This window comes from Spermophilus citellus, assembly GCF_964194105.1.
Source record: "Spermophilus citellus genome assembly, chromosome: 10".
Classification (NCBI taxonomy): Eukaryota; Metazoa; Chordata; class Mammalia; order Rodentia; family Sciuridae; genus Spermophilus; species Spermophilus citellus.
This window is the reverse complement of record NC_138197.1, coordinates 11,354,246-11,498,424: the sequence shown is the minus strand read 5'-3', so window position 1 is coordinate 11,498,424 and position 144,179 is coordinate 11,354,246.

Sequence of the window (144,179 nt, the reverse complement as noted above, 5' to 3'; positions counted from 1 at the left end):
GAAGCGTTCATTTCCAATAACAGTTTGAATTTTTAGGTTTCACTCTGTTTTCTCCTATATTGATACATGTATTTGGAACTCTAAATCCAACACGGTTTGTGCTAGCTTCTTGAAGCTTGACACAGTAAAGTAGTTTCACGTTCTATCTCTATGTTTTGTTTCCTCTTGATGTCGCCCTAAGCAGTGACTGGCGAGAAACACTTTCATGGAAAGGTGTTGCCAAGCTTCCAAAAATTACGAATCTCCAGAAATCTCAGCAAATATTTTTTCACCCAAACTGGATGATACTTTCAGGTAATGATCAGTACACTAAGGCGACTTGGTTCCCCAAATGTCGTTCTTCTATGTTGAAGCGTTCATTTCCTGTAACAGTTTGAATTTTTAGGTTTCACTCTGTTTTCTCCTATATTGATACATGTATTTGGAACTCTAAATCCAACACGGTTTGTGCTAGCTTCTTGAAACTTGACACAGTAAAGTAGTTTCACGTTCTATCTCTATGTTTTGTTTCCTCTTGATGTAGCCGTAAGCAGTGACTGGCGAGAAACACTTTCATGGAAAGGGGTTGCCAAGCTTCCAAAAATTACGAATCTCCAGAAATCTCAGCAAATATTTTTTCACCCAAACTGGATGATACTTTCAGGTAATGATCAGTACACTAAGGCGACTTGGTTCCCCAAATGTCGTTCTTCTATGTTGAAGCGTTCATTTCCAGTAACAGTTTGAATTTTTAGGTTTCACTCTGTTTTCTCCTATATTGATAGATGTATTTGGAACTCTAAATCCAACACGGTTTGTGCTAGCTTCTTGAAACTTGACACAGTAAAGTAGTTTCAAGTTCTATCTCTATATTCTGTTTCCTCTTGATGTAGCCCTAAGCAGTGACTGGCGAGAAACACTTTCATGGAAAGGTGTTGCCAAGCTTCCAAAAATTACGAATCTCCAGAAATCTCAGCAAATATTTTTTCACCCAAACTGGATATTACTTTCAGGTAATGATCAGTACACTAAGGCGACTTGGTTCCCCAAATGTCGTTCTTCTATGTTGAAGCGTTCATTTCCTGTAACAGTTTGAATTTTTAGGTTTCACTCTGTTTTCTCCTATATTGATAGATGTATTTGGAACTCTAAATCCAACACGGTTTGTGCTAGCTTCTTGAAACTTGACACAGTAAAGTAGTTTCACGTTCTATCTCTATGTTTTGTTTCCTCTTGCTGTAGCCCTAAGCAGTGACTGGCGAGAACCACTTTCATGGAGAGGGGTTGCCAAGCTTCCAAAAATTACGAATCTCCAGAAATCTCAGCAAATATTTTTTCACCCAAACTGGATGATACTTTCAGGCAATGATCAGTACACTAAGGCGACTTAGTTCCCCAAATTTCGTTCTTCTATGTTGAAGCGTTCATTTCCAATAACAGTTTGAATTTTTAGGTTTCACTCTGTTTTCTCCTATATTGATACATGTATTTGGAACTCTAAATCCAACAAGGTTTGTGCTAGCTTCTTGAAGCTTGACACAGTAAAGTAGTTTCACGTTCTATCTCTATGTTTTGTTTCCTCTTGATGTCGCCCTAAGCAGTGACTGGCGAGAAACACTTTCATGGAAAGGGGTTGCCAAGCTTCCAAAAATTACGAATCTCCAGAAATCTCAGCAAATATTTTTTCACCCAAACTGGATGATACTTTCAGGTAATGATCAGTACACTAAGGCGACTTGGTTCCCCAAATGTCGTTCTTCTATGTTGAAGCGTTCATTTCCTGTAACAGTTTGAATTTTTAGGTTTCAATCTGTTATCTCCTATATTGATACATGTATTTGGAACTCTAAATCCAACACGGTTTGTGCTAGCTTCTTGAAACTTGACACAGTAAAGTAGTTTCACGTTCTATCTCTATATTCTGTTTCCTCTTGATGTAGCCCTAAGCAGTGACTGGCGAGAACCACTTTCATGGAGAGGGGTTGCCAAGCTTCCAAAAATTACGAATCTCCAGAAATCTCAGCAAATATTTTTTCACCCAAACTGGATGATACTTTCAGGTAATGATCAGTACACGAAGGCGACTTGGTTCCCCAAATGTCGTTCTTCTATGTTGAAGCGTTCATTTCCAGTAACACTTTGAATTTTTAGGTTTCACTCTGTTTTCTCCTATATTGATAGATATATTTGGAACTCTAAATCCAACACGGTTTGTGCTAGCTTCTTGAAACTTGACACAGTAAAGTAGTTTCACGTTCTATCTCTATATTCTGTTTCCTCTTGATGTAGCCCTAAGCAGTGACTGGCGAGAACCACTTTCATGGAGAGGGGTTGCCAAGCTTCCAAAAATTACGAATCTCCAGAAATCTCAGCAAATATTTTTTCACCCAAACTGGATGATACTTTCAGGTAATGATCAGTACACGAAGGCGACTTGGTTCCCCAAATGTCGTTCTTCTATGTTGAAGCGTTCATTTCCAGTAACACTTTGAATTTTTAGGTTTCACTCTGTTTTCTCCTATATTGATAGATGTATTTGGAACTCTAAATCCAACACGGTTTGTGCTAGCTTCATGAAACTTGACAAAGTAAAGTAGTTTCACGTTCTATCTCTATATTCTGTTTCCTCTTGATGTAGCCCTAAGCAGTGACTGGTGAGAAACACTTTCATGGAAAAAGGTTGCCAAGCTTCCAAAAGTTACGAATCTCCAGAAATCTCAGCAAATATTTTTTCACCCAAACTGGATGATACTTTCAGGTAATGATCAGTACACTAAGGCGACTTGGTTCCCCAAATGTCGTTCTTCTATGTTGAAGCGTTCATTTCCAGTAACAGTTTGAATTTTTAGGTTTCACTCTGTTTTCTCCTATATTGATACATGTATTTGGAACTCTAAATCCAACATGGTTTGTGCTAGCTTCTTGAAACTTGACACAGTAAAGTAGTTTCATGTTCTATCTCTATGTTTTGTTTCCTCTTGATGTAGCCGTAAGCAGTGACTGGCGAGAAACACTTTCATGGAAAGGGGTTGCCAAGCTTCCAAAAATTACGAATCTCCAGAAATCTCAGCAAATATTTTTTCACCCAAACTGGATGATACTTTCAGGTAATGATCAGTACACGAAGGCGACTTGGTTCCCCAAATGTCGTTCTTCTATGTTGAAGCGTTCATTTCCAGTAACAGTTTGAATTTTTAGGTTTCACTCTGTTTTCTCCTATATTGATAGATGTATTTGGAACTCTAAATCCAACACGGTTTGTGCTAGCTTCTTGAAACTTGACACAGTAAAGTAGTTTCACGTTCTATCTCTATATTCTGTTTCCTCTTGATGTAGCCCTAAGCAGTGACTGGTGAGAAACACTTTCATGGAAAAAGGTTGCCAAGCTTCCAAAAGTTACGAATCTCCAGAAATCTCAGCAAATATTTTTTCACCCAAACTGGATGATACTTTCAGGTAATGATGAGTACACGAAGGCGACTTGGTTCCCCAAATTTCGTTCTTCTATGTTGAAGCGTTCATTTCCAGTAACAGTTTGAATGTTTAGGTTTCACTCTGTTTTCTCCTATATTGATAGATGTATTTGGAACTCTAAATCCAACACGGTTTGTGCTAGCTTCTTGAAACTTGACACAGTAGTTTCACGTTCTATCTCTAGGTTTTGTTTCCTCTTGATGTAGCCCTAAGCAGTGACTGGCGAGGAACACTTTCATGGAAAGGGGTTGCCAAGCTTCCAAAAATTACGAATCTCCAGAAATCTCAGCAAATATTTTTTCACCCAAACTGGATGATACTTTCAGGCAATGATCAGTACACTAAGGCGACTTGGTTCCCCAAATGTCGTTCTTCTATGTTGAAGCGTTCATTTCCTGTAACAGTTTGAATTTTTAGGTTTCACTCTGTTTTCTCCTATATTGATACATGTATTTGGAACTCTAAATCCAACACGGTTTGTGCTAGCTTCTTGAAACTTGACACAGTAAAGTAATTTCACGTTCTATCTCTATGTTTTGTTTCCTCTTGATGTAGCCCTAAGCAGTGACTGGCGAGAAACACTTTCATGGAAAGGGGTTGCCAAGCTTCCAAAAATTACGAATCTCCAGAAATCTCAGCAAATATTTTTTCACCCAAACTGGATGATACTTTCAGGTAATGATCAGTACACTAAGGCGACTTGGTTCCCCAAAGTTCGTTCTTCTATGTTGAAGCGTTCATTTCCAGTAACAGTTTGAATTTTTAGGTTTCACTCTGTTTTCTCCTATATTGATAGATGTATTTGGAACTCTAAATCCAACACGGTTTGTGCTAGCTTCTTGAAACTTGACACAATAAAGTAGTTTCACGTTCTACCTCTATGTTTTGTTTCCTCTTCATGTAGCCCTAAGCAGTGACTGGCGAGAAACACTTTCATGGAAAGGGGTTGCCAAGCTTCCAAAAATTACGAATCTCCAGAAATCTCAGCAAATATTTTTTCACCCAAACTGGATGATACTTTCAGGTAATGATCAGTACACTAAGGCGACTTGGTTCCCCAAATGTCGTTCTTCTATGTTGAAGCGTTCATTTCCAGTAACAGTTTGAATTTTTAGGTTTCACTCTGTTTTCTCCTATATTGATACATGTATTTGGAACTCTAAATCCAACACGGTTTGTGCTAGCTTCTTGAAACTTGACACAGTAAAGTAGTTTCAAGTTCTATCTCTATGTTTTGTTTCCTCTTGATGTAGCCCTAAGCAGTGACTGGCGAGAAACACTTTCATGGAAAGGGGTTGCCAAGCTTCCAAAAATTACGAATCTCCAGAAATCTCAGCAAATATTTTTTCACCCAAACTGGATGATACTTTCAGGTAATGATCAGTACACTAAGGCGACTGGTTCCCCAAATGTCGTTCTTCTATGTTGAAGCGTTCATTTCCAGTAACAGTTTGAATTTTTAGGTTTCACTCTGTTTTCTCCTATATTGATAGATGTATTTGGAACTCTAAATCCAACACGGTTTGTGCTAGCTTCTTGAAACTTGACACAGTAAAGTAGTTTCACGTTCTATCTCTATGTTTTGTTTCCTCTTGATGTAGCCCTAAGCAGTGACTGGCGAGAACCACTTTCATGGATAGGGGTTGCCAAGCTTCCAAAAATTACGAATCTCCAGAAATCTCAGCAAATATTTTTTCACCCAAACTGGATGATACTTTCAGGTAATGATCAGTACACTAAGGCGACTTGGTTCCCTAAATGTCGTTCTTCTATGTTGAAGCGTTCATTTCCTGTAACAGTTTGAATTTTTAGGTTTCACTCTGTTTTCTCCTATATTGATACATGTATTTGGAACTCTAAATCCAACACGGTTTGTGCTAGCTTCTTGAAACTTGACACAGTAGTTTCACGTTCTGTCTCTATGTTTTGTTTCCTCTTGATGTAGCCCTAAGCAGTGACTGGGGAGAAACACTTTCATGGAAAGGGGTTGCCAAGCTTCCAAAAATTATGAATCTCCAGAAATCTCAGCAAATATTTTTTCACCCAAACTGGATAATACTTTCAGGTAATGATCAGTACACTAAGGCGACTTGGTTCCCCAAAGTTCGTTCTTCTATGTTGAAGCGATCATTTCCAGTAACAGTTTGAATTTTTAGGTTTCACTCTGTTTTCTCCTATATTGATAGATGTATTTGGAACTCTAAATCCAACACGGTTTGTGCTAGCTTCTTGAAACTTGACACAGTAAAGTACTTTCACGTTCTATCTCTATGTTTTGTTTCCTCTTGCTGTAGCCCTAAGCAGTGACTGGCGAGAACCACTTTCATGGAGAGGGGTTGCCAAGCTTCCAAAAATTACGAATCTCCAGAAATCTCAGCAAATATTTTTTCACCCAAACTGGATGATACTTTCAGGTAATGATCAGTACACGAAGGCGACTTGGTTCCCCAAATGACGTTCTTCTATGTTGAAGCATTCATTTCCAGTAACACTTTGAATTTTTAGGTTTCACTCTGTTTTCTCCTATATTGATAGATGTATTTGGAACTCTAAATCCAACACGGTTTGTGCTAGCTTAATGAAACTTGACAAAGTAAAGTAGTTTCACGTTCTATCTCTATATTCTGTTTCCTCTTGATGTAGCCCTAAGCAGTGACTGGCGAGAACCACTTTCATGGAGAGGGGTTGCCAAGCTTCCAAAAATTACGAATCTCCAGAAATCTCAGCAAATATTTTTCACCCAAACTGGATGATACTTTCAGGTAATGATCAGTACACTAAGGCGACATGGTTCCCCAAATGTCGTTCTTCTATGTTGAAGCGTTCATTTCCAGTAACAGTTTGAATTTTTAGGTTTCACTCTGTTTTCTCCTATATGGATACATGTATTTGGAACTCTAAATCCAACACGGTTTCTGCTAGCTTCTTGAAACTTGACACAGAAAAGTAGTTTCACGTTCTATCTCTATATTTTGTTTCCTCTTGCTGTAGCCCTAAGCAGTGACTGGCGAGAACCACTTTCATGGAGAGGGGTTGCCCAGCTTCCAAAAATTACGAATCTCCAGAAATCTCAGCAAATATTTTTTCACCCACACTGGATGATTCTTTCAGGTAATGATCAGTACACTAAGGCGACTTGGTTCACCAAATTTCGTTCTTCTATGTTGAAGCGTTCATTTCCAGTAACAGTTTGAATTTTTAGGTTTCACTCTGTTTTCTCCTATATTGATAGATGTATTTGGAACTCTAAATCCAACACGGTTTGTGCTAGCTTCTTGAAACTTGACACAGTAAAGTAGTTTCAAGTTCTATCTCTATGTTTTGTTTCCTCTTGATGTAGCCCAAGCAGTGACTGGCGAGAAACACTTTCATGGAAAGGGGTTGCCAAGCTTCCAAAAATTACGAATCTCCAGAAATCTCAGCAAATATTTTTTCACCCAAACTGGATGATACTTTCAGGTAATGATCAGTACACGTAGGCGACTTGGTTCCCCAAATGTCGTTCTTCTATGTTGAAGCGTTCATTTCCAGTAACAGTTTGAATTTTTAGGTTTCACTCTGTTTTCTCCTATATTGATACATGTATTTGGAACTCTAAATCCAACACGGTTTGTGCTAGCTTCTTGAAACTTGACACAGTAAAGTAGTTTCAAGTTCTATCTCTATGTTTTGTTTCCTCTTGATGTAGCCCTAAGCAGTGACTGGCGAGAAACACTTTCATGGAAAGGGGTTGCCAAGCTTCCAAAAATTACGAATCTCCAGAAATCTCAGCAAATATTTTTTCACCCAAACTGGATGATACTTTCAGGTAATGATCAGTACACTAAGGCGACTGGTTCCCCAAATGTCGTTCTTCTATGTTGAAGCGTTCATTTCCAGTAACAGTTTGAATTTTTAGGTTTCACTCTGTTTTCTCCTATATTGATACATGTATTTGGAACTCTAAATCCAACACGGTTTGTGCTAGCTTCTTGAAACTTGACACAGTAAAGTAGTTTCACGTTCTATCTCTATTTTTTGTTTCCTCTTGATGTAGCCCTAAGCAGTGACTGGCGAGAACCACTTTCATGGATAGGGGTTGCCAAGCTTCCAAAAATTACGAATCTCCAGAAATCTCAGCAAATATTTTTTCACCCAAACTGGATGATACTTTCAGGTAATGATCAGTACACTAAGGCGACTTGGTTCCCCAAATGTCGTTCTTCTATGTTGAAGCGTTCATTTCCAGTAACAGTTTGAATTTTTAGGTTTCACTCTGTTTTCTCCTATATTGATAGATGTATTTGGAACTCTAAATCCAACACGGATTGTGCTAGCTTCTTGAAACTTGACACAGTAAAGTAGTTTCAAGTTCTATCTCTATGTTTTGTTTCCTCTTGATGTAGCCCTAAGCAGTGACTGGCGAGAAACACTTTCATGGAAAGGGGTTGCCAAGCTTCCAAAAATTACGAATCTCCAGAAATCTCAGCAAATATTTTTTCACCCAAACTGGATGATACTTTCAGGTAATGATCAGTACACGTAGGCGACTTGGTTCCCCAAATGTCGTTCTTCTATGTTGAAGCGTTCATTTCCTGTAACAGTTTGAATTTTTAGGTTTCACTCTGTTTTCTCCTATATTGATACATGTATTTGGAACTCTATATCCAACACGGTTTGTGCTAGCTTCTTGAAACCTGACACAATAAAGTAGTTTCACGTTCTATCTCTATGTTTTGTTTCCTCTTGATGTAGCCCTAAGCAGTGACTGGCGAGAAACACTTTCATGGAAAGGGGTTGCCAAGCTTCCAAAAATTACGAATCTCCAGAAATCTCAGCAAATATTTTTTTCACCCAAACTGGATGATACTTTCAGGTAATGATCAGTACACTAAGACGACTTGGTTCCCTAAATGTCGTTCTTCTATGTTGAAGCGTTCATTTCCTGTAACAGTTTGAATTTTTAGATTTCACTCTGTTTTCTCCTATATTGATACATGTATTTGGAACTCTAAATCCAACACGGTTTGTGCTAGCTTCTTGAAACTTGACACAGTAGTTTCACGTTCTGTCTCTATGTTTTGTTTCCTCTTGATGTAGCCCATAGCAGTGACTGGCGAGAAACACTTTCATGGAAAGTGGTTGCCAAGCTTCCAAAAATTATGAATCTCCAGAAATCTCAGCAAATATTTTTTCACCCAAACTGGATAATACTATCAGGTAATGATCAGTACACTAAGGCGACTTGGTTCCCCAAAGTTCGTTCTTCTATGTTGAAGCGTTCATTTCCAGTAACAGTTTGAATTTTTAGGTTTCACTCTGTTTTCTCCTATATTGATACATGTATTTGGAACTCTAAATCCAACATGGTTTGTGATAGCTTCTTGAAACTTGACACAGAAAAGTAGTTTCACGTTCTATCTCTATGTTTTGTTTCCTCTTGATGTAGCCCTAAGCAGTGACTGGCGAGAAACACTTTCATGGAAAGGGGTTGCCAAGCTTCCAAAAATTACGAATCTCCAGAAATCTCAGCAAATATTTTTTCACCCAAACTGGATGATACTTTCAGGTAATGATCAGTACACTAAGGCGACTTGGTTCCCCAAATGTCGTTCTTCTATGTTGAAGCGTTCATTTCCAGTAACAGTTTGAATTTTTAGGTTTCACTCTGTTTTCTCCTATATTGATACATGTATTTGGAACTCTAAATCCAACACGGTTTGTGCTAGCTTCTTGAAACTTGACACAGTAAAGTAGTTTCAAGTTCTGTCTCTATGTTTTGTTTCCTCTTGATGTAGCCCTAAGCAGTGACTGGCGAGAAACACTTTCATGGAAAGGGGTTGCCAAGCTTCCAAAAATTACGAATCTCCAGAAATCTCAGCAAATATTTTTTCACCCAAACTGGATGATACTTTCAGGTAATGATCAGTACACTAAGGCGACTGGTTCCCCAAATGTCGTTCTTCTATGTTGAAGCGTTCATTTCCAGTAACAGTTTGAATTTTTAGGTTTCACTCTGTTTTCTCCTATATTGATAGATGTATTTGGAACTCTAAATCCAACACGGTTTGTGCTAGCTTCTTGAAACTTGACACAGTAAAGTAGTTTCACGTTCTATCTCTAGGTTTTGTTTCCTCTTGATGTAGCCCTAAGCAGTGACTGGCGAGAACCACTTTCATGGATAGGGGTTGCCAAGCTTCCAAAAATTACGAATCTCCAGAAATCTCAGCAAATATTTTTTCACCCAAACTGGATGATACTTTCAGGTAATGATCAGTACACTAAGGCGACTTGGTTCCCCAAATGTCGTTCTTCTATGTTGAAGCGTTCATTTCCAGTAACAGTTTGAATTTTTAGGTTTCACTCTGTTTTCTCCTATATTGATAGATGTATTTGGAACTCTAAATCCAACACGGTTTGTGCTAGCTTCTTGAAACTTGACACAGTAAAGTAGTTTCAAGTTCTATCTCTATGTTTTGTTTCCTCTTGATGTAGCCCTAAGCAGTGACTGGCGAGAAACACTTTCATGGAAAGGGGTTGCCAAGCTTCCAAAAATTACGAATCTCCAGAAATCTCAGCAAATATTTTTTCACCCAAACTGGATGATACTTTCAGGTAATGATCAGTACACGTAGGCGACTTGGTTCCCCAAATGTCGTTCTTCTATGTTGAAGCGTTCATTTCCTGTAACAGTTTGAATTTTTAGGTTTCACTCTGTTTTCTCCTATATTGATACATGTATTTGGAACTCTAAATCCAACACGGTTTGTGCTAGCTTCTTGAAACCTGACACAATAAAGTAGTTTCACGTTCTATCTCTATGTTTTGTTTCCTCTTGATGTAGCCCTAAGCAGTGACTGGCGAGAAACACTTTCATGGAAAGGGGTTGCCAAGCTTCCAAAAATTACGAATCTCCAGAAATCTCAGCAAATATTTTTTCACCCAAACTGGATGATACTTTCAGGTAATGATCAGTACACTAAGGCGACTTGGTTCCCTAAATGTCGTTCTTCTATGTTGAAGCGTTCATTTCCTGTAACAGTTTGAATTTTTAGGTTTCACTCTGTTTTCTCCTATATTGATACATGTATTTGGAACTCTAAATCCAACACGGTTTGTGCTAGCTTCTTGAAACTTGACACAGTAGTTTCACGTTCTGTCTCTATGTTTTGTTTCCTCTTGATGTAGCCCTAAGCAGTGACTGGCGAGAAACACTTTCATGGAAAAGGGTTGCCAAGCTTCCAAAAATTATGAATCTCCAGAAATCTCAGCAAATATTTTTTCACCCAAACTGGATAATACTTTCAGGTAATGATCAGTACACTAAGGCGACTTGGTTCCCCAAAGTTCGTTCTTCTATGTTGAAGCGTTCATTTCCAGTAACAGTTTGAATTTTTAGGTTTCACTCTGTTTTCTCCTATATTGATAGATGTATTTGGAACTCTAAATCCAACACGGTTTGTGCTAGCTTCTTGAAACGTGACACAGTAAAGTACTTTCACGTTCTATCTCTATGTTTTGTTTCCTCTTGCTGTAGCCCTAAGCAGTGACTGGCGAGAACCACTTTCATGGAGAGGGGTTGCCAAGCTTCCAAAAATTACGAATCTCCAGAAATCTAAGCAAATATTTTTTCACCCAAACTGGATGATACTTTCAGGTAATGATCAGTACACTAAGGCGACTTGGTTCCCCAAATTTCGTTCTTCTATGTTGAAGCGTTCATTTCCAGTAACAGTTTGAATTTTTAGGTTTCACTCTGTTTTCTCCTATATTGATACATGTATTTGTAACTCTAATACAACACGGTTTGTGATAGCTTCTTGAAGCTTGACACAGTAAAGTAGTTTCACGTTCTATCTCTATGTTTTGTTTCCTCTTGATGTCGCCCTAAGCAGTGACTGGCGAGAAACACTTTCATGGAAAGGGCTTGCCAAGCTTCCAAAAATTATGAATCTCCAGAAATCTCAGCAAATATTTTTTCACCCAAACTGGATGATACTTTCAGGTAATGATCCGTACACTAAGGCGACTTGGTTCCCCAAAGTTCTTTCTTCTATGTTGAAGCGTTCATTTCCAGTTACAGTTTGAATTTTTAGGTTTCACTCTGTTTTCTCCTATATTGATAGATGTATTTGGAACTCTAAATCCAACACGGTTTGTGCTAGCTTCTTGAAACTTGACACAGTAAAGTAGTTTCAAGTTCTATCTCTATGCTTTGTTTCCACTTGATGTAGCCCTAAGCAGTGACTGGCGAGAAACACTTTCATGGAAAGGGGTTGCCAAGCTTCCAAAAATTACGAATCTCCAGAAATCTCAGCAAATATTTTTTCACCCAAACTGGATGATACTTTCAGGTAATGATCAGTACACTAAGGCGACTTGGTTCCCCAAATGTCGTTCTTCTATGTTGAAGCGTTCATTTCCTGTAACAGTTTGAATTTTTAGGTTTCACTCTGTTTTCTCCTATATTGATAGATGTATTTGGAACTCTAAATCCAACACGGTTTGTGCTAGCTTCTTGAAACTTGACACAGTAAAGTAGTTTCACGTTCTATCTCTATGTTTTGTTTCCTCTTGCTGTAGCCCTAAGCAGTGACTGGCGAGAACCACTTTCATGGAGAGGGGTTGCCAAGCTTCCAAAAATTACGAATCTCCAGAAATCTCAGCAAATATTTTTTCACCCAAACTGGATGATACTTTCAAGCAATGATCAGTACACTAAGGCGACTTGGTTCCCCAAATGTCGTTCTTCTATGTTGAAGCGTTCATTTCCTGTAACAGTTTGAATTTTTAGGTTTCACTCTGTTTTCTCCTATATTGATACATGTATTTGGAACTCTAAAACCAACACGGTTTGTGCTAGCTTCTTGAAACTTGACACAGTAAAGTACTTTCACGTTCTATCTCTATGTTTTGTTTCCTCTTGATGTAGCCCTAAGCAGTGACTGGCGAGAAACACTTTCATGGAAAGGGGTTGCCAAGCTTCCAAAAATTACGAATCTCCAGAAATCTCAAAAATATTTTTTCACCCAAACTGGATGATACTTTCAGGTAATGATCCGTACACTAAGGCGACTTGGTTCCCCAAAGTTCGTTCTTCTATGTTGAAGCGTTCATTTCCAGTAACAGTTTGAATTTTTAGGTTTCACTCTGTTTTCTCCTATATTGATAGATGTATTTGGAACTCTAAATCCAACACGGTTTGTGCTAGCTTCTTGAAACTTGACACAGTAAAGTAGTTTCAAGTTCTATCTCTATGTTTTGTTTCCACTTGATGTAGCCCTAAGCAGTGACTGGCGAGAAACACTTTCATGGAAAGGTGTTGCCAAGCTTCCAAAAATTACGAATCTCCAGAAATCTCAGCAAATATTTTTTCACCCAAACTGGATATTACTTTCAGGTAATGATCAGTACACTAAGGCGACTTGGTTCCCCAAATGTTGTTCTTCTATGTTGAAGCGTTCATTTCCTGTAACAGTTTGAATTTTTAGGTTTCACTCTGTTTTCTCCTATATTGATAGATGTATTTGGAACTCTAAATCCAATACGGTTTGTGCTAGCTTCTTGAAACTTGACACAGTAAAGTAGTTTCACGTTCTATCTCTATGTTTTGTTTCCTCTTGCTGTAGCCCTAAGCAGTGACTGGCGAGAACCACTTTCATGGAGAGGGGTTGCCAAGCTTCCAAAAATTACGAATCTCCAGAAATCTCAGCAAATATTTTTTCACCCAAACTGGATGATACTTTCAGGCAATGATCAGTACACTAAGGCAACTTAGTTCCCCAAATTTCGTTCTTCTATGTTGAAGCGTTCATTTCCAATAACAGTTTGAATTTTTAGGTTTCACTCTGTTTTCTCCTATATTGATACATGTATTTGGAACTCTAAATCCAACACGGTTTGTGCTAGCTTCTTGAAACTTGACACAGTAAAGTAGTTTCACATTCTATCTCTATGTTTTGTTTCCTCTTGATGTAGCCCTAAGCAGTGACTGGCGAGAACCACTTTCATGGAGAGGGGTTGCCAAGCTTCCGAAAATTACGAATCTCCAGAAATCTCAGCAAATATTTTTTCACCCAAACTGGATGATACTTTCAGGTAATGATCAGTACACGAAGGCGACTTGGTTCCCCAAATGTCGTTCTTCTATGTTGAAGCGTTCATTTCCAGTAACATTTGAATTTTTAGGTTTCACTCTGTTTTCTCCTATATTGATAGATGTATTTGGAACTCTAAATCCAACACGGTTTGTGCTAGCTTCTTGAAACTTGACACAGTAAAGTAGTTTCACGTTCTATCTCTATATTCTGTTTCCTCTTGATGTAGTCCTAAGCAGTGACTGGTGAGAAACACTTTCATGGAAAAAGGTTGCCAAGCTTCCAAAAGTTACGAATCTCCAGAAATCTCAGCAAATATTTTTTCACCCAAACTGGATGATACTTTCAGGTAATGATCAGTACACGAAGGCGACTTGGTTCCCCAACGTTCGTTCTTCTATGTTGAAGCGTTCATTTCCAGTAACAGTTTGAATTTTTAGGTTTCACTCTGTTTTCTCCTATATTGATAGACGTATTTGGAACTCTAAATCCAACACGGTTTGTGCTAGCTTCTTGAACCTTGACACAGTAAAGTAGTTTCACGTTCTATCTCTAGGTTTTGTTTCCTCTTCATGTAGCCCTAAGCAGTGACTGGGGAGAAACACTTTCATGGAAAGGGGTTGCCAAGCTTCCAAAAATTACGAATCTCCAGAAATCTCAGCAAATATTTTTTCACCCAAACTGGATGATACTTTCAGGTAATGATCAGTACACTAAGGCGACTTGGTTCCCCAAATTTCGTTCTTCTATGTTGAAGCGTTCATTTCCTGTAACAGTTTGAATTTTTAGGTTTCACTCTGTTTTCTCCTATATTGATACATGTATTTGGAACTCTAAATCCAACACGGTTTGTGCTAGCTTCTTGAAACTTGACACAGTAAAGTAGTTTCACGTTCTATCACTATGTTTTGTTTCCTCTTGCTGTAGCCCTAAGCAGTGACTGGCGAAAACCACTTTCATGGAGAGGGGTTGCCAAGCTTCCAAAAATTACGAATCTCCAGAAATCTCAGCAAATATTTTTTCACCCAAACTGGATGATACTTTCAGGTAATGATCAGTACACGAAGGCGACTTGGTTCCCCAAATGTCGTTCTTCTATGTTGAAGCGTTCATTTCCAGTAACAGTTTGAATATTTAGGTTTCACTCTGTTTTCTCCTATATTGATAGATGTATTTGGAACTCTAAATCCAACACGGTTTGTGCTAGCTTCTTGAAACTTGACACAGTAAAGTAGTTTCACGTTCTATCTCTATGTTTTGTTTCCTCTTGATGTAGCCCTAAGCAGTGACTGGCGAGAAACACTTTCATGGAAAGGGGTTGCCAAGCTTCCAAAAATTACGAATCTCCAGAAATCTCAGCAAATATTTTTTCACCCAAACTGGATGATACTTTCAGGTAATGATCAGTACACTAAGGCGACTTGGTTCCCCAAATGTCGTTCTTCTATTTTGAAGCGTTCATTTCCTGTAACAGTTTGAATTTTTAGGTTTCACTCTGTTTTCTCCTATATTGATACATGTATTTGGAACTCTAAATCCAACACGGTTTGTGCTAGCTTCTTGAAACTTGACACAGTAAAGTAGTTTTAAGTTCTATCTCTATGTTTTGTTTCCTCTTGATGTAGCCCTAAGCAGTGACTGGCGAGAAACACTTTCATGGAAAGTGGTTGCCAAGCTTCCAAAAATTACGAATCTCCAGAAATCTCAGCAAATATTTTTTCACCCAAACTGGATGATACTTTCAGGTAATGATCAGTACACTAAGGCGACTTGGTTCCCCAAATTTCGTTCTTCTATGTTGAAGCGTTCATTTCCTGTAACAGTTTGAATTTTTAGGTTTCACTCTGTTTTCTCCTATATTGATAGATGTATTTGGAACTCTAAATCCAACACGGTTTGTGCTAGCTTCTTGAAACTTGACACAATAAAGTAGTTTCACGTTCTATCTCTATGTTTTGTTTCCTCTTGCTGTAGCCCTAAGCAGTGACTGGCGAGAATCACTTTCATGGAAAGGGGTTGCCAAGCTTCCAAAAATTACGAATCTCCAGAAATCTCAGCAAATATTTTTTCACCCAAACTGGATGATACTTTCAGGTAATGATCAGTACACGAAGGCGACTTGGTTCCCCAAATGTCGTTCTTCTATGTTGAAGCGTTCATTTCCAGTAACACTTTGAATTTTTAGGTTTCACTCTGTTTTCTCCTATATTGATAGATGTATTTGGAACTCTAAATCCAACACGGTTTGTGCTAGCTTCTTGAAACTTGACACAGTAAAGTAGTTTCAAGTTCTATCTCTATGTTTTGTTTCCTCTTGATGTAGCCCTAAGCAGTGACTGGCGAGAAAACTTTCATGGAAAGGGGTTACCAAGCTTCCAAAAATTACGAATCTCCAGAAATCTCAGCAAATATTTTTTCACCCAAACTGGATGATACTTTCAGGTAATGATCAGTACACTAAGGCGACTTGGTTCCCCAAATGTCGTTCTTCTATGTTGAAGCGTTCATTTCCTGTAACAGTTTGAATTTTTAGGTTTCACTCTGTTTTCTCCTATATTGATACATGTATTTGGAACTCTAAATCCAACACGGTTTGTGCTAGCTTCTTGAAACTTGACACAATAAAGTAGTTTCACGTTCTATCTCTATGTTTTGTTTCCTCTTGATGTAGCCCTAAGCAGTGACTGGCGAGAAACACTTTCATGGAAAGGGGTTGCCAAGCTTCCAAAAATTACGAATCTCCAGAAATCTCAGCAAATATTTTTTCACCCAAACTGGATGATACTTTCAGGTAATGATCAGTACACTAAGGCGACTTGGTTCCCCAAATTTCGTTCTTCTATGTTGAAGCGTTCATTTCCAGTAACATTTTGAATTTTTAGGTTTCACTCTGTTTTCTCCTATATTGATACATGTATTTGGAACTCTAAATCCAACACGGTTTGTGCTAGCTTCTTGAAACTTGACACAGTAAAGTAGTTTCACGTTCTATCTCTATGTTTTGTTTCCTCTTGATGTAGCCCTAAGCAGTGACTGGCGAGAAACCCTTTCATGGAAAGGGGTTGCCAAGCTTCCAAAAATTAGAAATCTCCAGAAATCTCAGCAAATATTTTTTCACCCAAACTGGATGATACTTTCAGGTAATGATCAGTACACTAAGTCGACTTGGTTCCCCAAATGTTGTTCTTCTATGTTGAAGCGTTCATTTCCTGTAACAGTTTGAATTTTTAGGTTTCACTCTGTTTTCTCCTATATTGATACATGTATTTGGAACTCTAAATCCAACACGGTTTGTGCTAGCTTCTTGAAACTTGATATAGTAAAGTAGTTTCACGTTCTATCTCTAGGTTTTGTTTCCTCTTGATGTAGCCCTAAGCAGTGACTGGCGAGAAACACTTTCATGGAGAGGGGTTGCCAAGCTTCCAAAAATTACGAATCTCCAGAAATCTCAGCAAATATTTTTTCACCCAAACTGGATGATACTTTCAGGTAATGATCAGTACACTAAGGCGACTTGGTTCCCCAAATGTCGTTCTTCTATGTTGAAGCGTTCATTTCCTGTAACAGTTTGAATTTTTAGGTTTCACTCTGTTTTCCCCTATATTGATACATGTATTTGGAACTCTAAATCCAACACGGTTTGTGCTAGCTTCTTGAAACTTGATACAGTAAAGTAGTTTCACGTTCTATCTCTATGTTTTGTTTCCTCTTGATGTAGCCCTAAGCAGTGACTGGCGAGAAACACTTTCATGGAAAAAGGTTGCCAAGCTTCCAAAAATTACGAATCTCCAGAAATCTCAGCAAATATTTTTTCACCCAAACTGGATGATACTTTCAGGTAATGATCAGTACACTAAGGCGACTTGGTTCCCCAAAGTTCTTTCTTCTATGTTGAAGCGTTCATTTCCAGTTACAGTTTGAATTTTTAGGTTTCACTCTGTTTTCTCCTATATTGATAGATGTATTTGGAACTCTAAATCCAACACGGTTTGTGCTAGCTTCTTGAAACTTGACACAGTAAAGTAGTTTCAAGTTCTATCTCTATGCTTTGTTTCCACTTGATGTAGCCCTAAGCAGTGACTGGCGAGAAACACTTTCATGGAAAGGGGTTGCCAAGCTTCCAAAAATTACGAATCTCCAGAAATCTCAGCAAATATTTTTTCACCCAAACTGGATGATACTTTCAGGTAATGATCAGTACACTAAGGCGACTTGGTTCCCCAAATGTCGTTCTTCTATGTTGAAGCGTTCATTTCCTGTAACAGTTTGAATTTTTAGGTTTCACTCTGTTTTCTCCTATATTGATAGATGTATTTGGAACTCTAAATCCAACACGGTTTGTGCTAGCTTCTTGAAACTTGACACAGTAAAGTAGTTTCACGTTCTATCTCTATGTTTTGTTTCCTCTTGCTGTAGCCCTAAGCAGTGACTGGCGAGAACCACTTTCATGGAGAGGGGTTGCCAAGCTTCCAAAAATTACGAATCTCCAGAAATCTCAGCAAATATTTTTTCACCCAAACTGGATGATACTTTCAAGCAATGATCAGTACACTAAGGCGACTTGGTTCCCCAAATGTCGTTCTTCTATGTTGAAGCGTTCATTTCCTGTAACAGTTTGAATTTTTAGGTTTCACTCTGTTTTCTCCTATATTGATACATGTATTTGGAACTCTAAAACCAACACGGTTTGTGCTAGCTTCTTGAAACTTGACACAGTAAAGTACTTTCACGTTCTATCTCTATGTTTTGTTTCCTCTTGATGTAGCCCTAAGCAGTGACTGGCGAGAAACACTTTCATGGAAAGGGGTTGCCAAGCTTCCAAAAATTACGAATCTCCAGAAATCTCAAAAATATTTTTTCACCCAAACTGGATGATACTTTCAGGTAATGATCCGTACACTAAGGCGACTTGGTTCCCCAAAGTTCGTTCTTCTATGTTGAAGCGTTCATTTCCAGTAACAGTTTGAATTTTTAGGTTTCACTCTGTTTTCTCCTATATTGATAGATGTATTTGGAACTCTAAATCCAACACGGTTTGTGCTAGCTTCTTGAAACTTGACACAGTAAAGTAGTTTCAAGTTCTATCTCTATGTTTTGTTTCCACTTGATGTAGCCCTAAGCAGTGACTGGCGAGAAACACTTTCATGGAAAGGTGTTGCCAAGCTTCCAAAAATTACGAATCTCCAGAAATCTCAGCAAATATTTTTTCACCCAAACTGGATATTACTTTCAGGTAATGATCAGTACACTAAGGCGACTTGGTTCCCCAAATGTTGTTCTTCTATGTTGAAGCGTTCATTTCCTGTAACAGTTTGAATTTTTAGGTTTCACTCTGTTTTCTCCTATATTGATAGATGTATTTGGAACTCTAAATCCAATACGGTTTGTGCTAGCTTCTTGAAACTTGACACAGTAAAGTAGTTTCACGTTCTATCTCTATGTTTTGTTTCCTCTTGCTGTAGCCCTAAGCAGTGACTGGCGAGAACCACTTTCATGGAGAGGGGTTGCCAAGCTTCCAAAAATTACGAATCTCCAGAAATCTCAGCAAATATTTTTTCACCCAAACTGGATGATACTTTCAGGCAATGATCAGTACACTAAGGCAACTTAGTTCCCCAAATTTCGTTCTTCTATGTTGAAGCGTTCATTTCCAATAACAGTTTGAATTTTTAGGTTTCACTCTGTTTTCTCCTATATTGATACATGTATTTGGAACTCTAAATCCAACACGGTTTGTGCTAGCTTCTTGAAACTTGACACAGTAAAGTAGTTTCACATTCTATCTCTATGTTTTGTTTCCTCTTGATGTAGCCCTAAGCAGTGACTGGCGAGAACCACTTTCATGGAGAGGGGTTGCCAAGCTTCCAAAAATTACGAATCTCCAGAAATCTCAGCAAATATTTTTTCACCCAAACTGGATGATACTTTCAGGTAATGATCAGTACACGAAGGCGACTTGGTTCCCCAAATGTCGTTCTTCTATGTTGAAGCGTTCATTTCCAGTAACATTTGAATTTTTAGGTTTCACTCTGTTTTCTCCTATATTGATAGATGTATTTGGAACTCTAAATCCAACACGGTTTGTGCTAGCTTCTTGAAACTTGACACAGTAAAGTAGTTTCACGTTCTATCTCTATATTCTGTTTCCTCTTGATGTAGTCCTAAGCAGTGACTGGTGAGAAACACTTTCATGGAAAAAGGTTGCCAAGCTTCCAAAAGTTACGAATCTCCAGAAATCTCAGCAAATATTTTTTCACCCAAACTGGATGATACTTTCAGGTAATGATCAGTACACGAAGGCGACTTGGTTCCCCAACGTTCGTTCTTCTATGTTGAAGCGTTCATTTCCAGTAACAGTTTGAATTTTTAGGTTTCACTCTGTTTTCTCCTATATTGATAGACGTATTTGGAACTCTAAATCCAACACGGTTTGTGCTAGCTTCTTGAACCTTGACACAGTAAAGTAGTTTCACGTTCTATCTCTAGGTTTTGTTTCCTCTTCATGTAGCCCTAAGCAGTGACTGGGGAGAAACACTTTCATGGAAAGGGGTTGCCAAGCTTCCAAAAATTACGAATCTCCAGAAATCTCAGCAAATATTTTTTCACCCAAACTGGATGATACTTTCAGGTAATGATCAGTACACTAAGGCGACTTGGTTCCCCAAATTTCGTTCTTCTATGTTGAAGCGTTCATTTCCTGTAACAGTTTGAATTTTTAGGTTTCACTCTGTTTTCTCCTATATTGATACATGTATTTGGAACTCTAAATCCAACACGGTTTGTGCTAGCTTCTTGAAACTTGACACAGTAAAGTAGTTTCACGTTCTATCACTATGTTTTGTTTCCTCTTGCTGTAGCCCTAAGCAGTGACTGGCGAAAACCACTTTCATGGAGAGGGGTTGCCAAGCTTCCAAAAATTACGAATCTCCAGAAATCTCAGCAAATATTTTTTCACCCAAACTGGATGATACTTTCAGGTAATGATCAGTACACGAAGGCGACTTGGTTCCCCAAATGTCGTTCTTCTATGTTGAAGCGTTCATTTCCAGTAACAGTTTGAATATTTAGGTTTCACTCTGTTTTCTCCTATATTGATAGATGTATTTGGAACTCTAAATCCAACACGGTTTGTGCTAGCTTCTTGAAACTTGACACAGTAAAGTAGTTTCACGTTCTATCTCTATGTTTTGTTTCCTCTTGATGTAGCCCTAAGCAGTGACTGGCGAGAAACACTTTCATGGAAAGGGGTTGCCAAGCTTCCAAAAATTACGAATCTCCAGAAATCTCAGCAAATATTTTTTCACCCAAACTGGATGATACTTTCAGGTAATGATCAGTACACTAAGGCGACTTGGTTCCCCAAATGTCGTTCTTCTATTTTGAAGCGTTCATTTCCTGTAACAGTTTGAATTTTTAGGTTTCACTCTGTTTTCTCCTATATTGATACATGTATTTGGAACTCTAAATCCAACACGGTTTGTGCTAGCTTCTTGAAACTTGACACAGTAAAGTAGTTTTAAGTTCTATCTCTATGTTTTGTTTCCTCTTGATGTAGCCCTAAGCAGTGACTGGCGAGAAACACTTTCATGGAAAGTGGTTGCCAAGCTTCCAAAAATTACGAATCTCCAGAAATCTCAGCAAATATTTTTTCACCCAAACTGGATGATACTTTCAGGTAATGATCAGTACACTAAGGCGACTTGGTTCCCCAAATTTCGTTCTTCTATGTTGAAGCGTTCATTTCCTGTAACAGTTTGAATTTTTAGGTTTCACTCTGTTTTCTCCTATATTGATAGATGTATTTGGAACTCTAAATCCAACACGGTTTGTGCTAGCTTCTTGAAACTTGACACAATAAAGTAGTTTCACGTTCTATCTCTATGTTTTGTTTCCTCTTGCTGTAGCCCTAAGCAGTGACTGGCGAGAATCACTTTCATGGAAAGGGGTTGCCAAGCTTCCAAAAATTACGAATCTCCAGAAATCTCAGCAAATATTTTTTCACCCAAACTGGATGATACTTTCAGGTAATGATCAGTACACGAAGGCGACTTGGTTCCCCAAATGTCGTTCTTCTATGTTGAAGCGTTCATTTCCAGTAACACTTTGAATTTTTAGGTTTCACTCTGTTTTCTCCTATATTGATAGATGTATTTGGAACTCTAAATCCAACACGGTTTGTGCTAGCTTCATGAACCTTGACAAAGTAAAGTAGTTTCACGTTCTATCTCTATATTCTGTTTCCTCTTGATGTAGCCCTAAGCAGTGACTGGTGAGAAACACTTTCATGGAAAAAGGTTGCCAAGATTCCAAAAGTTACGAATCTCCAGAAATCTCAGCAAATATTTTTTCACCCAAACTGGATGATACTTTCAGGTAATGATCAGTACACTAAGGCGACTTGGTTCCCCAAATGTCGTTCTTCTATGTTGAAGCGTTCATTTCCAGTAACAGTTTGAATTTTTAGGTTTCACTCTGTTTTCTCCTATATTGATAGATGTATTTGGAACTCTAAATCCAACACGGTTTGTGCTAGCTTCTTGAAACTTGACACAGTAAAGTAGTTTCAAGTTCTATCTCTATGTTTTGTTTCCTCTTGATGTAGCCCTAAGCAGTGACTGGCGAGAAAACTTTCATGGAAAGGGGTTACCAAGCTTCCAAAAATTACGAATCTCCAGAAATCTCAGCAAATATTTTTTCACCCAAACTGGATGATACTTTCAGGTAATGATCAGTACACTAAGGCGACTTGGTTCCCCAAATGTCGTTCTTCTATGTTGAAGCGTTCATTTCCTGTAACAGTTTGAATTTTTAGGTTTCACTCTGTTTTCTCCTATATTGATACATGTATTTGGAACTCTAAATCCAACACGGTTTGTGCTAGCTTCTTGAAACTTGACACAATAAAGTAGTTTCACGTTCTATCTCTATGTTTTGTTTCCTCTTGATGTAGCCCTAAGCAGTGACTGGCGAGAAACACTTTCATGGAAAGGGGTTGCCAAGCTTCCAAAAATTACGAATCTCCAGAAATCTCAGCAAATATTTTTTCACCCAAACTGGATGATACTTTCAGGTAATGATCAGTACACTAAGGCGACTTGGTTCCCCAAATTTCGTTCTTCTATGTTGAAGCGTTCATTTCCAGTAACATTTTGAATTTTTAGGTTTCACTCTGTTTTCTCCTATATTGATACATGTATTTGGAACTCTAAATCCAACACGGTTTGTGCTAGCTTCTTGAAACTTGACACAGTAAAGTAGTTTCACGTTCTATCTCTATGTTTTGTTTCCTCTTGATGTAGCCCTAAGCAGTGACTGGCGAGAAACCCTTTCATGGAAAGGGGTTGCCAAGCTTCCAAAAATTAGAAATCTCCAGAAATCTCAGCAAATATTTTTTCACCCAAACTGGATGATACTTTCAGGTAATGATCAGTACACTAAGTCGACTTGGTTCCCCAAATGTTGTTCTTCTATGTTGAAGCGTTCATTTCCTGTAACAGTTTGAATTTTTAGGTTTCACTCTGTTTTCTCCTATATTGATACATGTATTTGGAACTCTAAATCCAACACGGTTTGTGCTAGCTTCTTGAAACTTGATATAGTAAAGTAGTTTCACGTTCTATCTCTAGGTTTTGTTTCCTCTTGATGTAGCCCTAAGCAGTGACTGGCGAGAAACACTTTCATGGAGAGGGGTTGCCAAGCTTCCAAAAATTACGAATCTCCAGAAATCTCAGCAAATATTTTTTCACCCAAACTGGATGATACTTTCAGGTAATGATCAGTACACTAAGGCGACTTGGTTCCCCAAATGTCGTTCTTCTATGTTGAAGCGTTCATTTCCTGTAACAGTTTGAATTTTTAGGTTTCACTCTGTTTTCCCCTATATTGATACATGTATTTGGAACTCTAAATCCAACACGGTTTGTGCTAGCTTCTTGAAACTTGATACAGTAAAGTAGTTTCACGTTCTATCTCTATGTTTTGTTTCCTCTTGATGTAGCCCTAAGCAGTGACTGGCGAGAAACACTTTCATGGAAAGGGGTTGCCAAGCTTCCAAAAAATACGAATCTGCAGAAATCTCAGCAAATATTTTTTCACCCAAACTGGATGATACTTTCAGGTAATGATCAGTACACTAAGGCGACTTGGTTCCCCAAATGTCGTTCTTCTATGTTGAAGCGTTCATTTCCTGTAAGTGTTTGAATTTTTAGGTTTCACTCTGTTTTCTCCTATATTGATACATGTATTTGGAACTCTAAATCCAACACGGTTTGTGCTAGCTTCTTGAAACTTGACACAATAAAGTAGTTTCACGTTCTATCTCTATGTTTTGTTTCCTCTTGATGTAGCCCTAAGCAGTGACTGGCGAGAAACACTTTCATGGAAAGGGGTTGCCAAGCTTCCAAAAATTACGAATCTCCAGAAATCTCAGCAAATATTTTTTCACCCAAACTGGATGATACTTTCAGGTAATGATCAGTACACTAAGGCGACTTGGTTCCCCAAATATTGTTCTTCTATGTTGAAGCGTTCATTTCCTGTAACAGTTTGAATTTTTAGGTTTCACTCTGTTTTCTCCTATATTGATACATGTATTTGGAACTCTAAATCCAACACGGTTTGTGCTAGCTTCTTGAACCTTGACACAGTAAAGTAGTTTCACGTTCTATCTCTAGGTTTTGTTTCCTCTTGATGTAGCCCTAAGCAGTGACTGGTAAGAAACACTTTCATGGAAAGGGGTTGCCAAGCTTCCAAAAATTACGAATCTCCAGAAATCTCAGCAAATATTTTTTCACCCAAACTGGATGATACTTTCAGGTAATGATCAGTACACTAAGGCGACTTGGTTCCCCAAAGTTCGTTCTTCTATGTTGAAGCGTTCATTTCCAGTAACAGTTTGAATTTTTAGGTTTCACTCTGTTTTCTCCTATATTGATACATGTATTTGGAACTCTAAATCCAACACGGTTTGTGCTAGCTTCTTGAAACTTGATACAGTAAAGTAGTATCACGTTCTATCTCTATGTTTTGTTTCCTCTTGATGTAGCCCTAAGCAGTGACTGGCGAGAACCACTTTCATGGAAAGGGGTTGCCAAGCTTCCAAAAATTACGAATCTCCAGAAATCTCAGCAAATATTTTTTCACCCAAACTGGATGATACTTTCAGGTAATGATCAGTACACGAAGGCGACTTGGTTCCCCAAATGTCGTTCTTCTATGTTGAAGCGTTCATTTCCAGTAACAGTTTGAATATTTAGGTTTCACTCTGTTTTCTCCTATATTGATAGATGTATTTGGAACTCTAAATCCAACACGGTTTGTGCTAGCTTCTTGAAACTTGACACAGTAAAGTAGTTTCACGTTCTATCTCTATGTTTTGTTTCCTCTTGATGTAGCCCTAAGCAGTGACTGGCGAGAAACACTTTCATGGAAAGGGGTTGCCAAGCTTCCAAAAATTACGAATCTCCAGAAATCTCAGCAAATATTTTTTCACCCAAACTGGATGATACTTTCAGGTAATGATCAGTACACTAAGGCGACTTGGTTCCCCAAATGTCGTTCTTCTATTTTGAAGCGTTCATTTCCTGTAACAGTTTGAATTTTTAGGTTTCACTCTGTTTTCTCCTATATTGATACATGTATTTGGAACTCTAAATCCAACACGGTTTGTGCTAGCTTCTTGAAACTTGACACAGTAAAGTAGTTTTAAGTTCTATCTCTATGTTTTGTTTCCTCTTGATGTAGCCCTAAGCAGTGACTGGCGAGAAACACTTTCATGGAAAGTGGTTGCCAAGCTTCCAAAAATTACGAATCTCCAGAAATCTCAGCAAATATTTTTTCACCCAAACTGGATGATACTTTCAGGTAATGATCAGTACACTAAGGCGACTTGGTTCCCCAAATTTCGTTCTTCTATGTTGAAGCGTTCATTTCCTGTAACAGTTTGAATTTTTAGGTTTCACTCTGTTTTCTCCTATATTGATAGATGTATTTGGAACTCTAAATCCAACACGGTTTGTGCTAGCTTCTTGAAACTTGACACAATAAAGTAGTTTCACGTTCTATCTCTATGTTTTGTTTCCTCTTGCTGTAGCCCTAAGCAGTGACTGGCGAGAATCACTTTCATGGAAAGGGGTTGCCAAGCTTCCAAAAATTACGAATCTCCAGAAATCTCAGCAAATATTTTTTCACCCAAACTGGATGATACTTTCAGGTAATGATCAGTACACGAAGGCGACTTGGTTCCCCAAATGTCGTTCTTCTATGTTGAAGCGTTCATTTCCAGTAACACTTTGAATTTTTAGGTTTCACTCTGTTTTCTCCTATATTGATAGATGTATTTGGAACTCTAAATCCAACACGGTTTGTGCTAGCTTCATGAACCTTGACAAAGTAAAGTAGTTTCACGTTCTATCTCTATATTCTGTTTCCTCTTGATGTAGCCCTAAGCAGTGACTGGTGAGAAACACTTTCATGGAAAAAGGTTGCCAAGCTTCCAAAAGTTACGAATCTCCAGAAATCTCAGCAAATATTTTTTCACCCAAACTGGATGATACTTTCAGGTAATGATCAGTACACTAAGGCGACTTGGTTCCCCAAATGTCGTTCTTCTATGTTGAAGCGTTCATTTCCAGTAACAGTTTGAATTTTTAGGTTTCACTCTGTTTTCTCCTATATTGATAGATGTATTTGGAACTCTAAATCCAACACGGTTTGTGCTAGCTTCTTGAAACTTGACACAGTAAAGTAGTTTCAAGTTCTATCTCTATGTTTTGTTTCCTCTTGATGTAGCCCTAAGCAGTGACTGGCGAGAAAACTTTCATGGAAAGGGGTTACCAAGCTTCCAAAAATTACGAATCTCCAGAAATCTCAGCAAATATTTTTTCACCCAAACTGGATGATACTTTCAGGTAATGATCAGTACACTAAGGCGACTTGGTTCCCCAAATGTCGTTCTTCTATGTTGAAGCGTTCATTTCCTGTAACAGTTTGAATTTTTAGGTTTCACTCTGTTTTCTCCTATATTGATACATGTATTTGGAACTCTAAATCCAACACGGTTTGTGCTAGCTTCTTGAAACTTGACACAATAAAGTAGTTTCACGTTCTATCTCTATGTTTTGTTTCCTCTTGATGTAGCCCTAAGCAGTGACTGGCGAGAAACACTTTCATGGAAAGGGGTTGCCAAGCTTCCAAAAATTACGAATCTCCAGAAATCTCAGCAAATATTTTTTCACCCAAACTGGATGATACTTTCAGGTAATGATCAGTACACTAAGGCGACTTGGTTCCCCAAATTTCGTTCTTCTATGTTGAAGCGTTCATTTCCAGTAACATTTTGAATTTTTAGGTTTCACTCTGTTTTCTCCTATATTGATACATGTATTTGGAACTCTAAATCCAACACGGTTTGTGCTAGCTTCTTGAAACTTGACACAGTAAAGTAGTTTCACGTTCTATCTCTATGTTTTGTTTCCTCTTGATGTAGCCCTAAGCAGTGACTGGCGAGAAACCCTTTCATGGAAAGGGGTTGCCAAGCTTCCAAAAATTAGAAATCTCCAGAAATCTCAGCAAATATTTTTTCACCCAAACTGGATGATACTTTCAGGTAATGATCAGTACACTAAGTCGACTTGGTTCCCCAAATGTTGTTCTTCTATGTTGAAGCGTTCATTTCCTGTAACAGTTTGAATTTTTAGGTTTCACTCTGTTTTCTCCTATATTGATACATGTATTTGGAACTCTAAATCCAACACGGTTTGTGCTAGCTTCTTGAAACTTGATATAGTAAAGTAGTTTCACGTTCTATCTCTAGGTTTTGTTTCCTCTTGATGTAGCCCTAAGCAGTGACTGGCGAGAAACACTTTCATGGAGAGGGGTTGCCAAGCTTCCAAAAATTACGAATCTCCAGAAATCTCAGCAAATATTTTTTCACCCAAACTGGATGATACTTTCAGGTAATGATCAGTACACTAAGGCGACTTGGTTCCCCAAATGTCGTTCTTCTATGTTGAAGCGTTCATTTCCTGTAACAGTTTGAATTTTTAGGTTTCACTCTGTTTTCCCCTATATTGATACATGTATTTGGAACTCTAAATCCAACACGGTTTGTGCTAGCTTCTTGAAACTTGATACAGTAAAGTAGTTTCACGTTCTATCTCTATGTTTTGTTTCCTCTTGATGTAGCCCTAAGCAGTGACTGGCGAGAAACACTTTCATGGAAAGGGGTTGCCAAGCTTCCAAAAAATACGAATCTGCAGAAATCTCAGCAAATATTTTTTCACCCAAACTGGATGATACTTTCAGGTAATGATCAGTACACTAAGGCGACTTGGTTCCCCAAATGTCGTTCTTCTATGTTGAAGCGTTCATTTCCTGTAAGTGTTTGAATTTTTAGGTTTCACTCTGTTTTCTCCTATATTGATACATGTATTTGGAACTCTAAATCCAACACGGTTTGTGCTAGCTTCTTGAAACTTGACACAATAAAGTAGTTTCACGTTCTATCTCTATGTTTTGTTTCCTCTTGATGTAGCCCTAAGCAGTGACTGGCGAGAAACACTTTCATGGAAAGGGGTTGCCAAGCTTCCAAAAATTACGAATCTCCAGAAATCTCAGCAAATATTTTTTCACCCAAACTGGATGATACTTTCAGGTAATGATCAGTACACTAAGGCGACTTGGTTCCCCAAATATTGTTCTTCTATGTTGAAGCGTTCATTTCCTGTAACAGTTTGAATTTTTAGGTTTCACTCTGTTTTCTCCTATATTGATACATGTATTTGGAACTCTAAATCCAACACGGTTTGTGCTAGCTTCTTGAACCTTGACACAGTAAAGTAGTTTCACGTTCTATCTCTAGGTTTTGTTTCCTCTTGATGTAGCCCTAAGCAGTGACTGGTAAGAAACACTTTCATGGAAAGGGGTTGCCAAGCTTCCAAAAATTACGAATCTCCAGAAATCTCAGCAAATATTTTTTCACCCAAACTGGATGATACTTTCAGGTAATGATCAGTACACTAAGGCGACTTGGTTCCCCAAAGTTCGTTCTTCTATGTTGAAGCGTTCATTTCCAGTAACAGTTTGAATTTTTAGGTTTCACTCTGTTTTCTCCTATATTGATACATGTATTTGGAACTCTAAATCCAACACGGTTTGTGCTAGCTTCTTGAAACTTGATACAGTAAAGTAGTATCACGTTCTATCTCTATGTTTTGTTTCCTCTTGATGTAGCCCTAAGCAGTGACTGGCGAGAACCACTTTCATGGAAAGGGGTTGCCAAGCTTCCAAAAATTACGAATCTCCAGAAATCTCAGCAAATATTTTTTCACCCAAACTGGATGATACTTTCAGGTAATGATCAGTACACTAAGGCGACTTGGTTCCCCAAATGTCATTCTTCTACGTCGAAGCGTTCATTTCCAGTAACAGTTTGAATTTTTAGGTTTCACTCTGTTTTCTCCTATATTGATAGATGTATTTGGAACTCTAAATCCAACACGGTTTGTGCTAGCTTCTTGAAACTTGACACAGTAAAGTAGTTTCACGTTCTATCACTATGTTTTGTTTCCTTTGCTGTAGCCCTAAGCAGTGACTGGCGAAAACCACTTTCATGGAGAGGGGTTGCCAAGTTTCCAAAAATTACGAATCTCCAGAAATCTCAGCAAATATTTTTTCACCCAAACTGGATGATACTTTCAGGTAATGATCAGTACACTAAGGCGACTTGGTTCCCCAAATGTCGTTCTTCTATGTTGAAGCGTTCATTTCCAGTAACAGTTTGAATTTTTAGGTTTCACTCTGTTTTCTCCTAAATTGATACATGTATTTGGAACTCTAAATCCAACACGGTTTGTGCTAGCTTCTTGAAACTTGACACAGTAAAGTAGTTTCACGTTCTATCTCTATGTTTTGTTTCCCCTTGATGTAGCCCTAAGCAGTGACTGGCGAGAACCACTTTCATGGAGAGGGGTTGCCAAGCTTCCAAAAATTACGAATCTCCAGAAATCTCAGCAAATATTTTTTCACCCAAACTGGATGATACTTTCAGGTAATGATCAGTACACGAAGGCGACTTGGTTCCCCAAATGTCGTTCTTCTATGTTGAAGCGTTCATTTCCAGTAACATTTGAATTTTTAGGTTTCACTCTGTTTTCTCCTATATTGATAGATGTATTTGGAACTCTAAATCCAACACGGTTTGTGCTAGCTTCTTGAAACTTGACACAGTAAAGTAGTTTCACGTTCTATCTCTATATTCTGTTTCCTCTTGATGTAGTCCTAAGCAGTGACTGGTGAGAAACACTTTCATGGAAAAAGGTTGCCAAGCTTCCAAAAGTTACGAATCTCCAGAAATCTCAGCAAATATTTTTTCACCCAAACTGGATGATACTTTCAGGTAATGATCAGTACACGAAGGCGACTTGGTTCCCCAACGTTCGTTCTTCTATGTTGAAGCGTTCATTTCCAGTAACAGTTTGAATTTTTAGGTTTCACTCTGTTTTCTCCTATATTGATAGACGTATTTGGAACTCTAAATCCAACACGGTTTGTGCTAGCTTCTTGAACCTTGACACAGTAAAGTAGTTTCACGTTCTATCTCTAGGTTTTGTTTCCTCTTCATGTAGCCCTAAGCAGTGACTGGGGAGAAACACTTTCATGGAAAGGGGTTGCCAAGCTTCCAAAAATTACGAATCTCCAGAAATCTCAGCAAATATTTTTTCACCCAAACTGGATGATACTTTCAGGTAATGATCAGTACACTAAGGCGACTTGGTTCCCCAAATTTCGTTCTTCTATGTTGAAGCGTTCATTTCCTGTAACAGTTTGAATTTTTAGGTTTCACTCTGTTTTCTCCTATATTGATACATGTATTTGGAACTCTAAATCCAACACGGTTTGTGCTAGCTTCTTGAAACTTGACACAGTAAAGTAGTTTCACGTTCTATCACTATGTTTTGTTTCCTCTTGCTGTAGCCCTAAGCAGTGACTGGCGAAAACCACTTTCATGGAGAGGGGTTGCCAAGCTTCCAAAAATTACGAATCTCCAGAAATCTCAGCAAATATTTTTTCACCCAAACTGGATGATACTTTCAGGTAATGATCAGTACACGAAGGCGACTTGGTTCCCCAAATGTCGTTCTTCTATGTTGAAGCGTTCATTTCCAGTAACAGTTTGAATTTTTAGGTTTCACTCTGTTTTCTCCTATATTGATAGATGTATTTGGAACTCTAAATCCAACACGGTTTGTGCTAGCTTCTTGAAACTTGACACAGTAAAGTAGTTTCACGTTCTATCTCTATGTTTTGTTTCCTCTTGATGTAGCCCTAAGCAGTGACTGGCGAGAAACACTTTCATGGAAAGGGGTTGCCAAGCTTCCAAAAATTACGAATCTCCAGAAATCTCAGCAAATATTTTTTCACCCAAACTGGATGATACTTTCAGGTAATGATCAGTACACTAAGGCGACTTGGTTCCCCAAATGTCGTTCTTCTATTTTGAAGCGTTCATTTCCTGTAACAGTTTGAATTTTTAGGTTTCACTCTGTTTTCTCCTATATTGATACATGTATTTGGAACTCTAAATCCAACACGGTTTGTGCTAGCTTCTTGAAACTTGACACAGTAAAGTAGTTTTAAGTTCTATCTCTATGTTTTGTTTCCTCTTGATGTAGCCCTAAGCAGTGACTGGCGAGAAACACTTTCATGGAAAGTGGTTGCCAAGCTTCCAAAAATTACGAATCTCCAGAAATCTCAGCAAATATTTTTTCACCCAAACTGGATGATACTTTCAGGTAATGATCAGTACACTAAGGCGACTTGGTTCCCCAAATTTCGTTCTTCTATGTTGAAGCGTTCATTTCCTGTAACAGTTTGAATTTTTAGGTTTCACTCTGTTTTCTCCTATATTGATAGATGTATTTGGAACTCTAAATCCAACACGGTTTGTGCTAGCTTCTTGAAACTTGACACAATAAAGCAGTTTCACGTTCTATCTCTATGTTTTGTTTCCTCTTGCTGTAGCCCTAAGCAGTCACTGGCGAGAATCACTTTCATGGAAAGGGGTTGCCAAGCTTCCAAAAATTACGAATCTCCAGAAATCTCAGCAAATATTTTTTCACCCAAACTGGATGATACTTTCAGGTAATGATCAGTACACTAAGGCGACTTGGTTCCCCAAATTTCGTTCTTCTATGTTGAAGCGTTCATTTCCTGTAACAGTTTGAATTTTTAGGTTTCACTCTGTTTTCTCCTATATTGATACATGTATTTGGAACTCTAAATCCAACACGGTTTGTGCTAGCTTCTTGAAACTTGACACAGTAAAGTAGTTTCACGTTCTATCACTATGTTTTGTTTCCTCTTGCTGTAGCCCTAAGCAGTGACTGGCGAGAACCACTTTCATGGAGAGGGGTTGCCAAGCTTCCAAAAATTACGAATCTCCAGAAATCTCAGCAAATATTTTTTCACCCAAACTGGATGATACTTTCAGGTAATGATCAGTACACGAAGGCGACTTGGTTCCCCAAATGTCGTTCTTCTATGTTGAAGCGTTCATTTCCAGTAACACTTTGAATTTTTAGGTTTCACTCTGTTTTCTCCTATATTGATAGATGTATTTGGAACTCTAAATCCAACACGGTTTGTGCTAGCTTCATGAACCTTGACAAAGTAAAGTAGTTTCACGTTCTATCTCTATATTCTGTTTCTTCTTGATGTAGCCCTAAGCAGTGACTGGTGAGAAACACTTTCATGGAAAAAGGTTGCCAAGCTTCCAAAAGTTACGAATCTCCAGAAATCTCAGCAAATATTTTTTCACCCAAACTGGATGATACTTTCAGGTAATGATCAGTACACTAAGGCGACTTGGTTCCCCAAATGTCATTCTTCTATGTTGAAGCGTTCATTTCCAGTAACAGTTTGAATTTTTAGGTTTCACTCTGTTTTCTCCTATATTGATAGATGTATTTGGAACTCTAAATCCAACACGGTTTGTGCTAGCTTCTTGAAACTTGACACAGTAAAGTAGTTTCAAGTTCTATCTCTATGTTTTGTTTCCTCTTGATGTAGCCCTAAGCAGTGACTGGCGAGAAAACTTTCATGGAAAGGGGTTACCAAGCTTCCAAAAATTACGAATCTCCAGAAATCTCAGCAAATATTTTTTCACCCAAACTGGATGATACTTTCAGGTAATGATCAGTACACTAAGGCGACTTGGTTCCCCAAATGTCGTTCTTCTATGTTGAAGCGTTCATTTCCTGTAACAGTTTGAATTTTTAGGTTTCACTCTGTTTTCTCCTATATTGATACATGTATTTGGAACTCTAAATCCAACACGGTTTGTGCTAGCTTCTTGAAACTTGACACAATAAAGTAGTTTCACGTTCTATCTCTATGTTTTGTTTCCTCTTGATGTAGCCCTAAGCAGTGACTGGCGAGAAACACTTTCATGGAAAGGGGTTGCCAAGCTTCCAAAAATTACGAATCTCCAGAAATCTCAGCAAATATTTTTTCACCCAAACTGGATGATACTTTCAGGTAATGATCAGTACACTAAGGCGACTTGGTTCCCCAAATTTCGTTCTTCTATGTTGAAGCGTTCATTTCCAGTAACATTTTGAATTTTTAGGTTTCACTCTGTTTTCTCCTATATTGATACATGTATTTGGAACTCTAAATCCAACACGGTTTGTGCTAGCTTCTTGAAACTTGACACAGTAAAGTAGTTTCACGTTCTATCACTATGTTTTGTTTCCTTTGCTGTATCCCTAAGCAGTGACTGGCGATAACCACTTTCATGGAGAGGGGTTGCCAAGTTTCCAAAAATTACGAATCTCCAGAAATCTCAGCAAATATTTTTTCACCCAAACTGGATGATACTTTCAGGTAATGATCAGTACACTAAGGCGACTTGGTTCCCCAAATGTCGTTCTTCTATGTTGAAGCGTTCATTTCCAGTAACAGTTTGAATTTTTAGGTTTCACTCTGTTTTCTCCTAAATTGATACATGTATTTGGAACTCTAAATCCAACACGGTTTGTGCTAGCTTCTTGAAACTTGACACAGTAAAGTAGTTTCACGTTCTATCTCTATGTTTTGTTTCCCCTTGATGTAGCCCTAAGCAGTGACTGGCGAGAAACACTTTCATGGAAAGGGGTTGCCAAGCTTCCAAAAATTACGAATCTCCAGAAATCTCAGCAAATATTTTTTCACCCAAACTGGATGATACTTTCAGGTAATGATCAGTACACTAAGGCGACTTGGTTCCCCAAATGTCGTTCTTCTATGTTGAAGCGTTCATTTCCTGTAACAGTTTGAATTTTTAGGTTTCACTCTGTTTTCTCCTATATTGATACATGTATTTGGAACTCTAAATCCAACACGGTTTGTGCTAGCTTCTTGAAACTTGACACAGTAAAGTAGTTTCACGTTCTATCTCTATGTTTTGTTTCCTCTTGCTGTAGCCCTAAGCAGTGACTGGCGAGAACCACTTTCATGGAGAGGGGTTGCCAAGCTTCCAAAAATTACGAATCTCCAGAAAACTCAGCAAATATTTTTTCACCCAAACTGGATGATACTTTCAGGTAATGATCAGTACACTAAGGCGACTTGGTTCCCCAAATGTCGTTCTTCTATGTTGAAGCGTTCATTTCCTGTAACAGTTTGAATTTTTAGGTTTCACTCTGTTTTCTCCTATATTGATACATGTATTTGGAACTCTAAATCCAACACGGTTTGTGCTAGCTTCTTGAAACTTGACACAGTAAAGTAGTTTCACGTTCTATCTCTATGTTTTGTTTCCTCTTGATGTAGCCCTAAGCAGTGACTGGCGAGAACCACTTTCATGGAGAGGGGTTGCCAAGCTTCCAAAAATTACGAATCTCCAGAAATCTCAGCAAATATTTTTTCACCCAAACTGGATGATACTTTCAGGTAATGATCAGTACACTAAGGCGACTTGGTTCCCCAAATGTCGTTCTTCTATGTTGAAGCGTTCATTTCCAGTAACAGTTTGAATTTTTAGGTTTCACTTTCTTTTCTCCTATATTGATACATGTATTTGGAACTCTAAATCCAACACGGTTTGTGCTAGCTTCTTGAAATTGATACAGTAAAGTAGTTTCACGTTCTATCTCTATGTTTTGTTTCCTCTTGCTGTAGCCCTAAGCAGTGACTGGCGAGAACCACTTTCATGGAGAGGGGTTGCCAAGCTTCCAAAAATTACGAATCTCCAGAAATCTCAGCAAATATTTTTTCACCCAAACTGGATGATACTTTCAGGTAATGATCAGTACACGAAGGTGACTTGGTTCCCCAAATTTCGTTCTTCTATGTTGAAGCGTTCATTTCCAGTAACAGTTTGAATTTTTAGGTTTCACTCTGTTTTCTCCTATATTGATAGATGTATTTGGAAACTCTAAATCCAACACGGTTTGTGCTAGCTTCTTGAAACTTGACACAGTAAAGTAGTTTCACGTTCTATCTCTATGTTTTGTTTCCTCTTGATGTAGCCCTAAGCAGTGACTGGCAAGAAACACTTTCATGGAATGGGGTTGCCAAGCTTCCAAAAATTACGAATCTCCAGAAATCTCAGCAAATATTTTTTCACCCAAACTGGATGATACTTTCAGGTAATGATCAGTACACTAAGGCGACTTGGTTCCCCAAATGTCGTTCTTCTATGTTGAAGCGTTCATTTCCTGTAACAGTTTGAATTTTTAGGTTTCACTCTGTTTTCTCCTATATTGATACATGTATTTGGAACTCTAAATCCAACACGGTTTGTGCTAGCTTCTTGAAAATTGACACAATAAAGTAGTTTCACGTTCTATCTCTATGTTTTGTTTCCTCTTGATGTAGCCCTAAGCAGTGTCTGGCGAGAAACACTTTCATGGAAAGGGGTTGCCAAGCTTCCAAAAATTATGAATCTCCAGAAATCTCAGCAAATATTTTTTCACCCAAACTGGACGATACTTTCAGGTAATGATCAGTACACTAAGGCGACTTGGTTCCCCAAATGTCGTTCTTCTATGTTGAAGCGTTCATTTCCTGTAACAGTTTGAATTTTTAGGTTTCACTCTGTTTTCTCCTATATTGATACATGTATTTGGAACTCTAAATCCAACAGGGTTTGTGCTAGCTTCTTGAAACTTGACACAGTAAAGTAGTTTCACGTTCTGTCTCTATGTTTTGTTTCCTCTTGATGTAGCCCTAAGCAGTGACTGGCGAAAACCACTTTCATGGAGAGGGGTTGCAAAGCTTCCAAAAATTACGAATCTCCAGAAATCTCAGCAAATATTTTTTCACCCAAACTGGATGATACTTTCAGGTAATGATCAGTACACTAAGGCGACTTGGTTCCCCAAATGTCGTTCTTCTATGTTGAAGCGTTCATTTCCAGTAACACTTTGAATTTTTAGGTTTCACTCTGTTTTCTCCTATATTGATAGATGTATTTGGAACTCTAAATCCAACACGGTTTGTGCTAGCTTCATGAAACTTGACAAAGTAAAGTAGTTTCACGTTCTATCTCTATATTCTGTTTCCTCTTGATGTAGCCCTAAGCAGTGACTGGTGAGAAACACTTTCATGGAAAAAGGTTGCCAAGCTTCCAAAAGTTACGAATCTCCAGAAATCTCAGCAAATATTTTTTCACCCAAACTGGATGATACTTTCAGGTAATGATCAGTACACTAAGGCGACTTGGTTCCCCAAATGTCGTTCTTCTATGTTGAAGCATTCATTTCCTGTAACAGTTTGAATTTTTAGGTTTCACTCTGTTTTCTCCTATATTGATACATGTATTTGGAACTCTAAATCCAACACGGTTTGTGCTAGCTTCTTGAAACTTGACACAGTAAAGTAGTTTCAAGTTCTATCTCTATGTTTTGTTTCCTCTTGATGTAGCTCTAAGCAGTGACTGGCGAGAAACACTTTCATGGAAAGGGGTTGCCAAGCTTCCAAAAATTACGAATCTCCAGAAATCTCAGCAAATATTTTTTCACCCAAACTGGATGATACTTTCAGGTAATGATCAGTACACTAAGGCGACTTGGTTCCCCAAATGTCGTTCTTCTATGTTGAAGCGTTCATTTCCAGTAACAGTTTGAATTTTTAGGTTTCACTCTGTTTTCTCCTAAATTGATACATGTATTTGGAACTCTAAATCCAACACGGTTTGTGCTAGCTTCTTGAAACTTGACACAGTAAAGTAGTTTCACGTTCTATCTCTATGTTTTGTTTCCTCTTGATGTAGCCCTAAGCAGTGACTGGCGAGAACCACTTTCATGGAAAGGGGTTGCCAAGCTTCCAAAAATTACGAATCTCCAGAAATCTCAGCAAATATTTTTTCACCCAAACTGGATGATACTTTCAGGTAATGATCAGTACACTAAGGCGACTTGGTTCCCCAAATGTCATTCTTCTATGTTGAAGCGTTCATTTCAAGTAACAGTTTGAATTTTTAGGTTTCACTCTGTTTTCTCCTATATTGATAGATGTATTTGGAACTCTAAATCCAACACGGTTTGTGCTAGCTTCTTGAAACTTGACACAGTAAAGTAGTTTCACGTTCTATCACTATGTTTTGTTTCCTTTGCTGTAGCCCTAAGCAGTGACTGGCGAAAACCACTTTCATGGAGAGGGGTTGCCAAGTTTCCAAAAATTACGACTCTCCAGAAATCTCAGCAAATATTTTTTCACCCAAACTGGATGATACTTTCAGGTAATGATCAGTACACTAAGGCGACTTGGATCCCCAAATGTCGTTCTTCTATGTTGAAGCGTTCATTTCCAGTAACAGTTTGAATTTTTAGGTTTCACTCTGTTTTCTCCTAAATTGATACATGTATTTGGAACTCTAAATCCAACACGGTTTGTGCTAGCTTCTTGAAACTTGACACAGTAAAGTAGTTTCACGTTCTATCTCTATGTTTTGTTTCCCCTTGATGTAGCCCTAAGCAGTGACTGGCGAGAAACACTTTCATGGAAAGGGGTTGCCAAGCTTCCAAAAATTACGAATCTCCAGAAATCTCAGCAAATATTTTTTCACCCAAACTGGATGATACTTTCAGGTAATGATCAGTACACTAAGGCGACTTGGTTCCCCAAATGTCGTTCTTCTATGTTGAAGCGTTCATTTCCTGTAACAGTTTGAATTTTTAGGTTTCACTCTGTTTTCTCCTATATTGATACATGTATTTGGAACTCTAAATCCAACACGGTTTGTGCTAGCTTCTTGAAACTTGACACAGTAAAGTAGTTTCACGTTCTATCTCTATGTTTTGTTTCCTCTTGATGTAGCCCTAAGCAGTGACTGGCGAGAAACACTTTCATGGAAAGGGGTTGCCAAGCTTCCAAAAATTACGAATCTCCAGAAATCTCAGCAAATATTTTTTCACCCAAACTGGATGATACTTTCAGGTAATGATCAGTACACTAAGGCGACTTGGTTCCCCAAAGTTCGTTCTTCTATGTTGAAGCGTTCATTTCCAGTAACAGTTTGAATTTTTAGGTTTCACTTTCTTTTCTCCTATATTGATACATGTATTTGGAACTCTAAATCCAACACGGTTTGTGCTAGCTTCTTGAAACTTGATACAGTAAAGTAGTTTCACGTTCTATCTCTATGTTTTGTTTCCTCTTGCTGTAGCCCTAAGCAGTGACTGGCGAGAACCACTTTCATGCAGAGGGGTTGCCAAGCTTCCAAAAATTACGAATCTCCAGAAATCTCAGCAAATATATTTTCACCCAAACTGGATGATACTTTCAGGTAATGATCAGTACATGAAGGCGACTTGGTACCCCAAATGTCGTTCTTCTATGTTGAAGCGTTCATTTCCAGTAACACTTTGAATTTTTAGGTTTCACTCTGTTTTCTCCTATATTGATAGATGTATTTGGAACTCTAAATCCAACACGGTTTGTGCTAGCTTCATGAAACTTGACAAAGTAAAGTAGTTTCAGGTTCTATCTCTATATTCTGTTTCCTCTTGATGTAGCCCTAAGCAGTGACTGGTGAGAAACACTTTCATGGAAAAAGGTTGCCAAGCTTCCAAAAGTTACGAATCTCCAGAAATCTCAGCAAATATTTTTTCATCCAAACTGGATGATACTTTCAGGTAATGATCAGTACACGAAGGCGACTTGGTTCCCCAACGTTCGTTCTTCTATGTTGAAGCGTTCATTTCCAGTAACAGTTTGAATTTTTAGGTTTCACTCTGTTTTCTCCTATATTGATACATGTATTTGGAACTCTAAATCCAACACGGTTGTGCTAGCTTCTTGAAACTTGACACAGTAAAGTAGTTTCAAGTTCTATCTGTATGTTTTGTTTCCTCTTGATGTAGCCCTAAGCAGTGACTGGCGAGAACCACTTTCATGGAGAGGGGTTGCCAAGCTTCCAAAAATTACGAATCTCCAAAAATCTCAGCAAATATTTTTTCACCCAAACTGGATGATACTTTCAGGTAATGATCAGTACACGAAGGCGACTTGGTTCCCCAAATTTCGTTCTTCTATGTTGAAGCGTTCATTTCCAGTAACAGTTTGAATTTTTAGGTTTCACTCTGTTTTCTCCTATATTGATAGATGTATTTGGAACTCTAAATCCAACACGGTTTGTGCTAGCTTCTTGAAACTTGACACAGTAAAGTAGTTTCACGTTCTATCTCTAAGTTTTGTTTCCTCTTGATGTAGCCCTAAGCAGTGCATGGCGAGAAACACTTTCATGGTAAGGGGTTGCCAAGCTTCCAAAAATTACGAATCTCCAGAAATCTCAGCAAATATTTTTTAACCCAAACTGGATGATACTTTCAGGTAATGATCAGTACACTAAGTCGACTTGGTTCCCCAAATGTCGTTCTTCTATGTTGAAGCGTTCATTTCCTGTAACAGTTTGAATTTTTAGGTTTCACTCTGTTTTCTCCTATATTGATACATGTATTTGGAACTCTAAATCCAACACGGTTTGTGCTAGCTTCTTGAAACTTGACACACTAAAGTAGTTTCATGTTCTATCTCTATGTTTTGTTTCCTCTTGATGTAGCCCTAAGCAGTGACTGGCGAGAAACACTTTCATGGAAAGGGGTTGCCAAGCTTCCAAAAATTACGAATCTCCAGAAATCTCAGCAAATATTTTTTCACCCAAACTGGATGATACTTTCAGGTAATGATCAGTACACTAAGGCGACTTGGTTCCCCAAAGTTCGTTCTTCTATGTTGAAGCGTTCATTTCCAGTAACAGTTTGAATTTTTAGGTTTCACTCTGTTTTCTCCTATATTGATACATGTATTTGGAACTCGAAATCCAACACGGTTTGTGCTAGCTTCTTGAAACTTGACACAGTAAAGTAGTTTCACGTTCTATCTCTATGTTTTGTTTCCTCTTGCTGTAGCCCTAAGCATTGACTGGCGAGAACCACTTTCATGGAGAGGGGTTGCCAAGCTTCCAAAAATTACGAATCTCCAGAAATTTCAGCAAATATTTTTTCACCCAAACTGGATGATACTTTCAGGTAATGATCAGTACACTAAGGCGACTTGGTTCCCCAAATGTCGTTCTTCTATGTTGAAGCGTTAATTTCCTGTAAGAGTTTGAATTTTTAGGTTTCACTCTGTTTTCTCCTATATTGATACATGTATTTGGAACTCTAAATCCAACACGGTTTGTGCTAGCTTCTTGAAAATTGACACAATAAAGTAGTTTCACGTTCTATCTCTATGTTTTGTTTCCTCTTGATGTAGCCCTAAGCAGTGTCTGGCGAGAAACACTTTCATGGAAAGGGGTTGCCAAGCTTCCAAAAATTATGAATCTCCAGAAATCTCAGCAAATATTTTTTCACCCAAACTGGATGATACTTTCAGGTAATGATCAGTACACTAAGGCGACTTGGTTCCCCAAATGTCGTTCTTCGATGTTGAAGCGTTCATTTCCTGTAACAGTTTGAATTTTTAGGTTTCACTCTGTTTTCTCCTATATTGATACATGTATTTGGAACTCTAAATCCAACAGGGTTTGTGCTAGCTTCTTGAAACTTGACACAGTAAAGTAGTTTCACGTTCTGTCTCTATGTTTTGTTTCCTCTTGATGTAGCCCTAAGCAGTGACTGGCGAGAAAAACTTTCATGGAAAGGGGTTGCCAAGCTTCCAAAAATTACGAATCTCCAGAAATCTCAGCAAATATTTTTTCACCCAAACTGGATGATACCTTCAGGTAATGATCAGTACACTAAGGCGACTTGGTTCCCCAAATGTCGTTCTTCTATGTTGAAGCGTTCATTTCCAGTAACACTTTGAATTTTTAGGTTTCACTCTGTTTTCTCCTATATTGATAGATGTATTTGGAACTCTAAATCCAACACGGTTTGTGCTAGCTTCATGAAACTTGACAAAGTAAAGTAGTTTCACGTTCTATCTCTATATTCTGTTTCCTCTTGATGTAGCCCTAAGCAGTGACTGGTGAGAAACACTTTCATGGAAAAAGGTTGCCAAGCTTCCAAAAGTTACGAATCTCCAGAAATCTCAGCAAATATTTTTTCACCCAAACTGGATGATACTTTCAGGTAATGATCAGTACACTAAGGCGACTTGGTTCCCCAAATGTCGTTCTTCTATGTTGAAGCATTCATTTGCTGTAACAGTTTGAATTTTTAGGTTTCACTCTGTTTTCTCCTATATTGATACATGTATTTGGAACTCTAAATCCAACACGGTTTGTGCTAGCTTCTTGAAACTTGACACAGTAAAGTAGTTTCAAGTTCTATCTCTATGTTTTGTTTCCTCTTGATGTAGCCCTAAGCAGTGACTGGCGAGAAACACTTTCATGGAAAGGGGTTGCCAAGCTTCCAAAAATTACGAATCTCCAGAAATCTCAGCAAATATTTTTTCACCCAAACTGGATGATACTTTCAGGTAATGATCAGTACACTAAGGCGACTTGGTTCCCCAAATGTCGTTCTTCTATGTTGAAGCGTTCATTTCCTGTAACAGTTTGAATTTTTAGGTTTCACTCTGTTTTCTCCTATATTGATACATGTATTTGGAACTCTAAATCCAACACGGTTTGTGCTAGCTTCTTGAAACTTGACACAGTAAAGTAGTTTCACGTTCTATCTCTATGTTTTGTTTCCTCTTGATGGAGCCCTAAGCAGTGACTGGCGAGAAACACTTTCATGGAAAGGGGTTGCCAAGCTTCCAAAAATTACAAATCTCCAGAAATCTCAGCAAATATTTTTTCACCCAAACTGGATGATACTTTCAGGTAATGATCAGTACACTAAGGCGACTTGGTTCCCCAAATATTGTTCTTCTATGTTGAAGCGTTCATTTCCTGTAACAGTTTAAATTTTTAGGTTTCACTCTGTTTTCTCCTATATTGATACATGTATTTGGAACTCTAAATCCAACACGGTTTGTGCTAGCTTCTTGAACCTTGACACAGTAAAGTAGTTTCACGTTCTATCTCTATGTTTTGTTTCCTCTTGATGTAGCCCTAAGCAGTGACTGGCGAGAAACACTTTCATGGAAAGGGGTTGCCAAGCTTCCAAAAATTACGAATCTCCAGAAATCTCAGCAAATATTTTTTCACCCAAACTGGATGATACTTTCAGGTAATGATCAGTACACTAAGGCGACTTGGTTCCCCAAAGTTCGTTCTTCTATGTTGAAGCGTTCATTTCCAGTAACAGTTTGAATTTTTAGGTTTCACTCTGTTTTCTCCTATATTGATACATGTATTTGGAACTCTAAATCCAACACGGTTTGTGCTAGCTTCTTGAAACTTGATACAGTAAAGTAGTATCACGTTCTATCTCTATGTTTTGTTTCCTCTTGATGTAGCCCTAAGCAGTGACTGGCGAGAACCACTTTCATGGAAAGGGGTTGCCAAGCTTCCAAAAATTACGAATCTCCAGAAATCTCAGCAAATATTTTTTCACCCAAACTGGATGATACTTTCAGGTAATGATCAGTACACTAAGGCGACTTGGTTCCCCAAATGTCATTCTTCTATGTCGAAGCGTTCATTTCCAGTAACAGTTTCAATTTTTAGGTTTCACTCTGTTTTCTCCTATATTGATAGATGTATTTGGAACTCTAAATCCAACACGGTTTGTGCTAGCTTCTTGAAACTTGACACAGTAAAGTAGTTTCACGTTCTATCTCTAGGTTTTGTTTCCTCTTGATGTAGCCCTAAGCAGTGACTGGCGAGAAACACTTTCATGGAAAGGGGTTGCCAAGCTTCCAAAAATTACGAATCTCCAGAAATCTCAGCAAATATTTTTTCACCCAAACTGGATGATACTTTCAGGTAATGATCAGTACACTAAGGCGACTTGGTTCCCCAAATGTCGTTCTTCTATGTTGAAGCGTTCATTTCCTGTAACAGTTTGAATTTTTAGGTTTCACTCTGTTTTCCCCTATATTGATACATGTATTTGGAACTCTAAATCCAACACGGTTTGTGCTAGCTTCTTGAAACTTGATACAGTAAAGTAGTTTCACGTTCTATCTCTATGTTTTCTTTCCTCTTGATGTAGCCCTAAGCAGTGACTGGCGAGAAACACTTTCATGGAAAGGGGTTGCCAAGCTTCCAAAAATTACGAATCTCCAGAAATCTCAGCAAATATTTTTTCACCCAAACTGGATGATACTTTCAGGTAATGATCAGTACACTAAGGCGACTTGGTTCCCCAAATGTCATTCTTCTATGTTGAAGCGTTCATTTCCAGTAACACTTTGAATTTTTAGGTTTCACTCTGTTTTCTCCTATATTGATAGATGTATTTGGAACTCTAAATCCAACACGGTTTGTGCTAGCTTCTTGAAACTTGACACAGTAAAGTAGTTTCACGTTCTATCTCTAGGTTTTGTTTCCTCTTGATGTAGCCCTAAGCAGTGACTGGCGAGAAACACTTTCATGGAAAGGGGTTGCCAAGCTTCCAAAAATTACGAATCTCCAGAAATCTCAGCAAATATTTTTTCACCCAAACTGGATGATACTTTCAGGTAATGATCAGTACACTAAGGCGACTTGGTTCCCCAAATGTCGTTCTTCTATGTTGAAGCGTTCATTTCCTGTAACAGTTTGAATTTTTAGGTTTCACTCTGTTTTCCCCTATATTGATACATGTATTTGGAACTCTAAATCCAACACGGTTTGTGCTAGCTTCTTGAAACTTGATACAGTAAAGTAGTTTCACGTTCTATCTCTATGTTTTGTTTCCTCTTGATGTAGCCCTAAGCAGTGACTGGCGAGAAACACTTTCATGGAAAGGGGTTGCCAAGCTTCCAAAAATTACGAATCTCCAGAAATCTCAGCAAATATTTTTTCACCCAAACTGGATGATACTTTCAGGTAATGATCAGTACACTAAGGCGACTTGGTTCCCCAAATGTCGTTCTTCTATGTTGAAGCGTTCATTTCCTGTAAGTGTTTGAATTTTTAGGTTTCACTCTGTTTTCTCCTATATTGATACATGTATTTGGAACTCTAAATCCAACACGGTTTGTGCTAGCTTCTTGAAACTTGACACAATAAAGTAGTTTCACGTTCTATCTCTATGTTTTGTTTCCTCTTGATGTAGCCCTAAGCAGTGACTGGCGAGAAACACTTTCATGGAAAGGGGTTGCCAAGCTTCCAAAAATTACGAATCTCCAGAAATCTCAGCAAATATTTTTTCACCCAAACTGGATGATACTTTCAGGTAATGATCAGTACACTAAGGCGACTTGGTTCCCCAAATATTGTTCTTCTATGTTGAAGCGTTCATTTCCTGTAACAGTTTGAATTTTTAGGTTTCACTCTGTTTTCTCCTATATTGATACATGTATTTGGAACTCTAAATCCAACACGGTTTGTGCTAGCTTCTTGAACCTTGACACAGTAAAGTAGTTTCACGTTCTATCTCTAGGTTTTGTTTCCTCTTGATGTAGCCCTAAGCAGTGACTGGTGAGAAACACTTTCATGGAAAGGGGTTGCCAAGCTTCCAAAAATTACGAATCTCCAGAAATCTCAGCAAATATTTTTTCACCCAAACTGGATGATACTTTCAGGTAATGATCAGTACACTAAGGCGACTTGGTTCCCCAAAGTTCGTTCTTCTATGTTGAAGCGTTCATTTCCAGTAACAGTTTGAATTTTTAGGTTTCACTCTGTTTTCTCCTATATTGATACATGTATTTGGAACTCTAAATCCAACACGGTTTGTGCTAGCTTCTTGAAACTTGATACAGTAAAGTAGTATCACGTTCTATCTCTATGTTTTGTTTCCTCTTGATGTAGCCCTAAGCAGTGACTGGCGAGAACCACTTTCATGGAAAGGGGTTGCCAAGCTTCCAAAAATTACGAATCTCCAGAAATCTCAGCAAATATTTTTTCACCCAAACTGGATGATACTTTCAGGTAATGATCAGTACACTAAGGCGACTTGGTTCCCCAAATGTCATTCTTCTACGTCGAAGCGTTCATTTCCAGTAACAGTTTGAATTTTTAGGTTTCACTCTGTTTTCTCCTATATTGATAGATGTATTTGGAACTCTAAATCCAACACGGTTTGTGCTAGCTTCTTGAAACTTGACACAGTAAAGTAGTTTCACGTTCTATCACTATGTTTTGTTTCCTTTGCTGTAGCCCTAAGCAGTGACTGGCGAAAACCACTTTCATGGAGATGGGTTGCCAAGTTTCCAAAAATTACGAATCTCCAGAAATCTCAGCAAATATTTTTTCACCCAAACTGGATGATACTTTCAGGTAATGATCAGTACACTAAGGCGACTTGGTTCCCCAAATGTCGTTCTTCTATGTTGAAGCGTTCATTTCCAGTAACAGTTTGAATTTTTAGGTTTCACTCTGTTTTCTCCTAAATTGATACATGTATTTGGAACTCTAAATCCAACACGGTTTGTGCTAGCTTCTTGAAACGTGACACAGTAAAGTAGTTTCACGTTCTATCTCTATGTTTTGTTTCCTCTTGATGTAGCCCTAAGCAGTGACTGGCGAGAACCACTTTCATGGAAAGGGGTTGCCAAGCTTCCAAAAATTACGAATCTCCAGAAATCTCAGCAAATATTTTTTCACCCAAACTGGATGATACTTTCAGGTAATGATCAGTACACTAAGGCGACTTGGTTCCCCAAGTGTCATTCTTCTATGTTGAAGCGTTCATTTCAAGTAACAGTTTGAATTTTTAGGTTTCACTCTGTTTTCTCCTATATTGATAGATGTATTTGGAACTCTAAATCCAACACGGTTTGTGCTAGCTTCTTGAAACTTGACACAGTAAAGTAGTTTCACGTTCTATCACTATGTTTTGTTTCCTTTGCTGTAGCCCTAAGCAGTGACTGGCGAAAACCACTTTCATGGAGAGGGGTTGCCAAGCTTCCAAAAATTACGAATCTCCAGAAATCTCAGCAAATATTTTTTCACCCAAACTGGATGATACTTTCAGGTAATGATCAGTACACTAAGGCGACTTGGTTCCCCAAATGTCGTTCTTCTATGTTGAAGCGTTCATTTCCAGTAACAGTTTGAATTTTTAGGTTTCACTCTGTTTTCTCCTAAATTGATACATGTATTTGGAACTCTAAATCCAACACGGTTTGTGCTAGCTTCTTGAAACTTGACACAGTAAAGTAGTTTCACGTTCTATCTCTATGTTTTGTTTCCCCTTGATGTAGCCCTAAGCAGTGACTGGCGAGAAACACTTTCATGGAAAGGGGTTGCCAAGCTTCCAAAAATTACGAATCTCCAGAAATCTCAGCAAATATTTTTTCACCCAAACTGGATGATACTTTCAGGTAATGATCAGTACACTAAGGCAACTTGGTTCCCCAAATGTCGTTCTTCTATGTTGAAGCGTTCATTTCCTGTAACAGTTTGAATTTTTAGGTTTCACTCTGTTTTCTCCTATATTGATACATGTATTTGGAACTCTAAATCCAACACGGTTTGTGCTAGCTTCTTGAAACTTGACACAGTAAAGTAGTTTCACGTTCTATCTCTATGTTTTGTTTCCTCTTGCTGTAGCCCTAAGCAGTGACTGGCGAGAACCACTTTCATGGAGAGGGGTTGCCAAGCTTCCAAAAATTACGAATCTCCAGAAAACTCAGCAAATATTTTTTCACCCAAACTGGATGATACTTTCAGGTAATGATCAGTACACTAAGGCGACTTGGTTCCCCAAATGTCGTTCTTCTATGTTGAAGCGTTCATTTCCTGTAACAGTTTGAATTTTTAGGTTTCACTCTGTTTTCTCCTATATTGATACATGTATTTGGAACTCTAAATCCAACACGGTTTGTGCTAGCTTCTTGAAACTTGACACAGTAAAGTAGTTTCACGTTCTATCTCTATGTTTTGTTTCCTCTTGATGTAGCCCTAAGCAGTGACTGGCGAGAACCACTTTCATGGAGAGGGGTTGCCAAGCTTCCAAAAATTACGAATCTCCAGAAATCTCAGCAAATATTTTTTCACCCAAACTGGATGATACTTTCAGGTAATGATCAGTACACGAAGGCGACTTGGTTCCCCAAATTTCGTTCTTCTATGTTGAAGCGTTCATTTCCAGTAACAGTTTGAATTTTTAGGTTTCACTCTGTTTTCTCCTATATTGATAGATGTATTTGGAACTCTAAATCCAACACGGTTTGTGCTAGCTTCTTGAAACTTGACACAGTAAAGTAGTTTCACGTTCTATCTCTATGTTTTGTTTCCTCTTGATGTAGCCCTAAGCAGTGACTGGCAAGAAACACTTTCATGGAATGGGGTTGCCAAGCTTCCAAAAATTACGAATCTCCAGAAATCTCAGCAAATATTTTTTCACCCAAACTGGATGATACTTTCAGGTAATGATCAGTACACTAAGGCGACTTGGTTCCCCAAATGTCGTTCTTCTATGTCGAAGCGTTCATTTCCTGTAACAGTTTGAATTTTTAGGTTTCACTCTGTTTTCTCCTATATTGATACATGTATTTGGAACTCTAAATCCAACACGGTTTGTGCTAGCTTCTTGAAAATTGACACAATAAAGTAGTTTCACGTTCTATCTCTATGTTTTGTTTCCTCTTGATGTAGCCCTAAGCAGTGTCTGGCGAGAAACACTTTCATGGAAAGGGGTTGCCAAGCTTCCAAAAATTATGAATCTCCAGAAATCTCAGCAAATATTTTTTCACCCAAACTGGACGATACTTTCAGGTAATGATCAGTACACTAAGGCGACTTGGTTCCCCAAATGTCGTTCTTCTATGTTGAAGCGTTCATTTCCTGTAACAGTTTGAATTTTTAGGTTTCACTCTGTTTTCTCCTATATTGATACATGTATTTGGAACTCTAAATCCAACAGGGTTTGTGCTAGCTTCTTGAAACTTGACACAGTAAAGTAGTTTCACGTTCTGTCTCTATGTTTTGTTTCCTCTTGATGTAGCCCTAAGCAGTGACTGGCGAAAACCACTTTCATGGAGAGGGGTTGCCAAGCTTCCAAAAATTACGAATCTCCAGAAATCTCAGCAAATATTTTTTCACCCAAACTGGATGATACCTTCAGGTAATGATCAGTACACTAAGGCGACTTGGTTCCCCAAATGTCGTTCTTCTATGTTGAAGCGTTCATTTCCAGTAACACTTTGAATTTTTAGGTTTCACTCTGTTTTCTCCTATATTGATAGATGTATTTGGAACTCTAAATCCAACACGGTTTGTGCTAGCTTCATGAAACTTGACAAAGTAAAGTAGTTTCACGTTCTATCTCTATATTCTGTTTCCTCTTGATGTAGCCCTAAGCAGTGACTGGTGAGAAACACTTTCATGGAAAAAGGTTGCCAAGCTTCCAAAAGTTACGAATCTCCAGAAATCTCAGCAAATATTTTTTCACCCAAACTGGATGATACTTTCAGGTAATGATCAGTACACTAAGGCGACTTGGTTCCCCAAATGTCGTTCTTCTATGTTGAAGCATTCATTTCCTGTAACAGTTTGAATTTTTAGGTTTCACTCTGTTTTCTCCTATATTGATACATGTATTTGGAACTCTAAATCCAACACGGTTTGTGCTAGCTTCTTGAAACTTGACACAGTAAAGTAGTTTCAAGTTCTATCTCTATGTTTTGTTTCCTCTTGATGTAGCCCTAAGCAGTGACTGGCGAGAAACACTTTCATGGAAAGGGGTTACCAAGCTTCCAAAAATTACGAATCTCCAGAAATCTCAGCAAATATTTTTTCACCCAAACTGGATGATACTTTCAGGTAATGATCAGTACACTAAGGCGACTTGGTTCCCCAAATGTCGTTCTTCTATGTTGAAGCGTTCATTTCCTGTAAGTGTTTGAATTTTTAGGTTTCACTCTGTTTTCTCCTATATTGATACATGTATTTGGAACTCTAAATCCAACACGGTTTGTGCTAGCTTCTTGAAACTTGACACAATAAAGTAGTTTCACGTTCTATCTCTATGTTTTGTTTCCTCTTGATGTAGCCCTAAGCAGTGACTGGCGAGAAACACTTTCATGGAAAGGGGTTGCCAAGCTTCCAAAAATTACGAATCTCCAGAAATCTCAGCAAATATTTTTTCACCCACACTGGATGATACTTTCAGGTAATGATCAGTACACTAAGGCGACTTGGTTCCCCAAAGTTCGTTCTTCTATGTTGAAGCGTTCATTTCCAGTAACATTTTGAATTTTTAGGTTTCACTCTGTTTTCTCCTATATTGATACATGTATTTGGAACTCTAAATCCAACACGGTTTGTGCTAGCTTCTTGAAACTTGACACAGTAAAGTAGTTTCACGTTCTATCTCTATGTTTTGTTTCCTCTTGATGGAGCCCTAAGCAGTGACTGGCGAGAACCACTTTCATGGAAAGGGGTTGCCAAGCTTCCAAAAATTACGAATCTCCAGAAATCTCAGCAAATATTTTTTCACCCAAACTGGATGATACTTTCAGGTAATGATCAGTACACTAAGGCGACTTGGTTCCCCAAATGTCATTCTTCTACGTCGAAGCGTTCATTTCCAGTAACAGTTTGAATTTTTAGGTTTCACTCTGTTTTCTCCTATATTGATAGATGTATTTGGAACTCTAAATCCAACACGGTTTGTGCTAGCTTCTTGAAACTTGACACAGTAAAGTAGTTTCACGTTCTATCACTATGTTTTGTTTCCTTTGCTGTAGCCCTAAGCAGTGACTGGCGAAAACCACTTTCATGGAGAGGGGTTGCCAAGTTTCCAAAAATTACGAATCTCCAGAAATCTCAGCAAATATTTTTTCACCCAAACTGGATGATACTTTCAGGTAATGATCAGTACACTAAGGCGACTTGGTTCCCCAAATGTCGTTCTTCTATGTTGAAGCGTTCATTTCCAGTAACAGTTTGAATTTTTAGGTTTCACTCTGTTTTCTCCTAAATTGATACATGTATTTGGAACTCTAAATCCAACACGGTTTGTGCTAGCTTCTTGAAACTTGACACAGTAAAGTAGTTTCACGTTCTATCTCTATGTTTTGTTTCCTCTTGATGTAGCCCTAAGCAGTGACTGGCGAGAACCACTTTCATGGAAAGGGGTTGCCAAGCTTCCAAAAATTACGAATCTCCAGAAATCTCAGCAAATATTTTTTCACCCAAACTGGATGATACTTTCAGGTAATGATCAGTACACTAAGGCTACTTGGTTCCCCAAATGTCATTCTTCTATGTTGAAGCGTTCATTTCAAGTAACAGTTTGAATTTTTAGGTTTCACTCTGTTTTCTCCTATATTGATAGATGTATTTGGAACTCTAAATCCAACACGGTTTGTGCTAGCTTCTTGAAACTTGACACAGTAAAGTAGTTTCACGTTCTATCACTATGTTTTGTTTCCTTTGCTGTAGCCCTAAGCAGTGACTGGCGAAAACCACTTTCATGGAGAGGGGTTGCCAAGTTTCCAAAAATTACGACTCTCCAGAAATCTCAGCAAATATTTTTTCACCCAAACTGGATGATACTTTCAGGTAATGATCAGTACACTAAGGCGACTTGGATCCCCAAATGTCGTTCTTCTATGTTGAAGCGTTCATTTCCAGTAACAGTTTGAATTTTTAGGTTTCACTCTGTTTTCTCCTAAATTGATACATGTATTTGGAACTCTAAATCCAACACGGTTTGTGCTAGCTTCTTGAAACTTGACACAGTAAAGTAGTTTCACGTTCTATCTCTATGTTTTGTTTCCCCTTGATGTAGCCCTAAGCATGACTGGCGAGAAACACTTTCATGGAAAGGGGTTGCAAAGCTTCCAAAAATTACGAATCTCCAGAAATCTCAGCAAATATTTTTTCACCCAAACTGGATGATACTTTCAGGTAATGATCAGTACACTAAGGCGACTTGGTTCCCCAAATGTCGTTCTTCTATGTTGAAGCGTTCATTTCCTGTAACAGTTTGAATTTTTAGGTTTCACTCTGTTTTCTCCTATATTGATACATGTATTTGGAACTCTAAATCCAACACGGTTTGTGCTAGCTTCTTGAAACTTGACACAGTAAAGTAGTTTCACGTTCTATCTCTATGTTTTGTTTCCTCTTGATGTAGCCCTAAGCAGTGACTGGCGAGAAACACTTTCATGGAAAGGGGTTGCCAAGCTTCCAAAAATTACGAATCTCCAGAAATCTCAGCAAATATTTTTTCACCCAAACTGGATGATACTTTCAGGTAATGATCAGTACACTAAGGCGACTTGGTTCCCCAAAGTTCGTTCTTCTATGTTGAAGCGTTCATTTCCAGTAACAGTTTGAATTTTTAGGTTTCACTTTCTTTTCTCCTATATTGATACATGTATTTGGAACTCTAAATCCAACACGGTTTGTGCTAGCTTCTTGAAACTTGATACAGTAAAGTAGTTTCACGTTCTATCTCTATGTTTTGTTTCCTCTTGCTGTAGCCCTAAGCAGTGACTGGCGAGAACCACTTTCATGCAGAGGGGTTGCCAAGCTTCCAAAAATTACGAATCTCCAGAAATCTCAGCAAATATATTTTCACCCAAACTGGATGATACTTTCAGGTAATGATCAGTACATGAAGGCGACTTGGTTCCCCAAATGTCGTTCTTCTATGTTCAAGCGTTCATTTCCAGTAACACTTTGAATTTTTAGGTTTCACTCTGTTTTCTCCTATATTGATAGATGTATTTGGAACTCTAAATCCAACACGGTTTGTGCTAGCTTCATGAAACTTGACAAAGTAAAGTAGTTTCACGTTCTATCTCTATATTCTGTTTCCTCTTGATGTAGCCCTAAGCAGTGACTGGTGAGAAACACTTTCATGGAAAAAGGTTGCCAAGCTTCCAAAAGTTACGAATCTCCAGAAATCTCAGCAAATATTTTTTCACCCAAACTGGATGATACTTTCAGGTAATGATCAGTACACTAAGGCGACTTGGTTCCCCAAATGTCGTTCTTCTATGTTGAAGCATTCATTTGCTGTAACAGTTTGAATTTTTAGGTTTCACTCTGTTTTCTCCTATATTGATACATGTATTTGGAACTCTAAATCCAACACGGTTTGTGCTAGCTTCTTGAAACTTGACACAGTAAAGTAGTTTCAAGTTCTATCTCTATGTTTTGTTTCCTCTTGATGTAGCCCTAAGCAGTGACTGGCGAGAAACACTTTCATGGAAAGGGGTTGCCAAGCTTCCAAAAATTACGAATCTCCAGAAATCTCACTAAATATTTTTTCACCCAAACTGGATGATACTTTCAGGTAATGATCAGTACACTAAGGCGACTTGGTTCCCCAAATGTCGTTCTTCTATGTTGAAGCGTTCATTTCCTGTAACAGTTTGAATTTTTAGGTTTCACTCTGTTTTCTCCTATATTGATACATGTATTTGGAACTCTAAATCCAACACGGTTTGTGCTAGCTTCTTGAAACTTGACACAGTAAAGTAGTTTCACGTTCTATCTCTATGTTTTGTTTCCTCTTGATGGAGCCCTAAGCAGTGACTGGCGAGAAACACTTTCATGGAAAGGGGTTGCCAAGCTTCCAAAAATTACAAATCTCCAGAAATCTCAGCAAATATTTTTTCACCCAAACTGGATGATACTTTCAGGTAATGATCAGTACACTAAGGCGACTTGGTTCCCCAAATATTGTTCTTCTATGTTGAAGCGTTCATTTCCTGTAACAGTTTGAATTTTTAGGTTTCACTCTGTTTTCTCCTATATTGATACATGTATTTGGAACTCTAAATCCAACACGGTTTGTGCTAGCTTCTTGAACCTTGACACAGTAAAGTAGTTTCACGTTCTATCTCTATGTTTTGTTTCCTCTTGATGTAGCCCTAAGCAGTGACTGGCGAGAAACACTTTCATGGAAAGGGGTTGCCAAGCTTCCAAAAATTACGAATCTCCAGAAATCTCAGCAAATATTTTTTCACCCAAACTGGATGATACTTTCAGGTAATGATCAGTACACTAAGGCGACTTGGTTCCCCAAAGTTCGTTCTTCTATGTTGAAGCGTTCATTTCCAGTAACAGTTTGAATTTTTAGGTTTCACTCTGTTTTCTCCTATATTGATACATGTATTTGGAACTCTAAATCCAACACGGTTTGTGCTAGCTTCTTGAAACTTGATACAGTAAAGTAGTATCACGTTCTATCTCTATGTTTTGTTTCCTCTTGATGTAGCCCTAAGCAGTGACTGGCGAGAACCACTTTCATGGAAAGGGGTTGCCAAGCTTCCAAAAATTACGAATCTCCAGAAATCTCAGCAAATATTTTTTCACCCAAACTGGATGATACTTTCAGGTAATGATCAGTACACGAAGGCGACTTGGTTCCCCAAATGTCATTCTTCTATGTCGAAGCGTTCATTTCCAGTAACAGTTTCAATTTTTAGGTTTCACTCTGTTTTCTCCTATATTGATAGATGTATTTGGAACTCTAAATCCAACACGGTTTGTGCTAGCTTCTTGAAACTTGACACAGTAAAGTAGTTTCACGTTCTATCACTATGTTTTGTTTCCTTTGCTGTAGCCCTAAGCAGTGACTGGCGAAAACTACTTTCATGGAGAGGGGTTGCCAAGTTTCCAAAAATTACGAATCTCCAGAAATCTCAGCAAATATTTTTTCACCCAAACTGGATGATACTTTCAGGTAATGATCAGTACACTAAGGCGACTTGGTTCCCCAAATGTCGTTCTTCTATGTTGAAGCGTTCATTTCCAGAAACAGTTTGAATTTTTAGGTTTCACTCTGTTTTCTCCTATATTGATAGATGTATTTGGAACTCTAAATCCAACACGGTTTGTGCTAGCTTCTTGAAACTTGACACAGTAAAGTAGTTTCACGTTCTATCTCTATGTTTTGTTTCCTCTTGATGTAGCCCTAAGCAGTGACTGGCGAGAACCACTTTCATGGAAAGGGGTTGCCAAGCTTCCAAAAATTACGAATCTCCAGTAATCTCAGCAAATATTTTTTCACCCAAACTGGATGATACTTTCAGGTAATGATCAGTACACTAAGGCGACTTGGTTCCCCAAATGTCATTCTTCTATGTTGAAGCGTTCATTTCCAGTAACAGTTTGAATTTTTAGGTTTCACTCTGTTTTCTCCTATATTGATAGATGTATTTGGAACTCTAAATCCAACACGGTTTGTGCTAGCTTCTTGAAACTTGACACAGTAAAGTAGTTTCACGTTCTATCACTATGTTTTTTTTCCTTTGCTGTAGCCCTAAGCAGTGACTGGCGAAAACCACTTTCATGGAGAGGGGTTGCCAAGTTTCCAAAAATTACGAATCTCCAGAAATCTCAGCAAATATTTTTTCACCCAAACTGGATGATACTTTCAGGTAATGATCAGTACACTAAGGCGACTTGGTTCCCCAAATGTCGTTCTTCTATGTTGAAGCGTTCATTTCCAGTAACAGTTTGAATTTTTAGGTTTCACTCTGTTTTCTCCTAAATTGATACATGTATTTGGAACTCTAAATCCAACACGGTTTGTGCTAGCTTCTTGAAACTTGACACAGTAAAGTAGTTTCACGTTCTATCTCTATGTTTTGTTTCCCCTTGATGTAGCCCTAAGCAGTGACTGGCGAGAAACACTTTCATGGAAAGGGGTTGCCAAGCTTCCAAAAATTACGAATCTCCAGAAATCTCAGCAAATATTTTTTCACCCAAACTGGATGATACTTTCAGGTAATGATCAGTACACTAAGGCGACTTGGTTCCCCAAATGTCGTTCTTCTATGTTGAAGCGTTCATTTCCTGTAACAGTTTGAATTTTTAGGTTTCACTCTGTTTTCTCCTATATTGATACATGTATTTGGAACTCTAAATCCAACACGGTTTGTGCTAGCTTCTTGAAACTTGACACAGTAAAGTAGTTTCACGTTCTATCTCTATGTTTTGTTTCCCCTTGATGTAGCCATAAGCAGTGACTGGCGAGAAACACTTTCATGGAAAGGGGTTGCCAAGCTTCCAAAAATTACGAATCTCCAGAAATCTCAGCAAATATTTTTTCACCCAAACTGGATGATACTTTCAGGTAATGATCAGTACACTAAGGCGACTTGGTTCCCCAAAGTTCGTTCTTCTATGTTGAAGCGTTCATTTCCTGTAACAGTTTGAATTTTTAGGTTTCACTCTGTTTTCTCCTATATTGATACATGTATTTGGAACTCTAAATCCAACACGGTTTGTGCTAGCTTCTTGAAACTTGACACAGTAAAGTAGTTTCACGTTCTATCTCTATGTTTTGTTTCCTCTTGATGTAGCCCTAAGCAGTGACTGGCGAGAAACACTTTCATGGAAAGGGGTTGCCAAGCTTCCAAAAATTACGAATCTCCAGAAATCTCAGCAAATATTTTTTCACCCAAACTGGATGATACTTTCAGGTAATGATCAGTACACTAAGGCGACTTGGTTCCCCAAATGTCGTTCTTCTATGTTGAAGCGTTCATTTCCTGTAACAGTTTGAATTTTTAGGTTTCACTTTCTTTTCTCCTATATTGATACATGTATTTGGAACTCTAAATCCAACACGGTTTGTGCTAGCTTCTTGAAACTTGATACAGTAAAGTAGTTTCACGTTCTATCTCTATGTTTTGTGTCCTCTTGCTGTAGCCCTAAGCAGTGACTGGCGAGAACCACTTTCATGCAGAGGGGTTGCCAAGCTTCCAAAAATTACGAATCTCCAGAAATCTCAGCAAATATATTTTCACCCAAACTGGATGATACTTTCAGGTAATGATCAGTACATGAAGGCGACTTGGTTCCCCAAATGTCGTTCTTCTATGTTGAAGCGTTCATTTCCAGTAACAGTTTGAATTTTTAGGTTTCACTCTGTTTTCTCCTATATTGATAGATGTATTTGGAACTCTAAATCCAACACGGTTTGTGCTAGCTTCTTGACACTTGACAAAGTAAAGTAGTTTCAGGTTCTATCTCTATATTCTGTTTCCTCTTGATGTAGCCCTAAGCAGTGACTGGTGAGAAACACTTTCATGGAAAAAGGTTGCCAAGCTTCCAAAAGTTACGAATCTCCAGAAATCTCAGCAAATATTTTTTCACCCAAACTGGATGATACTTTCAGGTAATGATCAGTACACGAAGGCGACTTGGTTCCCCAACGTTCGTTCTTCTATGTTGAAGTGTTCATTTCCAGTAACAGTTTGAATTTTTAGGTTTCACTCTGTTTTCTCCTATATTGATACATGTATTTGGAACTCTAAATCCAACACGGTTTGTGCTAGCTTCTTGAAACTTGACACAGTAAAGTAGTTTCAAGTTCTATCTCTATGTTTTGTTTCCTCTTGATGTAGCCCTAAGCAGTGACTGGCGAGAACCACTTTCATGGAGAGGGGTTGCCAAGCTTCCAAAAATTACGAATCTCCAAAAATCTCAGCAAATATTTTTTCACCCAAACTGGATGATACTTTCAGGTAATGATCAGTACACGAAGGCGACTTGGTTCCCCAAATTTCGTTCTTCTATGTTGAAGCGTTCATTTCCAGTAACAGTTTGAATTTTTAGGTTTCACTCTGTTTTCTCCTATATTGATAGATGTATTTGGAACTCTAAATCCAACACGGTTTGTGCTAGCTTCTTGAAACTTGACACAGTAAAGTAGTTTCACGTTCTATCTCTAAGTTTTGTATCCTCTTGATGTAGCCCTAAGCAGTGACTGGCGAGAAACACTTTCATGGAAAGGGGTTGCCAAGCTTCCAAAAATTACGAATCTCCAGAAATCTCAGCAAATATTTTTTCACCCAAACTGGATGATACTTTCAGGTAATGATCAGTACACTAAGGCGACTTGTTTCCCCAAATGTCGTTCTTCTATGTTGAAGCGTTCATTTCCTGTAACAGTTTGAATTTTTAGGTTTCACTCTGTTTTCTCCTATATTGATACATGTATTTGGAACTCTAAATCCAACACGGTTTGTGCTAGCTTCTTGAAACTTGACACAGTAAAGTAGTTTCACGTTCTATCTCTATGTTTTGTTTCCTCTTGATGTAGCCCTAAGCAGTGACTGGTGAGAAACACTTTCATGGAATGGGGTTGCAAAGCTTCCAAAAATTACGAATCTCCAGAAATCTCAGCAAATATTTTTTCACCCAAACTGGATGATACTTTCAGGTAATGATGAGTACACTAAGGCGACTTGGTTCCCCAAATGTCGTTCTTCTATGTTGAAGCGTTCATTTCCAGTAACACTTTGAATTTTTAGGTTTCACTCTGTTTTCTCCTATATTGATACATGTATTTGGAACTCTAAATCCAACACGGTTTGTGCTAGCTTCTTGAAAATTGACACAATAAAGTAGTTTCACGTTCTATCTCTATGTTTTGTTTCCTCTTGATGTAGCCGTAAGCAGTGACTGGCGAGAAACACTTTCATGGAAAGGGGTTGCCAAGCTTCCAAAAATTACGAATCTCCAGAAATCTCAGCAAATATTTTTTCACCCAAACTGGATGATACTTTCAGGTAATGATCAGTACACTAAGGCGACTTGGTTCCCCAAATGTCGTTCTTCTATGTTGAAGCGTTCATTTCCAGTAACAGTTTGAATTTTTAGGTTTCACTCTGTTTTCTCCTATATTGATACATGTATTTGGAACTCTAAATCCAACACGGTTTGTGCTAGCTTCTTGAAACTTGACACAGTAAAGTAGTTTTACGTTCTATCTCTATGTTTTGTTTCCTCTTGATGTAGCCCTAAGCAGTGACTGGCGAGAAACACTTTCATGGAAAGCGTTTGCCAAGCTTCCAAAAGTTACGAATCTCCAGAAATCTCAGCAAATATTTTTTCACCCAAACTGGATGATACTTTCAGGTAATGATCAGTACACTAAGGCGACTTGGTTCCCCAAAGTTCGTTCTTCTATGTTGAAGCGTTCATTTCCAGTAACAGTTTCAATTTTTAGGTTTCACTCTGTTTTCTCCTATATTGATACATGTATTTGGAACTCTAAATCCAACACGGTTTGTGCTAGCTTCCTGAAACTTGACAAAGTAAAGTAGTTTCACGTTCTATCTCTATATTCTGTTTCCTCTTGATGTAGCCCTAAGCAGTGACTGGTGAGAAACACTTTCATGGAAAAAGTTTGCCAAGCTTCCAAAAGTTACGAATCTCCAGAAATCTCAGCAAATATTTTTTCACCCAAACTGGATGATACTTTCAGGTAATGATCAGTACACAAAGGCGACTTGGTTCCCCAAATTTCGTTCTTCTATGATGAAGCGTTCATTTCCAGTAACAGTTTGAATTTTTAGGTTTCACTCTGTTTTCTCCTATATTGATACATGTATTTGGAACTCTAAATCCAACACGGTTTGTGCTAGCTTCTTGAAACTTGATACAGTAAAGTAGTTTCACGTTCTATCACTATGTTTTGTTTCCTCTTGCTGTAGCCCTAAGCAGTGACTGGCGAGAACCACTTTCATGGAGAGGGGTTGCCAAGCTTCCAAAAATTACGAATCTCCAGAAATCTCAGCAAATATTATTTCACCCACACTGGATGATACTTTCAGGTAATGATCAGTACACTAAGGCGACTTGGTTCCCCAAAGTTCGTTCTTCTATGTTGAAGCGTTCATTTCCAGTAACAGTTTGAATTTTTAGGTTTCACTCTGTTTTCTCCTATATTGATACATGTATTTGGAACTCTAAATCCAACACGGTTTGTGCTAGCTTCTTGAAACTTGACACAGTAAAGTAGTTTCACGTTCTATCTCTATGTTTTGTTTCCTCTTGCTGTAGCCCTAAGCAGTGACTGGCGAGAACCACTTTCATGGAGAGGGGTTGCCAAGCTTCCAAAAATTACGAATCTCCAGAAATCTCAGCAAATATTTTTTCACCCAAATTGGATGATACTTTCAGGTAATGATCAGTACACTAAGGCGACTTGGTTCCCCAAATGTCGTTCTTCTATGTTGAAGCGTTCATTTCCAGTAACAGTTTGAATTTTTAGGTTTCACTCTGTTTTATCCTATATTGATACATGTATTTGGAACTCTAAATCCAACACGGTTTGTGCTAGCTTCTTGAAACTTGACACAGTAAAGTAGTTTCACGTTCTATCTCTATGTTTTGTTTCCTCTTGATGTAGCCCTAAGCAGTGACTGGCGAGAAACACTTTCATGGAAAGGGGTTGCCAAGCTTCCAAAAATTACGAATCTCCAGAAATCTCAGCAAATATTTTTTCACACAAACTGGATGATACTTTCAGGTAATGATAAGTACACGAAGGCGACTTGGTTCCCCAAATGTCGTTCTTCTATGTTGAAGCGTTCATTTCCTGTAACAGTTTGAATTTTTAGGTTTCACTCTGTTTTCTCCTATATTGATACATGTATTTGAACTCTAAATCCAACACGGTTTGTGCTAGCTTCTTGAAACTTGATACAGTAAAGTAGTTTCACGTTCTATCTCTATGTTTTGTTTCCTCTTGCTGTAGCCCTAAGCAGTGACTGGCGAGAACCACTTTCATGGAGAGGGGTTGCCAAGCTTCCAAAAATTACGAATCTCCAGAAATCTCAGCAAATATTTTTTCACCCAAACTGGATGATACTTTCAGGTAATGATCAGTACACGAAGGCGACTTGGTTCCCCAAATGTCGTTCTTCTATGTTGAAGCGTTCATTTCCAGTAACAGTTTCAATTTTTAGGTTTCACTCTGTTTTCTCCTATATTGATAGATGTATTTGGAACTCTAAATCCAACACGGTTTGTGCTAGCTTCATGAAACTTGACACAGTAAAGTATTTTCACGTTCTGTCTCTATGTTTTGTTTCCTCTTGCTGTAGCCCTAAGCAGTGACTGGCGAGAACCACTTTCATGGAAAGGGGTTGCCAAGCTTCCAAAAGTTACGAATCTCCAGAAATCTCAGCAAATATTTTTTCACCCAAACTGGATGATACTTTCAGGTAATGATCAGTACACGAAGGCGACTTGGTTCCCCAAATGTCGTTCTTCTATGTTGAAGCGTTCATTTCCAGTAACAGTTTGAATTTTTAGGTTTCACTCTGTTTTCTCCTATATTGATACATGTATTTGGAACTCTAAATCCAACACGGTTTGTGCTAGCTTCTTGAAACTTGACACAGTAAAGTAGTTTCACGTTCTATCTCTATGTTTTGTTTCCTCTTGCTGTAGTCCTAAGCAGTGACTGGCGAGAAAGACTTTCATGGAAAGGGGTTGCCAAGCTTCCAAAAATTACGAATCTCCAGAAATCTCAGCAAATATTTTTTCACCCAAACTGGATGATACTTTCAGGTAATAATCAGTACACGAAGGCGACTTGGTTCCCCAAATGTCGTTCTTCTATGTTGAAGCGTTCATTTCCTGTAACAGTTTGAATTTTTAGGTTTCACTCTGTTTTCTCCTATATTGATACATGTATTTGGAACTCTAAATCCAACACGGTTTGTGCTAGCTTCTTGAAACTTGACACAGTAAAGTAGTTTCACGTTCTATCTCTATGTTTTGTTTCCTCTTGATGTAGCCCTAAGCAGTGACTGGCGAGAAACACTTTCATGGAAAGCGTTTGCCAAGCTTCCAAAAGTTACGAATCTCCAGAAATCTCAGCAAATATTTTTTCACCCAAACTGGATGATACTTTCAGGTAATGATCAGTACACTAAGGCGACTTGGTTCCCCAAAGTTCGTTCTTCTATGTTGAAGCGTTCATTTCCAGTAACAGTTTCAATTTTTAGGTTTCACTCTGTTTTCTCCTATATTGATAGATGTATTTGGAACTCTAAATCCAACACGGTTTGTGCTAGCTTCATGAAACTTGACAAAGTAAAGAAGTTTCACGTTCTATCTCTATATTCTGTTTCCTCTTGATGTAGCCCTAAGCAGTGACTGGTGAGAAACACTTTCATGGAAAAAGGTTGCCAAGCTTCCAAAAGTTACGAATCTCCAGAAATCTCAGCAAATATTTTTTCACCCAAACTGGATGATACTTTCAGGTAATGATCAGTACACGAAGGCGACTTGGTTCCCCAAATTTCGTTCTTCTATGATGAAGCGTTCATTTCCAGTAACAGTTTGAATTTTTAGGTTTCACTCTGTTTTCTCCTATATTGATACATGTATTTGGAACTCTAAATCCAACACGGTTTGTGCTAGCTTCTTGAAACTTGATACAGTAAAGTAGTTTCACGTTCTATCACTATGTTTTGTTTCCTCTTGCTGTAGCCCTAAGCAGTGACTGGCGAGAACCACTTTCATGGAGAGGGGTTGCCAAGCTTCCAAAAATTACGAATCTCCAGAAATCTCAGCAAATATTATTTCACCCACACTGGATGATACTTTCAGGTAATGATCAGTACACTAAGGCGACTTGGTTCCCCAAAGTTCGTTCTTCTATGTTGAAGCGTTCATTTCCAGTAACAGTTTGAATTTTTAGGTTTCACTCTGTTTTCTCCTATATTGATACATGTATTTGGAACTCTAAATCCAACACGGTTTGTGCTAGCTTCTTGAAACTTGACACAGTAAAGTAGTTTCACGTTCTATCTCTATGTTTTGTTTCCTCTTGCTGTAGCCCTAAGCAGTGACTGGCGAGAACCACTTTCATGGAAAGGGGTTGCCAAGCTTCCAAAAATTACGAATCTCCAGAAATCTCAGCAAATATTTTTTCACCCAAACTGGATGATACTTTCAGGTAATGATCAGTACACTATGGCGACTTGGTTCCCCAAATGTCGTTCTTCTATGTTGAAGCGTTCATTTCCAGTAACAGTTTGAATTTTTAGGTTTCACTCTGTTTTCTCCTATATTGATACATGTATTTGGAACTCTAAATCCAACACGGTTTGTGCTAGCTTCTTGAAACTTGACACAGTAAAGTAGTTTCACGTTCTATCTCTATGTTTTGTTTCCTCTTGATGTAGCCCTAAGCAGTGACTGGCGAGAAACACTTTCATGGAAAGGGGTTGCCAAGCTTCCAAAAATTACGAATCTCCAGAAATCTCAGCAAATATTTTTTCACCCAAACTGGATGATACTTTCAGGTAATGATCAGTACACGAAGGCGACTTGGTTCCCCAAATGTCGTTCTTCTATGTTGAAGCGTTCATTTCCTGTAACAGTTTGAATTTTTAGGTTTCACTCTGTTTTCTCCTATATTGATACATGTATTTGAACTCTAAATCCAACACGGTTTGTGCTAGCTTCTTGAAACTTGATACAGTAAAGTAGTTTCACGTTCTATCTCTATGTTTTGTTTCCTCTTGCTGTAGCCCTAAGCAGTGACTGGCGAGAACCACTTTCATGGAGAGGGGTTGCCAAGCTTCCAAAAATTACGAATCTCCAGAAATCTCAGCAAATATTTTTTCACCCAAACTGGATGATACTTTCAGGTAATGATCAGTACACGAAGGCGACTTGGTTCCCCAAATGTCGTTCTTCTATGTTGAAGCGTTCATTTCCAGTAACAGTTTCAATTTTTAGGTTTCACTCTGTTTTCTCCTATATTGATAGATGTATTTGGAACTCTAAATCCAACACGGTTTGTGCTAGCTTCATGAAACTTGACACAGTAAAGTATTTTCACGTTCTGTCTCTATGTTTTGTTTCCTCTTGCTGTAGCCCTAAGCAGTGACTGGCGAGAACCACTTTCATGGAAAGGGGTTGCCAAGCTTCCAAAAGTTACGAATCTCCAGAAATCTCAGCAAATATTTTTTCACCCAAACTGGATGATACTTTCAGGTAATGATCAGTACACGAAGGCGACTTGGTTCCCCAAATGTCGTTCTTCTATGTTGAAGCGTTCATTTCCAGTAACAGTTTGAATTTTTAGGTTTCACTCTGTTTTCTCCTATATTGATACATGTATTTGGAACTCTAAATCCAACACGGTTTGTGCTAGCTTCTTGAAACTTGACACAGTAAAGTAGTTTCACGTTCTATCTCTATGTTTTGTTTCCTCTTGCTGTAGTCCTAAGCAGTGACTGGCGAGAACCACTTTCATGGAGAGGGGTTGCCAAGCTTCCAAAAATTACGAATCTCCAGAAATCTCAGCAAATATTTTTTCACCCAAACTGGATGATACTTTCAGGTAATGAACAGTACACGAAGGCGACTTGGTTCCCCAAATGTCGTTCTTCTATGTTGAAGCACTCATTTCCAGTAACACTTTGAATTTTTGGTTTCACTCTGTTTTCTCCTATATTGATAGATGTATTTGGAACTCTAAATCCAACACGGTTTGTGCTAGCTTCATGAAACTTGACAAAGTAAAGTAGTTTCACGTTCTATCTCTATATTCTGTTTCCTCTTGATGTAGCCCTAAGCAGTGTCTGGTGAGAAACACTTTCATGGAAAAAGGTTGCCAAGCTTCCAAAAGTTACGAATCTCCAGAAATCTCAGCAATTATTTTTTCACCCACACTGGATGATACTTTCAGGTAATGATCAGTACACTAAGGCGACTTGGTTCCCCAAATGTCGTTCTTCTATGTTCAAGCGTTCATTTCCAGTAACAGTTTGAATTTTTAGGTTTCACTCTGTTTTCTCCTATATTGATACATGTATTTGGAACTCTAAATCCAACACGGTTTGTGCTAGCTTCTTGAAACTTGACACAGTAAAGTAGTTTCACGTTCTATCTCTATGTTTTGTTTCCTCTTGCTGTAGCCCTAAGCAGTGACTGGCGAGAACCACTTTCATGGAAAGGGGTTGCCAAGCTTCCAAAAATTACGAATCTCCAGAAATCTCAGCAAATATTTTTTCACCCAAACTGGATGATACTTTCAGGTAATGATCAGTACACTATGGCGACTTGGTTCCCCAAAGTTCGTTCTTCTATGTTGAAGCGTTCATTTCCAGTAACAGTTTGAATTTTTAGGTTTCACTCTGTTTTCTCCTATATTGATACATGTATTTGGAACTCTAAATCCAACACGGTTTGTGCTAGCTTCTTGAAACTTGACACAGTAAAGTAGTTTCACGTTCTATCTCTATGTTTTGTTTCCTCTTGATGTAGCCCTAAGCAGTGACTGGCGAGAAACACTTTCATGGAAAGGGGTTGCCAAGCTTCCAAAAATTACGAATCTCCAGAAATCTCAGCAAATATTTTTTCACCCAAACTGGATGATACTTTCAGGTAATGATCAGTACACGAAGGCGACTTGGTTCCCCAAATGTCGTTCTTCTATGTTGAAGCGTTCATTTCCTGTAACAGTTTGAATTTTTAGGTTTCACTCTGTTTTCTCCTATATTGATACATGTATTTGAACTCTAAATCCAACACGGTTTGTGCTAGCTTCTTGAAACTTGATACAGTAAAGTAGTTTCACGTTCTATCTCTATGTTTTGTTTCCTCTTGCTGTAGCCCTAAGCAGTGACTGGCGAGAACCACTTTCATGGAGAGGGGTTGCCAAGCTTCCAAAAATTACGAATCTCCAGAAATCTCAGCAAATATTTTTTCACCCAAACTGGATGATACTTTCAGGTAATGATCAGTACACGAAGGCGACTTGGTTCCCCAAATGTCGTTCTTCTATGTTGAAGCGTTCATTTCCAGTAACAGTTTCAATTTTTAGGTTTCACTCTGTTTTCTCCTATATTGATAGATGTATTTGGAACTCTAAATCCAACACGGTTTGTGCTAGCTTCATGAAACTTGACACAGTAAAGTATTTTCACGTTCTGTCTCTATGTTTTGTTTCCTCTTGCTGTAGCCCTAAGCAGTGACTGGCGAGAACCACTTTCATGGAAAGGGGTTGCCAAGCTTCCAAAAGTTACGAATCTCCAGAAATCTCAGCAAATATTTTTTCACCCAAACTGGATGATACTTTCAGGTAATGATCAGTACACGAAGGCGACTTGGTTCCCCAAATGTCGTTCTTCTATGTTGAAGCGTTCATTTCCAGTAACAGTTTGAATTTTTAGGTTTCACTCTGTTTTCTCCTATATTGATACATGTATTTGGAACTCTAAATCCAACACGGTTTGTGCTAGCTTCTTGAAACTTGACACAGTAAAGTAGTTTCACGTTCTATCTCTATGTTTTGTTTCCTCTTGCTGTAGTCCTAAGCAGTGACTGGCGAGAACCACTTTCATGGAGAGGGGTTGCCAAGCTTCCAAAAATTACGAATCTCCAGAAATCTCAGCAAATATTTTTTCACCCAAACTGGATGATACTTTCAGGTAATGAACAGTACACGAAGGCGACTTGGTTCCCCAAATGTCGTTCTTCTATGTTGAAGCACTCATTTCCAGTAACACTTTGAATTTTTGGTTTCACTCTGTTTTCTCCTATATTGATAGATGTATTTGGAACTCTAAATCCAACACGGTTTGTGCTAGCTTCATGAAACTTGACAAAGTAAAGTAGTTTCACGTTCTATCTCTATATTCTGTTTCCTCTTGATGTAGCCCTAAGCAGTGTCTGGTGAGAAACACTTTCATGGAAAAAGGTTGCCAAGCTTCCAAAAGTTACGAATCTCCAGAAATCTCAGCAATTATTTTTTCACCCAAACTGGATGATACTTTCAGGTAATGATCAGTACACGAAGGCGACTTGGTTCCCCAAATTTTGTTCTTCTATGTTGAAGCGTTCATTTCCAGTAACAGTTTGAATTTTTAGGTTTCACTCTGTTTTCTCCTATATTGATACATGTATTTGGAACTCTAAATCCAACACGGTTTGTGCTAGCTTCTTGAAACTTGATATAGTAAAGTAGTTTCACGTTCTATCTCTATGTTTTGATTCCTCTTGCTGTAGCCCTAAGCAGTGACTGGCGAGAACCACTTTCATGGAGAGGGGTTGCCAAGCTTCCAAAAATTACGAATCTCCAGAAATCTCAGCAAATATTTTTTCACCCACACTGGATGATACTTTCAGGTAATGATCAGTACACTAAGGCGACTTGGTTCCCCAAAGTTCGTTCTTCTATGTTGAAGCGTTCATTTCCAGTAACAGTTTGAATTTTTAGGTTTCACTCTGTTTTCTCCTATATTGATACATGTATTTGAACTCTAAATCCAACACGGTTTGTGCTAGCTTCTTGAAACTTGATACAGTAAAGTAGTTTCACGTTCTATCTCTATGTTTTGTTTCCTCTTGCTGTAGCCCTAAGCAGTGACTGGCGAGAACCACTTTCATGGAGAGGGGTTGCCAAGCTTCCAAAAATTACGAATCTCCAGAAATCTCAGCAAATATTTTTTCACCCAAACTGGATGATACTTTCAGGTAATGATCAGTACACTAAGGCGACTTGGTTCCCCAAATGTCGTTCTTCTATGTTGAAGCGTTCATTTCCAGTAACAGTTTCAATTTTTAGGTTTCACTCTGTTTTCTCCTATATTGATAGATGTATTTGGAACTCTAAATCCAACACGGTTTGTGCTAGCTTCATGAAACTTGACACAGTAAAGTATTTTCACGTTCTGTCTCTATGTTTTGTTTCCTCTTGCTGTAGCCCTAAGCAGTGACTGGCGAGAACCACTTTCATGGAAAGGGGTTGCCAAGCTTCCAAAAGTTACGAATCTCCAGAAATCTCAGCAAATATTTTTTCACCCAAACTGGATGATACTTTCAGGTAATGATCAGTACACTAAGGCGACTTGGTTCCCCAAATGTCGTTCTTCTATGTTGAAGCGTTCATTTCGGTAACAGTTTGAATTTTTAGGTTTCACTCTGTTTTCTCCTATATTGATACATGTATTTGGAACTCTAAATCCAACACGGTTTGTGCTAGCTTCTTGAAACTTGACACAGTAAAGTACTTTCACGTTCTATCTCTATGTTTTTTTTTCCTCTTGATGTAGCCCTAAGCAGTGACTGGCGAGAAACACTTTCATGGAGAGGGGTTGCCAAGCTTCCAAAAATTACGAATCTCCAGAAATCTCAGCAAATATTTTTTCACCCAAACTGGATGATACTTTCAGGTAATGATCAGTACACGAAGGCAACTTGGTTCCCCAAATGTCGTTCTTCTATGTTGAAGCGTTCATTTCCTGTAACAGTTTGAATTTTTAGGTTTCACTCTGTTTTCTCCTATATTGATACATGTATTTGGAACTCTAAATCCAACACGGTTTGTGCTAGCTTCTTGAAACTTCACACATTAAAGAAGTTTCACGTTCTATCTCTATGTTTTGTTTCCTCTTGATGTAGCCCTAAGCAGTGACTGGCGAGAAACACTTTCATGGAAAGGGGTTGCCAAGCTTCCAAAAATTAAGAATCTCCAGAAATCTCAGAAAATATTTTTTCACCCAAACTGGATGATACTTTCAGGTAATGATCAGTACACTAAGGCGACTTGGTTCCCCAAAGTTCGTTCTTCTATGTTGAAGCGTTCATTTCCAGTAACAGTTTCAATTTTTAGGTTTCACTCTGTTTTCTCCTATATTGATACATGTATTTGGAACTCTAAATCCAACACGGTTTGTGCTAGCTTCTTGAAACTTGATACAGTAAAGTAGTTTCAAGTTCTATCTCTATGTTTTGTTTCCTCTTGCTGTAGCCCTAAGCAGTGACTGGCGAGAACCACTTTCATGGAGAGGGGTTGCCAAGCTTCCAAAAATTACGAATCTCCAGGAATCTCAGCAAATATTTTTTCACCCAAACTGGATGATACTTTCAGGTAATGATCAGTACACGAAGGCGACTTGGTTCCCCAAATGTCGTTCTTCTATGTTGAAGCATTCATTTCCAGTTACACTTTGAATTTTTAGGTTTCACTCTGTTTTCTCCTATATTGATAGATGTATTTGGAACTCTAAATCCAACACGGTTTGTGCTAGCTTCATGAAACTTGACAAAGTAAAGTAGTTTCACGTTCTATCTCTATATTCTGTTTCCTCTTGATGTAGCCCTAAGCAGTGACTGGTGAGAAACACTTTCATGGAAAAAGGTTGCCAAGCTTCCAAAAGTTACGAATCTCCAGAAATCTCAGCAAATATTTTTTCACCCAAACTGGATGATACTTTCAGGTAATGATCAGTACACGAAGGCGACTTGGTTCCCCAAATTTCGTTCTTCTATGTTGAAGCGTTCATTTCCAGTAACAGTTTGAATTTTTAGGTTTCACTCTGTTTTCTCCTATATTGATACATGTATTTGAACTCTAAATCCAACACGGTTTGTGCTAGCTTCTTGAAACTTGATACAGTAAAGTAGTTTCACGTTCTATCTCTATGTTTTGTTTCCTCTTGCTGTAGCCCTAAGCAGTGACTGGCGAGAACCACTTTCATGGAGAGGGGTTGCCAAGCTTCCAAAAATTACGAATCTCCAGAAATCTCAGCAAATATTTTTTCACCCAAACTGGATGATACTTTCAGGTAATGATCAGTACACGAAGGCGACTTGGTTCCCCAAATGTCGTTCTTCTATGTTGAAGCGTTCATTTCCTGTAACAGTTTGAATTTTTAGGTTTCACTCTGTTTTCTCCTATATTGATACATGTATTTGGAACTCTAAATCCAACACGGTTTGTGCTAGCTTCTTGAAACTTGACACAGTAAAGTAGTTTCACGTTCTATCTCTATGTTTTGTTTCCTCTTGATGTAGCCCTAAGCACTGACTGGCGAGAAACACTTTCAATGAAAGGGGTTGCCAAGCTTCCAAAAATTACGAATCTCCAGAAATCTCAGAAAATATTTTTTCACCCAAACTGGATGATACTTTCAGGTAATGATCAGTACACTAAGGCGACTTGGTTCCCCAAAGTTCGTTCTTCTATGTTGAAGCGTTCATTTCCAGTAACAGTTTGAATTTTTAGGTTTCACTCTGTTTTCTCCTATATTGATACATGTATTTGGAACTCTAAATCCAACACGGTTTGTGCTAGCTTCTTGAAACTTGATACAGTAAAGTAGTTTCAAGTTCTATCTCTATGTTTTGTTTCCTCTTGCTGTAGCCCTAAGCAGTGACTGGCGAGAACCACTTTCATGGAGAGGGGTTGCCAAGCTTCCAAAAATTACGAATCTCCAGGAATCTCAGCAAATATTTTTTCACCCAAACTGGATGATACTTTCAGGTAATGATCAGTACACGAAGGCGACTTGGTTCCCCAAATGTCGTTCTTCTATGTTGAAGCGTTCATTTCCAGTAACACTTTGAATTTTTAGGTTTCACTCTGTTTTCTCCTATATTGATAGATGTATTTGGAACTCTAAATCCAACACGGTTTGTGCTAGCTTCATGAAACTTGACAAAGTAAAGTAGTTTCACGTTCTATCTCTATATTCTGTTTCCTCTTGATGTAGCCCTAAGCAGTGACTGGTGAGAAACACTTTCATGGAAAAAGGTTGCCAAGCTTCCAAAAGTTACGAATCTCCAGAAATCTCAGCAAATATTTTTTCACCCAAACTGGATGATACTTTCAGGTAATGATCAGTACACGAAGGCGACTTGGTTCCCCAAATTTCGTTCTTCTATGTTGAAGCGTTCATTTCCAGTAACAGTTTGAATTTTTAGGTTTCACTCTGTTTTCTCCTATATTGATACATGTATTTGGAACTCTAAATCCAACACGGTTTGTGCTAGCTTCTTGAAACTTGATACAGTAAAGTAGTTTCACGTTCTATCTCTATGTTTTGTTTCCTCTTGCTGTAGCCCTAAGCAGTGACTGGCGAGAACCACTTTCATGGAGAGGGGTTGCCAAACTTCCAAAAATTACGAATCTCCAGAAATCTCAGCAAATATTTTTTCACCCACACTGGATGATACTTTCAGGTAATGATCAGTACACTAAGGCGACTTGGTTCCCCAAAGTTCGTTCTTCTATGTTGAAGCGTTCATTTCCAGTAACAGTTTGAATTTTTAGGTTTCACTCTGTTTTCTCCTATATTGATACATGTATTTGGAACTCTAAATCCAACACGGTTTGTGCTAGCTTCTTGAAACTTGATACAGTAAAGTAGTTTCACGTTCTATCTCTATGTTTTGTTTCCTCTTGCTGTAGCCCAAAGCAGTGACTGGCGAGAACCACTTTCATGGAGAGGGGTTGCCAAGCTTCCAAAAATTACGAATCTCCAGAAATCTCAGCAAATATTTTTTCACCCAAACTGGATGATACTTTCAGGTAATGATCAGTACACGAAGGCGACTTGGTTCCCCAAATGTCGTTCTTCTATGTTGAAGCGTTCATTTCCAGTAACACTTTGAATTTTTAGGTTTCACTCTGTTTTCTCCTATATTGATAGATGTATTTGGAACTCTAAATCCAACACGGTTTGTGCTAGCTTCATGAAACTTGACACAGTAAAGTATTTTCACGTTCTGTCTCTATGTTTTGTTTCGTCTTGCTGTAGCCCTAAGCAGTGACTGGCGAGAAACACTTTCATGGAAAGGGGTTGCCAAGCTTCCAAAAGTTACGAATCTCCAGAAATCTCAGCAAATATTTTTTCACCCCAACTGGATGATACTTTCAGGTAATGATCAGTACACTAAGGCGACTTGGTTCCCCAAATGTCGTTCTTCTATGTTGAAGCGTTCATTTCCAGTAACAGTTTGAATTTTTAGGTTTCACTCTGTTTTCTCCTATATTGATAGATGTATTTGGAACTCTAAATCCAACACGGTTTGTGCTAGCTTCTTGAAACTTGACACAGTAAAGTATTTTCACGTTCTGTCTCTATGTTTTGTTTCCTCTTGCTGTAGCCCTAAGCAGTGACTGGCGAGAAACACTTTCATGGAAAGGGGTTGCCAAGCTTCCAAAAGTTACGAATCTCCAGAAATCTCAGCAAATATTTTTTCACCCAAACTGGATGATACTTTCAGGTAATGATCAGTACACTAAGGCGACTTGGTTCCCCAAATGTCGTTCTTCTATGTTGAAGCGTTCATTTCCAGTAACAGTTTGAATTTTTAGGTTTCACTCTGTTTTCTCCTATATTGATAGATGTATTTGGAACTCTAATTCCAACACGGTTTGTGCTAGCTTCTTGAAACTTGACACAGTAAAGTAGTTTCAAGTTCTATCTCTATGTTTTGTTTCCTCTTGATGTAGCCCTAAGCAGTGACTGGCGAGAAACACTTTCATGGAAAGGGGTTGCCAAGCTTCCAAAAATTACGAATCTCCAGAAATCTCAGCAAATATTTTTTCACCCAAACTGGATGATACTTTCAGGTAATGATCAGTACACTAAGGCGACTTGGTTCCCCAAATGTCGTTCTTCTATGTTCAAGCGTTCATTTCCTGTAACAGTTTGAATTTTTAGGTTTCACTCTGTTTTCTCCTATATTGATACATGTATTTGGAACTCTAAATCCAACACGGTTTGTGCTAGCTTCTTGAAACTTGACACAATAAAGTAGTTTCACGTTCTATCTCTATGTTTTGTTTCCTCTTGATGTAGCCCTAAGAAGTGACTGGCGAGAAACACTTTCATGGAAAGGGGTTGCCAAGCTTCCAAAAATTACGAATCTCCAGAAATCTCAGCAAATATTTTTTCACCCAAACTGGATGATACTTTCAGGTAATGATCAGTACACTAAGGCGACTTGGTTCCCCAAATGTCGTTCTTCTATGTTGAAGCGTTCATTTCGGTAACAGTTTGAATTTTTAGGTTTCACTCTGTTTTCTCCTATATTGATACATGTATTTGGAACTCTAAATCCAACACGGTTTGTGCTAGCTTCTTGAAACTTGACACAGTAAAGTAGTTTCACGTTCTGTCTCTATGTTTTGTTTCCTCTTGCTGTAGCCCTAAGCAGTGACTGGCGAGAAACACTTTCATGGAAAGGGGTTGCCAAGCTTCCAAAAATTACGAATCTCCAGAAATCTCAGCAAATATTTTTTCACCCAAACTGGATGATACTTTCAGGTAATGATCAGTACACTAAGGCGACTTGGTTCCCCAAATGTCGTTCTTCTATGTTGAAGCGTTCATTTCCAGAAACAGTTTGAATTTTTAGGTTTCACTCTGTTTTCTCCTATATTGATAGATGTATTTGGAACTCTAAATCCAACACGGTTTGTGCTAGCTTCTTGAAACTTGACACAGTAAAGTAGTTTCACGTTCTATCTCTATGTTTTGTTTCCTCTTGCTGTAGCCCTAAGCAGTGACTGGCGAGAACCACTTTCATGGAAAGGGGTTGCCAAGCTTCCAAAAATTACGAATCTCCAGAAATCTCAGCAAATATTTTTTCACCCAAACTGGATGATACTTTCAGGTAATGATCAGTACACGAAGGCGACTTGGTTCCCCAAAGTTCGTTCTTCTATGTTGAAGCGTTCATTTCCAGTAACAGTTTGAATTTTTAGGTTTCACTCTGTTTTCTCCTATATTGATACATGTATTTGGAACTCTAAATCCAACAAGGTTTGTGCTAGCTTCTTGAAACTTGACACAGAAAAGTAGTTTCACGTTCTATCTCTATGTTTTGTTTCCTCTTGCTGTAGCCCTAAGCAGTGACTGGCGAGAACCACTTTCATGGAGAGAGGTTGCCAAGCTTCCAAAAATTACGAATCCCCAGAAATCTCAGCAAATATTTTTTCACCCACACTGGATGATACTTTCAGGTAATGATCAGTACACTAAGGCGACTTGGTTCCCCAAATGTCGTTCTTCTATGTTGAAGCGTTCATTTCCAGTAACACTTTGAATTTTTAGGTTTCACTCTGTTTTCTCCTATATTGATAGATGTATTTGGAACTCTAAATCCAACACGGTTTGTGCTAGCTTCATGAAACTTGACAAAGTAAAGTAGTTTCACGTTCTATCACTATATTCTGTTTCCTCTTGATGTAGCCCTAAGCAGTGACTGGTGAGAAACACTTTCATGGAAAAAGGTTGCCAAGCTTCCAAAAGTTACGAATCTCCAGAAATCTCAGCAAATATTTTTTCACCCAAACTTGATGATACTTTCAGGTAATGATCAGTACACGAAGGCGACTTGGTTCCCCAAATTTCGTTCTTCTATGATGAAGCGTTCATTTCCAGTAACAGTTTGAATTTTTAGGTTTCACTCTGTTTTCTCCTATATTGATACATGTATTTGGAACTCTAAATCCAACACGGTTTTTGCTAGCTTCTTGAAACTTGATAGAGTAAAGTAGTTTCACGTTCTATCTCTATGTTTTGTTTCCTCTTGCTGTAGCCCTAAGCAGTGACTGGCGAGAACCACTTTCATGGAGAGGGGTTGCCAAGCTTCCAAAAATTACGAATCTCCAGAAATCTCAGCAAATATTTTTTCACCCACACTGGATGATACTTTCAGGTAATGATCAGTACACTAAGGCGACTTGGTTCCCCAAAGTTCGTTCTTCTATGTTGAAGCGTTCATTTCCAGTAACAGTTTGAATTTTTAGGTTTCACTCTGTTTTCTCCTATATTGATACATGTATTTGGAACTCTAAATCCAACACGGTTTGTGCTAGCTTCTTGAAACTTGATACAGTAAAGTAGTTTCACGTTCTATCTCTATGTTTTGTTTCCTCTTGCTGTAGCCCTAAGCAGTGACTGGCGAGAACCACTTTCATGGAGAGGGGTTGCCAAGCTTCCAAAAATTACGAATCTCCAGAAATCTCAGCAAATATTTTTTCAACCAAACTGGATGATACTTTCAGGTAATGATCAGTACACGAAGGCGACTTGGTTCCCCAAATGTCGTTCTTCTATGTTGAAGCGTTCATTTCCTGTAACAGTTTGAATTTTTAGGTTTCACTCTGTTTTCTCCTATATTGATACATGTATTTGGAACTCTAAATCCAACACGGTTTGTGCTAGCTTCTTGAAACTTGACACAGTAAAGTAGTTTCACGTTCTATCTCTATGTTTTGTTTCCTCTTGATGTAGCCCTAAGCACTGACTGGCGAGAAACACTTTCAATGAAAGGGGTTGCCAAGCTTCCAAAAATTACGAATCTCCAGAAATCTCAGAAAATATTTTTTCACCCAAACTGGATGATACTTTCAGGTAATGATCAGTACACTAAGGCGACTTGGTTCCCCAAAGTTCGTTCTTCTATGTTGAAGCGTTCATTTCCAGTAACAGTTTGAATTTTTAGGTTTCACTCTGTTTTCTCCTATATTGATACATGTATTTGGAACTCTAAATCCAACACGGTTTGTGCTAGCTTCTTGAAACTTGATACAGTAAAGTAGTTTCAAGTTCTATCTCTATGTTTTGTTTCCTCTTGCTGTAGCCCTAAGCAGTGACTGGCGAGAACCACTTTCATGGAGAGGGGTTGCCAAGCTTCCAAAAATTACGAATCTCCAGGAATCTCAGCAAATATTTTTTCACCCAAACTGGATGATACTTTCAGGTAATGATCAGTACACGAAGGCGACTTGGTTCCCCAAATGTCGTTCTTCTATGTTGAAGCGTTCATTTCCAGTAACACTTTGAATTTTTAGGTTTCACTCTGTTTTCTCCTATATTGATAGATGTATTTGGAACTCTAAATCCAACACGGTTTGTGCTAGCTTCATGAAACTTGACAAAGTAAAGTAGTTTCACGTTCTATCTCTATATTCTGTTTCCTCTTGATGTAGCCCTAAGCAGTGACTGGTGAGAAACACTTTCATGGAAAAAGGTTGCCAAGCTTCCAAAAGTTACGAATCTCCAGAAATCTCAGCAAATATTTTTTCACCCAAACTGGATGATACTTTCAGGTAATGATCAGTACACGAAGGCGACTTGGTTCCCCAAATTTCGTTCTTCTATGTTGAAGCGTTCATTTCCAGTAACAGTTTGAATTTTTAGGTTTCACTCTGTTTTCTCCTATATTGATACATGTATTTGGAACTCTAAATCCAACACGGTTTGTGCTAGCTTCTTGAAACTTGATACAGTAAAGTAGTTTCACGTTCTATCTCTATGTTTTGTTTCCTCTTGCTGTAGCCCTAAGCAGTGACTGGCGAGAACCACTTTCATGGAGAGGGGTTGCCAAGCTTCCAAAAATTACGAATCTCCAGAAATCTCAGCAAATATTTTTTCACCCACACTGGATGATACTTTCAGGTAATGATCAGTACACTAAGGCGACTTGGTTCCCCAAAGTTCGTTCTTCTATGTTGAAGCGTTCATTTCCAGTAACAGTTTGAATTTTTAGGTTTCACTCTGTTTTCTCCTATATTGATACATGTATTTGGAACTCTAAATCCAACACGGTTTGTGCTAGCTTCTTGAAACTTGATACAGTAAAGTAGTTTCACGTTCTATCTCTATGTTTTGTTTCCTCTTGCTGTAGCCCTAAGCAGTGACTGGCGAGAACCACTTTCATGGAGAGGGGTTGCCAAGCTTCCAAAAATTACGAATCTCCAGAAATCTCAGCAAATATTTTTTCACCCAAACTGGATGATACTTTCAGGTAATGATCAGTACACGAAGGCAACTTGGTTCCCCAAATGTCGTTCTTCTATGTTGAAGCGTTCATTTCCAGTAACACTTTGAATTTTTAGGTTTCACTCTGTTTTCTCCTATATTGATAGATGTATTTGGAACTCTAAATCCAACACGGTTTGTGCTAGCTTCTTGAAACTTGACACAGTAAAGTATTTTCACGTTCTGTCTCTATGTTTTGTTTCCTCTTGCTGTAGCCCTAAGCAGTGACTGGCGAGAAACACTTTCATGGAAAGGGGTTGCCAAGCTTCCAAAAGTTACGAATCTCCAGAAATCTCAGCAAATATTTTTTCACCCAAACTGGATGATACTTTCAGGTAATGATCAGTACACTAAGGCGACTTGGTTCCCCAAATGTCGTTCTTCTATGTTGAAGCGTTCATTTCCAGTAACAGTTTGAATTTTTAGGTTTCACTCTGTTTTCTCCTATATTGATAGATGTATTTGGAACTCTAAATCCAACACGGTTTGTGCTAGCTTCTTGAAACTTGACACAGTAAAGTAGTTTCACGTTCTATATCTATGTTTTGTTTCCTCTTGCTGTAGCCCTAAGCAGTGACTGGCGAGAACCACTTTCATGGAGAGGGGTTGCCAAGCTTCCAAAAATTACGAATCTCCAAAAATCTCAGCAAATATTTTTTCACCCAAACTGGATGATACTTTCAGGTAATGATCAGTACACTAAGGCAACTTGGTTCCCCAAATTTCGTTCTTCTATGTTGAAGCGTTCATTTCCAGTAACAGTTTGAATTTTTAGGTTTCACTCTGTTTTCTCCTATATTGATACATGTATTTGGAACTCTAATTCCAACACGGTTTGTGCTAGCTTCTTGAAACTTGACACAGTAAAGTAGTTTCAAGTTCTATCTCTATGTTTTGTTTTCTCTTGATGTAGCCCTAAGCAGTGACTGGCGAGAAACACTTTCATGGAAAGGGGTTGCCAAGCTTCCAAAAATTACGAATCTCCAGAAACCTCAGCAAATATTTTTTCACCCAAACTGGATGATACTTTCAGGTAATGATCAGTACACTAAGGCGACTTGGTTCCCCAAATGTCGTTCTTCTATGTTCAAGCGTTCATTTCCTGTAACAGTTTGAATTTTTAGGTTTCACTCTGTTTTCTCCTATATTGATACATGTATTTGGAACTCTAAATCCAACACGGTTTGTGCTAGCTTCTTGAAACTTGACACAATAAAGTAGTTTCACGTTCTATCTCTATGTTTTGTTTCCTCTTGATGTAGCCCTAAGCAGTGACTGGCGAGAAACACTTTCATGGAAAGGGGTTGCCAAGCTTCCAAAAATTACGAATCTCCAGAAATCTCAGCAAATATTTTTTCACCCAAACTGGATGATACTTTCAGGTAATGATCAGTACACTAAGGCGACTTGGTTCCCCAAATGTCGTTCTTCTATGTTGAAGCGTTCATTTCGGTAACAGTTTGAATTTTTAGGTTTCACTCTGTTTTCTCCTATATTGATACATGTATTTGGAACTCTAAATCCAACACGGTTTGTGCTAGCTTCTTGAAACTTGACACAGTAAAGTAGTTTCACGTTCTGTCTCTATGTTTTGTTTCCTCTTGCTGTAGCCCTAAGCAGTGACTGGCGAGAAACACTTTCATGGAAAGGGGTTGCCAAGCTTCCAAAAATTACGAATCTCCAGAAATCTCAGCAAATATTTTTTCACCCAAACTGGATGATACTTTCAGGTAATGATCAGTACACTAAGGCGACTTGGTTCCCCAAATGTCGTTCTTCTATGTTGAAGCGTTCATTTCCAGAAACAGTTTGAATTTTTAGGTTTCACTCTGTTTTCTCCTATATTGATAGATGTATTTGGAACTCTAAATCCAACACGGTTTGTGCTAGCTTCTTGAAACTTGACACAGTAAAGTAGTTTCACGTTCTATCTCTATGTTTTGTTTCCTCTTGCTGTAGCCCTAAGCAGTGACTGGCGAGAACCACTTTCATGGAAAGGGGTTGCCAAGCTTCCAAAAATTACGAATCTCCAGAAATCTCAGCAAATATTTTTTCACCCAAACTGGATGATACTTTCAGGTAATGATCAGTACACGAAGGCGACTTGGTTCCCCAAAGTTCGTTCTTCTATGTTGAAGCGTTCATTTCCAGTAACAGTTTGAATTTTTAGGTTTCACTCTGTTTTCTCCTATATTGATACATGTATTTGGAACTCTAAATCCAACAAGGTTTGTGCTAGCTTCTTGAAACTTGACACAGTAAAGTAGTTTCACGTTCTATCTCTATGTTTTGTTTCCTCTTGCTGTAGCCCTAAGCAGTGACTGGCGAGAACCACTTTCATGGAGAGGGGTTGCCAAGCTTCCAAAAATTACGAATCCCCAGAAATCTCAGCAAATATTTTTTCACCCACACTGGATGATACTTTCAGGTAATGATCAGTACACTAAGGCGACTTGGTTTCCCAAATTTCGTTCTTCTATGTTGAAGCGTGCATTTCCAGTAACACTTTGAATTTTTAGGTTTCACTCTGTTTTCTCCTATATTGATAAATGTATTTGGAACTCTAAATCCAACACGGTTTGTGCTAGCTTCTTGAAACTTGACACAGTAAAGTAGTTTCAAGTTCTATCTCTATGTTTTGTTTCCTCTTGATGTAGCCCTAAGCAGTGACTGGCGAGAAACACTTTCATGGAAAGGGGTTGCCAAGCTTCCAAAAATTACGAATCTCCAGAAATCTCAGCAAATATTTTTTCACCCAAACTGGATGATACTTTCAGGTAATGATCAGTACACTAAGGCGACTTGGTTCCCCAAATTTCGTTCTTCTATGTTGAAGCGTTCATTTCCAGTAACAGTTTGAATTTTTAGGTTTCACTCTGTTTTCTCATATATTGATAGATGTATTTGGAACTCTAAATCCAACACGGTTTGTGCTAGCTTCTTGAAACTTGACACAGTAAAGTAGTTTCAAGTTCTATCTCTATGTTTTGTTTCCTCTTGATGTAGCCCTAAGCAGTGACTGCCGAGAAACACTTTCATGGAAAGGGCTTGCCATGCTTCCAAAAATTACGAATCTCCAGAAATCTCAGCAAATATTTTTTCACCCAAACTGGATGATACTTTCAGGTAATGATCAGTACACTAAGGCGACTTGGTTCCCCAAATGTCGTTCTTCTATGTTGAAGCGTTCATTTCCAGTAACAGTTTGAATTTTTAGGTTTCACTCTGTTTTCTCCTATATTGATAGATGTATTTGGAACTCTAAATCCAACACGGTTTGTGCTAGCTTCTTGAAACTTGACACAGTAAAGTAGTTTCAAGTTCTATCTCTATGTTTTGTTTCCTCTTGATGTAGCCCTAAGCAGTGACTGGCGAGAAACACTTTCATGGAAAGGGGTTGCCAAGCTTCCAAAAATTACGAATCTCCAGAAATCTCAGCAAATATTTTTTCACCCAAACTGGATGATACTTTCAGGTAATGATCAGTACACTAAGGCGACTTGGTTCCCCAAATGTCGTTCTTCTATGTTGAAGCGTTCATTTCCTGTAACAGTTTGAATTTTTAGGTTTCACTCTGTTTTCTCCTATATTGATACATGTATTTGGAACTCTAAATCCAACACGGTTTGTGCTAGCTTCTTGAAACTTGACACAATAAAGTAGTTTCACGTTCTATCTCTATGTTTTGTTTCCTCTTGATGTAGCCCTAAGCAGTGACTGGCGAGAAACACTTTCATGGAAAGGGGTTGCCAAGCTTCCAAAAATTACGAATCTCCAGAAATCTCAGCAAATATTTTTTCACCCAAACTGGATGATAATTTCAGGTAATGATCAGTCCAGTAAGGCGACTTGGTTCCCCAAATGTCGTTCTTCTATGTTGAAGCGTTCATTTCCTGTAACAGTTTGAATTTTTAGGTTTCACTCTGTTTTCTCCTATATTGATACATGTATTTGGAACTCTAAATCCAACACGGTTTGTGCTAGCTTCTTGAAACTTGACACAATAAAGTAGTTTCACGTTCTATCTCTATGTTTTGTTTCCTCTTGATGTAGCCCTAAGCAGTGACTGGCGAGAAACACTTTCATGGAAAGGGGTTGCCAAGCTTCCAAAAATTACGAATCTCCAGAAATCTCAGCAAATATTTTTTCACCCAAACTGGATGATACTTTCAGGTAATGATCAGTACACTAAGGCGACTTGGTTCCCCAAATGTCGTTCTTCTATGTTGAAGCGTTCATTTCCAGTAACAGTTTGAATTTTTAGGTTTCACTCTGTTTTCTCCTATATTGATAGATGTATTTGGAACTCTAAATCCAACACGGTTTGTGCTATCTTCTTGAAACTTGACACAGTAAAGTAGTTTCAAGTTCTATCTCTATGTTTTGTTTCCTCTTGATGTAGCCCTAAGCAGTGACTGGCGAGAAACACTTTCATGGAAAGGGGTTGCCAAGCTTCCAAAAATTACGAATCTCCAGAAATCTCAGCAAATATTTTTTCACCCAAACTTGATGATACTTTCAGGTAATGATCAGTACACTAAGGCGACTTGGTTCCCCAAATGTCGTTCTTCTATGTTGAAGCGTTCATTTCCTGTAACAGTTTGAATTTTTAGGTTTCACTCTGTTTTCTCCTATATTGATACATGTATTTGGAACTGTAAATCCAACACGGTTTGTGATAGCTTCTTGAAACTTGACACAATAAAGTAGTTTCACGTTCTATCTCTATGTTTTGTTTCCTCTTGATGTAGCCCTAAGCAGTGACTGGCGAGAAACACTTTCATGGAAAGGGTATGCCAAGCTTCCAAAAATTACGAATCTCCAGAAATCTCAGCAAATATTTTTTCACCCAAACTGGATGATACTTTCAGGTAATGATCAGTACACTAAGGCGACTTGGTTCCCCAAATGTCGTTCTTCTATGTTGAAGCGTTCATTTCCAGTAACAGTTTGAATTTTTAGGTTTGACTCTGTTTTCTCCTAAATTGATACATGTATTTGGAACTCTAAATCCAACACGGTTTGTGCTAGCTTCTTGAAACTTGACACAGTAAAGTAGTTTCACGTTCTATCTCTATGTTTTGTTTCCTCTTGATGTAGCCCTAAGCAGTGACTGGCGAGAAACACTTTCATGGAAAGGGGTTGCCAAGCTTCCAAAAATTACGAATCTCCAGAAATTTCAGCAAATATTTTTTCACCCAAACTGGATGATACTTTCAGGTAATGATCAGTACACTAAGGCGACTTGGTTCCCCAAATGTCGTTCTTCTATGTTGAAGCGTTCATTTCCTGTAACAGTTTGAATTTTTAGGTTTCACTCTGTTTTCTCCTATATTGATACATGTATTTGGAACTCTAAATCCAACACGGTTTGTGCTAGCTTCTTGAAACTTGACACAGTAAAGTAGTTTCACGTTCTATCTCTATGTTTTGTTTCCTCTTGATGTAGCCCTAAGCAGTGACTGGCGAGAAACACTTTCATGGAAAGGGGTTGCCAAGCTTCCAAAAAATACGAATCTGCAGAAATCTCAGCAAATATTTTTTCACCCAAACTGGATGATACTTTCAGGTAATGATCAGTACACTAAGGCGACTTGGTTCCCCAAAGATCGTTCTTCTATGTTGAAGCGTTCATTTCCAGTAACAGTTTGAATTTTTAGGTTTCACTTTCTTTTCTCCTATATTGATACATGTATTTGGAACTCTAAATCCAACACGGTTTGTGCTAGCTTCTTGAAACTTGACACAGTAAATTAGTTTCACGTTCTATCTCTATGTTTTGTTTCCTCTTGCTGTAGCCCTAAGCAGTGACTGGCGAGAACCACTTTCATGGAGAGGGGTTGCCAAGCTTCCAAAAATTACGAATCTCCAGAAATCTCAGGAAATATATTTTCACCCAAACTGGATGATACTTTCAGGTAATGATCAGTACACGAAGGCGACTTGGTTCCCCAAATGTCGTTCTTCTATGTTGAAGCGTTCATTTCCAGTAACACTTTGAATTTTTAGGTTTCACTCTGTTTTCTCCTATATTGATAGATGTATTTGGAACTCTAAATCCAACACGGTTTGTGCTAGCTTCATGAAACTTGACAAAGTAAAGTAGTTTCAGGTTCTATCTCTATATTCTGTTTCCTCTTGATGAAGCCCTAAGCAGTGACTGGTGAGAAACACTTTCATGGAAAATGGTTGCCAAGCTTCCAAAAGTTACGAATCTCCAGAAATCTCAGCAAATATTTTTTCACCCAAACTGGATGATACTTTCAGGTAATGATCAGTACACTAAGGCGACTTGGTTCCCCAAATGTCGTTCTTCTATGTTGAAGCGTTCATTTCCTGTAACAGTTTGAATTTTTAGGTTTCACTCTGTTTTCTCCTATATTGATACATGTATTTGGAACTCTAAATCCAACACGGTTTGTGCTAGCTTCTTGAAACTTGACACAATAAAGTAGTTTCACGTTCTATCTCTATGTTTTGTTTCCTCTTGATGTAGCCCTAAGCAGTGACTGGCGAGAAACACTTTCATGGAAAGGGGTTGCCAAGCTTCCAAAAATTACGAATCTCCAGAAATCTCAGCAAATATTTTTTCACCCAAACTGGATGATAATTTCAGGTAATGATCAGTCCAGTAAGGCGACTTGGTTCCCCAAATGTCGTTCTTCTATGTTGAAGCGTTCATTTCCTGTAACAGTTTGAATTTTTAGGTTTCACTCTGTTTTCTCCTATATTGATACATGTATTTGGAACTCTAAATCCAACACGGTTTGTGCTAGCTTCTTGAAACTTGACACAATAAAGTAGTTTCACGTTCTATCTCTATGTTTTGTTTCCTCTTGATGTAGCCCTAAGCAGTGACTGGCGAGAAACACTTTCATGGAAAGGGGTTGCCAAGCTTCCAAAAATTACGAATCTCCAGAAATCTCAGCAAATATTTTTTCACCCAAACTGGATGATACTTTCAGGTAATGATCAGTACACTAAGGCGACTTGGTTCCCCAAATGTCGTTCTTCTATGTTGAAGCGTTCATTTCCAGTAACAGTTTGAATTTTTAGGTTTCACTCTGTTTTCTCCTATATTGATAGATGTATTTGGAACTCTAAATCCAACACGGTTTGTGCTATCTTCTTGAAACTTGACACAGTAAAGTAGTTTCAAGTTCTATCTCTATGTTTTGTTTCCTCTTGATGTAGCCCTAAGCAGTGACTGGCGAGAAACACTTTCATGGAAAGGGGTTGCCAAGCTTCCAAAAATTACGAATCTCCAGAAATCTCAGCAAATATTTTTTCACCCAAACTGGATGATACTTTCAGGTAATGATCAGTACACTAAGGCGACTTGGTTCCCCAAATGTCGTTCTTCTATGTTGAAGCGTTCATTTCCTGTAACAGTTTGAATTTTTAGGTTTCACTCTGTTTTCTCCTATATTGATACATGTATTTGGAACTGTAAATCCAACACGGTTTGTGATAGCTTCTTGAAACTTGACACAGTAAAGTAGTTTCACGTTCTATCTCTATGTTTTGCTTCCTCTTGATGTAACCCTAAGCAGTGACTGGCGAGAAACACTTTCATGGAAAGGGTTTGCCAAGCTTCCAAAAGTTACGAATCTCCAGAAATCTCAGCAAATATTTTTTCACCCAAACTGGATGATACTTTCAGGTAATGATCAGTACACTAAGGCGACTTGGTTCCCCAAAGTTCGTTCTTCTATGTTGAAGCGTTCATTTCCAGTAACAGTTTCAATTTTTAGGTTTCACTCTGTTTTCTCCTATATTGATACATGTATTTGGAACTCTAAATCCAACACGGTTTGTGCTAGCTTCATGAAACTTTGCAAAGTAAAGTAGTTTCACGTTCTATCTCTATATTCTCTTTCCTCTTGATGTAGCCCTAAGCAGTGACTGGTGAGAAACACTTTCATGGAAAAAGGTTGCCAAGCTTCCAAAAGTTACGAATCTCCAGAAATCTCAGCAAATATTTTTTCACCCAAACTGGATGATACTTTCAGGTAATGATCAGTACACGAAGGCGACTTGGTTCCCCAAATTTCGTTCTTCTATGTTGAAGCGTTCATTTCCAGTAACAGTTTGAATTTTTAGGTTTCACTCTGTTTTCTCCTATATTGATACATGTATTTGGAACTCTAAATCCAACACGGTTTGTGCTAGCTTCTTGAAACTTGATACAGTAAAGTAGTTTCACGTTCTATCTCTATGTTTTGTTTCCTCTTGCTGTAGGCCTAAGCAGTGACTGGCGAGAACCACTTTCATGGAGAGGGGTTGCCAAGCTTCCAAAAGTTATGAATCTCCAGAAATTTCAGCAAATATTTTTTCACCCAAACTGGATGATACTTTCAGGTAATGATCAGTACACGAAGGCGACTTGGTTCCCCAAATGTCGTTCTTCTATGTTGAAGCGTTCATTTCCAGTAACAGTTTGAATTTTTAGGTTTCACTCTGTTTTCTCCTATATTGATACATGTATTTGGAACTCTAAATCCAACACGGTTTGTGCTAGCTTCTTGAACTTTGACACAGTAAAGTAGTTTCACGTTCTATCTCTATGTTTTGTTTCCTCTTGATGTAGCCCTAAGCAGTGACTGGCGAGAAACACTTTCATGGAAAGGGTTTGCCAAGCTTCGAAAAGTTACGAATCTCCAGAAATCTCAGCAAATATTTTTTCACCCAAACTGGATGATACTTTCAGGTAATGATCAGTACACTAAGACGACTTGGTTCCCCAAAGTTCGTTCTTCTATGTTGAAGCGTTCATTTCCAGTAACAGTTTCAATTTTTAGGTTTCACTCTGTTTTCTCCTATATTGATACATGTATTTGGAACTCTAAATCCAACACGGTTTGTGCTAGCTTCTTGAAACTTGATACAGTAAAGTAGTTTCACATTCTATCTCTATGTTTTGTTTCCTCTTGCTGTAGCCCTAAGCAGTGACTGGCGAGAACCACTTTCATGGAGAGGGGTTGCCAAGCTTCCAAAAATTACGAATCTCCAGAAATCTCAGCAAATATTTTTTCACCCAAACTGGATGATACTTTCAGGTAATGATCAGTACACGAAGGCGACTTGGTTCCCCAAATGTCGTTCTTCTATGTTGAAGCGTTCATTTCCAGTAACAGTTTGAATTTTTAGGTTTCACTCTGTTTTCTCCTATATTGATACATGTATTTGGAACTCTAAATCCAACACGGTTTGTGCTAGCTTCTTGAAACTTGACACAGTAAAGTAGTTTCACGTTCTATCTCTATGTTTTGTTTCCTCTTGATGTAGCCCTAAGCAGTGACTGGCGAGAAGCACTTTCATGGAGAGGGGTTGCCAAGCTTCCAAAAATTACGAATCTCCAGAAATTTCAGCAAATATTTTTTCACCCAAACTGGATGATACTTTCAGGTAATGATCAGTACACTAAGGCGACTTGGTTCCCCAAATTTCGTTCTTCTATGTTGAAGGGTTCATTTCCAGTAACAGTTTGAATTTTTAGGTTTCACTCTGTTTTCTCCTATATTGATACATGTATTTGGAACTCTAAATCCAACACGGTTTGTGCTAGCTTCTTGAAACTTGACACAGTAAAGTAGTTTCACGTTCTATCTCTATGTTTTGTTTCCTCTTGATGTAGCCCTAAGCAGTGACTGGCGAAAAACACTTTCATGGAAAGGGGTTGCCAAGCTTTCAAAAATTACGAATCTCCAGAAATCTCAGCAAATATTTTTTCACCCAAACTGGATGATACTTTCAGGTAATGATCAGTACACGAAGGCGACTTGGTTCCCCAAATGTCGTTCTTCTATGTTGAAGCGTTCATTTCCTGTAACAGTTTGAATTTTTAGGTTTCACTCTGTTTTCTCCTATATTGATACATGTATTTGGAACTCTAAATCCAACACGGTTTGTGCTAGCTTCTTGAAACTTGACACAGTAAAGTAGTTTCACGTTCTATCTCTATGTTTTGTTTCCTCTTGCTGTAGGCCTAAGCAGTGACTGGCGAGAACCACTTTCATGGAGAGGGGTTGCCAAGCTTCCAAAAATTACGAATCTCCAGAAATTTCAGCAAATATTTTTTCACCCAAACTGGATGATACTTTCAGGTAATGATCAGTACACTAAGGCGACTTGGTTCCCCAAATGTCGTTCTTCTATGTTGAAGGGTTCATTTCCACTAACAGTTTGAATTTTTAGGTTTCACTCTGTTTTCTCCTATATTGATACATGTATTTGGAACTCTAAATCCAACACGGTTTGTGCTAGCTTCTTGAAACTTGATACAGTAAAGTAGTTTCACGTTCTATCTCTATGTTTTGTTTCCTCTTGCTGTAGCCCTAACCAGTGACTGGCGAGAACCACTTTCATGGAGAGGGGTTACCAAGCTTCCAAAAATTACGAATCTCCAGAAATCTCAGCAAATATTTTTTCACCCAAACTGGATGATACTTTCAGGTAATGATCAGTACACGAAGGCGACTTGGTTCCCCAAATGTCGTTCTTCTATGTTGAAGCGTTCATTTCCAGTAACACTTTGAATTTTTAGGTTTCACTCTGTTTTCTCCTATATTGATAGATGTATTTGGAACTCTAAATCCAACACGGTTTGTGCTAGCTTCATGAAACTTGACACAGTAAAGTATTTTCACGTTCTGTCTCTATGTTTTGTTTCCTCTTGCTGTAGCCCTAAGCAGTGACTGGCGAGAACCACTTTCATGGAAAGGGGTTGCCAAGCTTCCAAAAGTTACGAATCTCCAGAAATCTCAGCAAATATTTTTTCACCCAAACTGGATGATACTTTCAGGTAATGATCAGTACACTAAGGCGACTTGGTTCCCCAAATGTCGTTCTTCTATGTTGAAGCGTTCATTTCCTGTAACAGTTTGAATTTTTAGGTTTCACTCTGTTTTCTCCTATATTGATACATGTATTTGGAACTCTAAATCCAACACGGTTTGTGCTAGCTTCTTGAAACTTGACACAGTAAAGTAGTTTCACGTTCTATCTCTATGTTTTGTTTCCTCTTGATGTAGCCCTAAGCAGTGACTGGCGAGAACCACTTTCATGGAAAGGGGTTGCCAAGCTTCCAAAAGTTACGAATCTCCAGAAATCTCAGCAAATATTTTTTCACCCAAACTGGATGATACTTTCAGGTAATGATCAGTACACTAAGGCGACTTGGTTCCCCAAATGTCGTTCTTCTATGTTGAAGCGTTCATTTCGGTAACAGTTTGAATTTTTAGGTTTCACTCTGTTTTCTCCTATATTGATACATGTATTTGGAACTCTAAATCCAACACGGTTTGTGCTAGCTTCTTGAAACTTGACACAGTAAAGTAGTTTCACGTTCTGTCTCTATGTTTTGTTTCCTCTTGCTGTAGCCCTAAGCAGTGACTGGCGAGAAACACTTTCATGGAAAGGGGTTGCCAAGCTTCCAAAAATTACGAATCTCCAGAAATCTCAGCAAATATTTTTTCACCCAAACTGGATGATACTTTCAGGTAATGATCAGTACACTAAGGCGACTTGGTTCCCCAAATGTCGTTCTTCTATGTTGAAGCGTTCATTTCCAGAAACAGTTTGAATTTTTAGGTTTCACTCTGTTTTCTCCTATATTGATAGATGTATTTGGAACTCTAAATCCAACACGGTTTGTGCTAGCTTCTTGAAACTTGACACAGTAAAGTAGTTTCACGTTCTATCTCTATGTTTTGTTTCCTCTTGCTGTAGCCCTAAGCAGTGACTGGCGAGAACCACTTTCATGGAAAGGGGTTGCCAAGCTTCCAAAAATTACGAATCTCCAGAAATCTCAGCAAATATTTTTTCACCCAAACTGGATGATACTTTCAGGTAATGATCAGTACACGAAGGCGACTTGGTTCCCCAAAGTTCGTTCTTCTATGTTGAAGCGTTCATTTCCAGTAACAGTTTGAATTTTTAGGTTTCACTCTGTTTTCTCCTATATTGATACATGTATTTGGAACTCTAAATCCAACAAGGTTTGTGCTAGCTTCTTGAAACTTGACACAGAAAAGTAGTTTCACGTTCTATCTCTATGTTTTGTTTCCTCTTGCTGTAGCCCTAAGCACTGACTGGCGAGAACCACTTTCATGGAGAGGGGTTGCCAAGCTTCCAAAAATTACGAATCTCCAGAAATCTCAGCAAATATTTTTTCACCCAAACTGGATGATACTTTCAGGTAATGATCAGTACACTAAGGCGACTTGGTTCCCCAAATGTCGTTCTTCTATGTTGAAGCGTTCATTTCCTGTAACAGTTTGAATTTTTAGGTTTCACTCTGTTTTCTCCTATATTGATACATGTATTTGGAACTCTAAATCCAACACGGTTTGTGCTAGCTTCTTGAAACTTGACACAATAAAGTAGTTTCACGTTCTATCTCTATGTTTTGTTTCCTCTTGATGTAGCCCTAAGCAGTGACTGGCGAGAAACACTTTCATGGAAAGGGGTTGCCAAGCTTCCAAAAATTACGAATCTCCAGAAATCTCAGCAAATATTTTTTCACCCAAACTGGATGATAATTTCAGGTAATGATCAGTCCAGTAAGGCGACTTGGTTCCCCAAATGTCGTTCTTCTATGTTGAAGCGTTCATTTCCTGTAACAGTTTGAATTTTTAGGTTTCACTCTGTTTTCTCCTATATTGATACATGTATTTGGAACTCTAAATCCAACACGGTTTGTGCTAGCTTCTTGAAACTTGACACAGTAAAGTAGTTTCACGTTCTATCTCTATGTTTTGTTTCCTCTTGATGTAGCCCTAAGCAGTGACTGGCGAGAAACACTTTCATGGAAAGGGGTTGCCAAGCTTCCAAAAATTACGAATCTCCAGAAATCTCAGCAAATATTTTTTCACCCAAACTGGATGATACTTTCAGGTAATGATCAGTACACTAAGGCGACTTGGTTCCCCAAATGTCGTTCTTCTATGTTGAAGCGTTCATTTCCAGTAACAGTTTGAATTTTTAGGTTTCACTCTGTTTTCTCCTATATTGATAGATGTATTTGGAACTCTAAATCCAACACGGTTTGTGCTATCTTCTTGAAACTTGACACAGTAAAGTAGTTTCAAGTTCTATCTCTATGTTTTGTTTCCTCTTGATGTAGCCCTAAGCAGTGACTGGCGAGAAACACTTTCATGGAAAGGGGTTGCCAAGCTTCCAAAAATTACGAATCTCCAGAAATCTCAGCAAATATTTTTTCACCCAAACTTGATGATACTTTCAGGTAATGATCAGTACACTAAGGCGACATGGTTCCCCAAATGTCGTTCTTCTATGTTGAAGCGTTCATTTCCTGTAACAGTTTGAATTTTTAGGTTTCACTCTGTTTTCTCCTATATTGATACATGTATTTGGAACTGTAAATCCAACACGGTTTGTGATAGCTTCTTGAAACTTGACACAATAAAGTAGTTTCACGTTCTATCTCTATGTTTTGTTTCCTCTTGATGTAGCCCTAAGCAGTGACTGGCGAGAAACACTTTCATGGAAAGGGTATGCCAAGCTTCCAAAAATTACGAATCTCCAGAAATCTCAGCAAATATTTTTTCACCCAAACTGGATGATACTTTCAGGTAATGATCAGTACACTAAGGCGACTTGGTTCCCCAAATGTCGTTCTTCTATGTTGAAGCGTTCATTTCCAGTAACAGTTTGAATTTTTAGGTTTGACTCTGTTTTCTCCTAAATTGATACATATATTTGGAACTCTAAATCCAACACGGTTTGTGCTAGCTTCTTGAAACTTGACACAGTAAAGTAGTTTCACGTTCTATCTCTATGTTTTGTTTCCTCTTGATGTAGCCCTAAGCAGTGACTGGCGAGAAACACTTTCATGGAAAGGGGTTGCCAAGCTTCCAAAAATTACGAATCTCCAGAAATTTCAGCAAATATTTTTTCACCCAAACTGGATGATACTTTCAGGTAATGATCAGTACACTAAGGCGACTTGGTTCCCCAAATGTCGTTCTTCTATGTTGAAGCGTTCATTTCCTGTAACAGTTTGAATTTTTAGGTTTCACTCTGTTTTCTCCTATATTGATACATGTATTTGGAACTCTAAATCCAACACGGTTTGTGCTAGCTTCTTGAAACTTGACACAGTAAAGTAGTTTCACGTTCTATCTCTATGTTTTGTTTCCTCTTGATGTAGCCCTAAGCAGTGACTGGCGAGAAACACTTTCATGGAAAGGGGTTGCCAAGCTTCCAAAAAATACGAATCTGCAGAAATCTCAGCAAATATTTTTTCACCCAAACTGGATGATACTTTCAGGTAATGATCAGTACACTAAGGCGACTTGGTTCCCCAAAGATCGTTCTTCTATGTTGAAGCGTTCATTTCCAGTAACAGTTTGAATTTTTAGGTTTCACTTTCTTTTCTCCTATATTGATACATGTATTTGGAACTCTAAATCCAACACGGTTTGTGCTAGCTTCTTGAAACTTGACACAGTAAATTAGTTTCACGTTCTATCTCTATGTTTTGTTTCCTCTTGCTGTAGCCCTAAGCAGTGACTGGCGAGAACCACTTTCATGGAGAGGGGTTGCCAAGCTTCCAAAAATTACGAATCTCCAGAAATCTCAGCAAATATTTTTTCACCCAAACTGGATGATACTTTCAGGTAATGATCAGTACACGAAGGCGACTTGGTTCCCCAAATGTCGTTCTTCTATGTTGAAGCGTTCATTTCCAGTAACACTTTGAATTTTTATGTTTCACTCTGTTTTCTCCTATATTGATAGATGTATTTGGAACTCTAAATCCAACACGGTTTGTGCTAGCTTCATGAAACTTGACAAAGTAAAGTAGTTTCAGGTTCTATCTCTATATTCTGTTTCCTCTTGATGAAGCCCTAAGCAGTGACTGGTGAGAAACACTTTCATGGAAAAAGGTTGCCAAGCTTCCAAAAGTTACGAATCTCCAGAAATCTCAGCAAATATTTTTTCACCCAAACTGCATGATACTTTCAGGTAATGATCAGTACACGAAGGCGACTTGGTTCCCCAACGTTCGTTCTTCTATGTTGAAGCATTCATTTCCAGTAACAGTTTGAATTTTTAGGTTTCACTCTGTTTTCTCCTATATTGATACATGTATTTGGAACTCTAAATCCAACACGGTTTGTGCTAGCTTCTTGAAACTTGACACAGTAAAGTAGTTTCACGTTCTATCTCTATGTTTTGTTTCCTCTTGATGTAGCTCTAAGCAGTGACTGGCGAGAAACACTTTCATGGAAAGGGGTTGCCAAGCTTCCAAAAATTACGAATCCCCAGAAATCTCAGCAAATATTTTTTCACCCAAACTGGATGATACTTTCAGGTAATGATCAGTACACGAAGGCGACTTGGTTCCCCAAATGTCGTTCTTCTATGTTGAAGCGTTCATTTCCTGTAACAGTTTGAATTTTTAGGTTTCACTCTGTTTTCTCCTATATTGATACATGTATTTGGAACTCTAAATCCAACACGGTTTGTGCTAGCTTCTTGAAACTTGACACAGTAAAGTAGTTTCACGTTCTATCTCTATGTTTTGTTTCCTCTTGATGTAGCCCTAAGCAGTGACTGGCGAGAAACACTTTCATGGAAAGGGTTTGCCAAGCTTCCAAAAGTTACGAATCTCCAGAAATCTCAGCAAATATTTTTTCACCCAAACTGGATGATACTTTCAGGTAATGATCAGTACACTAAGGCGACTTGGTTCCCCAAAGTTCGTTCTTCTATGTTGAAGCGTTCATTTCCAGTAACAGTTTCAATTTTTAGGTTTCACTCTGTTTTCTCCTATATTGATACATGTATTTGGAACTCTAAATCCAACACGGTTTGTGGTAGCTTCATGAAACTTTGCAAAGTAAAGTAGTTTCACGTTCTATCTCTATATTCTCTTTCCTCTTGATGTAGCCCTAAGCAGTGACTGGTGAGAAACACTTTCATGGAAAAAGGTTGCCAAGCTTCCAAAAGTTACGAATCTCCAGAAATCTCAGCAAATATTTTTTCACCCAAACTGGATGATACTTTCAGGTAATGATCAGTACACGAAGGCGACTTGGTTCCCCAAATTTCGTTCTTCTATGTTGAAGCGTTCATTTCCAGTAACAGTTTGAATTTTTAGGTTTCACTCTGTTTTCTCCTATATTGATACATGTATTTGGAACTCTAAATCCAACACGGTTTGTGCTAGCTTCTTGAAACTTGATACAGTAAAGTAGTTTCACGTTCTATCTCTATGTTTTGTTTCCTCTTGCTGTAGGCCTAAGCAGTGACTGGCGAGAACCACTTTCATGGAGAGGGGTTGCCAAGCTTCCAAAAGTTATGAATCTCCAGAAATTTCAGCAAATATTTTTTCACCCAAACTGGATGATACTTTCAGGTAATGATCAGTACACGAAGGCGACTTGGTTCCCCAAATGTCGTTCTTCTATGTTGAAGCGTTCATTTCCAGTAACAGTTTGAATTTTTAGGTTTCACTCTGTTTTCTCCTATATTGATACATGTATTTGGAACTCTAAATCCAACACGGTTTGTGCTAGCTTCTTGAACTTTGACACAGTAAAGTAGTTTCACGTTCTATCTCTATGTTTTGTTTCCTCTTGATGTAGCCCTAAGCAGTGACTGGCGAGAAACACTTTCATGGAAAGGGTTTGCCAAGCTTCGAAAAGTTACGAATCTCCAGAAATCTCAGCAAATATTTTTTCACCCAAACTGGATGATACTTTCAGGTAATGATCAGTACACTAAGACGACTTGGTTCCCCAAAGTTCGTTCTTCTATGTTGAAGCGTTCATTTCCAGTAACAGTTTCAATTTTTAGGTTTCACTCTGTTTTCTCCTATATTGATACATGTATTTGGAACTCTAAATCCAACACGGTTTGTGCTAGCTTCTTGAAACTTGATACAGTAAAGTAGTTTCACATTCTATCTCTATGTTTTGTTTCCTCTTGCTGTAGCCCTAAGCAGTGACTGGCGAGAACCACTTTCATGGAGAGGGGTTGCCAAGCTTCCAAAAATTACGAATCTCCAGAAATCTCAGCAAATATTTTTTCACCCAAACTGGATGATACTTTCAGGTAATGATCAGTACACGAAGGCGACTTGGTTCCCCAAATGTCGTTCTTCTATGTTGAAGCGTTCATTTCCAGTAACAGTTTGAATTTTTAGGTTTCACTCTGTTTTCTCCTATATTGATACATGTATTTGGAACTCTAAATCCAACACGGTTTGTGCTAGCTTCTTGAAACTTGACACAGTAAAGTAGTTTCACGTTCTATCTCTATGTTTTGTTTCCTCTTGATGTAGCCCTAAGCAGTGACTGGCGAGAAGCACTTTCATGGAGAGGGGTTGCCAAGCTTCCAAAAATTACGAATCTCCAGAAATTTCAGCAAATATTTTTTCACCCAAACTGGATGATACTTTCAGGTAATGATCAGTACACTAAGGCGACTTGGTTCCCCAAATTTCGTTCTTCTATGTTGAAGGGTTCATTTCCAGTAACAGTTTGAATTTTTAGGTTTCACTCTGTTTTCTCCTATATTGATACATGTATTTGGAACTCTAAATCCAACACGGTTTGTGCTAGCTTCTTGAAACTTGATACAGTAAAGTAGTTTCACGTTCTATCTCTATGTTTTGTTTCCTCTTGCTGTAGGCCTAAGCAGTGACTGGCGAGAACCACTTTCATGGAGAGGGGTTGCCAAGCTTCCAAAAATTACGAATCTCCAGAAATTTCAGCAAATATTTTTTCACCCAAACTGGATGATACTTTCAGGTAATGATCAGTACACTAAGGCGACTTGGTTCCCCAAATTTCGTTCTTCTATGTTGAAGGGTTCATTTCCACTAACAGTTTGAATTTTTAGGTTTCACTCTGTTTTCTCCTATATTGATACATGTATTTGGAACTCTAAATCCAACACGGTTTGTGCTAGCTTCATGAAACTTGACAAAGTAAAGTAGTTTCACGTTCTATCTCTATATTCTGTTTCCTCTTGATGTAGCCCTAAGCAGTGACTGGTGAGAAACACTTTCATGGAAAAAGGTTGCCAAGCTTCCAAAAGTTACGAATCTCCAGAAATCTCAGCAAATATTTTTTCACCCAAACTGGATGATACTTTCAGGTAATGATCAGTACACGAAGGCGACTTGGTTCCCCAAATTTCGTTCTTCTATGTTGAAGCGTTCATTTCCAGTAACAGTTTGAATTTTTAGGTTTCACTCTGTTTTCTCCTATATTGATACATGTATTTGGAACTCTAAATCCAACACGGTTTGTGCTAGCTTCTTGAAACTTGATACAGTAAAGTAGTTTCACGTTCTATCTCTATGTTTTGTTTCCTCTTGCTGTAGCCCTAAGCAGTGACTGGCGAGAACCACTTTCATGGAGAGGGGTTGCCAAGCTTCCAAAAGTTACGAATCTCCAGAAATCTCAGCAAATATTTTTTCACCCACACTGGATGATACTTTCAGGTAATGATCAGTACACTAAGGCGACTTGGTTCCCCAAATTTCGTTCTTCTATGTTGAAGGGTTCATTTCCAGTAACAGTTTGAATTTTTAGGTTTCACTCTGTTTTCTCCTAAATTGATACATGTATTTGGAACTCTAAATCCAACACGGTTTGTGCTAGCTTCTTGAAACTTGACACAGTAAAGTAGTTTCACGTTCTATCTCTATGTTTTGTTTCCTCTTGCTGTAGCCCTAAGCAGTGACTGGCGAGAAACACTTTCATGGAAAGGGGTTGCCAAGCTTCCAAAAATTACGAATCTCCAGAAATCTCAGCAAATATTTTTTCACCCAAACTGGATGATACTTTCAGGTAATGATCAGTACACGAAGGCGACTTGGTTCCCCAAATGTCGTTCTTCTATGTTGAAGCGTTCATTTCCTGTAACAGTTTGAATTTTTAGGTTTCACTTTGTTTTCTCCTATATTGATACATGTATTTGGAACTCTAAATCCAACACGGTTTGTGCTAGCTTCTTGAAACTTGACACAGTAAAGTAGTTTCACGTTCTATCTCTATGTTTTGTTTCCTCTTGCTGTAGCCCTAAGCAGTGACTGGCGAGAAACACTTTCATGGAAAGGGTTTGCCAAGCTTCCAAAAGTTACGAATCTCCAGAAATCTCAGCAAATATTTTTTCACCCACACTGGATGATACTTTCAGGTAATGATCAGTACACTAAGGCGACTTGGTTACCCAAAGTTCGTTCTTCTATGTTGAAGCGTTCATTTCCAGTAACAGTTTCAATTTTTAGGTTTCACTCTGTTTTCTCCTATATTGATACATGTATTTGGAACTCTAAATCCAACACGGTTTGTGCTAGCTTCTTGAAACTTGATACAGTAAAGTAGTTTCACATTCTATCTCTATGTTTTGTTTCCTCTTGCTGTAGCCCTAAGCAGTGACTGGCGAGAACCACTTTCATGGAGAGGGGTTGCCAAGCTTCCAAAAATTACGAATCTCCAGAAATCTCAGCAAATATTTTTTCACCCAAACTGGATGATACTTTCAGGTAATGATCAGTACACGAAGGCGACTTGGTTCCCCAAATTTCGTTCTTCTATGTTGAAGCGTTCATTTCCAGTAACACTTTGAATTTTTAGGTTTCACTCTGTTTTCTCCTATATTGATAGATGTATTTGGAACTCTAAATCCAACACGGTTTGTGCTAGCTTCTTGAAACTTGATACAGTAAAGTAGTTTCACGTTCTATCTCTATGTTTTGTTTCCTCTTGCTGTAGCCCTAAGCAGTGACTGGCGAGAACCACTTTCATGGAGAGGGGTTGCCAAGCTTCCAAAAATTACGAATCTCCAGAAACCTCAGCAAATATTTTTTCACCCACACTGGATGATACTTTCAGGTAATGATCAGTACACTAAGGCGACTTGGTTCCCCAAAGTTCGTTCTTCTATGTTGAAGCGTTCATTTCCAGTAACAGTTTGAATTTTTAGGTTTCACTCTGTTTTTTCCTATATTGATACATGTATTTGAACTCTAAATCCAACAAGGTTTGTGCTAGCTTCTTGAAACTTGATAGAGTAAAGTAGTTTCACGTTCTATCTCTATGTTTTGTTTCCTCTTGCTGTAGCCCTAAGCAGTGACTGGCGAGAACCACTTTCATGGAGAGGGGTTGCCAAGCTTCCAAAAATTACGAATCTCCAGAAATCTCAGCAAATATTTTTTCACCCAAACTGGATGATACTTTCAGGTAATGATCAGTACACTAGGCGACTTGGTTCCCCAAAAGTCGTTCTTCTATGTTGAAGCGTTCATTTCCAGAAACAGTTTGAATTTTTATGTTTCACTCTGTTTTCTCCTATATTGATAGACGTATTTCTAACTCTAAATCCAACACGGTTTGTGCTAGCTTCTTGAAACTTGACACAGTAAAGTACTTTCACGTTCTATCTCTATGTTTTTTTTCCTCTTGATGTAGCCCTAAGCAGTGACTGGCGAGAAACACTTTCATGGAAAGGGGTTGCCAAGCTTCCAAAAATTACGAATCTCCAGAAATCTCAGCAAATATTTTTTCACCCAAACTGGATGATACTTTCAGGTAATGATCAGTACACGAAGGCGACTTGGTTCCCCAAATGTCGTTCTTCTATGTTGAAGCGTTCATTTCCTGTAACAGTTTGAAATTTTAGGTTTCACTCTGTTTTCTCCTATATTGATACATGTATTTGGAACTGTAAATCCAACACGGTTTGTGCTAGCTTCTTGAAACTTGACACAGTAAAGTAGTTTCACGTTCTATCTCTATGTTTTGTTTCCTCTTGATGTAGCCCTAAGCAGTGACTGGCGAGAAACACTTTCATGGAAAGGGTTTGCCAAGCTTCCAAAAGTTACGAATCTCCAGAAATCTCAGCAAATATTTTTTCACCCAAACTGGATGATACCTTCAGGTAATGATCAGTACACTAAGGCGACTTGGTTCCCCAAAGTTCGTTCTTCTATGTTGAAGCGTTCATTTCCAGTAACAGTTTCAATTTTTAGGTTTCACTCTGTTTTCTCCTATATTGATACATGTATTTGGAACTCTAAATCCAACACGGTTTGTGCTAGCTTCTTGAAACTTGATACAGTAAAGTAGTTTCACATTCTATCTCTATGTTTTGTTTCCTCTTGCTGTAGCCCTAAGCAGTGACTGGCGAGAACCACTTTCATGGAGAGGGGTTGCCAAGCTTCCAAAAATTACGAATCTCCAGAAATCTCAGCAAATATTTTTTCACCCAAACTGGATGATACTTTCAGGTAATGATCAGTACACGAAGGCGACTTGGTTCCCCAAATGTCGTTCTTCTATGTTGAAGCGTTCATTTCCAGTAACACTTTGAATTTTTAGTTTTCACTCTATTTTCTCCTATATTGATAGATGTATTTGGAACTCTAAATCCAACACGGTTTGTGCTAGCTTCATGAAACTTGACAAAGTAAAGTAGTTTCACGTTCTATCTCTATATTCTGTTTCCTCTTGATGTAGCCCTAAGCAGTGACTGGTGAGAAACACTTTCATGGAAAAAGGTTGCCAAGCTTCCAAAAGTTACGAATCTCCAGAAATCTCAGCAAATATTTTTTCACCCAAACTGGATGATACTTTCAGGTAATGATCAGTACACGAAGGCGACTTGGTTCCCCAAATGTCGTTCTTCTATGTTGAAGCGTTCATTTCCAGTAACACTTTGAATTTTTAGGTTTCACTCTGTTTTCTCCTATATTGATAGATGTATTTGGAACTCTAAATCCAACACGGTTTGTGCTAGCTTCATGAAACTTGACACAGTAAAGTATTTTCACGTTCTGTCTCTATGTTTTGTTTCCTCTTGCTGTAGCCCTAAGCAGTGACTGGCGAGAACCACTTTCATGGAAAGGGGTTGCCAAGCTTCCAAAAGTTACGAATCTCCAGAAATCTCAGCAAATATTTTTTCACCCAAACTGGATGATACTTTCAGGTAATGATCAGTACACTAAGGCGACTTGGTTCCCCAAATGTCGTTCTTCTATGTTGAAGCGTTCATTTCCTGTAACAGTTTGAATTTTTAGGTTTCACTCTGTTTTCTCCTATATTGATACATGTATTTGGAACTCTAAATCCAACACGGTTTGTGCTAGCTTCTTGAAACTTGACACAGTAAAGTAGTTTCACGTTCTATCTCTATGTTTTGTTTCCTCTTGATGTAGCCCTAAGCAGTGACTGGCGAGAAACACTTTCATGGAAAGGGGTTGCCAAGCTTCCAAAAGTTACGAATCTCCAGAAATCTCAGCAAATATTTTTTCACCCAAACTGGATGATACTTTCAGGTAATGATCAGTACACTAAGGCGACTTGGTTCCCCAAAGTTCGTTCTTCTATGTTGAAGCGTTCATTTCCAGTAACAGTTTCAATTTTTAGGTTTCACTCTGTTTTCTCCTATATTGATACATGTATTTGGAACTCTAAATCCACCACGGTTTGTGCTAGCTCCTTGAAACTTGATACAGTAAAGTAGTTTCACATTCTATCTCTATGTTTTGTTTCCTCTTGCTGTAGCCCTAAGCAGTGACTGGCGAGAACCACTTTCATGGAGAGGGGTTGCCAAGCTTCCAAAAATTATGAATCTCCAGAAATCTCAGCAAATATTTTTTCACCCAAACTGGATGATACTTTCAGGTAATGATCAGTACACGAAGGCGACTTGGTTCCCCAAATGTCGTTCTTCTATGTTGAAGCGTTCATTTCCAGTAACACTTTGAATTTTTAGGTTTCACTCTGTTTTCTCCTATATTGATAGATGTATTTGGAACTCTAAATCCAACACGGTTTGTGCTAGCTTCATGAAACTTGACAAAGTAAAGTAGTTTCACGTTCTATCTCTATATTCTGTTTCCTCTTGATGTAGCCCTAAGCAGTGACTGGTGAGAAACACTTTCATGGAAAAAGGTTGCCAAGCTTCCAAAAGTTACGAATCTCCAGAAATCTCAGCAAATATTTTTTCACCCAAACTGGATGATACTTTCAGGTAATGATCAGTACACGAAGGCGACTTGGTTCCCCAAATTTCGTTCTTCTATGTTGAAGCGTTCATTTCCAGTAACAGTTTGAATTTTTAGGTTTCACTCTGTTTTCTCCTATATTGATACATGTATTTGGAACTCTAAATCCAACACGGTTTGTGCTAGCTTCTTGAAACTTGATACAGTAAAGTAGTTTCACGTTCTATCTCTATGTTTTGTTTCCTCTTGCTGTAGCCCTAAGCAGTGACTGGCGAGAAACACTTTCATGGAGAGGGGTTGCCAAGCTTCCAAAAATTACGAATCTCCAGAAATCTCAGCAAATATTTTTTCACCCACACTGGATGATACTTTCAGGTAATGATCAGTACACTAAGGCCACTTGGTTCCCCAAATTTCGTTCTTCTATGTTGAAGGGTTCATTTCCAGTAACAGTTTGAATTTTTAGGTTTCACTCTGTTTTCTCCTAAATTGATACATGTATTTGGAACTCTAAATCCAACACGGTTTGTGCTAGCTTCTTGAAACTTGACACAGTAAAGTAGTTTCACGTTCTATCTCTATGTTTTGTTTCCTCTTGCTGTAGCCCTAAGCAGTGACTGGCGAGAAACACTTTCATGGAAAGGGGTTGCCAAGCTTCCAAAAATTACGAATCTCCAGAAATCTCAGCAAATATTTTTTCACCCAAACTGGATGATACTTTCAGGTAATGATCAGTACACGAAGGCGACTTGGTTCCCCAAATGTCGTTCTTCTATGTTGAAGCGTTCATTTCCTGTAACAGTTTGAATTTTTAGGTTTCACTTTGTTTTCTCCTATATTGATACATGTATTTGGAACTCTAAATCCAACACGGTTTGTGCTAGCTTCTTGAAAATTGACACAGTAAAGTAGTTTCACGTTCTATCTCTATGTTTTGTTTCCTCTTGATGTAGCCCTAAGCAGTGACTGGCGAGAAACACTTTCATGGAAAGGGTTTGCCAAGCTTCCAAAAGTTACGAATCTCCAGAAATCTCAGCAAATATTTTTTCACCCACACTGGATGATACTTTCAGGTAATGATCAGTACACTAAGGCGACTTGGTTACCCAAAGTTCGTTCTTCTATGTTGAAGCGTTCATTTCCAGTAACAGTTTCAATTTTTAGGTTTCACTCTGTTTTCTCCTATATTGATACATGTATTTGGAACTCTAAATCCAACATGGTTTGTGCTAGCTTCTTGAAACTTGATACAGTAAAGTAGTTTCACATTCTATCTCTATGTTTTGTTTCCTCTTGCTGTAGCCCTAAGCAGTGACTGGCGAGAACCACTTTCATGGAGAGGGGTTGCCAAGCTTCCAAAAATTACGAATCTCCAGAAATCTCAGCAAATATTTTTTCACCCAAACTGGATGATACTTTCAGGTAATGATCAGTACACGAAGGCGACTTGGTTCCCCAAATGTCGTTCTTCTATGTTGAAGCGTTCATTTCCAGTAACACTTTGAATTTTTGGTTTCACTCTGTTTTCTCCTATATTGATAGATGTATTTGGAACTCTAAATCCAACACGGTTTGTGCTAGCTTCATGAAACTTGACAAAGTAAAGTACTTTCACGTTCTATCTCTATATTCTGTTTCCTCTTGATGTAGCCCTAAGCAGTGACTGGTGAGAAACACTTTCATGGAAAAAGGTTGCCAAGCTTCCAAAAGTTACGAATCTCCAGAAATCTCAGCAAATATTTTTTCACCCAAACTGGATGATACTTTCAGGTAATGATCAGTACACGAAGGCGACTTGGTTCCCCAAATTTCGTTCTTCTATGTTGAAGCGTTCATTTCCAGTAACAGTTTGAATTTTTAGGTTTCACTCTGTTTTCTCCTATATTGATACATGTATTTGGAACTCTAAATCCAACACGGTTTGTGCTAGCTTCTTGAAACTTGATACAGTAAAGTAGTTTCACGTTCTATCTCTATGTTTTGTTTCCTCTTGCTGTAGCCCTAAGCAGTGACTGGCGAGAACCACTTTCATGGAGAGGGGTTGCCAAGCTTCCAAAAATTACGAATCTCCAGAAACCTCAGCAAATATTTTTTCACCCACACTGGATGATACTTTCAGGTAATGATCAGTACACTAAGGCGACTTGGTTCCCCAAAGTTCGTTCTTCTATGTTGAAGCGTTCATTTCCAGTAACAGTTTGAATTTTTAGGTTTCACTCTGTTTTTTCCTATATTGATACATGTATTTGAACTCTAAATCCAACAAGGTTTGTGCTAGCTTCTTGAAACTTGATAGAGTAAAGTAGTTTCACGTTCTATCTCTATGTTTTGTTTCCTCTTGCTGTAGCCCTAAGCAGTGACTGGCGAGAACCACTTTCATGGAGAGGGGTTGCCAAGCTTCCAAAAATTACGAATCTCCAGAAATCTCAGCAAATATTTTTTCACCCAAACTGGATGATACTTTCAGGTAATGATCAGTACACGAAGGCGACTTGGTTCCCCAAATGTCGTTCTTCTATGTTGAAGCGTTCATTTCCAGTAACACTTTGAATTTTTAGGTTTCACTCTGTTTTCTCCTATATTGATAGATGTATTTGGAACTCTAAATCCAACACGGTTTGTGCTAGCTTCATGAAACTTGACACAGTAAAGTATTTTCATGTTCTGTCTCTATGTTTTGTTTCCTCTTGATGTCGCCCTAAGCAGTGACTGGCGAGAACCACTTTCATGGAAAGGGGTTACCAAGCTTCCAAAAGTTACGAATCTCCAGAAATCTCAGCAAATATTTTTTCACCCAAACTGGATGATACTTTCAGGTAATGATCAGTACACTAAGGCGACTTGGTTCCCCAAAAGTCGTTCTTCTATGTTGAAGCGTTCATTTCCAGAAACAGTTTGAATTTTTATGTTTCACTCTGTTTTCTCCTATATTGATAGACGTATTTCTAACTCTAAATCCAACACGGTTTGTGCTAGCTTCTTGAAACTTGACACAGTAAAGTACTTTCTCGTTCTATCTCTATGTTTTTTTTCCTCTTGATGTAGCCCTAAGCAGTGACTGGCGAGAAACACTTTCATGGAAAGGGGTTGCCAAGCTTCCAAAAATTACGAATCTCCAGAAATCTCAGCAAATATTTTTTCACCCAAACTGGATGATACTTTCAGGTAATGATCAGTACACGAAGGCGACTTGGTTCCCCAAATGTCGTTCTTCTATGTTGAAGCGTTCATTTCCTGTAACAGTTTGAATTTTTAGGTTTCACTCTGTTTTCTCCTATATTGATACATGTATTTGGAACTGTAAATCCAACACGGTTTGTGCTAGCTTCTTGAAACTTGACACAGTAAAGTAGTTTCACGTTCTATCTCTATGTTTTGTTTCCTCTTGATGTAGCCCTAAGCAGTGACTGGCGAGAAACACTTTCATGGAAAGGGTTTGCCAAGCTTCCAAAAGTTACGAATCTCCAGAAATCTCAGCAAATATTTTTTCACCCAAACTGGATGATACCTTCAGGTAATGATCAGTACACTAAGGCGACTTGGTTCCCCAAAGTTCGTTCTTCTATGTTGAAGCGTTCATTTCCAGTAACAGTTTCAATTTTTAGGTTTCACTCTGTTTTCTCCTATATTGATACATGTATTTGGAACTCTAAATCCAACACGGTTTGTGCTAGCTTCTTGAAACTTGATACAGTAAAGTAGTTTCACATTCTATCTCTATGTTTTGTTTCCTCTTGCTGTAGCCCTAAGCAGTGACTGGCGAGAACCACTTTCATGGAGAGGGGTTGCCAAGCTTCCAAAAATTACGAATCTCCAGAAATCTCAGCAAATATTTTTTCACCCAAACTGGATGATACTTTCAGGTAATGATCAGTACACGAAGGCGACTTGGTTCCCCAAATGTCGTTCTTCTATGTTGAAGCGTTCATTTCCAGTAACACTTTGAATTTTTAGTTTTCACTCTATTTTCTCCTATATTGATAGATGTATTTGGAACTCTAAATCCAACACGGTTTGTGCTAGCTTCATGAAACTTGACAAAGTAAAGTAGTTTCACGTTCTATCTCTATATTCTGTTTCCTCTTGATGTAGCCCTAAGCAGTGACTGGTGAGAAACACTTTCATGGAAAAAGGTTGCCAAGCTTCCAAAAGTTACGAATCTCCAGAAATCTCAGCAAATATTTTTTCACCCAAACTGGATGATACTTTCAGGTAATGATCAGTACACGAAGGCGACTTGGTTCCGCAAATTTCGTTCTTCTATGTTGAAGCGTTCATTTCCAGTAACAGTTTGAATTTTCAGGTTTCACTCTGTTTTCTCCTATATTGATAGATGTATTTGGAACTCTAAATCCAACACGGTTTGTGCTAGCTTCTTGAAACTTGATACAGTAAAGTAGTTTCACGTTCTATCTCTATGTTTTGTTTCCTCTTGCTGTAGCCCTAAGCAGTGACTGGCGAGAACCACTTTCATGGAGAGGGGTTGCCAAGCTTCCAAAAATTACGAATCTCCAGAAATCTCAGCAAATATTTTTTCACCCACACTGGATGATACTTTCAGGTAATGATCAGTACACTAAGTCGACTTGGTTCCCCAAAGTTCGTTCTTCTATGTTGAAGCGTTCATTTCCAGTAACAGTTTGAATTTTTAGGTTTCACTCTGTTTTCTCCTATATTGATACATGTATTTGGAACTCTAAATCCAACACGGTTTGTGCTAGCTTCTTGAAACTTGACACAGTAAAGTAGTTTCACGTTCTATCTCTATGTTTTGTTTCCTCTTGATGTAGCCCTAAGCAGTGACTGGCGAGAAACACTTTCATGGAAAGGGGTTGCCAAGCTTCCAAAAATTACGAATCTCCAGAAATCTCAGCAAATATTTTTTTCACCCAAACTGGATGATACTTTCAGGTAATGATCAGTACACGAAGGCGACTTGGTTCCCCAAATGTCGTTCTTCTATGTTGAAGCGTTCATTTCCTGTAACAGTTTGAATTTTTAGGTTTCACTCTGTTTTCTCCTATATTGATACATGTATTTGGAACTCTAAATCCAACACGGTTTGTGCTAGCTTCTTGAAACTTGACACAGTAAAGTAGTTTCACGTTCTATCTCTATGTTTTGTTTCCTCTTGATGTAGCCCTAAGCAGTGACTGGCGAGAAACACTTTCATGGAAAGGGTTTGCCAAGCTTCCAAAAGTTACGAATCTCCAGAAATCTCAGCAAATATTTTTTCACCCAAACTGGATGATACTTTCAGGTAATGATCAGTACACTAAGGCGACTTGGTTCCCCAAAGTTCGTTCTTCTATGTTGAAGCGTTCATTTCCAGTAACAGTTTCAATTTTTAGGTTTCACTCTGTTTTCTCCTATATTGATACATGTATTTGGAACTCTAAATCCAACACGGTTTGTGCTAGCTTCTTGAAACTTGATACAGTAAAGTAGTTTCACATTCTATCTCTATGTTTTGTTTCCTCTTGCTGTAGCCCTAAGCAGTGACTGGCGAGAACCACTTTCATGGAGAGGGGTTGCCAAGCTTCCAAAAATTACGAATCTCCAGAAATCTCAGCAAATATTTTTTCACCCAAACTGGATGATACTTTCAGGTAATGATCAGTACACGAAGGCGACTTGGTTCCCCAAATGTCGTTCTTCTATGTTGAAGCGTTCATTTCCAGTAACACTTTGAATTTTTGGTTTCACTCTGTTTTCTCCTATATTGATAGATGTATTTGGAACTCTAAATCCAACACGGTTTGTGCTAGCTTCATGAAACTTGACAAAGTAAAGTAGTTTCACGTTCTATCTCTATATTCTGTTTCCTCTTGATGTAGCCCTAAGCAGTGACTGGTAAGAAACACTTTCATGGAAAAAGGTTGCCAAGCTTCCAAAAGTTACGAATCTCCAGAAATCTCAGCAAATATTTTTTCACCCAAACTGGATGATACTTTCAGGTAATGATCAGTACACGAAGGCGACTTGGTTCCCCAAATTTCGATCTTCTATGTTGAAGCGTTCATTTCCAGTAACAGTTTGAATTTTTAGGTTTCACTCTGTTTTCTTCTATATTGATACATGTATTTGGAACTCTAAATCCAACACGGTTTGTGCTAGCTTCTTGAAACTTGATACAGTAAAGTAGTTTCACGTTCTATCTCTATGTTTTGTTTCCTCTTGCTGTAGCCCTAAGCAGTGACTGGCGAGAACCACTTTCATGGAGAGGGGTTGCCAAGCTTCCAAAAATTACGAATCTCCAGAAATCTCAGCAAATATTTTTTCACCCACACTGGATGATACTTTCAGGTAATGATCAGTACACTAAGGCGACTGGGTTCCCCAAAGTTCGTTCTTCTATGTTGAAGCGTTCATTTCCAGTAACAGTTTGAATTTTTAGGTTTCACTCTGTTTTCTCCTATATTGATACATGTATTTGAACTCTAAATCCAACACGGTTTGTGCTAGCTTCTTGAAACTTGATACAGTAAAGTAGTTTCACGTTCTATCTCTATTTTTTGTTTCCTCTTGCTGTAGCCCTAAGCAGTGACTGGCGAGAACCACTTTCATGGAGAGGGGTTGCCAAGCTTCCAAAAATTACGAATCTCCAGAAATCTCAGCAAATATTTTTTCACCCAAACTGGATGATACTTTCAGGTAATGATCAGTCCACGAAGGCGACTTGGTTCCCCAAATGTCGTTCTTCTATGTTGAAGCGTTCATTTCCAGTAACACTTTGAATTTTTAGGTTTCACTCTGTTTTCTCCTATATTGATAGATGTATTTGGAACTCTAAATCCAACACGGTTTGTGCTAGCTTCATGAAACTTGACACAGTAAAGTATTTTCACGTTCTGTATCTATGTTTTGTTTCCTCTTGCTGTAGCCCTAAGCAGTGACTGGCGAGAACCACTTTCATGGAAAGGGGTTGCCAAGCTTCCAAAAGTTACGAATCTCCAGAAATCTCAGCAAATATTTTTTCACCCAAACTGGATGATACTTTCAGGTAATGATCAGTACACTAAGGCGACTTGGTTCCCCAAATGTCGTTCTTCTATGTTGAAGCGTTCATTTCCAGAAACAGTTTGAATTTTTAGGTTTCACTCTGTTTTCTCCTATATTGATAGACGTATTTGAAACTCTAAATCCAACACGGTTTGTGCTAGCTTCTTGAAACTTGACACAGTAAAGTACTTTCACGTTCTATCTCTATGTTTTTTTTCCTCTTGATGTAGCCCTAAGCAGTGACTGGCGAGAAACACTTTCATGGAAAGGGGTTGCCAAGCTTCCAAAAATTACGAATCTCCAGAAATCTCAGCAAATATTTTTTCACCCAAACTGGATGATACTTTCAGGTAATGATCAGTACACGAAGGCGACTTGGTTCCCCAAATGTCGTTCTTCTATGTTGAAGCGTTCATTTCCTGTTACAGTTTGAATTTTTAGGTTTCACTCTGTTTTCTCCTATATTGATACATGTATTTGGAACTCTAAATCCAACACGGTTTGTGCTAGCTTCTTGAAACTTGACACAGTAAAGTAGTTTCACGTTCTATCTCTATGTTTTGTTTCCTCTTTTTGTAGCCCTAAGCAGTGACTGGCGAGAAACACTTTCATGGAAAGGGTTTGCCAAGCTTCCAAAAGTTACGAATCTCCAGAAATCTCAGCAAATATTTTTTCACCCAAACTGGATGATACTTTCAGGTAATGATCAGTACACTAAGGCAACTTGGTTCCCCAAAGTTCGTTCTTCTATGTTGAAGCGTTCATTTCCAGTAACAGTTTCAATTTTTAGGTTTCACTCTGTTTTCTCCTTTATTGATACATGTATTTGGAACTATAAATCCAACACAGTTTGTGTTAGCTTCTTGAAACTTGATACAGTAAAGTAGTTTCACATTCTATCTCTATGTTTTGTTTCCTCTTGCTGTAGCCCTAAGCAGTGACTGGCGAGAACCACTTTCATGGAGAGGGGTTGCCAAGCTTCCAAAAATTACGAATCTCCAGAAATCTCAGCAAATATTTTTTCACCCAAACTGGATGATACTTTCAGGTAATGATCAGTACACGAAGGCGACTTGGTTCCCCAAATGTCGTTCTTCTATGTTGAAGCGTTCATTTCCAGTAACACTTTGAATTTTTAGGTTTCACTCTGTTTTCTCCTATATTGATAGATGTATTTGGAACTCTAAATCCAACACGGTTTGTGCTAGCTTCATGAAACTTGACAAAGTAAAGTAGTTTCACGTTCTATCTCTATATTCTGTTTCCTCTTGATGTAGCCCTAAGCAGTTACTGGTGAGAAACACTTTCATGGAAAAAGGTTGCCAAGCTTCCAAAAGTTACGAATCTCCAGAAATCTCAGCAAATATTTTTTCACCCAAACTGGATGATACTTTCAGGTAATGATCAGTACACGAAGGCGACTTGGTTCCCCAAATTTCGTTCTTCTATGTTGAAGCGTTCATTTCCAGTAACAGTTTGAATTTTTAGGTTTCACTCTGTTTTCTCCTATATTGATACATGTATTTGGAACTCTAAATCCAACACGGTTTGTGCTAGCTTCTTGAAACTTGATACAGTAAAGTAGTTTCACGTTCTATCTCTATGTTTTGTTTCCTCTTGCTGTAGCCCTAAGCAGTAACTGGCGAGAACCACTTTCATGGAGAGGGGTTGCCAAGCTTCCAAAAATTACGAATCTCCAAAAATCTCAGCAAATATTTTTTCACCCAAACTGGATGATACTTTCAGGTAATGATCAGTACACTAAGGCGACTTGGTTCCCCAAATTTCGTTCTTCTATGTTGAAGCGTTCATTTCCAGTAACAGTTTGAATTTTTAGGTTTCACTCTGTTTTCTCCTAAATTGATACATGTATTTGGAACTCTAAATCCAACACGGTTTGTGCTAGCTTCTTGACACTTGACACAGTAAAGTAGTTTCACGTTCTATCTCTATGTTTTGTTTCCTCTTGATGTAGCCCTAAGCATTGACTGGCGAGAAACACTTTCATGGAAAGGGGTTGCCAAGCTTCCAAAAATTACGAATCTCCAGAAATCTCAGCAAATATTTTTTCACCCAAACTGGATGATACTTTCAGGTAATGATCAGTACACTAAGGCGACTTGGTTCCCCAAAGTTCGTTCTTCTATGTTGAAGCGTTCATTTCCAGTAACAGTTTGAATTTTTAGGTTTCACTTTCTTTTCTCCTATATTGATAGATGTATTTGGAACTCTAAATCCAACACGGTTTGTGCTAGCTTCTTGAAACTTGATACAGTAGTTTCACGTTCTATCTCTATGTTTTGTTTCCTCTTGCTGTAGCCCTAAGCAGTGACTGGCGAGAACCACTTTCATGGAAAGGGGTTACCAAGCTTCCAAAAGTTACGAATCTCCAGAAATCTCAGCAAATATTTTTTCACCCAAACTGGATGATACTTTCAGGTAATGATCAGTACACTAAGGCGACTTGGTTCCCCAAAAGTCGTTCTTCTATGTTGAAGCGTTCATTTCCAGAAACAGTTTGAATTTTTATGTTTCACTCTGTTTTCTCCTATATTGATAGACGTATTTCTAACTCTAAATCCAACACGGTTTGTGCTAGCTTCTTGAAACTTGACACAGTAAAGTACTTCCTCGTTCTATCTCTATGTTTTTTTTCCTCTTGATGTAGCCCTAAGCAGTGACTGGCGAGAAACACTTTCATGGAAAGGGGTTGCCAAGCTTCCAAAAATTACGAATCTCCAGAAATCTCAGCAAATATTTTTTCACCCAAACTGGATGATACTTTCAGGTAATGATCAGTACACGAAGGCGACTTGGTTCCCCAAATGTCGTTCTTCTATGTTGAAGCGTTCATTTCCTGTAACAGTTTGAATTTTTAGGTTTCACTCTGTTTTCTCCTATATTGATACATGTATTTGGAACTGTAAATCCAACACGGTTTGTGCTAGCTTCTTGAAACTTGACACAGTAAAGTAGTTTCACGTTCTATCTCTATGTTTTGTTTCCTCTTGATGTAGCCCTAAGCAGTGACTGGCGAGAAACACTTTCATGGAAAGGGTTTGCCAAGCTTCCAAAAGTTACGAATCTCCAGAAATCTCAGCAAATATTTTTTCACCCAAACTGGATGATACCTTCAGGTAATGATCAGTACACTAAGGCGACTTGGTTCCCCAAAGTTCGTTCTTCTATGTTGAAGCGTTCATTTCCAGTAACAGTTTCAATTTTTAGGTTTCACTCTGTTTTCTCCTATATTGATACATGTATTTGGAACTCTAAATCCAACACGGTTTGTGCTAGCTTCTTGAAACTTGATACAGTAAAGTAGTTTCACATTCTATCTCTATATTCTGTTTCCTCTTGATGTAGCCCTAAGCAGTGACTGGTGAGAAACACTTTCATGGAAAAAGGTTGCCAAGCTTCCAAAAGTTACGAATCTCCAGAAATCTCAGCAAATATTTTGTCACCCAAACTGGATGATACTTTCAGGTAATGATCAGTACACGAAGGCGACTTGGTTCCGCAAATTTCGTTCTTCTATGTTGAAGCGTTCATTTCCAGTAACAGTTTGAATTTTCAGGTTTCACTCTGTTTTCTCCTATATTGATAGATGTATTTGAAACTCTAAATCCAACACGGTTTGTGCTAGCTTCTTGAAACTTGATACAGTAAAGTAGTTTCACGTTCTATCTCTATGTTTTGTTTCCTCTTGCTGTAGCCCTAAGCAGTGACAGGCGAGAACCACTTTCATGGAGAGGGTTGCCAAGCTTCCAAAAATTACGAATCTCCAGAAATCTCAGCAAATATTTTTTCACCCACACTGGATGATACTTTCAGGTAATGATCAGTACACTAAGTCGACTTGGTTCCTCAAAGTTCGTTCTTCTATGTTGAAGCGTTCATTTCCAGTAACAGTTTGAATTTTTAGGTTTCACTCTGTTTTCTCCTATATTGATACATGTATTTGGAACTCTAAATCCAACACGGTTTGTGCTAGCTTCTTGAAACTTGACACAGTAAAGTAGTTTCACGTTCTATCTCTATGTTTTGTTTCCTCTTGCTGTAGCCCTAAGCAGTGACTGGCGAGAAACACTTTCATGGAAAGGGGTTGCCAAGCTTCCAAAAATTACGAATCTCCAGAAATCTCAGCAAATATTTTTTCACCCAAACTGGATGATACTTTCAGGTAATGATCAGTACACGAAGGCGACTTGGTTCCCCAAATGTCGTTCTTCTATGTTGAAGGGTTCATTTCCAGTAACAGTTTGAATTTTTAGGTTTCACTCTGTTTTCTCCTATATTGATAGATGTATTTGGAACTCTAAATCCAACACCGTTTGTGCTAGCTTCTTGAAACTTGACACAGTAAAGTAGTTTCACGTTCTATCTCTATGTTTTGTTTCCTCTTGATGTAGCCCTAAGCAGTGACTGGCGAGAAACACTTTCATGGAAAGGGGTTGCCAAGCTTCCAAAAATTACGAATCTCCAGAAATCTCAGCAAATATTTTTTTCACCCAAACTGGATGATACTTTCAGGTAATGATCAGTACACGAAGGCGACTTGGTTCCCCAAATGTCGTTCTTCTATGTTGAAGCGTTCATTTCCTGTAACAGTTTGAATTTTTAGGTTTCACTCTGTTTTCTCCTATATTGATACATGTATTTGGAACTCTAAATCCAACACGGTTTGTGCTAGCTTCTTGAAACTTGACACAGTAAAGTAGTTTCACGTTCTATCTCTATGTTTTGTTTCCTCTTGATGTAGCCCTAAGCAGTGACTGGCGAGAAACACTTTCATGGAAAGGGTTTGCCAAGCTTCCAAAAGTTACGAATCTCCAGAAATCTCAGCAAATATTTTTTCACCCAAACTGGATGATACTTTCAGGTAATGATCAGTACACTAAGGCGACTTGGTTCCCCAAAGTTCGTTCTTCTATGTTGAAGCGTTCATTTCCAGTAACAGTTTCAATTTTTAGGTTTCACTCTGTTTTCTCCTATATTGATACATGTATTTGGAACTCTAAATCCAACACGGTTTGTGCTAGCTTCTTGAAACTTGATACAGTAAAGTAGTTTCACATTCTATCTCTATGTTTTGTTTCCTCTTGCTGTAGCCCTAAGCAGTGACTGGCGAGAACCACTTTCATGGAGAGGGGTTGCCAAGCTTCCAAAAATTACGAATCTCCAGAAATCTCAGCAAATATTTTTTCACCCAAACTGGATGATACTTTCAGGTAATGATCAGTACACGAAGGCGACTTGGTTCCCCAAATGTCGTTCTTCTATGTTGAAGCGTTCATTTCCAGTAACACTTTGAATTTTTGGTTTCACTCTGTTTTCTCCTATATTGATAGATGTATTTGGAACTCTAAATCCAACACGGTTTGTGCTAGCTTCATGAAACTTGACAAAGTAAAGTAGTTTCAAGTTCTATCTCTATATTCTGTTTCCTCTTGATGTAGCCCTAAGCAGTGACTGGTAAGAAACACTTTCATGGAAAAAGGTTGCCAAGCTTCCAAAAGTTACGAATCTCCAGAAATCTCAGCAAATATTTTTTCACCCAAACTGGATGATACTTTCAGGTAATGATCAGTACACGAAGGCGACTTGGTTCCCCAAATTTCGATCTTCTATGTTGAAGCGTTCATTTCCAGTAACAGTTTAAATTTTTAGGTTTCACTCTGTTTTCTTCTATATTGATACATGTATTTGGAACTCTAAATCCAACACGGTTTGTGCTAGCTTCTTGAAACTTGATACAGTAAAGTAGTTTCACGTTCTATCTCTATGTTTTCTTTCCTCTTGCTGTAGCCCTAAGCAGTGACTGGCGAGAACCACTTTCATGGAGAGGGGTTGCCAAGCTTCCAAAAATTACGAATCTCCAGAAATCTCAGCAAATATTTTTTCACCCACACTGGATGATACTTTCAGGTAATGATCAGTACACTAAGGCGACTGGGTTCCCCAAAGTTCGTTCTTCTATGTTGAAGCGTTCATTTCCAGTAACAGTTTGAATTTTTAGGTTTCACTCTGTTTTCTCCTATATTGATACATGTATTTGAACTCTAAATCCAACACGGTTTGTGCTAGCTTCTTGAAACTTGATACAGTAAAGTAGTTTCACGTTCTATCTCTATGTTTTGTTTCCTCTTGCTGTAGCCCTAAGCAGTGACTGGCGAGAACCACTTTCATGGAGAGGGGTTGCCAAGCTTCCAAAAATTACGAATCTCCAGAAATCTCAGCAAATATTTTTTCACCCAAACTGGATGATACTTTCAGGTAATGATCAGTCCACGAAGGCGACTTGGTTCCCCAAATGTCGTTCTTCTATGTTGAAGCGTTCATTTCCAGTAACACTTTGAATTTTTAGGTTTCACTCTGTTTTCTCCTATATTGATAGATGTATTTGGAACTCTAAATCCAACACGGTTTGTGCTAGCTTCATGAAACTTGACACAGTAAAGTATTTTCACGTTCTGTATCTATGTTTTGTTTCCTCTTGCTGTAGCCCTAAGCAGTGACTGGCGAGAACCACTTTCATGGAAAGGGGTTGCCAAGCTTCCAAAAGTTACGAATCTCCAGAAATCTCAGCAAATATTTTTTCACCCAAACTGGATGATACTTTCAGGTAATGATCAGTACACTAAGGCGACTTGGTTCCCCAAATGTCGTTCTTCTATGTTGAAGCGTTCATTTCCAGAAACAGTTTGAATTTTTAGGTTTCACTCTGTTTTCTCCTATATTGATAGACGTATTTGAAACTCTAAATCCAACACGGTTTGTGCTAGCTTCTTGAAACTTGACACAGTAAAGTACTTTCACGTTCTATCTCTATGTTTTTTTTCCTCTTGATGTAGCCCTAAGCAGTGACTGGCGAGAAACACTTTCATGGAAAGGGGTTGCCAAGCTTCCAAAAATTACGAATCTCCAGAAATCTCAGCAAATATTTTTTCACCCAAACTGGATGATACTTTCAGGTAATGATCAGTACACGAAGGCGACTTGGTTCCCCAAATGTCGTTCTTCTATGTTGAAGCGTTCATTTCCTGTTACAGTTTGAATTTTTAGGTTTCACTCTGTTTTCTCCTATATTGATACATGTATTTGGAACTCTAAATCCAACACGGTTTGTGCTAGCTTCTTGAAACTTGACACAGTAAAGTAGTTTCACGTTCTATCTCTATGTTTTGTTTCCTCTTTTTGTAGCCCTAAGCAGTGACTGGCGAGAAACACTTTCATGGAAAGGGTTTGCCAAGCTTCCAAAAGTTACGAATCTCCAGAAATCTCAGCAAATATTTTTTCACCCAAACTGGATGATACTTTCAGGTAATGATCAGTACACTAAGGCAACTTGGTTTCCCAAAGTTCGTTCTTCTATGTTGAAGCGTTCATTTCCAGTAACAGTTTCAATTTTTAGGTTTCACTCTGTTTTCTCCTTTATTGATACATGTATTTGGAACTATAAATCCAACACGGTTTGTGTTAGCTTCTTGAAACTTGATACAGTAAAGTAGTTTCACATTCTATCTCTATGTTTTGTTTCCTCTTGCTGTAGCCCTAAGCAGTGACTGGCGAGAACCACTTTCATGGAGAGGGGTTGCCAAGCTTCCAAAAATTACGAATCTCCAGAAATCTCAGCAAATATTTTTTCACCCAAACTGGATGATACTTTCAGGTAATGATCAGTACACGAAGGCGACTTGGTTCCCCAAATGTCGTTCTTCTATGTTGAAGCGTTCATTTCCAGTAACACTTTGAATTTTTAGGTTTCACTCTGTTTTCTCCTATATTGATAGATGTATTTGGAACTCTAAATCCAACACGGTTTGTGCTAGCTTCATGAAACTTGACAAAGTAAAGTAGTTTCACGTTCTATCTCTATATTCTGTTTCCTCTTGATGTAGCCCTAAGCAGTTACTGGTGAGAAACACTTTCATGGAAAAAGGTTGCCAAGCTTCCAAAAGTTACGAATCTCCAGAAATCTCAGCAAATATTTTTTCACCCAAACTGGATGATACTTTCAGGTAATGATCAGTACACGAAGGCGACTTGGTTCCCCAAATTTCGTTCTTCTATGTTGAAGCGTTCATTTCCAGTAACAGTTTGAATTTTTAGGTTTCACTCTGTTTTCTCCTATATTGATACATGTATTTGGAACTCTAAATCCAACACGGTTTGTGCTAGCTTCTTGAAAGTTGATACAGTAAAGTAGTTTCACGTTCTATCTCTATGTTTTGTTTCCTCTTGCTGTAGCCCTAAGCAGTAACTGGCGAGAACCACTTTCATGGAGAGGGGTTGCCAAGTTTCCAAAAATTACGAATCTCCAAAAATCTCAGCAAATATTTTTTCACCCAAACTGGATGATACTTTCAGGTAATGATCAGTACACTAAGGCGACTTGGTTCCCCAAAGTTCGTTCTTCTATGTTGAAGCGTTCATTTCCAGTAACAGTTTGAATTTTTAGGTTTCACTTTCTTTTCTCCTATATTGATACATGTATTTGGAACTCTAAATCCAACACGGTTTGTGCTAGCTTCTTGAAACTTGATACAGTAGTTTCACGTTCTATCTCTATGTTTTGTTTCCTCTTGCTGTAGCCCTAAGCAGTGACTGGCGAGAACCACTTTCATGGAGAGGGGTTGCCAAGCTTCCAAAAATTACGAATCTCCAGAAATCTCAGCAAATATATTTTCACCCAAACTGGATGATACTTTCAGGTAATGATCAGTACACGAAGGCGACTTGGTTCCCCAAATGTCGTTCTTCTATGTTGAAGCGTTCATTTCCAGTAACACATTGAATTTTTAGGTTTCACTCTGTTTTCTCCTATATTGATACATGTATTTGGAACTCTAAATCCAACACGGTTTGTGCTAGCTTCTTGAAACTTGATACAGTAAAGTAGTTTCACGTTCTATCTCTATGTTTTGTTTCCTCTTGCTGTAGCCCTAAGCAGTGACTGGCGAGAACCACTTTCATGGAGAGGGGTTGCCAAGCTTCCAAAAATTACGAATCTCCAAAAATCTCAGCAAATATTTTTTCACCCAAACTGGATGATACTTTCAGGTAATGATCAGTACACTAAGGCGACTTGGTTCCCCAAATTTCGTTCTTCTATGTTGAAGCGTTCATTTCCAGTAACAGTTTGAATTTTTAGGTTTCACTCTGTTTTCTCCTATATTGATAGATGTATTTGGAACTCTAAATCCAACACGGTTTGTGTAGCTTCTTGAAACTTGACACAGTAAAGTAGTTTCACGTTCTATCTCTATGTTTTGTTTCCTCTTGATGTAGCCCTAAGCAGTGACTGGCGAGAAACACTTTCATGGAAAGGGGTTGCCAAGCTTCCAAAAATTACGAATCTCCAGAAATCTCAGCAAATATTTTTTCACCCAAACTGGATGATACTTTCAGGTAATGATCAGTACACTAAGGCGACTTGGTTCCCCAAAGTTTGTTCTTCTATGTTGAAGCGTTCATTTCCAGTAACAGTTTGAATTTTTAGGTTTCACTCTGTTTTCTCCTATATTGATACATGTATTTGGAACTCTAAATCCAACACGGTTTGTGCTAGCTTCTTGTAACTTGATACAATAAAGTAGTTTCACGTTCTATCTCTATGTTTTGTTTCCTCTTGCTGTAGCCCTAAGCAGTGACTGGCGAGAACCACTTTCATGGAGAGGGGTTGCCAAGCTCCAAAAATTACGAATCTCCAGAAATCTCAGCAAATATTTTTTCTCCCAAACTGGATGATACTTTCAGGTAATGATCAGTATACGAAGGCGACTTGGTTCCCCAAATGTCGTTCTTCTATGTTGAAGCGTTCATTTCCAGTAACACTTTGAATTTTTAGGTTTCACTCTGTTTTCTCCTATATTGATAGATGTACTTGGAACTCTAAATCCAACACGGTTTGTGCTAGCTTCATGAAACTTGACAAAGTAAAGTAGTTTCACGTTCTATCTCTATATTCTGTTTCCTCTTGATGTAGCCCTAAGCAGTGACTGGTGAGAAACACTTTCATGGAAAAAGGTTGCCAAGCTTCCAAAAGTTACGAATCTCCAGAAATCTCAGCAAATATTTTTTCACCCAAACTGGATGATACTTTCAGGTAATGATCAGTATACTAAGGCGACTTGGTTCTCCAAATTTCGTTCTTCTATGTTGAAGCGTTCATTTCCAGTAACACTTTGAATTTTTAGGTTTCACTCTGTTTTCTCCTAAATTGATACATGTATTTGGAACTCTAAATCCAACACGGTTTGTGCTAGCTTCTTGAAACTTGACACAGTAAAGTAGTTTCACGTTCTATCTCTATGTTTTGTTTCCTCTTGCTGTAGGCCTAAGGATTGACTGGCGAGAACCACTTTCATGGAAAGGGGTTGCCAAGCTTCCAAAAATTACGAATCTCCAGAAATCTCAGCAAATATTTTTTCACCCAAACTGGATGATACTTTCAGGTAATGATCAGTACACGAAGGCGACTTGGTTCCCCAAATGTCCTTCTTCTATGTTGAAGCGTTCATTTCCTGTAACAGTTTGAATTTTTAGGTTTCACTCTGTTTTCTCCTATATTGATACATGTATTTGGAACTCTAAATCCAACACGGTTTGTGCTAGCTTCTTGAAACTTGACACAGTAAAGTAGTTTCACGTTCTATCTCTATGTTTTGTTTCCTCTTGATGTAGCCCTAAGCAGTGACTGGCGAGAAACACTTTCATGGAAAAGGGTTTTCCAAGCTTCCAAAAATTACGAATCTCCAGAAATCTCAGCAAATATTTTTTCACCCAAACTGGATGATACTTTCAGGTAATGATCAGTACACTAAGGCGACTTGGTTCCCCAAAGTTCGTTCTTCTATGTTGAAGCGTTCATTTCCAGTAACAGTTTGAATTTTTAGGTTTCACTTTCTTTTCTCCTATATTGATACATGTATTTGGAACTCTAAATCCAACACGGTTTGTGCTAGCTTCTTGAAACTTGATACAGTAGTTTCACGTTCTATCTCTATGTTTTGTTTCCTCTTGTTGTAGCCCTAAGCAGTGACTGGCAAGAACCACTTTCATGGAGAGGGGTTGCCAAGCTTCCAAAAATTACGAATCTCCAGAAATCTCAGCAAATATATTTTCACCCAAACTGGATGATACTTTCAGGTAATGATCAGTACACGAAGGTGACTTGGTTCCCCAAATGTCGTTCTTCTATGTTGAAGCGTTCATTTCCAGTAACACTTTGAATTTTTAGGTTTCACTCTGTTTTCTCCTATATTGATACATGTATGTAGAACTCTAAATCCAACACGGTTTGTGCTAGCTTCTTGAAACTTGATACAGTAAAGTAGTTTCACGTTCTATCTCTATGTTTTGTTTCCTCTTGCTGTAGCCCTAAGCAGTGACTGGCGAGAACCACTTTCATGGAGAGGGGTTGCCAAGCTTCCAAAAATTACGAATCTCCAAAAATCTCAGCAAATATTTTTTCACCCAAACTGGATGATACTTTCAGGTAATGATCAGTACACTAAGGCGACTTGGTTCCCCAAATTTCGTTCTTCTATGTTGAAGCGTTCATTTCCAGTAACAGTTTGAATTTTTAGGTTTCACTCTGTTTTCTCCTATATTGATAGATGTATTTGGAACTCTAAATCCAACACGGTTTGTGCTAGCTTCTTGAAACTTTACACAGTAAAGTAGTTTCACGTTCTATCTCTATGTTTTGTTTCCTCTTGATGTAGCCCTAAGCAGTGACTGGCGAGAAACACTTTCATGGAAAGGGGTTGCCAAGCTTCCAAAAATTACGAATCTCCAGAAATCTCAGCAAATATTTTTTCACCCAAACTGGATGATACTTTCAGGTAATGATCAGTACACTAAGGCGACTTGGTTCCCCAAATGTCGTTCTTCTATGTTGAAGCGTTCATTTCCTGTAACAGTTTGAATTTTTAGGTTTCACTCTGTTTTCTCCTATATTGATACATGTATTTGGAACTCTAAATCCAACAAGGTTTGTGCTAGCTTCTTGAAACTTGACACAGTAAAGTAGTTTCACGTTCTGTCTCTATGTTTTGTTTCCTCTTGATGTAGCCCTAAGCAGTGACTGGCGAGAAAAACTTTCATGGAAAGGGGTTGCCAAGCTTCCAAAAATTACGAATCTCCAGAAATCTCAGCAAATATTTTTTCACCCAAACTGGATGATACTTTCAGGTAATGATCAGTACACTAAGGCGACTTGGTTCCCCAAAGTTTGTTCTTCTATGTTGAAGCGTTCATTTCCAGTAACAGTTTGAATTTTTAGGTTTCACTCTGTTTTCTCCTATATTGATACATGTATTTGGAACTCTAAATCCAACACGGTTTGTGCTAGCTTCTTGAAACTTGATACAGTAAAGTAGTTTCACGTTCTATCTCTATGTTTTGTTTCCTCTTGCTGTAGCCCTAAGCAGTGACTGGCGAGAACCACTTTCATGGAGAGGGGTTGCCAAGCTCCAAAAATTACGAATCTCCAGAAATCTCAGCAAATATTTTTTCACCCAAACTGGATGATACTTTCAGGTAATGATCAGTACACCAAGGCGACTTGGTTCCCCAAATGTCGTTCTTCTATGTTGAAGCGTTCATTTCCAGTAACACTTTGAATTTTTAGGTTTCACTCTGTTTTCTCCTATATTGATAGATGTATTTGGAACTCTAAATCCAACACGGTTTTTGCTAGCTTCATGAAACTTGACAAAGTAAAGTAGTTTCACGTTCTATCTCTATATTCTGTTTCCTCTTGATGTAGCCCTAAGCAGTGACTGGTGAGAAACACTTTCATGGAAAAAGGTTGCCAAGCTTCCAAAAGTTACGAATCTCCAGAAATCTCAGCAAATATTTTTTCACCCAAACTGGATGATACTTTCAGGTAATGATCAGTATACTAAGGCGACTTGGTTCTCCAAATTTCGTTCTTCTATGTTGAAGCGTTCATTTCCAGTAACACTTTGAATTTTTAGGTTTCACTCTGTTTTCTCCTAAATTGATACATGTATTTGGAACTCTAAATCCAACACGGTTTGTGCTAGCTTCTTGAAACTTGACACAGTAAAGTAGTTTCACGTTCTATCTCTATGTTTTGTTTCCTCTTGATGTAGCCCTAAGCAGTGACTGGCGAGAAACACTTTCATGGAAAGGGGTTGCCAAGCTTCCAAAAATTACGAATCTCCAGAAATCTCAGCAAATATTTTTTCACCCAAACTGGATGATACTTTCAGGTAATGATCAGTACACGAAGGCGACTTGGTTCCCCAAATGTCCTTCTTCTATGTTGAAGCGTTCATTTCCTGTAACAGTTTGAATTTTTAGGTTTCACTCTGTTTTCTCCTATATTGATACATGTATTTGGAACTCTAAATCCAACACGGTTTGTGCTAGCTTCTTGAAACTTGACACAGTAAAGTAGTTTCACGTTCTATCTCTATGTTTTGTTTCCTCTTGATGTAGCCCTAAGCAGTGACTGGCGAGAAACACTTTCATGGAAAGGGGTTGCCAAGCTTCCAAAAATTATGAATCTCCAGAAATCTCAGCAAATATTTTTTCACCCAAACTGGATGATACTTTCAGGTAATGATCAGTACACTAAGGCGACTTGGTTCCCCAAAGTTCGTTCTTCTATGTTGAAGCGTTCATTTCCAGTAACAGTTTGAATTTTTAGGTTTCACTTTCTTTTCTCCTATATTGATACATGTATTTGGAACTCTAAATCCAACACGGTTTGTGCTAGCTTTTTGAAACTTGATACAGTAGTTTCACGTTCTATCTCTATGTTTTGTTTCCTCTTGCTGTAGCCCTAAGCAGTGACTGGCGAGAACCACTTTCATGGAGAGGGGTTGCCAAGCTTCCAAAAATTACGAATCTCCAGAAATCTCAGCAAATATATTTTCACCCAAACTGGATGATACTTTCAGGTAATGATCAGTACACGAAGGCGACTTGGTTCCCCAAATGTCGTTCTTCTATGTTGAAGCGTTCATTTCCAGTAACACTTTGAATTTTTAGGTTTCACTCTGTTTTCTCCTATATTGATACATGTATTTGGAACTCTAAATCCAACACGGTTTGTGCTAGCTTCTTGAAACTTGATACAGTAAAGTAGTTTCACGTTCTATCTCTATGTTTTGTTTCCTCTTGCTGTAGCCCTAAGCAGTGACTGGCGAGAACCACTTTCATGGAGAGGGGTTGCCAAGCTTCCAAAAATTACGAATCTCCAAAAATCTCAGCAAATATTTTTTCACCCAAACTGGATGATACTTTCAGGTAATGATCAGTACACTAAGGCGACTTGGTTCCCCAAATTTCGTTCTTCTATGTTGAATCGTTCATTTCCAGTAACAGTTTGAATTTTTAGGTTTCACTCTGTTTTCTCCTATATTGATACATGTATTTGGAACTCTAAATCCAACACGGTTTGTGTAGCTTCTTGAAACTTGACACAGTAAAGTAGTTTCACATTCTATCTCTATGTTTTGTTTCCTCTTGATGTAGCCCTAAGCAGTGACTGGCGAGAAACACTTTCATGGAAAGGGGTTGCCAAGCTTCCAAAAATTACGAATCTCCAGAAATCACAGCAAATATTTTTTCACCCAAACTGGATGATACTTTCAGGTAATGATCAGTACACTAAGGCGACTTGGTTCCCCAAATGTCGTTCTTCTATGTTGAAGCGTTCATTTCCTGTAACAGTTTGAATTTTTAGGTTTCACTCTGTTTTCTCCTATATTGATACATGTATTTGGAACTCTAAATCCAACACGGTTTGTGCTAGCTTCTTGAAACTTGACACAGTAAAGTAGTTTCACGTTCTGTCTCTATGTTTTGTTTCCTCTTGATGTAGCCCTAAGCAGTGACTGGCGAGAAAAACTTTCATGGAAAGGGGTTGCCAAGCTTCCAAAAATTACGAATCTCCAGAAATCTCAGCAAATATTTTTTCACCCAAACTGGATGATACTTTCAGGTAATGATCAGTACACTAAGGCGACTTGGTTCCCCAAAGTTTGTTCTTCTATGTTGAAGCGTTCATTTCCAGTAACAGTTTGAATTTTTAGGTTTCACTCTGTTTTCTCCTATATTGATACATGTATTTGGAACTCTAAATCCAACACGGTTTGTGCTAGCTTCTTGAAACTTGATACAGTAAAGTAGTTTCACGTTCTATCTCTATGTTTTGTTTCCTCTTGCTGTAGCCCTAAGCAGTGACTGGCGAAAACCACTTTCATGGAGAGGGGTTGCCAAGCTCCAAAAATTACGAATCTCCAGAAATCTCAGCAAATATTTTTTCACCCAAACTGGATGATACTTTCAGGTAATGATCAGTACACGAAGGCGACTTGGTTCCCCAAATGTCGTTCTTCTATGTTGAAGCGTTCATTTCCTGTAACAGTTTGAATTTTTAGGTTTCACTCTGTTTTCTCCTATATTGATACATGTATTTGGAACTCTAAATCCAACACGGTTTGTGCTAGCTTCTTGAAACTTGACACAGTAAAGTAGTTTCACGTTCTATCTCTATGTTTTGTTTCCTCTTGATGTAGCCCTAAGCAGTGACTGGCGAGAAACACTTTCATGGAAAAGGGTTTGCCAAGCTTCCAAAAATTACGAATCTCCAGAAATCTCAGCAAATATTTTTTCACCCAAACTGGATGATACTTTCAGGTAATGATCAGTACACTAAGGCGACTTGGTTCCCCAAAGTTCGTTCTTCTATGTTGAAGCGTTCATTTCCAGTAACAGTTTGAATTTTTAGGTTTCACTTTCTTTTCTCCTATATTGATACATGTATTTTGAACTCTAAATCCAACACGGTTTGTGCTAGCTTCTTGAAACTTGATACAGTAGTTTCACGTTCTATCTCTATGTTTTGTTTCCTCTTGCTGTAGCCCTAAGCAGTGACTGGCAAGAACCACTTTCATGGAGAGGGGTTGCCAAGCTTCCAAAAATTACGAATCTCCAGAAATCTCAGCAAATATATTTTCAAGCAAACTGGATGATACTTTCAGGTAATGATCAGTACACGAAGGCGACTTGGTTCCCCAAATGTCCTTCTTCTATGTTGAAGCGTTCATTTCCAGTAACACTTTGAATTTTTAGGTTTCACTCTGTTTTCTCCTATATTGATACATGTATGTGGAACTCTAAATCCAACACGGTTTGTGCTAGCTTCTTGAAACTTGATACAGTAAAGTAGTTTCACGTTCTATCTCTATGTTTTGTTTCCTCTTGCTGTAGCCCTAAGCAGTGACTGGCGAGAACCACTTTCATGGAGAGGGGTTGCCAAGCTTCCAAAAATTACGAATCTCCAAAAATCTCAGCAAATATTTTTTCACCCAAACTGGATGATACTTTCAGGTAATGATCAGTACACTAAGGCGACTTGGTTCCCCAAATGTCGTTCTTCTATGTTGAAGCGTTCATTTCCTGTAACAGTTTGAATTTTTAGGTTTCACTCTGTTTTCTCCTATATTGATACATGTATTTGGAACTCTAAATCCAACACGGTTTGTGCTAGCTTCTTGAAACTTGACACATTAAAGTAGTTTCACGTTCTGTCTCTATGTTTTGTTTCCTCTTGATGTAGCCCTAAGCAGTGACTGGCGAGAAAAACTTTCATGGAAAGGGGTTGCCAAGCTTCCAAAAATTACGAATCTCCAGAAATCTCAGCAAATATTTTTTCACCCAAACTGGATGATACTTTCAGGTAATGATCAGTACACTAAGGCGACTTGGTTCCCCAAAGTTTGTTCTTCTATGTTGAAGCGTTCATTTCCAGTAACAGTTTGAATTTTTAGGTTTCACTCTGTTTTCTCCTATATTGATACATGTATTTGGAACTCTAAATCCAACACGGTTTGTGCTAGCTTCTTGAAACTTGATACAGTAAAGTAGTTTCACGTTCTATCTCTATGTTTTGTTTCCTCTTGCTGTAGCCCTAAGCAGTGACTGGCGAGAACCACTTTCATGGAGAGGGGTTGCCAAGCTCCAAAAATTACGAATCTCCAGAAATCTCAGCAAATATTTTTTCACCCAAACTGGATGATACTTTCAGGTAATGATCAGTACACCAAGGCGACTTGGTTCCCCAAATGTCGTTCTTCTATGTTGAAGCGTTCATTTCCAGTAACACTTTGAATTTTTAGGTTTCACTCTGTTTTCTCCTATATTGATAGATGTATTTGGAACTCTAAATCCAACACGGTTTTTGCTAGCTTCATGAAACTTGACAAAGTAAAGTAGTTTCACGTTCTATCTCTATATTCTGTTTCCTCTTGATGTAGCCCTAAGCAGTGACTGGTGAGAAACACTTTCATGGAAAAAGGTTGCCAAGCTTCCAAAAGTTACGAATCTCCAGAAATCTCAGCAAATATTTTTTCACCCAAACTGGATGATACTTTCAGGTAATGATCAGTATACTAAGGCGACTTGGTTCTCCAAATTTCGTTCTTCTATGTTGAAGCGTTCATTTCCAGTAACACTTTGAATTTTTAGGTTTCACTCTGTTTTCTCCTAAATTGATACATGTATTTGGAACTCTAAATCCAACACGGTTTGTGCTAGCTTCTTGAAACTTGACACAGTAAAGTAGTTTCACGTTCTATCTCTATGTTTTGTTTCCTCTTGATGTAGCCCTAAGCAGTGACTGGCGAGAAACACTTTCATGGAAAGGGGTTGCCAAGCTTCCAAAAATTACGAATCTCCAGAAATCTCAGCAAATATTTTTTCACCCAAACTGGATGATACTTTCAGGTAATGATCAGTACACGAAGGCGACTTGGTTCCCCAAATGTCCTTCTTCTATGTTGAAGCGTTCATTTCCTGTAACAGTTTGAATTTTTAGGTTTCACTCTGTTTTCTCCTATATTGATACATGTATTTGGAACTCTAAATCCAACACGGTTTGTGCTAGCTTCTTGAAACTTGACACAGTAAAGTAGTTTCACGTTCTATCTCTATGTTTTGTTTCCTCTTGATGTAGCCCTAAGCAGTGACTGGCGAGAAACACTTTCATGGAAAGGGGTTGCCAAGCTTCCAAAAATTACGAATCTCCAGAAATCTCAGCAAATATTTTTTCACCCAAACTGGATGATACTTTCAGGTAATGATCAGTACACTAAGGCGACTTGGTTCCCCAAAGTTCGTTCTTCTATGTTGAAGCGTTCATTTCCAGTAACAGTTTGAATTTTTAGGTTTCACTTTCTTTTCTCCTATATTGATACATGTATTTGGAACTCTAAATCCAACACGGTTTGTGCTAGCTTTTTGAAACTTGATACAGTAGTTTCACGTTCTATCTCTATGTTTTGTTTCCTCTTGCTGTAGCCCTAAGCAGTGACTGGCGAGAACCACTTTCATGGAGAGGGGTTGCCAAGCTTCCAAAAATTACGAATCTCCAGAAATCTCAGCAAATATATTTTCACCCAAACTGGATGATACTTTCAGGTAATGATCAGTACACGAAGGCGACTTGGTTCCCCAAATGTCGTTCTTCTATGTTGAAGCGTTCATTTCCAGTAACACTTTGAATTTTTAGGTTTCACTCTGTTTTCTCCTATATTGATACATGTATTTGGAACTCTAAATCCAACACGGTTTGTGCTAGCTTCTTGAAACTTGATACAGTAAAGTAGTTTCACGTTCTATCTCTATGTTTTGTTTCCTCTTGCTGTAGCCCTAAGCAGTGACTGGCGAGAACCACTTTCATGGAGAGGGGTTGCCAAGCTTCCAAAAATTACGAATCTCCAAAAATCTCAGCAAATATTTTTTCACCCAAACTGGATGATACTTTCAGGTAATGATCAGTACACTAAGGCGACTTGGTTCCCCAAATTTCGTTCTTCTATGTTGAATCGTTCATTTCCAGTAACAGTTTGAATTTTTAGGTTTCACTCTGTTTTCTCCTATATTGATACATGTATTTGGAACTCTAAATCCAACACGGTTTGTGTAGCTTCTTGAAACTTGACACAGTAAAGTAGTTTCACATTCTATCTCTATGTTTTGTTTCCTCTTGATGTAGCCCTAAGCAGTGACTGGCGAGAAACACTTTCATGGAAAGGGGTTGCCAAGCTTCCAAAAATTACGAATCTCCAGAAATCACAGCAAATATTTTTTCACCCAAACTGGATGATACTTTCAGGTAATGATCAGTACACTAAGGCGACTTGGTTCCCCAAATGTCGTTCTTCTATGTTGAAGCGTTCATTTCCTGTAACAGTTTGAATTTTTAGGTTTCACTCTGTTTTCTCCTATATTGATACATGTATTTGGAACTCTAAATCCAACACGGTTTGTGCTAGCTTCTTGAAACTTGACACAGTAAAGTAGTTTCACGTTCTGTCTCTATGTTTTGTTTCCTCTTGATGTAGCCCTAAGCAGTGACTGGCGAGAAAAACTTTCATGGAAAGGGGTTGCCAAGCTTCCAAAAATTACGAATCTCCAGAAATCTCAGCAAATATTTTTTCACCCAAACTGGATGATACTTTCAGGTAATGATCAGTACACTAAGGCGACTTGGTTCCCCAAAGTTTGTTCTTCTATGTTGAAGCGTTCATTTCCAGTAACAGTTTGAATTTTTAGGTTTCACTCTGTTTTCTCCTATATTGATACATGTATTTGGAACTCTAAATCCAACACGGTTTGTGCTAGCTTCTTGAAACTTGATACAGTAAAGTAGTTTCACGTTCTATCTCTATGTTTTGTTTCCTCTTGCTGTAGCCCTAAGCAGTGACTGGCGAAAACCACTTTCATGGAGAGGGGTTGCCAAGCTCCAAAAATTACGAATCTCCAGAAATCTCAGCAAATATTTTTTCACCCAAACTGGATGATACTTTCAGGTAATGATCAGTACACGAAGGCGACTTGGTTCCCCAAATGTCGTTCTTCTATGTTGAAGCGTTCATTTCCTGTAACAGTTTGAATTTTTAGGTTTCACTCTGTTTTCTCCTATATTGATACATGTATTTGGAACTCTAAATCCAACACGGTTTGTGCTAGCTTCTTGAAACTTGACACAGTAAAGTAGTTTCACGTTCTATCTCTATGTTTTGTTTCCTCTTGATGTAGCCCTAAGCAGTGACTGGCGAGAAACACTTTCATGGAAAAGGGTTTGCCAAGCTTCCAAAAATTACGAATCTCCAGAAATCTCAGCAAATATTTTTTCACCCAAACTGGATGATACTTTCAGGTAATGATCAGTACACTAAGGCGACTTGGTTCCCCAAAGTTCGTTCTTCTATGTTGAAGCGTTCATTTCCAGTAACAGTTTGAATTTTTAGGTTTCACTTTCTTTTCTCCTATATTGATACATGTATTTTGAACTCTAAATCCAACACGGTTTGTGCTAGCTTCTTGAAACTTGATACAGTAGTTTCACGTTCTATCTCTATGTTTTGTTTCCTCTTGCTGTAGCCCTAAGCAGTGACTGGCAAGAACCACTTTCATGGAGAGGGGTTGCCAAGCTTCCAAAAATTACGAATCTCCAGAAATCTCAGCAAATATATTTTCAAGCAAACTGGATGATACTTTCAGGTAATGATCAGTACACGAAGGCGACTTGGTTCCCCAAATGTCCTTCTTCTATGTTGAAGCGTTCATTTCCAGTAACACTTTGAATTTTTAGGTTTCACTCTGTTTTCTCCTATATTGATACATGTATGTGGAACTCTAAATCCAACACGGTTTGTGCTAGCTTCTTGAAACTTGATACAGTAAAGTAGTTTCACGTTCTATCTCTATGTTTTGTTTCCTCTTGCTGTAGCCCTAAGCAGTGACTGGCGAGAACCACTTTCATGGAGAGGGGTTGCCAAGCTTCCAAAAATTACGAATCTCCAAAAATCTCAGCAAATATTTTTTCACCCAAACTGGATGATACTTTCAGGTAATGATCAGTACACTAAGGCGACTTGGTTCCCCAAATGTCGTTCTTCTATGTTGAAGCGTTCATTTCCTGTAACAGTTTGAATTTTTAGGTTTCACTCTGTTTTCTCCTATATTGATACATGTATTTGGAACTCTAAATCCAACACGGTTTGTGCTAGCTTCTTGAAACTTGACACATTAAAGTAGTTTCACGTTCTGTCTCTATGTTTTGTTTCCTCTTGATGTAGCCCTAAGCAGTGACTGGCGAGAAAAACTTTCATGGAAAGGGGTTGCCAAGCTTCCAAAAATTACGAATCTCCAGAAATCTCAGCAAATATTTTTTCACCCAAACTGGATGATACTTTCAGGTAATGATCAGTACACTAAGGCGACTTGGTTCCCCAAAGTTTGTTCTTCTATGTTGAAGCGTTCATTTCCAGTAACAGTTTGAATTTTTAGGTTTCACTCTGTTTTCTCCTATATTGATACATGTATTTGGAACTCTAAATCCAACACGGTTTGTGCTAGCTTCTTGAAACTTGATACAGTAAAGTAGTTTCACGTTCTATCTCTATGTTTTGTTTCCTCTTGCTGTAGCCCTAAGCAGTGACTGGCGAGAACCACTTTCATGGAGAGGGGTTGCCAAGCTCCAAAAATTACGAATCTCCAGAAATCTCAGCAAATATTTTTTCACCCAAACTGGATGATACTTTCAGGTAATGATCAGTACACGAAGGCGACTTGGTTCCCCAAATGTCGTTCTTCTATGTTGAAGCGTTCATTTCCAGTAACACTTTGAATTTTTAGGTTTCACTCTGTTTTCTCCTATATTGATAGATGTATTTGGAACTCTAAATCCAACACGGTTTTTGCCAGCTTCATGAAACTTGACAAAGTAAAGTAGTTTCACGTTCTATCTCTATATTCTGTTTCCTCTTGATGTAGCCCTAAGCAGTGACTGGTGAGAAACACTTTCATGGAAAAAGGTTGCCAAGCTTCCAAAAGTTACGAATCTCCAGAAATCTCAGCAAATATTTTTTCACCCAAACTGGATGATACTTTCAGGTAATGATCAGTATACTAAGGCGACTGGGTTCTCCAAATTTCGTTCTTCTATGTTGAAGCGTTCATTTCCAGTAACACTTTGAATTTTTAGGTTTCACTCTGTTTTCTCCTAAATTGATACATGTATTTGGAACTCTAAATCCAACACGGTTTGTGCTAGCTTCTTGAAACTTGACACAGTAAAGTAGTTTCACGTTCTATCTCTATGTTTTGTTTCCTCTTGATGTAGCCCTAAGCAGTGACTGGCGAGAAACACTTTCATGGAAAGGGGTTGCCAAGCTTCCAAAAATTACGAATCTCCAGAAATCTCAGCAAATATTTTTTCACCCAAACTGGATGATACTTTCAGGTAATGATCAGTACACGAAGGCGACTTGGTTCCCCAAATGTCGTTCTTCTATGTTGAAGCGTTCATTTCCTGTAACAGTTTGAATTTTTAGGTTTCACTCTGTTTTCTCCTATATTGATACATGTATTTGGAACTCTAAATCCAACACGGTTTGTGCTAGCTTCTTGAAACTTGACACAGTAAAGTAGTTTCACGTTCTATCTCTATGTTTTGTTTCCTCTTGATGTAGCCCTAAGCAGTGACTGGCGAGAAACACTTTCATGGAAAGGGGTTGCCAAGCTTCCAAAAATTACGAATCTCCAGAAATCTCAGCAAATATTTTTTCACCCAAACTGGATGATACTTTCAGGTAATGATCAGTACACTAAGGCGACTTGGTTCCCCAAAGTTCGTTCTTCTATGTTGAAGCGTTCATTTCCAGTAACAGTTTGAATTTTTAGGTTTCACTTTCTTTTCTCCTATATTGATACATGTATTTGGAACTCTAAATCCAACACGGTTTGTGCTAGCTTCTTGAAACTTGATACAGTAGTTTCACGTTCTATCTCTATGTTTTGTTTCCTCTTGCTGTAGCCCTAAGCAGTGACTGGCGAGAACCACTTTCATGGAGAGGGGTTGCCAAGCTTCCAAAAATTACGAATCTCCAGAAATCTCAGCAAATATATTTTCACCCAAACTGGATGATCCTTTCAGGTAATGATCAGTACACGAAGGCGACTTGGTTCCCCAAATGTCGTTCTTCTATGTTGAAGCGTTCATTTCCAGTAACACTTTGAATTTTTAGGTTTCACTCTGTTTTCTCCTATATTGATACATGTATTTGGAACTCTAAATCCAACACGGTTTGTGCTAGCTTCTTGAAACTTGATACAGTAAAGTAGTTTCACGTTCTATCTCTATGTTTTGTTTCCTCTTGCTGTAGCCCTAAGCAGTGACTGGCGAGAACCACTTTTATGGAGAGGGGTTGCCAAGCTTCCAAAAATTACGAATCTCCAGAAATCTCAGCAAATATTTTTTCACCCACACTTGATGATACTTTCAGGTAATGATCAGTACACTAAGGCGACTTGGTTCCCCAAAGTTCGTTCTTCTATGTTGAAGCGTTCATTTCCAGTAACAGTTTCAATTTTTAGGTTTCACTCTGTTTTCTCCTATATTGATACATGTATTTGGAACTCTAAATCCAACACGGTTTGTGCTAGCTTCATGAAACTTGACACTGTAAAGTATTTTCACGTTCTGTCTCTATGTTGTGTTTCCTCTTGCTGTAGCCCTAAGCAGTGACTGGCGAGAAACACTTTCATGGAAAGGGGTTGCCAAGCTTCCAAAAGTTACGAATCTCCAGAAATCTCAGCAAATATTTTTTCACCCAAACTGGATGATACTTTCAGGTAATGATCAGTACACTAAGGCGACTTGTTTCCCCAAATGTCGTTCTTCTATGTTGAAGCGTTCATTTCCAGAAACAGTTTGAATTTTTAGGTTTCACTCTGTTTTCTCCTATATTGATAGACGTATTTGGAACTCTAAATCCAACACGGTTTGTGCTAGCTTCTTGAAACTTGACACAGTAAAGTACTTTCACGTTCTATCTCTATGTTTTGTTTCCTCTTGATGTAGCCCTAAGCAGTGACTGGCGAGAAACACTTTCATGGAGAGGGGTTGCCAAGCTTCCAAAAATTACGAATCTCCAGAAATTTCAGCAAATATTTTTTCACCCAAACTGGATGATACTTTCAGGTAATGATCAGTACACTAAGGCGACTTGGTTCCCCAAATTTCGTTCTTCTATGTTGAAGCGTTCATTTCCAGTAACACTTTGAATTTTTAGGTTTCACTCTGTTTTCTCCTAAATTGATACATGTATTTGGAACTCTAAATCCAACACGGTTTGTGCTAGCTTCTTGAAACTTGACACAGTAAAGTAGTTTCACGTTCTATCTCTATGTTTTGTTTCCTCTTGATGTAGCCCTAAGCAGTGACTGGCGAGAAACACTTTCATGGAAAGGGGTTGCCAAGCTTCCAAAAATTACGAATCTCCAGAAATCTCAGCAAATATTTTTTCACCCAAACTGGATGATACTTTCAGGTAATGATCAGTACACGAAGGCGACTTGGTTCCCCAAATGTCGTTCTTCTATGTTGAAGCGTTCATTTCCTGTAACAGTTTGAATTTTTAGGTTTCACTCTGTTTTCTCCTATATTGATACATGTATTTGGAACTCTAAATCCAACACGGTTTGTGCTAGCTTCTTGAAACTTGACACAGTAAAGTAGTTTCACGTTCTATCTCTATGTTTTGTTTCCTCTTGATGTAGCCCTAAGCAGTGACTGGCGAGAAACACTTTCATGGAAAGGGGTTGCCAAGCTTCCAAAAATTACGAATCTCCAGAAATCTCAGCAAATATTTTTTCACCCAAACTGGATGATACTTTCAGGTAATGATCAGTACACTAAGGCGACTTGGTTCCCCAAAGTTCGTTCTTCTATGTTGAAGCGTTCATTTCCAGTAACAGTTTGAATTTTTAGGTTTCACTTTCTTTTCTCCTATATTGATACATGTATTTGGAACTCTAAATCCAACACGGTTTGTGCTAGCTTCTTGAAACTTGATACAGTAGTTTCACGTTCTATCTCTATGTTTTGTTTCCTCTTGCTGTAGCCCTAAGCAGTGACTGGCGAGAACCACTTTCATGGAGAGGGGTTGCCAAGCTTCCAAAAATTACGAATCTCCAGAAATCTCAGCAAATATATTTTCACCCAAACTGGATGATCCTTTCAGGTAATGATCAGTACACGAAGGCGACTTGGTTCCCCAAATGTCGTTCTTCTATGTTGAAGCGTTCATTTCCAGTAACACTTTGAATTTTTAGGTTTCACTCTGTTTTCTCCTATATTGATACATGTATTTGGAACTCTAAATCCAACACGGTTTGTGCTAGCTTCTTGAAACTTGATACAGTAAAGTAGTTTCACGTTCTATCTCTATGTTTTGTTTCCTCTTGCTGTAGCCCTAAGCAGTGACTCGCGAGAACCACTTTTATGGAGAGGGGTTGCCAAGCTTCCAAAAATTACGAATCTCCAGAAATCTCAGCAAATATTTTTTCACCCACACTTGATGATACTTTCAGGTAATGATCAGTACACTAAGGCGACTTGGTTCCCCAAAGTTCGTTCTTCTATGTTGAAGCGTTCATTTCCAGTAACAGTTTCAATTTTTAGGTTTCACTCTGTTTTCTCCTATATTGATACATGTATTTGGAACTCTAAATCCAACACGGTTTGTGCTAGCTTCATGAAACTTGACACTGTAAAGTATTTTCACGTTCTGTCTCTATGTTGTGTTTCCTCTTGCTGTAGCCCTAAGCAGTGACTGGCGAGAAACACTTTCATGGAAAGGGGTTGCCAAGCTTCCAAAAGTTACGAATCTCCAGAAATCTCAGCAAATATTTTTTCACCCAAACTGGATGATACTTTCAGGTAATGATCAGTACACTAAGGCGACTTGTTTCCCCAAATGTCGTTCTTCTATGTTGAAGCGTTCATTTCCAGAAACAGTTTGAATTTTTAGGTTTCACTCTGTTTTCTCCTATATTGATAGACGTATTTGGAACTCTAAATCCAACACGGTTTGTGCTAGCTTCTTGAAACTTGACACAGTAAAGTACTTTCACGTTCTATCTCTATGTTTTGTTTCCTCTTGATGTAGCCCTAAGCAGTGACTGGCGAGAAACACTTTCATGGAGAGGGGTTGCCAAGCTTCCAAAAATTACGAATCTCCAGAAATTTCAGCAAATATTTTTTCACCCAAACTGGATGATACTTTCAGGTAATGATCAGTACACTAAGGCGACTTGGTTCCCCAAATTTCGTTCTTCTATGTTGAAGCGTTCATTTCCAGTAACAGTTTGAATTTTTAGGTTTCACTCTGTTTTCTCCTATATTGATACATGTATTTGGAACTCTAAATCCAACACGGTTTGTGCTAGCTTCTTGAAACTTGATACAGTAAAGTAGTTTCACGTTCTATCTCTATGTTTTGTTTCCTCTTGCTGTAGCCCTAAGCAGTGACTGGCGAGGACCACTTTCATGGAGAGGGGTTGCCAAGCTTCCAAAAATTACGAATCTCCAGAAATCTCAGCAAATATTTTTTCACCCAAACTGGATGATACTTTCAGGTAATGATCAGTACACTAAGGCAACTTGTTTCCCCAAATGTTGTTCTTCTATGTTGAAGCGTTCATTTCCAGAAACAGTTTGAATTTTTAGGTTTCACTCTGTTTTCTCCTATATTGATAGACGTATTTGGAACTCTAAATCCAACACGGTTTGTGCTAGCTTCTTGAAACTTGACACAGTAAAGTACTTTCACGTTCTATCTCTATGTTTTGTTTCCTCTTGATGTAGCCCTAAGCAGTGACTGGCGAGAAACACTTTCATGGAGAGGGGTTGCCAAGCTTCCAAAAATTACGAATCTCCAGAAATTTCAGCAAATATTTTTTCACCCAAACTGGATGATACTTTCAGGTAATGATCAGTACACTAAGGCGACTTGGTTCCCCAAATTTCGTTCTTCTATGTTGAAGCGTTCATTTCCAGTAACAGTTTGAATTTTTAGGTTTCACTCTGTTTTCTCCTATATTGATACATGTATTTGGAACTCTAAATCCAACACGGTTTGTGCTAGCTTCTTGAAACTTGATACAGTAAAGTAGTTTCACGTTCTATCTCTATGTTTTGTTTCCTCTTGCTGTAGCCCTAAGCAGTGACTGGCGAGGACCACTTTCATGGAGAGGGGTTGCCAAGCTTCCAAAAATTACGAATCTCCAGAAATCTCAGCAAATATTTTTTCACCCAAACTGGATGATACTTTCAGGTAATGATCAGTACACGAAGGCGACTTGGTTCCCCAAATGTCGTTCTTCTATGTTGAAGTGTTCATTTCCAGTAACACTTTGAATTTTTAGGTTTCACTCTGTTTTCTCCTATATTGATAGATGTATTTGGAACTCTAAATCCAACACGGTTTGTGCTAGCTTCATGAAACTTGACAAAGTAAAGTAGTTTCACATTCTATCTCTATATTCTGTTTCCTCTTGATGTAGCCCTAAGCAGTGACTGGTGAGAAACACTTTCATGGAAAAAGGTTGCCAAGCTTCCAAAAGTTACGAATCTCCAGAAATCTCAGCAAATATTTTTTCACCCAAACTGGATGATACTTTCAGGTAATGATCAGTACACGAAGGCGACTTGGTTCCCCAAATGTCGTTCTTCTATGTTGAAGCGTTCATTTCCAGTAACAGTTTGAATTTTTAGGTTTCACTCTGTTTTCTCCTATATTGATACATGTATTTGGAACTCTAAATCCAACACGGTTTGTGCTAGCTTCTTGAAACTTGATACAGTAAAGTAGTTTCATGTTCTATCTCTGTGTTTTGTTTCCTCTTGCTGTAGCCCTAAGCAGTGACTGGCGAGAACCACTTTCATGGAGAGGGGTTGCCAAGCTTCCAAAAATTACGAATCTCCAGAAATCTCAGCAAATATTTTTTCACCCACACTGGATGATACTTTCAGGTAATGATCAGTACACTAAGGCGACTTGGTTCCCCAAAGTTCGTTCTTCTATGTTGAAGCGTTCATTTCCAGTAACAGTTTCAATTTTTAGGTTTCACTCTGTTTTCTCCTATATTGATACATGTATTTGGAACTCTAAATCCAACATGGTTTGTGCTAGCTTCTTGAAACTTGATACAGTAAAGTAGTTTCACGTTCTATCTCTATGTTTTGTTTCCTCTTGCTGTAGCCCTAAGCAGTGACTGGCGAGAACCACTTTCATGGAGAGGGGTTGCCAAGCTTCCAAAAATTACGAATCTCCAGAAATCTCAGCAAATATTTTTTCACCCAAACTGGATGATACTTTCAGGTAATGATCAGTACACGAAGGCGACTTGGTTCCACAAATGTCGTTCTTCTATGTTGAAGCGTTCATTTCCAGTAACACTTTGAATTTTTAGGTTTCACTCTGTTTTCTCCTATATTGATAGATGTATTTGGAACTCTAAATCCAACACGGTTTGTGCTAGCTTCATGAAACTTGACACAGTAAAGTACTTTCACGTTCTATCTCTATGTTTTGTTTCCTCTTGATGTAGCCCTAAGCAGTGACTGGCGAGATACACTTTCATGGAAAGGGGTTGCCAAGCTTCCAAAAATTACGAATCTCCAGAAATCTCAGCAAATATTTTTTCACCCAAACTGGATGATACTTTCAGGTAATGATCAGTACACTAAGGCGACTTGGTTCCCCAAATGTCGTTCTTCTATGTTGAAGCGTTCATTTCCTGTAACAGTTTGAATTTTTAGGTTTCACTCTGTTTTCTCCTATATTGATACATGTATTTGGAACTCTAAATCCAACACGGTTTGTGCTAGCTTCTTGAAACTTGACACAGTAAAGTAGTTTCACGTTCTATCTCTATGTTTTGTTTCCTCTTGCTGTAGGCCTAAGCAGTGACTGGCGAGAACCACTTTCATGGAGAGGGGTTGCCAAGCTTCCAAAAATTACGAATCTCCAGAAATTTCAGCAAATATTTTTTCACCCAAACTGGATGATACTTTCAGGTAATGATCAGTACACTAAGGCGACTTGGTTCCCCAAAATTCGTTCTTCTATGTTGAAGCGTTCATTTCCAGTAACAGTTTGAATTTTTAGGTTTCACTCTGTTTTCTCCTATATTGATAGATGTATTTGGAACTCTAAATCCAACACGGTTTTTGCTAGCTTCTTGAAACTTGACACAGTAAAGTAGTTTCACGTTCTATCTCTAGGTTTTGTTTCCTCTTGATGTAGCCCTAAGCAGTGACTGGCGAGAACCACTTTCATGGAGAGGGGTTGCCAAGCTTCCAAAAATTACGAATCTCCAGAAATCTCAGCAAATATTTTTTCCCCCCAACTGGATGATACTTTCAGGTAATGATCAGTACACTAAGGCGACTTGGTTCCCCAAATGTCGTTCTTCTATGTTGAAGCGTTCATTTCCTGTAACAGTTTGAATTTTTAGGTTTCACTCTGTTTTCTCCTATATTGATACATGTATTTGGAACTCTAAATCCAACACGGTTTGTGCTAGCTTCTTGAAACTTGACACAGTAAAGTAGTTTCACGTTCTATCTCTATGTTTTGATTCCTCTTGCTGTAGGCCTAAGCAGTGACTGGCGAGAACCACTTTCATGGAGAGGGGTTGCCAAGCTTCCAAAAGTTACGTATCTCCAGAAATTTCAGCAAATATTTTTTCACCCAAACTGGATGATACTTTCAGGTAATGATCAGTACACTAAGGCGACTAGGTTCCCCATATTACGTTCTTCTATGTTGAAACGTTCATTTCCAGTAACAGTTTGAATTTTTAGGTTTCACTCTGTTTTCTCCTATATTGATAGATGTATTTGGAACTCTAAATCCAACACGGTTTGTGCTAGCTTCATGAAACTTGACAAAGTAAAGTAGTTTCACGTTCTATGTCTATATTCTGTTTCCTCTTGATGTAGCCCTAAGCAGTGACTGGTGAGAAACACTTTCATGGAAAAAGGTTGCCAAGCTTCCAAAAGTTACGAATCTCCAGAAATCTCAGCAAATATTTTTTCACCCAAACTGGATGATACTTTCAGGTAATGATCAGTACACGAAGGCGACTTGGTTCCCCAAAGTTCGTTCTTCTATGTTGAAGCGTTCATTTCCAGTAACAGTTTCAATTTTTAGGTTTCACTCTGTTTTCTCCTATATTGATACATGTATTTGGAACTCTAAATCCAACACGGTTTGTGCTAGCTTCTTGAAACTTGATACAGTAAAGTAGTTTCATGTTCTATCTCTGTGTTTTGTTTCCTCTTGCTGTAGCCCTAAGCAGTGACTGGCGAGAACCACTTTCATGGAGAGGGGTTGCCAAGCTTCCAAAAATTACGAATCTCCAGAAATCTCAGCAAATATTTTTTCACCCACACTGGATGATACTTTCAGGCAATGATCAGTACACTAAGGCGACTTGGTTCCCCAAATTTCGTTCTTCTATGTTGAAGCGTTCATTTCCTGTAACAGTTTGAATTTTTAGGTTTCACTCTGTTTTCTCCTATATTGATACATGTATTTGGAACTCTAAATCCAACATGGTTTGTGCTAGCTTCTTGAAACTTGATACAGTAAAGTAGTTTCACGTTCTATCTCTATGTTTTGTTTCCTCTTGCTGTAGCCCTAAGCAGTGACTGGCGAGAACCACTTTCATGGAGAGGGGTTGCCAAGCTTCCAAAAATTACGAATCTCCAGAAATCTCAGCAAATATTTTTTCACCCAAACTGGATGATACTTTCAGGTAATGATCAGTACACGAAGGCGACTTGGTTCCCCAAATGTTGGTCTTCTATGTTGAAGCGTTCATTTCCAGTAACACTTTGAATTTTTAGGTTTCACTCTGTTTTCTCCTATATTGATAGATGTATTTGGAACTCTAAATCCAACAAGGTTTGTGCTAGCTTCATGAAACTTGACACAGTAAAGTATTTTCACGTTCTGTCTCTATGTTTTGTTTCCTCATGCTGTAGCCCTAAGCAGTGACTGGTGAGAAACACTTTTATGGAAAGGGGTTGCCAAGCTTCCAAAAGTTACGAATCTCCAGAAATCTCAGCAAATATTTTTTCACCCAAACTGGATGATACTTTCAGGTAATGATCAGTACACTAAGGCGACTTGGTTCCCCAAATGTCGTTCTTCTATGTTGAAGCGTTCATTTCCTGTAACAGTTTGAATTTTTAGGTTTCACTCTGTTTTCTCCTATATTGATACATGTATTTGGAACTCTAAATCCAACAAGGTTTGTGTTAGCTTCTTGAAACTTGACACAGTAAAGTAGTTTCACGTTCTATCTCTATGTTTTGTTTCCTCTTGCTGTAGGCCTAAGCAGTGACTGGCGAGAACCACTTTCATGGAGAGGGGTTGCCAAGCTTCCAAAAATTACGAATCTCCAGAAATTTCAGCAAATATTTTTTCACCCAAACTGGATGATACTTTCAGGTAATGATCAGTACACTAAGGCGACTTGGTTCCCCAAATTTCGTTCTTCTATGTTGAAGCGTTCATTTCCAGTAACAGTTTGAATTTTTAGGTTTCACTCTGTTTTCTCCTATATTGATACATGTATTTGGAACTCTAAATCCAACACGGTTTGTGCTAGCTTCTTGAAACTTGACACAGTAAAGTAGTTTCACTTTCTATCTCTATGTTTTGTTTCCTCTTGATGTAGCCCTAAGCAGTGACTGGCGAGAAACACTTTCATGGAAAGGGGTTGCCAAGCTTCCAAAAATTACGAATCTCCAGAAATCTCAGCAAATATTTTTTCACCCAAACTGGATGATACTTTCAGGTAATGATCAGTACACGAAGGCGACTTGGTTCCCCAAAGTTCGTTCTTCTATGTTGAAGCGTTCTTTTCCAGTAACAGTTTGAATTTTTAGGTTTCACTCTGTTTTCTCCTATATTGATACATGTATTTGGAACTCTAAATCCAACAAGGTTTGTGCTAGCTTCTTGAAACTTGACACAGAAAAGTAGTTTCACGTTCTATCTCTATGTTTTGTTTTCTCTTGCTGTAGCCCTAAGCAGTGACTGGCGAGAACCACTTTCATGGAGAGGGGTTGCCAAGCTTCCAAAAATTACGAATCTCCAGAAATCTCAGCAAATATTTTTTCACCCACACTGGATGATACTTTCAGGTAATGATCAGTACACTGAGGCGACTTGGTTCCCCAAATGTCGTTCTTCTATATTGAAGCGTTCATTTCCAGTAACAGTTTGAATTTTTAGGTTTCACTCTGTTTTCTCCTATATTGATAGATGTATTTGGAACTCTAAATCCAACACGGTTTGTGCTAGCTTCTTGAAACTTGACACAGTAAAGTAGTTTCAAGTTCTGTCTCTATGTTTTGTTTCCTCTTGATGTAGCCCTAAGCAGTGACTGGCGAGAAACACTTTCATGGAAAGGGCTTGCCAAGCTTCCAAAAATTACGAATCTCCAGAAATCTCAGCAAATATTTTTTCACCCAAACTGGATGATACTTTCAGGTAATGATCAGTACACTAACGCGACTTGGTTCCCCAAATGTCGTTCTTCTATGTTGAAGCGTTCATTTCCTGTAACAGTTTGAATTTTTAGGTTTCACTCTGTTTTCTCCAAAATTGATACATGTATTTGGAACTCTAAATCCAACACGGTTTGTGCTAGCTTCTTGAAACTTGATACAGTAAAGTAGTTTCACGTTCTATCTCTATGTTTTGTTTCCTCTTGCTGTAGCCCTAAGCAGTGACTGGCAAGAACCACTTTCATGGAGAGGGGTTGCCAAGCTTCCAAAAATTACGAATCTCCAGAAATCTCAGCAAATATTTTTTCACCCAAACTGGATGATACTTTCAGGTAATGATCAGTACACTAAGGCGACTTGGTTCCCCAAAGTTCGTTCTTCTATGTTGAAGCGTTCATTTCCAGTAACAGTTTGAATTTTTAGGTTTCACTCTGTTTTCTCCTATATTGATAGATGTATTTGGAACTCTAAATCCAACACGGTTTGTGCTAGCTTCTTGAAACTTGACTCAGTAAAGTAGTTTCAAGTTCTATCTCTATGTTTTGTTTCCTCTTGATGTAGCCCTAAGCAGTGACTGGCGAGAAACACTTTCATGGAAAGGGGTTCCCAAGCTTCCAAAAATTACGAATCTCCAGAAATCTCAGCAAATATTTTTTCACCCAAACTGGATGATGCTTTCAGGTAATGATCAGTACAGTAAGGCGACTTGGTTCTGCAAATTTCGTTCTTCTATGTTGAAACGTTCATTTCCAGTAACAGTTTGAATTTTTAGGTTTCACTCTGTTTTCTCCTATATTGATAGATGTATTTGGAACTCTAAATCCAACACGGTTTCTGCTAGCTTCTTGAAACTTGACACAGTAAAGTAGTTTCACGTTCTATCTCTATGTTTTGTTTCCTATTGCTGTAGGCCTAAGCAGTGACTGGCGAGAACCACTTTCATGGAGAGGGGTTGCCAAGCTTCCAAAAGTTACGAATCTCCAGAAATCTCAGCAAATATTTTTTCACCCAAACTGGATGATACTTTCAGGTAATGATCAGTACACTAAGGCGACTTGGTTCCCCAAATTTCGTTCTTCTATGTTGAAGCGTTCATTTCCAGTAACAGTTTGAATTTTTAGGTTTCACTCTGTTTTCTCCTATATTGATACATGTATTTGGAACTCTAAATCCAACACGGTTTGTGCTAGCTTCTTGAAATTTGACACAGTGAAGTAGTTTCAAGTTCTATCTCTATGTTTTGTTTTCTCTTGCTGTAGCCCTAAGCAGTGACTGGCGAGAACCACTTTCATGGAGAGGGGTTGATAAGCTTCCAAAATTATGAATCTCCAGAAATCTCAGCAAATATTTTTTCACCCACACTGGATGATACTTTCAGCTAATGATCAGTACACTAAGGCGACTTGGTTCCCCAAAGTTCGTTCTTCTATGTTGAAGCGTTCATTTCCAGTAACAGTTTCAATTTTTAGGTTTCACTCTGTTTTCTCCTATATTGATACATGTATTTGGAACTCTAAATCCAACACGGTTTGTGCTAGATTCTTGAAACTTGATACAGTAAAGTAGTTTCACGTTCTATCTCTATGTTTTGTTTCCTCTTGCTGTAGCCCTAAGCAGTGACTGGCAAGAACCACTTTCATGGAGAGGGGTTGCCAAGCTTCCAAAAATTACGAATCTCCAGAAATCTCAGCAAATATTTTTTCACCCAAACTGGATGATACTTTCAGGTAATGATCAGTACACTAAGGCGACTTGGTTCCCCAAATGTCGTTCTTCTATGTTGAAGCGTTCATTTCCAGAAACAGTTTGAATTTTTAGGTTTCACTCTGTTTTCTCCTATATTGATAGACGTATTTGGAACTCTAAATCCAACACGGTTTGTGCTAGCTTCTTGAAACTTGACACAGTAAAGTACTTTCACGTTCTATCTCTATGTTTTGTTTCCTCTTGATGTAGCCCTAAGCAGTGACTGGCGAGAAACACTTTCATGGAAAGGGGTTGCCAAGCTTCCAAAAATTACGAATCTCCAGAAATCTCAGCAAATATTTTTTCACCCAAACTGGATGATACTTTCAGGTAATGATCAGTACACTAAGGCGACTTGGTTCCCCAAAGTTCGTTCTTCTATGTTGAAGCGTTCATTTCCAGTAACAGTTTGAATTTTTAGGTTTCACTCTGTTTTCTCCTATATTGATAGATGTATTTGGAACTCTAAATCCAACACGGTTTGTGCTAGCTTCTTGAAACTTGACTCAGTAAAGTAGTTTCAAGTTCTATCTCTATGTTTTGTTTCCTCTTGATGTAGCCCTAAGCAGTGACTGGCGAGAAACACTTTCATGGAAAGGGGTTCCCAAGCTTCCAAAAATTACGAATCTCCAGAAATCTCAGCAAATATTTTTTCACCCAAACTGGATGATGCTTTCAGGTAATGATCAGTACAGTAAGGCGACTTGGTTCTCCAAATTTCGTTCTTCTATGTTGAAACGTTCATTTCCAGTAACAGTTTGAATTTTTAGGTTTCACTCTGTTTTCTCCTATATTGATAGATGTATTTGGAACTCTAAATCCAACACGGTTTGTGCTAGCTTCTTGAAACTTGACACAGTAAAGTAGTTTCAAGTTCTATCTCTATGTTTTGTTTCCTCTTGATGTAGCCCTAAGCAGTGACTGGCGAGAAACAATTTCATTGAAAGGGGTTGCCAAGCTTCCAAAAATTACGAATCTCCAGAAATCTCAGCAAATATTTTTTCACCCAAACTGGATGATACTTTCAGGTAATGATCAGTACACTAAGGCGACTTGGTTCCCCAAATGTCGATCTTCTATGTTGAAGCGTTCATTTCCTGTAACAGTTTGAATTTTTAGGTTTCACTCTGTTTTCTCCTATATTGATACATGTATTTGGAACTCTAAATCCAACACGGTTTGTGCTAGCTTCTTGAAACTTGACACAATAAAGTAGTTTCACGTTCTATCTCTATGTTTTGTTTCCTCTTGATGTAGCCCTAAGCAGTGACTGGCGAGAAACACTTTCATGGAAAGGGGTTGCCAAGCTTCCAAAAATTACGAATCTCCAGAAATCTCAGCAAATATTTTTTCACCCAAACTGGATGATACTTGCAGGTAATGATCAGTACACTAAGGCTACTTGGTTCCCCAAATGTCGTTCTTCTATGTTGAAGCGTTCATTTCCTGTAACAGTTTGAATTTTTAGGTTTCACTCTGTTTTCTCCTATATTGATACATGTATTTGGAACTCTAAATCCAACACGGTTTGTGCTAGCTTCTTGAAACTTGACACAGTAAAGTAGTTTCACGTTCTATCTCTATGTTTTGTTTCCTCTTGATGTAGCCCTAAGCAGTGACTGGCGAGAAACACTTTCATGGAAAGGGGTTGCCAAGCTTCCAAAAATTACGAATCTCCAGAAATCTCAGCAAATATTTTTTCACCCAAACTGGATGATACTTTCAGGTAATGATCAGTACACTAAGGCGACTTGGTTCCCCAAATGTCGTTCTTCTATGTTGAAGCGTTCATTTCTTGTAACAGTTTGAATTTTTAGGTTTCATTCTGTTTTCTCCTATATTGATAGATGTATTTGGAACTCTAAATCCAACACAGTTTGTGCTAGCTTCTTGAAACTTCACACAGTAAAGTAGTTTCACGTTCTATCTCTATGTTTTGTTTCCTCTTGCTGTAGCCCTAAGCAGTGACTGGCGAGAACCACTTTCATGGAAAGGGGTTGCCAAGCTTCCAAAAATTACGAATCTCCAGAAATCTCAGCAAATATTTTTTCACCCAAACTGGATGATGCTTTCAGGTAATGATCAGTACAGTAAGGCGACTTGGTTCTCCAAATTTCGTTCTTCTATGTTGAAACGTTCATTTCCAGTAACAGTTTGAATTTTTAGGTTTCACTCTGTTTTCTCCTATATTGATAGATGTATTTGGAACTCTAAATCCAACACGGTTTGTGCTAGCTTCTTGAAACTTGACACAGTAAAGTAGTTTCAAGTTCTATCTCTATGTTTTGTTTCCTCTTGATGTAGCCCTAAGCAGTGACTGGCGAGAAACAATTTCATTGAAAGGGGTTGCCAAGCTTCCAAAAATTACGAATCTCCAGAAATCTCAGCAAATATTTTTTCACCCAAACTGGATGACACTTTCAGGTAATGATCAGTACACTAAGGCGACTTGGTTCCCCAAATGTCGATCTTCTATGTTGAAGTGTTCATTTCCTGTAACAGTTTGAATTTTTAGGTTTCACTCTGTTTTCTCCTATATTGATACATGTATTTGGAACTCTAAATCCAACACGGTTTGTGCTAGCTTCTTGAAACTTGACACAATAAAGTAGTTTCACGTTCTATCTCTATGTTTTGTTTCCTCTTGATGTAGCCCTAAGCAGTGACTGGCGAGAAACACTTTCATGGAAAGGGGTTGCCAAGCTTCCAAAAATTACGAATCTCCAGAAATCTCAGCAAATATTTTTTCACCCAAACTGGATGATACTTGCAGGTAATGATCAGTACACTAAGGCTACTTGGTTCCCCAAATGTCGTTCTTCTATGTTGAAGCGTTCATTTCCTGTAACAGTTTGAATTTTTAGGTTTCACTCTGTTTTCTCCTATATTGATACATGTATTTGGAACTCTAAATCCAACACGGTTTGTGCTAGCTTCTTGAAACTTCACACAGTAAAGTAGTTTCACGTTCTATCTCTATGTTTTGTTTCCTCTTGATGTAGCCCTAAGCAGTGACTGGCGAGAACCACTTTCATGGAAAGGGGTTGCCAAGCTTCCAAAAATTACGAATCTCCAGAAATCTCAGCAAATATTTTTTCACCCAAACTGGATGATACTTTCAGGTAATGATCAGTACACGAAGGCGACTTGGTTCCCCAAAGTTCGTTCTTCTATGTTGAAGCGTTCTTTTCCAGTAACAGTTTGAATTTTTAGGTTTCACTCTGTTTTCTCCTATATTGATACATGTATTTGGAACTCTAAATCAAACAAGGTTTGTGCTAGCTTCTTGAAACTTGACACAGAAAAGTAGTTTCTCGTTCTATCTCTATGTTTTGTTTTCTCTTGCTGTAGCCCTAAGCAGTGACTGGCGAGAACCACTTTCATTGAGAGGGGTTGCCAAGCTTCCAAAAATTACGAATCTCCAGAAATCTCAGCAAATATTTTTTCACCCACACTGGATGATACTTTCAGGTAATGATCAGTACACTGAGGCGACTTGGTTCCCCAAATGTCGTTCTTCTATATTGAAGCGTTCATTTCCAGTAACAGTTTGAATTTTTAGGTTTCACTCTGTTTTCTCCTATATTGATACATGTATTTGGAACTCTAAATCCAACACGGTTTGTGCTAGCTTCTTGAAACTTGACACAGTAAAGTAGTTTCAAGTTCTGTCTCTATGTTTTGTTTCCTCTTGATGTAGCCCTAAGCAGTGACTGGCGAGAAACACTTTCATGGAAAGGGCTTGCCAAGCTTCCAAAAATTACGAATCTCCAGAAATCTCAGCAAATATTTTTTCACCCAAACTGGATGATACTTTCAGGTAATGATCAGTACACTAAGGCGACTTGGTTCCCCAAATGTCGTTCTTCTATGTTGAAGCGTTCATTTCCAGTAACAGTTTGAATTTTTAGGTTTCACTCTGTTTTCTCCTATATTGATAGATGTATTTGGAACTCTAAATCCAACACGGTTTGTGCTAGCTTCTTGAAACTTGACACAGTAAAGTAGTTTCAAGTTCTATCTCTATGTTTTGTTTCCTCTTGATGTAGCCCTAAGCAGTGACTGGCGAGAAACACTTTCATGGAAAGGGGTTGCCAAGCTTCCAAAAATTACGAATCTCCAGAAATCTCAGCAAATATTTTTTCACCCAAACTGGATGATACTTTCAGGTAATGATCAGTACACTAACGCGACTTGGTTCCCCAAATGTCGTTCTTCTATGTTGAAGCGTTCATTTCCTGTAACAGTTTGAATTTTTAGGTTTCACTCTGTTTTCTCCAAAATTGATACATGTATTTGGAACTCTAAATCCAACACGGTTTGTGCTAGCTTCTTGAAACTTGACACAGTAAAGTAGTTTCACGTTCTATCACTATGTTTTGTTTCCTCTTGCTGTAGCCCTAAGCAGTGACTGGCGAGAACCACTTTCATGGAGAGGGGTTGCCAAGCTTCCAAAAGTTACGAATCTCCAGAAATCTCAGCAAATATTTTTTCACCCAAACTGGATGATACTTTCAGGTAATGATCAGTACACGAAGGCGACTTGGTTCCCCAAATGTCGTTCTTCTATGTTGAAGCGTTCATTTCCAGTAACACTTTGAATTTTTAGGTTTCACTCTGTTTTCTCCTATATTGATAGATGTATTTGGAACTCTAAATCCAACACGGTTTGTGCTAGCTTCATGAAACTTGACAAAGTAAAGTAGTTTCAGGTTCTATCTCTATATTC